At 44.7% G+C, this 139,571-nt stretch overlaps 4 protein-coding genes across 15 annotated transcripts in view; 1 reads left to right on the forward strand and 3 right to left on the reverse strand.

Moving 5' to 3' along the window:
• magi2a (membrane associated guanylate kinase, WW and PDZ domain containing 2a) overlaps positions 1–26,335 on the reverse strand; it is a 176,817-nt gene extending 150,482 nt beyond the window's left edge. For 3 of the 8 annotated variants that reach the window (XM_034578122.1, XM_034578121.1, XM_034578127.1), the window contains exon 1: positions 25,741–26,041. In XM_034578122.1, the coding sequence (XP_034434013.1) occupies positions 25,741–26,041 (301 nt within the window). Of the gene's footprint in view, positions 1–25,740 lie in introns of all 8 variants that reach the window. The other 5 variants (XM_034578120.1, XM_034578128.1, XM_034578125.1 and 2 more) reach the window with 3 other exon arrangements.
• Positions 26,336–54,205: 27,870 nt separating this feature from the next.
• gnai1 (guanine nucleotide binding protein (G protein), alpha inhibiting activity polypeptide 1) lies at positions 54,206–87,320 on the reverse strand. Of its 3 annotated transcripts, none has more exons than XM_034578210.1 (10): positions 87,304–87,320; positions 70,145–70,301; positions 62,604–62,646; positions 61,250–61,391; positions 60,710–60,867; positions 58,015–58,143; positions 56,601–56,730; positions 56,332–56,485; positions 55,978–56,200; positions 54,206–55,436 (listed from the first exon to the last, which is right to left on the reverse strand). In XM_034578210.1, the coding sequence occupies exons 2-9, from the start codon at positions 70,260–70,262 to the stop codon at positions 56,010–56,012; spliced, it is 1,065 nt and encodes a 354-aa protein (XP_034434101.1). In that variant the 5' UTR covers positions 70,263–70,301; positions 87,304–87,320; the 3' UTR covers positions 54,206–55,436; positions 55,978–56,009. The 3 variants fall into 3 exon arrangements, with proteins under 3 accessions (XP_034434101.1, XP_034434100.1, XP_034434099.1); XM_034578209.1 differs by lacking the exon at positions 87,304–87,320 and adding an exon at positions 83,485–83,503 and having other exon boundaries at positions 70,145–70,308; XM_034578208.1 differs by lacking the exon at positions 87,304–87,320 and having other exon boundaries at positions 54,308–55,436; positions 70,145–70,655.
• Positions 74,593–78,922, forward strand: cd36 (CD36 molecule (thrombospondin receptor)). 2 transcript variants are annotated; one of them, XM_034578206.1, is made up of 12 exons: positions 74,593–75,158; positions 75,494–75,654; positions 75,763–75,911; positions 76,321–76,448; positions 76,551–76,642; positions 76,738–76,787; positions 76,888–76,957; positions 77,161–77,348; positions 77,437–77,555; positions 77,643–77,716; positions 78,200–78,254; positions 78,355–78,922. In XM_034578206.1, exons 1-12 carry the CDS (start codon positions 75,036–75,038, stop codon positions 78,526–78,528), a joined length of 1,383 nt encoding a protein of 460 aa, XP_034434097.1. In that variant the 5' UTR covers positions 74,593–75,035; the 3' UTR covers positions 78,529–78,922. The 2 variants fall into 2 exon arrangements, with proteins under 2 accessions (XP_034434097.1, XP_034434096.1); XM_034578205.1 differs by having other exon boundaries at positions 75,763–75,907; positions 76,293–76,448.
• sema3c (sema domain, immunoglobulin domain (Ig), short basic domain, secreted, (semaphorin) 3C) lies at positions 81,278–116,534 on the reverse strand. Of its 2 annotated transcripts, none has more exons than XM_034578203.1 (18): positions 116,338–116,534; positions 112,763–112,941; positions 99,198–99,358; positions 98,590–98,652; positions 95,299–95,418; positions 93,479–93,569; positions 92,085–92,204; positions 91,761–91,903; positions 91,561–91,675; positions 91,031–91,100; positions 89,597–89,741; positions 89,257–89,479; positions 87,156–87,244; positions 86,287–86,328; positions 85,879–86,036; positions 84,511–84,578; positions 83,346–83,476; positions 81,278–82,358 (listed from the first exon to the last, which is right to left on the reverse strand). In XM_034578203.1, exons 2-18 carry the CDS (start codon positions 112,896–112,898, stop codon positions 81,930–81,932), a joined length of 2,304 nt encoding a protein of 767 aa, XP_034434094.1. In that variant the 5' UTR covers positions 112,899–112,941; positions 116,338–116,534; the 3' UTR covers positions 81,278–81,929. The 2 variants fall into 2 exon arrangements, with proteins under 2 accessions (XP_034434094.1, XP_034434095.1); XM_034578204.1 differs by having other exon boundaries at positions 112,763–112,939; positions 116,323–116,534.
• Positions 116,535–139,571: the final 23,037 nt, after the last annotated feature.

Below are 139,571 nucleotides of genomic sequence, written 5' to 3' on the forward strand. Positions count from 1 at the left end.
TTACTACAGTTCACAGTTTAGTCGGTATCATCTGTTTAGATTTGGGAATTTATAGAGCTCTGGATTTTGGTGCCAATATAAAAAATGCTATATCTATATATCTGCCGGTACTCTTTATATTTTATATATACACACACCATGAGTTGGGAGGTTATTGGTCCATTTGTAGTAGAGATGATAGATTTTGCTGTTTTATTTTACAATCAATGACAAATTGAAATGAGCAATTGGTAAATTTTGGTACAAAGCATATTTTGTCTAAGATGAAATTGATACATCATTAGATGTATTTTCATAAATAAATAACTACAAACTTATATTTCTGCATTATTTTCCGGCAAGAAAAACAATTTTTTATATCAACTGTTATATACTACACTATGCCAAACTATATTATACCATATTATACTATGCTATAGTATATTATACTATAGTGTGCTAGACTATACTATACTGAAGGCTACTATACTTCACTATGCTATACTGTTCTATGATAAACGATTCTATATTACATTATACTATGCTATACAACACTGTATTATACTACACTATTAGACTATAGTATGCTAAACTATACTGTGCTATACGATACTTTAAACTTATATTGGTAAACTCCACCTAAAGTATTTTCAAAACCACCACAGGGCTCAAATATTGCTAAATAAAAATGTTTAGCTCTCTAACTTCTCAATGACTTCATAGATTTTTTTTGACAGGTGAATCTCTGTCGCCGAGTTTCACCGACGATTAAAGATGGAAGCAAAGTTCAAATGCAGAAAACACATGGACACAGTTGCAGTGATTTTAGCTCTGTACCGGCCACTGTGCCTAACACACACACACACAGACACACACACAGACACACACACAGACACACACACAGACAAACCTGTGCCCACTGTACGGTGCCATTATCAGTGCGTATAAAACGCTTGTCTCACTTCATTAACCGTAGCCATCTAAAAGCCTCCTGATGTTTCCCGAGCCCGGAGCTACAACAGTCACAACTATGCAAATGGGAACATCTGGGGCATGTCGGCATCCATCAGACATACACACACTCACATCGATAAACACACGCTCGCACACATGAAGAACAGCTGGATACGTTTGAGTGGCATCACATCGCAGCTCTGCAGGAAACGACTTACGGAGTCAGAATGCAACGAGAGCCTCCTATCGCCTCTAACCCCCACAGCTCGAACAGATGATGTGGAGATATATGTGCAAACATGCTGACACACAATGGCTGGAGATTATGGAAATAAAATGGAGATGGCTGACCAGGCTGTATGCAAGAGGCGGCGGAGGAGAGTGAGACATTATACATTTAGATTCCGATGCCGCGGGGGGTCTCAAGGGAGCAGTTAAGGGTTGGAGCGCAAAGCAAATATTGAAGAGTTTGGTTCGCAGAAAAAAATAAACATTGGCACTGAAGGCTTATAGATAAGTGTGTGTGTGTGTGTGTGTGTGTGTGTGTGTGTGTGTGTGTGTGTGTGTGTGTGTGTGTGTGTGTGTGTGATGACGGAGCTTTGGGGTGTGTGGACGTAAAATGAATTCTGAGCAGCTTACTGCAAAATCTGAATACAATTTGTTTGCAAAGGCAGATTTTGGACTTTTTTTTCCCCTTGTCTTGTTTGTTCGTTCGTATATTTTAACAAATTAATTTTCATTTGCACTAAAAAAGGTGATGCATGTAGAGTTTTAACCATAGACCGTAAATAACGATGGAAGATAAGCTGGCTCCCGAAAAGTGAAGCCAAAGGGTCTGGATCGCCCTCTGGTGGCAGGCTGTGGTATAGGTTATTAACCCCATTTCCTCTATGTAATTGGAAGAGACATGGACCAAACTTAAAAGTCAAAATACATGTTGATTATATCAATATTTCTCAAAGATGTAATTATTTCAGTCTATGATTTTAACAATTATTTGCAAATATTTAAAGATTAATTTGGTTTATTTCACCGTTCGAGATTTGTTCACAGCTGGAATTTATTAAAAAAAAGGCTGCTTTTCGTGAAGCAGAAGCTGAAACTTTCAGAGCCAACGGGAGGATTGGAGGAAATCTCTGCCAACGTTTCCAATCTTTGCCCCAAAGTGAAAGAGAAAGAAAATGCTAATGAGGGAGATCTTCTTACAGAAAGAGCCACAGAGGTTGTGATCTTTAATCCTTCTGTTTAAGAGAAGATCTGCTGGTGCCCGGTAAAGTCGAGAGGAGGTCAAGCTGAGGTTTGTGATTCCCCAGGTCTGCCAGGCTGATTCCCCAGAGAGAAGGTGAGTGTGAGCTTGCATCATTTGTGTGGCTTAGGTACAGTGTGTGTGTGTGTGTGTGTGTGTGTGTGTGTGTGTGTGTGTGTGCGTGAGTTCACCACCCATCTGTTTCTGCTGCTCTGAAGAAGCACTTCCACCAGCGAGTTAAAACGATTTGCCGTGCTGTTGACATGGGCCAGAAGCAGCTGAGTAATGGTGCCAGCTGCTTGGTGAGTCAGAAAGTGGATTTTGTAAAACTTGCAGATTCCTCACGTTTCAAAAATAAATGTTCCGACTCTCTCAGTGTTAAATCCACACAAATCCAGAGCACTGGAAAATAATCTTTCAGGTCATGCACGGGTCAAAGTTTTTAACCTGTGGGTTAAAGGTCGACCTTTGCAACACGAGTATTTACTCTCAAAGCTGCAATGATGAATATCAAGTAGCGCCCGACTGGGGGCGGATGATGATACCGATATTAGAGAGTAAAGCGCTTCCAATACGACTACTTTATCATTTGATATGTATAAACTCGCACAACTCCCAAGATGTCGTTATCAAACCCTTATGAATAAGAAATGTAACTTTGAGGTTTGATATTTAACAGTTTAAGTTTCAAATAACTTTAAATTCAATAAAGCACAAATACAACCAAATATATAGAAATTTCTCATGTAAATTGTCAACATGATTTCACATCTTTTATGCATTTTAAACATCATTGTTAACATCTAAAATATAAATAATAATAATAACAAACTACAATTTATTTCTGACAAACTACGTAATGACACTATTTCATTGTTTATTCTGAAAACTTAAAGATTGCACTGTGACGCATTGTCCTGAAACCTTGAAAGACGCTACTAATTCTTGCATTAACAAAAACTTTCTCGATAAGGACTCGCAGTGACCCTGAAATCTGTTCCTCCACCAATACAAGTAACAAGCGAGGCAGATAAAATGAAACTTAAATTCAGAGACGAAGTTTCCAAACTCGTGAGCGAGCAGCCGAACACTGACTCCAGGTCGAGGTCGTTCATTCACATTTGTTAGAATAGAGTCGGGATTGAAGAATTGTGAGACTTCATAAGGAAAGAGGAGAAGAAGTAGAAATAAAAAGAGATGCAAATACACCTGGATGGCCTCAGGTGTGTACTGGCCACTTCTCTGAGATTCAAAATCAAGAGACGGAAGTGTTCTTCACTCTGTGTGTTAGTGTGTGTGTGTGTGTGTGTGTGTGTGTTGCGTCCACACAAAGGCAGCTTTCGAGCGTGACCTTCCTGCAGCCCTGCAAAACAGTAGCCACAGCAAAGGTTACAAAGATGCAGTATTCATGCAGAGATAACAGCCTGCAGCCATTTGACATTATTCAGAGAACTTGATTCTTCTCTGTGAACTTCTGAGAAACGCTCAACCTCCATTTTCACTTTCTTCACAGCCTGTTTTTTCTCCGTCTCTTACTCTGTGTCAGAAGGAATTTGGAATGCGCTGCTCCGGCCAAATCAGATCTGCTGAGAACAGCACCTCCACTTGATTGAATCCAAACCCAAATTTCACTTCCAAAGGACACAACTGTGGCACAGAGGGAAATTGGCCGGCAGCTGCGCGACTGCACTGGTCGAGTCGAAAGTGTAAATGTGAAACTGAGAAAAAGGGGGAAGCGGGCTCGTTTGACATTCCTTGAATGAACAGAGGTGAAACAAGGCGAAGAAACAGCAGCCGCGCTAGAGGCAAGTGAGGTAAACTAATGATGGGACTAAAACGAAACTTAAGTCGTTGCAATTCCTCCTGCAGGTGAATGTTCAAGTTTCTTGGCAATACAACAAGAAAACTAAATATGTCAACCTCATGGTGGCACTAAAGGAAAATTCAGAGGATCCAGAGAAGACTTCAAGGCCCAGTTCAGACCTTTAGACATTCTGAGGTGGTCTGAGATCAGTGGTGGGATGTAGCAAAGTACAGTTACGTCAATACTGTACTTAAATTGAAGTTTCATTTATTTGTAATTTACTCAAGCAGATTCAAGTAGGTGCATTTAAATCTTCCTCCACCACATAAGTCAGCAAATATCTGCACTTTCAACTCCACTACATTTTTTCTAAGCCACAGTGGAATTGTTCCACTGATCTAATCGGAGCATTCGACTCGGCCTCCTTCATCGAGAGCAGAGCACATCTGCAGCAGCGGCGCTCAGTCGAACGTGCTGCGGTCAAAATGTCAGAATAATCACTACTCTTTGTCCCTGATGGAAAACAACACAAGGTCAAGGGAAGACGTGAAGGAGAAGAAAATCCAACTCTAATTATATTATGTTTTTTTATAAACTAGTTATACTTCAGTTTCCTGCCCAAAAACACAAAGACCCGTCCTGAGAAAAGATGTTTTCAGTTCATACATGTTGGATTTCTAACGGTTTCTGGAATATCTGTTTAAATTTTCATTGCCATCCATCTGGCGGTTATTGAGATATTTCAGCCAATAGAGGCCCCGTCCACAGTTAGTGGGGCTGCAACAGATCTTTGTGGATTTTATTCTGCAGCATCCAATCAGCTTTAATCACAAACAAGTGGCCGATGCGGAGAAGAGCATCTCCTCCTCCCCCAAACGAGTCCCCACAGATTTGCCCCATTTGCATTCCTGTCATATTAGCTGCAGTGGAGGTGGTCAGAGGGTGATTACTGCAGGAAACCTGAGAATCCTTACAGCACTGAGGTGAGTTCTCTTTAGAGAAACGACAATTAACATGTAGTGTAAGTTCAGAGCTCGATGATGAACTCAAAGCCTCAGGAAACGGACGGGATCTCGGGCCATAACGAGCCGCAGCAGACAATCTGCTCCTCGCACTGTTTGGCAGCGTGATAATTGCCTCTCGTCAGGTGAACAGCAACTGAAGGTCGACCGCCGTGAATCATAATCACTGAACCGGGATCACAACACGCACATTTGAATTTTCTTTGATTGTGTAACAGCCTCTGGGATGTTGTTTTTTCAGCTGCCAGATTGGACAGAAACCTGAAACCTGACCGGTGGATGTTTGTCCAGATTGAAACTGGACACAGGCAGGAAACACACACACATAGAAAGATGACTATTTAAAACTTGAACATGATAAACTACACTGTTAAGAAACCTTAACATAAATATCAGTATCAGAACGTTTTTACTCCCTAATATCGGTAAAGGCATCAACCCCCAAAATATCCATATCAGTCGGCCTCGTGTCTAAAACATCACAAACAGACTCAAGCTCTACAAACATCACTGTCTGTGATTTCTAGATATAAAAAATCTTGGTGACATTTAAAAACCAATGCACAAAAACAAATACAATCAACCCACAACATACCCAGTGCATCTCTGTGTGGTTTCAGTCTGCACTACCCCCCCCCCCCCCTGCAGGAAAGGCAAATGCCGATAATACAAACCCATTGTGACAGACTGCTGTCATCCCACTGTGAAGTATATTCGTTTTGAAAGGGGAACCGTCTCCTTTGCTCAAAGATTAAAACATCCGATCCGAAGGGCACGCTAATGATTTAATGAGAGCACAAGAATAATGATACAACGTGATGGAAACCATGTGCCGGGGCCACTTCAGTCGACGGGCACGCCACGGCATGTTCAATCACCGTCAACCGCACACAACTCAGAGGATATTTAGAGGCGAGGAGTTGCGCTGCGTCCTTGATAGATTTCCAGGTATTTTTGAGGTCGATGAAGGTTTGTTTCAGTTCAACAAGTAGCTCGTGGAGTCGTTCACGGCTGTGTATTGATAGAAGTGCTGAGCAGCTCTGAAGGGAAATGAAGACACTCTGCATTCACTGCTGTGTTGTCAAACTGTACCGTGCTCCGAAGGTAAGCCTCCTTATTTACCACCAGGCAGCAGGGCACGGTCCTTTGTCTCCATTCTCTCCAACTTGAATCTGGGGGAGAGCAGTTTCTGCTGCAAAGAGATTTTAATTGCTTTAAGCCAATAAGAAAAAGCGAGGCGGGGGGGAAATGAATGGCTTATGTGCCGCTTCCCAGGCAAAACAGCAAAAACAAACCCTCCTGCTCGCGCAGATTCCCCGCGAGCCAAATCCCCGCAGACCGGCTCATTGTTTCTCTCCCCGGTGAGGACGGGAGAGATGGGGGGCGCAGAGACATAAGACGGGAGGAAAGTTGAGGGAGCAGGTTTTTTATTTTGACACGGCCGGCTCCCAGGACGCCAGTCACTCACTCTGAATCAACGCAGTCATCCTTGAAAGTTTTCAGAGCTCTGAGACTCTGGGAACAAAGTCAACAATGGCAGAATTTAAAAGACGTACAAATAAGTCGACAAACGAGGGTTTGACAATACATAAGGCGACTGTTCTATTGTTCCCGGCTCGTCTTTGCAGCGGAGCTCTTATTAATGACTACAGCCTGTAGATGTGTCTTCCAGGTCTGGTGATTAATCCGCCCATCTGGGGGGTGCTGCAGACCGAATGGATCATTCTCCAGTCTCCGGGCGTCTTTTGTTGCCCTGGTGAGGCCATCTGGGCCAGACGAGCGCTAATCAGTCAGAAGGAGGCTGCGAGCTTGACCCCATGTGGCCACCTGATCACCCATCGGCAGCCAGAGGAACTTTCATCATCCATGAGAGAAAAAAAGTTTAGTTTTTTTTTTTTTTTACTTCTGGCAGATTTGTCTGATGGGCTCTGAGCAGGGATTTCTGCAGCCTGCTGAGGTCCAATTCATATCGTAGATACAGTAAATACTAGGATTACATTAACGAGGGAAATGTACCTAAACTTAAACTGTACCTGTGACAAGGGGGGGGGGGTGAACCACAGCATTAAAACAATGAGCAGGGAGCTGTTGGCAAAACTGCTCTGTTGTTGGAGCAGCTCAGAAACAACAGGACCCCAACTTCCACTGTTAAAACTGCTTCAGAGCATCTGACAAAAGTTTAACTTCCTGCAAAGTTTCCACTAATCAAACAATAGCAATTTATCCTCAGGATAATTAATATAGAGCTGGCCCACTCGCCCAATCAGAGATGGATATCTAACTTAAGTCCTCGGTGTAAACACAGATTGCATGAGAGGCCTGAGGCGGCGTCTTTGTATCAGAGCTGATTTTAAACATCGGCTCTGACAGGTGATGATGTTCTGGGTCAGATATAAAGTCTGAACATCAACATGAAAGATGCAGCAAAGTAAAAAAAAAAAACAGTCCAATCTGTTAAGCCTCATTAAATTTTTAACAGTGTGTTTAAAAATGACTCATCACTCGCTCCTGGCTCAGAGACGGGATTTCAGAGATTCATTACTGGAAGACTTAAGATACGAGGAAGCGGGGAGAAAAAAAAAGAAAACTTAAAAACTGCACAGGAAGCAGAAAGATTTTTCTCTAACTTCCGACAACAGAGGTTCTGTTCACAGACCTCGCAGAGCAATTGTTGTTTAACCTCAAGATATCTTTGCTGCAGGCGCGGGCGCTGCTGCTGTCATGTAATTTCTCCCCCGGTCCTGCTCCTTGGAAAGAGAAGGCAAACAACGCGCCGCCTGAATGGTTTCGCTCTCGCACTCAGATGAGGTTGCACATCTGTCACGAGCACTTACTCTCCGCTGTTCTTGCTCCAGCTCACATTCCAGTGGCTGTGACTCAGCGGAGGAGGAGGAGGGACGACTCTGATGCTCAGGTGTCGTTCAGCAACATCTGGAAATGTCCTCGCTGTGGCAGAAACTGCTGGTTTGATGTTTGAATTCTCGGTGCTCAGCTGTGGCGCAGTCAGAGTACACCTGACCACCGCGTCGCAGGCTTTGGCAGATTCAGCCTCCGGTAAAAAAAAAAAAGGACTAACACCCACTTTACATCTGGCTTCGTCTGTAATGGGAATGGATACAATCAGCATCCACTCCCGAGTCAAACGACTCTGCAGTGGACACGGGTTTCTAATCGGCTCTGTCTCGGATCAGCAGTGATGGGAATATGACACTTGGGTGAACACGCTAATTTGGCAAGACAGCGAGGTGAGCTGAGGGAAAACGAAGGGAGAAAACAGAAAGGCCAACTCTGTTTACTTAACTTTTAAAAACCTGCTCTCGTTAATTTCGGTGTAAAAGAGGTATTTGTGGAGCGCATACCTCCGCTAAGGCCCAACGCTCATCGAGTGGAACCACATTTAAATCTGCGATACCCAGATCTTGAACCTTATTTCATACTCATAATTATCAGTCCCCTAAATATGCCTCATTATTTTCTTAAACAGCCATGAATTATTCCCTGGGAAATATGTAAAAATCTCTTTAAAAGCTTTGTGGTAATCAGCAGTTTTGTTATTGTGTGTAATCCTGCTGACAAATAAACAAACCAACCAGGAAGCAAAACCTTCTCTTGTTCTACAAACATATCTCAGAGTTTCCACAGGTCTGAAAAGACTTTCTGCACAAATATTCAGCTTGAATCACAACAAACATTATCTCAAAGCACTTCAGGTCAAAACTTTATAATATTACAGGGAAACCCACGATGAGCAGGCGCTTGGCAACAGTGGAGAGAAAAGGAAAATTCACTTTTAACAGGAAGAAACCTCCGACACAATCCAACAGCAACAAGCTGGTGAATTGATACTTCGAATCATTTAAACTGCGTTAATGTCACTTATATAAATCAAACACAAATAACCTTAATTAAAGCACTTAAGAGATTGTCTCTCATTGAAAAACACTGACAATATTGTGAAAAATAGGTTGATACACAGAATTAAAGTCTGCTAATATCCTACTTCCCTGGAAAATAATCTCAAGAAGTGCCAAGACAAACATTTAAGACATTTAATTATTCTTAGAGCATCCACAGTAGTTATATGGTTCAAAACCCTTAAACCTCCCTGTGAGTTATTTAAGTATTTGGTCATTTAATTCAACTAAATGCAAAAGAAAAGGATCAGAGGAGGATTGATTATTCAAATTTGACCGAGTGACATATCTGCCAGTAACAGCTGCAAACACCCTCCAGTGTTAAAGCGTGTGTGGCTCGGTGTGTTTTCCCCGTGAATGACCGGGAGCTGTGAGAGTTTGGCTGTAAACAGTTTAGCACGGATCCTGAATAAAGAGTTTTTCCGTGCATGAAGAGGTTGTTTCTCCTCCCTGTGGCTGCAGCAGCAGGAGGAGGAGGACGAGGAGGAGGACGAGGAGGAGGCGGCTCCTGATAAGTTACAGGATGACACTAAATTCTCATCTTTCCGAACAGTGTTAGGACGTGAATCTCAACATGCCCCGGGCCAAGCTGCTGTGATAATTCGCCAGGCCGCAGTAAACAAGGCCTTTCTACGGCGAGCAGAGATGCCTCCGGGGCTGCGCGGTGGCGGCGCTGGAATGTCTTGGACGGGGCCGTTTAGGGAACTGTGTTTATCAGTTTGACCTAATTAATACCGCGGGCCAGGGCTGTACAGTCCATGTGCCAAGTCTGAACTTTTACTTAACACACACACACACATCACTGGAAGAAAGGTCGCTGGCCAGAATGAATTGGGGGGGGTAAAACGAGGGATAGATGGAGAGAAAGAGTGTTTGGGTTTATTTACTCACAGTGATGATAAGGGCACCAGAGTTGCTAGATGAGAGGATTTGGATGTTAGAGCGCGAGTAAATACCAAAACACAACTCACAGCATCCTCGGCATACTAATAATAATAATTATATTAACCTCAAGCAAAGTGAGAAATATTAGCAAGACACACGGGCTGTGAAAAGTATTCTAGAGGCTTCGTTTTCTTAATAAAATCCTTAAAGCACAGACACATTCTTTCCGCTAACTGCTCTCTGTGCCCGCAGACCTGCACATCTCCCTCACAAAACCAGTGTTACAAACTGTAAAGGTGCACGGTGCAAAAAATAATAAAAATCAACGCTACGCCATAATGTGCGATGACAAGAAGCCAGGGCTGGTATTCATCCTCCGGCGCTCGTGAAAGGCGCCCTGCGGAGAGAGAAGAGAGCGTTCTGTTTGGCAGCGTTTAGAAATGTCTCAATGCCTCAGTGTGTGAGTCAGCGTATGACTTAACTGGAGAGGGCACATCCAGTGTGCACCAGTCAGGCAGATACAGGGAGGTGTGAGAGAGGAGGTCAAATCTGCTGTGACAATACAGGAAGTGGAGATCTAGGTACAGTATAGTCCACTGTATTGTTGGACATACCCCGAATATGTGTGGATCAGTTCCAGCTGATTTACAGTCTGTGAAAATCAAGGCTCATCTTTTAAAAAGGTAACACAGGGGAGTGGAGTAAGGACCTGGAACCACATCAGTCGTCGCCATTGCAGTCGCCATTGTGGAAATGTGTTCAGTGGTTTTTGCGTAATCCTGCTGACAAACAAACTGACAGGGGAGAAAACTGAAAAATCGTCGAAGCAAACTGAGGCTACATTTTGTGATGACCACTTGATTGCAGAGCTCTTTAATACTAGCGTTAAAATAAAAAACGTCTCCACTTTCAGACCCTGCACGGATTTTTGGAAGGTAAACACCATCACCAAGCCAGATGTGTTTCCTTTACCACGCATGGAAGACTGTGTAGTCTATGTCAGCTCAGCCAAGTATGTAAGAAAGTTTGACTTGCTGAAGGGTTATTGGCAGGTTTCACCGTCTCAGAGGGCCCCGGAGATCAGTGCGTTTAAAACTCCATCTGGACTTTATTCTTACACCGTGTCTGTTTGCGAAAATGCTCCAGCTACCTGTCAAGGGCTCGTGAATGATTGGTCTCTGCTCCGTCGGCTTGTGCTGTCTATTTGGATGATGTTGTCAACTTTGCTGAAACTCGGGAAGAATGTCGACAGCGTCCATGTGCCCGGTTCAGGAAGAAGAAGAAGGAACAGATGAAGGAACTGGAGCTTTTGACGTAAACTTCAGGCCGTTATAGCTCCACTGTCAGAGCTTCTCACAGAACTACTATGACGTATAGACGTATATAAAGGATTTTGGCTTCATTTCTGGTCATATCCCTCCAACTAGCACCGGGTCGCAATCAACCCATTCTTTGCCATTTGGAAAAGAGGAAAAACTTCTCCGATCACTTGCACACAGCTGGGCTGTTTTGCTCTTGTTTAGCCAGGTGTCTTTTCAGCGGTGGTGAAGCTGCGGCTGGCACTGCTCTCCCATTTGGGACCAACTCGGTGACGAGGCTTTGCCTGCAGCGCTCCGTCACAGATATGAGAAAAACACCATACAACTCCTCTCTGCATGAGGTCCCGGTGTTGCGGGGACCGGATGACAACACCCACAATGCACGCTGGCACAGGAAGAGAGAAAGGGAAGGGAAATGAGGGAAGGTCGGGAAGCAGCGGAGAGAGTTGATGTAGAAAATCGAGATAGAAAGGAAGCTAAGCTATGCAGCCCTCATTTGCCATGCCTTATTAGCATAACAACGGGTGCTTTCAAGTTAGAATAATAGAGGGCCATCACTCATCATAATGGCTAGAAGCATGGCCGGGGCTAAACCCCATACAATCTGCCACAGGAACCAGGGGAGGCTCGTATAGTAGTCGGTCTGCGGATTGAAGGAGCGGCTAATAGAGGCGTTGGTCTGGGCCAGTGGAGTGAAGCCAGAGGCTACTGGGCAGTTTAACGAGCTTAGAGAAGCCGGTGTTACAAGGGAGCAGCATTAAATTCCACCACAGCTCTCACACTTCTTCAGCCATGGCATCTCCACCAAGGGCGTTATGCTTTTACCGTCTTCTGTTTGTTTGCTGGTTTGTTTTTAAGTATCGTGCAAAAACTACTGGATGGATTTCCACGAATACTTGGTGGAACCCAGTTTGATTTGGTGGTTTTAAATGTGGTTTCATTGGGGGGGTAGACTTTTTCAGCCAATGTATGGTAACAAATTAGTACACCATTGTTTTAAAATTACAGTTTTTTTATTTTCTCTTTTCCAGGGTAACCCCTAACCCTTAAAAATGAAATCAGAAATATTCAATTCACCTTTAATTCCCACCTTCAATGCGAATCCATGTTTTTGGGAGAGGTTACACTCCTTAAATTATCCCAAGAAAATGAAGTCTGGATATAAAGTATGCAAAGAGCGACGCGCACCCTTGAGGTAAAGGAATCAAAAAGAAATTGAGAGTCCTGAGAAAGTGTACAAAGGGCTCATTAAATTAAGTAGGTGGAATAATCTTTCCGGGGGAGACAATGAGAAGAAGCTTGTTATTCAGGGCATGAACTTAAGCTACATTTGGGGTCCGTGCACAAAGTCGTATTCAAATGTGTTTGATAGGATTAATTCTGCAGGAGCCAGAGAGTTGTAAGCGGTGACCTTTCAACAGTAGTTCCACCGAGAAGACTAAAAAGAACAAATCACATTTTAATGCCCGAGGACTGAGCCTCAAGTCAGAGAGCGAAGGAGATGCCGAGATGATGGCGTCCCCAATTTTCTTTTCATATTCTCCGTTTCATTAGTCAGTTCTGTCTGTGACGCCTTTACACCGAAGGAAAATAATCAAGAGTAGGATGAGAGAACGGGGGGGTGAGGGAGGGAGGGATATTAATGAAGTTGGTGTGCAAACAGCAGGGCAGGAGTGAGGGCAGTGAAGAGCCGGGGCGTTGTGTTAATTGTTGTAGGAAGTCAGACAACACTCGCCGCTCCCACTTCTTAGACGATGTTGCATTGGGGCGGGAGGGAGAGAGGCCACACACTCCCCTGACCTCGGTCTAATTACTGCATACCTAGTGGTGAATAACAGCGATTCTGCAGGGACACATGGACGAGGGAAGGACGGTGCGATGCCAGACGGCTGCCTCGTCCCCTTTGCACCTCCCCGAGGTTCAGAAAGCTGCACAGCATGGCTGGGCTGCCTCAGGGTGATGGGAACTTGTGGGGAAAGCGTGTATCTGTCTGCTCTACATTCTGCAGCCTCTTCATCACGAGTTGCAAATGCGCTCTTCCCTGGCATTTAAATATAGAGATGCAGAGGAAGTGTTTTTTTTTTTTTTTCAATAGAGATCTACACCGAATGCAGATCTCGCAGTAGCCCCGAGCAGGATGAGTTCTCAATCAGCAGTCGAGTCTGAGTTACGCTTTCTACTACAATCGCCAAGTGTCAAACTCAAACTGCCCTGGGAGGACGGAGTCAAAGAGGCCAGGTTTTGGACACAATATTTTTTAGCTCGCAAGAAGCTCTGAAGCATAAAATCAATGTTTAAAGTAACTAAGCACAAGGGGGGGAAACAACAGCCGAGAGCCAAGGGTTACAGAGAACAGTGCATGGCCACAGAGAGGCCGACAACCCAGACTGTCTTCTGCATTTTACTCTACATCAAAACAAGCAAGTCGGCAGGAAACACAGTAGATCGATATTAACCTCCAACTTTGTACTCAACTCAAACAAAAGTGTAAAAATATATAAAAATATATTACATTTGTAATACAAGGCATAATATCCAAGGTGTAGATCTTTATAATAGAAATAAGAGATTAAAGCTTAAACTTCCATGAACTGAATCATCCAAGTTTTTCTTTCAGTAACATTATATTTTGTTTATCATAGGACTAAAACTAACAATTAAATATATTAAGAACCAATATGTTGTTTATTTCTTACCAATAAATAATTAATTAGCTTGTCCAAAGAGGGCCTGAGGAATCGAAAACAAAAACAACTGAGCTCAAACGGAGCAAAAATCAATGAGGATCGATTTGTCTTCGATGCTCTCGAAAACCGTTTTCTCAACCAAACCCACTGCATCACACTGAGCTGTGTAATTAGACTTGAATGAGATTATACGAGAATGAAGTAGAAAGACACAGGGATGATTAATCTTTTCCAACCTGTAGCATCTTAGACACCAATGCTGCCTTCAAATCAATCAATCAAATCATCAATCCTCAATTTCCTCCATGGTTGTTGACTATTTGCATGGAAACGCACAATCCCGTCGCACTGCATCAATCCTCCACACCGTCATCCTCGACACGACAGCGACACTTTGCAGTCGTGAATGTGTCAACTCAGTCGAGACGGAAAACGTTAAAAGAGCCGAGAAAACTGGGTTTGGATCAGATTTAGAATGAAACGCTCCGACACATTTGAAAGATTAGTCGTCCAACTGCTCGCCAAATTATAAAAAGACGATCTCTCTGAGGCTGTGCCAAGTCACAAAGCTCCGTCTTTGAATTTAAAAAAATAATGAATTGACAAGAAGATCTGATCTAAATCAAAGAGTCTGATTATGCAGAAAATATAGATTTAATTACATATGAGCAGGATGTCTTCTGACTAACGTACGTGTTTTATCTGCTTCATGTAGGTCAGGAGATTTATAGTCAAAAAGCAGTTTCTATTCAGAGTTTGAGATACTTCATTCTTTACATATATGTAGGCATTGTTTGACTATAGATCCAAATATTCATGACGATAGATAAACTGATCATCATGTAATGACATGTGTCAGAGTGAGAAGAAGAAGAAGAACTAAAACAATTCCCTGAAGAAAACACAGATTTTAAATGTCATGATATTTTTGACTGTGACAGGTTTTAATCTATGGAATTTTAGTCTGGAGTGAAATCTGAATTTACAAAAATCAAGTTTCAACATTACTTCTTCCTGTTTTGCTCATACTATTCGATTATTGACATTTTTGAGATACATTTAAATTCAATTGGATTTCAATTCTATATCAATCAAAGCACAGTCTGACTGTGAACTCTGAAAGAAAAAGATCAGATTTTATCTCAGCTGTGTAATTTCATTAGTTTATTTATAGATCAGTCAATATGACAAAAATGAAAAATTATATTTTAGGGATTTGTGCTTAGTACTTAATAACCATATAAAAATAACTTAGCTTCTTCACAACTCATCTGAATATCAGACAATAAGACTGAGGTGACGATTTACTCTCATTTAAATTTTCTGTGAAACACTATAAAATTTCATTATTTTTCAAGCACATTAAATCAGGCCTCATTTGTCAAACAGCAAATCTTATCACTGTATCCTCTGTCACTTCATTTCAATGATAAAGCAGCTATGAAAGTAATTTCACTCTAAATATCGCACGACTGGAAACAAAACAAGATGTGTCGGAGGAGAATGAGCTGATGTGTCCCACAGACGAGCGACAGAACTGCTGCGGTTGTCAGTTGAATTTAAAGCAGAACAGCACCTGTCAATGCTCTTTCCTTCCCTCTCCTCCTCCCTTCTTCCCTTCCTCTCTCTGCATCTGCCGAGCATCAGGGCTCTCTCTCTCTTTCGCTCTCTCTCTCTTTCTCTCTCATGGCCAGCCTGTCTTTCACAGAGAGAAAAGGCATGAATAATGTCTGCGAGCTCAGGGACAGACAGACGGAGTCGGTTTCCTCATCTCCCGAAACCTACGTGAACACGCCGCTCTCGCTTCCCACAGGGGGAAACGGGATGAAATGGGCGCGAGTGTTAGCGAGACGGAGAGAAATGGCGAGAGAAAGGCGAGGGCGAGAGGCAGCGGTGCATATGTAAAAAAATATATATATAATAACTCCCAGGAGGTGAGGATGTGAGTTGGCTTGAAGCGGCTGGAGGTGACCTCGCTGCAGGCACGGCTGGCAGGGCAGGGTGGGCGGAGGGAGGCTGCCAAAGGGAAGCTAAAGGCTAGTAGAGACTTGACAGGAGTCCCACAAGAAGACAAAACCATCCACTTGTGTAAGGGACATGCGTGGTCAATGCATGGACGCTTTAACACGCAGTGACCGTGGCAGGTTTTATTGAATGGACACGATAATAATGCGTGTCATCGTTCCGTGTAGGGTCCGTCCTGCCCGGCGGTTAATCAATGTCTGGTTCCCAGTGTTAGTGCAGACGCTTCATCTTGTCAGAAACTGCTGCTCGGTCACTTCTGGGCTGCACATCTTGCTTCTAACAGTGTAAACGCTGGATCAATACATCAGCCACACATTGTTTTTTTTTTTTTTTACATGTATTCAAATGGTTGGCTACAGAGTAATGTGAATAATAATAGAAACTCTTGACACCTACAGGATTTTGAACAGTTTCAGCTCTTTGCAAAAGCAGCTGTAGTATCATCCAAGGTTTTTACTGGACATTCTAAAGAGCTAATTCAACATTCTGGGGCTTTCTCGCCTGGAATAAAACAAGTTTGTGCTTTAGGTGTTAAGCTAAAACCAGAACATGATCACCTTAGCTGAGCATTAAGGCCAGAACAGGAACATACACTGAAGTCCAACTTGATTTCCAGACAACTAGATCTCCAGCAACAACTCCAGCCAATCAGAGCACAGGACAGGGTGAAGGTGGTGAAGGTGACCCCTGATTTTTTACACTGCAGAAGTCTTGAATCAGGGAAATCAAGCAATAACGATGTGTTGCAGGGACAAGGTGACACAAACTCAGTGCAGCTGCATTAACTGCATCAGGCTCTGGTCGGTTTCAGACAGAAACAAAGTACCTATTGGGTTTGAGTCGGGCTTGTGTAGTTTCCTCCAGGGGATTGGACAGAACAATGCAAAGCTGCTCTCTATTCTTTAAACTGATGTCCACTGAAGCATCTCCTCCAGCTTGATGTGTGTGATATGTGTAGTTTCTACTTGGCTTAAGGGCAAGGAACGGCAGAAACACAAATTCCTAACATTGCGCTCACGTCATAATACCTTCCAGACTACAGCAGAACTGACCTGGAGAAATAAGGACAACACATCTAGCTCTTCAAGGTAAGTGGGTGAAGAACATGTCTGACAAGAGACTCACACAACCTTCATTGATGGCGCTCCGAATCCGAGGAAAGTGAATGAAGCGGTAATGTAGCAGATGCTAACTGGTCAATGGCGTAAATCGTCTCGTTGAGCGTAACGTCGCAAATACTTACAGGAAGGTATTTCACGATGATTGAAAAGGCAGAAATCGAATGGAACTACATCTATTGCTGTTCCTCCTTATGTCAAAAACAAAGACAAATGACATGGATACATTTTTTTACCCCATAATCACATTTTTAGGGCTACAGCTCCCGTCTGAACTACCTCACCAGCGCCCCCTACCTAACCTGGAAGATGTGAGAGTCCTACCTATATTAGATATTCTCCTTAAGCAGCATGTTTAGTCATTTATTCTTCACCCTTTGTGGCTCGATTAGCAGTAAAATAAAGAAATCCATCTTGGTCCAACCCCTAATCCACTCAGAAACACCCAAATGGATACAAATGCTCCTCTTCATACACCCACACTCGACCATGTAGAAGAAGAAGACAAGACTATTTGATCCTTGCCAAGAGACGGGGCAGCGAAGGACAGACCGACCAGCGCGGCTCTCTTTAATCGCCCCGTATCGATCGCTCTACTTTTTTTGGTGAATCAGCAACAACTAGTGTGGGCCGAGGAGTTTTCTTAATATTCCCATCTCTCCGTGAGCAGGTCAGACAATTTCACCCTCCCCGGTGCCTTCGCTCCAAAACACCTCATTTAGAGCTCCTTTATATTCATACAGTTTGAAGGTAGAAGAAGAAATATTAACTTTGCTCTGCACGAAATGTGAAATCTTTCAGAATTCCCCCTCCAACAAAATCTCACAGCGTCCAGGGGCTGCACCAATAAAACTTTGCAGGTTGCACAACAGCAGTCCATCGGCGTATTTTCTGATTCATCACAGCTTCAAAACCACAATCCCATGTTTACACTGGTTCATCATCAGCCTACGGGGCTGCTGGGTCGGCAACACCTCTATTTGTGGCTTTGTTTATCTAAAATAAAAGAGGCCCAAAGGAGGCTGGAAAAAACACGGCTCTACTTGCAAGAAACATAAAACTTAAGCAAAGGTGACAGCCCTGATTTGCTGCAGAGATCAGAAGAATCAGCTTCTTTGGGACGAAAGAGCCGTCATCGAGTCTTGACAACGTAAATCACAGGTGCCATTTTATGATAAATGAGCTTTCCTGTTAAACTAAAGAACACGACTCCGGTGTCACTCAGCTAAAACTGTGTACGTGTACAGTACGACTTAAATAAATCATCCACTATCTCGAGCTGGAAATACAATACATGCTACTGATGTGTCAATGTCCAGAAAACACCAGCTGAGAGGATTCAAGGTGTCGAGTGAACAGCTGAGTCGTTCGCTGACTTTGTCTCGTTTCATTACAGATTCTAAAAGTAAAAAAAATCGTTAATTGTTGGCTTCCTAAAATCGTCAATCAGTTGTCAAGCTGTTTGACTCCCACCACATCTGCACATGTAAACAGACCCATGCAGACAAAAGGAAACGTTTGATGTTCAAGTGTTACACAAGAACAAGATGTTTAATCCTGCCTCATTTAGTACAACAAGAAAAAAAATAGATATTTCGGCTGAAATATGTTTGACTATCTAGATTTTCCTGGAGCGAAATATTACAGTTGTTCATAATCCTAATTAAGCTTTTTGCAAAAGGTACAAAAACATACATTAACTCAGGAAAACCTACAGAGACACACAAAGACCACAGATATAAAGGAGCATTCAAATTTGCCACTTTGTGGGACGGACGGCAACAACAACACAGTCTCATTCATCTATAGTTTAGTATAATGAAAAGGTAAAGGGCTCCTTTCTATTCCGAGTTTCTTTATGCTCCAAATACCATTTATTTATAGAAGTTAGATAATGGAGAAGAAGGTCATAAATATTTCCTCCACCTCCTTTCACCGTTAAAAAGAGGGAAACAGCAGTGGAGAGACACTCACCGATACATTCAGTTAATGTTAATTCACTGCTACGAAATACAAACACACACACCTGTATATAGTCTGGTATCCGTGTTTAGACGTGTTCATGTTCACGCAACACAACTCGACACACATGTAAGGGCACAGGCAAGAGTTTGCAGCTTTTCCGTTTCTTCCACTTGGCACAACAGATGGCTGATGTTGACAAGGAGAGGACGACGTGCGTGTGTCTGTGTGTGTGTGTGTGTGTGTGTGTGTGTGTGTGTGTGTGTGTGTGTGTCTTATCATTACCTGTCCCCAGAGGTGAGCCTGGCAGTCAGACAGTGTAACAGAGGCAACGACAACAGGTTCTCTCCACCAAACCTCTGTCAAGCATGATTGGACAGCATGTGGTAAGTGGTGCTACGGCTCCAGGGATACACTCATACTGTAAACACACACACACACACACACACACACACACACACACACACACACACTGGCTGATAGCTGCTTTTTTTATGCACGTGTGTGTGTATGTGTGTGTTTCACACTCTCCGTGTTGCACTTGCTGTTGCAGCTTAACACTCTCAATGGGGCCCTGACAAGAAGACGGATGAGACTGACTGCACAGAGAATCGTTACCGCACTCCCACGCAACAGTGTGCGTCTGACTCAACACAACTGCACCGGGATCACCCCGTCCCATCTTTCATACCCCCAACAGACCAGTGACCAGTCCAGACTCATCATCACTCACATCAGTCATTCCATTACTTGGGCATGCGCCATTGACTTGATGGTGTCATAACACACCGCTTTCCCCTTGAGCTGCGCCGGAGAGCGTGTGTGGTGTCGTTTTACGATTCCTTCATTTGCTGTGTGGATTGTATTTTGTGCTCAGGACTCCTGTCAGCCAGACGCTGTGATCCCTGGGTCCAACACGGCCGACCTTAACCTTCAGCTTCAGCAAACACCAGCTGATGGCGGATACATTATTTCATCCTACATATTTTCTCTGAAACACAGCTTCCAGCTACAAAATGCTAATGCTATGAAGCCTCAACTTTTAATCCAACGCAGATGAGAAGTCCTGCAAGTGCTCAGGAGAAAAGAGCAAATTCAAATATTTCCATGACAACTGGCAAACTCCATTAGCAGAGGATGATCATGTGATATTAGAGAAAAGCTGCAGCCCAGCTACTCCTCTGGGAACAATTAACAGCTCTGCCAATTCCAGGGCCGCCCGTACAACACTTGAGATATTTCACCCTTGAGAGAAGCCTCCTGTCAGTCGGGGCTGACGGGTCATCTGTCGAGTCACGGTGTCAGCGGGAAACAACCTTTTAACTCTGGCGTTGGCAGCCATTTCTGTGTCCCCGTGCCCACGCGGCTGCTGCCACGACTCCCACAACACCAGCTTACACTAAGTGGGCACCCAGCGAGCACACTGATTGCCTTCGGCTGACCTGGAAATGTCTGCTCTTACCTGCACCCGGCGCCACTCGACGAGGCTTAATCAGAATACGCTTCTCAGCCGCACACGCAGCTGCAGCGAGAGCTTCGCACTATACTGGCACTGAAAGATGCAGTGACAGCCTCGGTAGCCGGCTGCATTAATCCTTCACTGGAGCTGAAATATAAAAACTGAACTGGGGCATTACACTGTGTGCGTGAGAGAGGGAGCGATGCAGGGGAAAGAGCAGGGAGTGAGATGTAAAGCTATTTTATCTGGATGTTTTGGCAGCAGCGTTTATGAATTACAGGAAAAAGATTTGAATTTCGGCTCCTCGTGCAGATTATCCAAAAGGTACGACTGAGTGACAAGAGAATGGATTTGTTACACTGGTGATGCTTTTTTATGAGCGGCTTCTTATTGTTCATATGCTATCTCGCAGCTTTATGTACACCTGGGGGATTAAATGATATCCACTCAGAGGCAGATAACTGTTGCATCATCCTTTCGCTGGCACCAGAATCTTTGTTGAAAACATTTTATTTTTACCCAGCGTCAAGGTGATGCTGATACCTCCACCACACTGTGTATTAAAAACACAATTTTATTATTCCATTCTTTTATATGATATTATTATTATGCATTATTCAGTCGGGTGTTGGAGAAACACGAGGGCGTCTTACTTCATGAGATTACCCAGCCCTGCCCTCTCTGTCATTTCAATGGAGCCTGGAAACCAAATACACACAAGCACAACACACTTCTCACAACAAAAGGTAAAACCAATGCCACCAGAGCTGTAAAATCCTGTTTGCGAGTTCCACATAACTCCTGCGCAGTGTTTTGGCCTTGACTGGACGTTGTGGATCATATTTCATCATCTCACCAGTATCTGAAACAACACGCCGCCAAACCAGTGCAGCTCTCTCCATCGCTTTTGGTTTGGATTCATGCTTCGCTTCCTTTTTGGTGACCACTGCTGTTATGTTAATATTACAAACAGGAGAAAAAGGATTCCTGGCCTCTCTAATGATTTCCCACCCTTGTTTTGTCACTCGCCCAGAATTTGCTGCCGACCTTGCTTTGCAGTTTGAAATACTGCCCCACTGTTCATGGGCTTAATTGCGATCTTGCAGAGATACACTGGAGGACGTACTCAAGCAAAACTCCAAGGGAACACATGAAAATGTCATCAAGTAAAAGTCTATTTCCAATCATATATCAAATTTAGCAAAAAAATGACAACTTTGACCTTCGCTGTCATCAACTCTACAGGAGCCACAGGAGCTGGTCTCATTTCCATCCTTACATTATCCACAATGTCTTCATCTAATGAGAACTCTCTGTGTCACTGCGCCCTATGTTCTCCTACACACCCATCATTGTTTTGTGGCGATCCTAATTACGTCCTGCAGGGCCGGCCTGATTGCTGCTGGCAATCTAATCCTCACTTCGGAGACTCGTAAAAATCCTAATATTGTGTACGTGCATGTGTGTGCACATAAAAGTGGGGATGGTGCCCAAGGTTTTCGGATGACATGAGAAATGAAAGTCATATTACCTCACATGGGGAAATGAAGTGCATGCATGCATAAACATGAGTCCTGATGACTTTAATAGAAAAGAAAGTGTAAATCATGATCTGGGTCTTGCAGAGAAGACCATCATGAAAGTTGGCAAACCAGAGAGCAAGTGACAGCTCTTTTAAAAGATGTAACATTAGTGAAGCAGCAGACCAATGCAAACGTGATGCATTATTCAGCAAGGCCATGAACAACCTTTGGAGATCAACCATGCACATACAATGGTCAGTGACCCCCCCTCCCTTGGGAAACGAAGCCACTTTTATGGCGTCTTATTGAAGCGTAGCTGATCCATTGCGACCCAGTATCGTGCCCCATATTTCTGAAGTGTTTCTTTCGGTGACGTCCTCGAATGGAAAATCTACCAGAGCAGAGTTGAACACATTTTTCGAAGTAACCGTGGATCAAATTGAAGCTCACCAAGCAGCTATTCACTGAGAACAAAAACTTTTGTTTACAGCCGGGTTTGAACAGAACCTTCGCCTTATCTCAAGTACACCGCCAACGTACAACGCCAACAAACAGCTCACAGAACTGAAAACACTATTACCCCATCATTATCACTGGTTATTCACTCCTGAATCATAATTTAGACTATAAATGCGGCAAATTTTCCAAGTTCATCCAATACTGCGAGAGAAAATGACAATTTTCTGCTTACAGGCGTGAACAGTTCTAGCAAGAGACGGCGTTTATTTAAATCTGAGGCCAAAGTGATTTGTTTACCATCTAAAAGACTGAGTGGGAAATCAATGTCAAACACAAGGACAACGAAGAAAAGCTGATGAAATTGATTAAAAAGACACTGAAAAGGTTCATTCAAGTTTCCCAACAGTAAAATACTTTCTATAGCTTTTATTGTAAGCATCACAGGAAGTCTGCTACTACATGACAGCACCCAGCTATGCAATGGTCCTCCAGCAAGTAGGAATATTTGATGTTTCTTTGTCAACTAGTCAGTCACACTAGGTCGTTGTTTTGTCATGAAGTCCTTTAACCGTAACAACCATACATGCATGTTGTTTGTCCCGAACCTCTGTTACGACCCAGAGGAGCGTCTCCTGATGTGGTGCCCCTGCAGAGGCGCACACTGTAAATCTTCAGCCGCTTTAAGATGTGTATTAACTTGTTGTTGTCTACGCCTATAACATTTCTAACACGTGACGGAAACAGACATTTTACCGACATTTTCCAGAGTTCAAGCTGTAAACGGCTTCATGGAATGTCCACAGTTTGGTTAGGTTTAGAAAAAGATCGTGGTTTGGGTTCATACTTTGTCAGAATATTAAACATGGGGTTAAAGTTGTCGAATGGTCTCGGATAAAAGAAACAATATTGTCTGATAAATCCAAATGAGACAAGCAGCGTCTGTGAAAGACTTTTGTTTAGTCCGTCCATACAACCCCAGCCTCCTCCTAACAAGGACGTTGTCGCTCTTTGTGCTGCCTCACTCGACTTCCTCCTTCGCTCCTGTCATAATTACTACAGCTGCTGGAGGTCACCTCACAATAAAACCTAACTGAGGGTTGTAATAAGCTGCTGGCACAGACAACCTATGGTGCCCAGGATTTTAATTTAATTTAAAAATATCTGATATTGAACTTGCTGCTGTAAGGACACAGCAAATGTGCGTTTCTGCTTCATAATATTTACTTAATATAAACATCAATCATATCAAAAACAACTTGACACTGTAAACAGCCAATCAAACAAACAAGCAGAGCAAGGGGAGAATATCAATCACCGGGTTATAAATATTTCATGAAAGTATCGTAACACATTAGATTGATAGAGGCTTGGCCGCCGTTTTGAATAAATCCCTGGTGTGGCGCTGGATCGCACCCCCACACCGTCACACACATACAAACACACAGGCTAAGACTTTGATCCAAAGCCTCTTACAGGCTGATTTTTCACCCCCAAACGAGAGGCCGCAGATCCTCCGCTCGGCTCACAATGCAAGACGGCCAGTGTCATTAGCCGCGAGGATCAAAGCCCCGGACGACCAGAGGAGTGTGTCCGTGACTTAAGAGATTTACGACCACTGGACACAGTTGACATGCATTAGATGGAGTTTGAAGTTGGTGCAAGTTAGAGCTAATTTACATGACATCTGCTATTTTTAAATGGAAGCGGCATCAGAGGTGTTCCCCGTCTTAGCATCCGCTCCAGCACTGTACTTCCTGCTTGAACGCACTCCCCCATAATACTCCTAAAGGGACTTCTGCTGTGGCATTCAGTAGTGAGTTAAAATGACCTTATCATAATTTATGGTATTTTTCATTTCCTGTGACACCACTATAATGTTGAAATAGGGAGTCTGGGATTTTGCTCTAATATTTATACAATATCCTTTCCAAATCCAATTTAGTCCCCTCAATGTAGCACAAATTGGATAATAAATATTACGGACTTAAATGCCCGCTTTAAAAAAATGTATGTACACAAGGGTAAGTGTGTGTATTTGTGTGTGTGTGTGTGTGTGTGTGTGTGTGTGTGTGTGTGTGTGTGTGGTTCAAAGGTGAAACTGAAAATGTAAAACAAGTTTCTACTTCCTGAGGACAAATAAAACTACTTGTTACCTCAAGTAACCCGGAGGATGCAACATGGCAACATATTAAACATCAGATTTATAAAAGAAGTTCACAATTAAGAAACTTGTCATTTTTTACCTTAAGAATTACATGAAAACAATGTTTTTTTTTAAGTCAATCACCTAACATTCAAGTGCTTTAGATATATGTACATTAAAATATATAAAACATGCACATTTTACAGTTTTGTGTGAGTGCGTGTGAGACAGACTTGGTACAATTTCAGAAGAGCTTCACAATAAAGCGCAATCCAATCTAATCCAGTAATCTAATCCAATGTTTATGTCAGTGGTATTAAAGGCAATCGGGAATTCTGTAATCTTGACATTAAGAAACAGGATTTTCTTTAGTACTATAAATGATATTATTGGTTATGTAGGAGTCTGAGAGTATTGAAGCAATATTTATACACTGGAATGTGTATTTTCTGACTCGTTCAAATGTAACACACGCCTTCAAAAGCCAAATCTACACAACCCAAAGCAACAGAATCAACAAACTAAGGACTAATAAACTTCCTCAAACACTAATAATGGAAATAATGTGAATGTCTGACCACAGAAGATTTGAAACACTAAGAAACACTAACAAGAGTTATATTAATATACGTGGTCCGTGCATTGACTTTTATTTTCTGAATCAATCACTGGGTCTAAAATCGATCACGTCCCAAATCCCAAAATATACACTTTACTATGATAGAAAACCTTTGAAAATCTTGTTCAAAATTCAAAAACTTCTGATCTTTTCTACTTTAAAAAACTAAAATGTATCAATTACAATATGAAAATATAGAACATGTATGTTTTACTGTGCATATTTTCATGTACTATTGATCTGTTTTTGTGTATTATAAATGATATGATTGTGGGAATATGGGAGTATTGCATTCCTCACCCTGGAATGTGTATTTTCTGACTGTCTGAAATGTAACACACCCCCTCAAAAGCCCCAAACTACACAACACAGACACAACACGAGCAGAGAACGTGCATCTACATGAATAAACTTTAAACACAAACAATAATCATAATGTGAATTCACGGGGATGGAGACAATAACAAACAAGGAGAAAAGTTAAGTGCATGTGTGGGTTTCTCGAGACAATAGCTCCGCTGTCAAAACGCAGAAAAGCTCCGACGCTTTCCCCAGAAACCAGAGAAAACCAGACGGACACGAGAAGCGGGGACACGCGGGGAAAGTTGCTGCGGGCTCTCACCTTGTTTGACGCACTTGAGTCGCACCGGGTCCTTGCTGTGTTTGACCACGGCGTGCACGTCCCGGGTGGTGAGCCCGGCCACCGGGGTGTCGTTGACTTCCAGCAGCAGCTCGTCCTGGAGCAGCCTGCCGCTGTGGCACGCCGCGCCGCCCGCGGGGAGCTCGCCGACGACGGGGAAGAGTCCATGCTCCGCGCCGCCCTGCAGCTCCAGCCCCGGCCGGCCCTGCTCGTCCCTGCGGAGGACGCTCTCGTGGACTTTGCCGGTCCAGTGGTTCTTCCTCCGCTTCAGGCTCCTGGACATGGCTCCGATCACATGAGTGCGGCGGCGGTGGGAGAAGTTTTCTTCGGTCGCTCCGTTGCGCGGTTCCCCCCCCTCCTCCTCCTCCTCCCACCACCCGGTGCCGCCGCCGTGAAACACCGGAATGTGTCCGGTTTCAACAGGGAACCACAGTTGTTTCCATGTCAGCGCGCACACACACTCTCACACGCACACTTATATATATATATATATTTCTATTTACACACACATACACACACGCGCGTGCGCACAGCAGCTGGATCATCAGTCCGCGATAACTGAGAGCTGCTCAACTTGTGGTGCCTTCATGTGCTGCCTCTCATGTGGGAATTCACACCGTCAAAAGTATGACACCCTGAGCTGACTCTGAACTCCGGAGATCATCAGCAGTTTCTCTCGAGGAGGTGCATGAGTGAATGCAGAGGGAGGACCCTAAGGCCGCTTTCAGACACGACCTCCGGGTAAAATCCGGAGAATTGGCTCAAGAGTTTAACCCAGAGTTTTCCTTTCACACATGCACAAAGCATCGGGAGCTGGAGCAGCCAGGTGGAGTATTACGGACATTATATTGGAGGAAAGAAGGATAAAGTCTGTAGAAACTGCAGCGTGTCTCATTCTGACATGGTCACACATGCACCTCCTCTGGATAAAACCCTCCGGAGGATCTCCTGCCGTGTTCTCACATCGGCTCATTCGGACATTCTCCGGAGTTCCTACCAGGGGGCTGATTGGAGAAAATCCAAATTGTGCAAACATCCCGCCAAAGTTTATGTCTGAAAACGAAATAGGGCTGTTTCCTGACATGCACTAAACTCTGCATAGTCTCCTGACATTCTCCTGAAGGGCTGTATGTAAGAATGCAAATGTCAATATCTCGCAATGTTAAAGAAAGTGAAGAAAAACCCAGAGATCCGAGTTCTTCCTCGGGTCAGACTGGTAACAAGAAACAAACATATGAACATAACCTCCTTGGTGGAAGTAAATATATCAGCTGGTTTTCAGATACTTAAAAGTGTCATTTGAGCTTAAGCATATAAATATGTCTGATAATTAGTTAAACAAATCAATTTATCACCATTTTATAGTTTGGCTGCAACACACAGTGATTTTCTAAGATGCCAAAATAGTTTCAATCCATCCAGCGTTAGTTTGTAAGGCATCAATAAAAAACAAAAAAACAATAAAAGCTCATATGAAAAAGTTTTAAAACTGATCTGGGCACATGAACTAAGGAACTGCGTTCAAACGCCTCAAGGAGAAGTTTTCAAATCCCAAACTTTACAAAGTACACAACTTTACGAAGAGTACTTAAAGGCAGCATCCAGCTCGAACCAACCCAACTGACCCGGATGTGAAGGCTGGATGAAGAGGAGGAGGAGGAGAGAGAGGAGGAGGAGGAAGAGGAGGAGGAGGAGAAGAGAGGCAAGGTTTTCCCCAAATCCAGCTTTCCATGGAAGAAAAGAAGAGAAGACAGGCAGAGGGACGGTGTTTCCACAGAAATGGCAGCAGAGCAGAAATAACGAGGGTTTAAATACCAGAAAATATTTCTCTTCTCTGTGACTTTTGCCTCCAGACACTTCACATGATAAAAGCAGTGATGCCAGTAAAGAATTATCAAACCATAACTTGTAATCACTTGTTTCCAGACTCCTCCATCATTTACTTCTCCTTGAACAACATCAGCGTAATGGATGTTGTTCACTTTTCTCTGGGGGGGTCAAGGACCCACAAAGGTTGAGTCCAAGAGCTTGGAAAACATATTGTCATTAATATTATTGTAAAATCTTTGGATGAACTTGAAGATTTTATTTCTTTGAACACCCTCAAGTTCTTTGTTAAATGAAGCGTTTGTGTTTTATGAAACACTTTCAAGGGCGGCGAACGTTTCTCCGTCTCCTTAGTGACGATGTGGAGATTTCAAGGCATATTTTTCATTCGCCTGTAAGAGTTTTGTCATGTGCAAGAAGAAAGGGCTCCAGAAAGGAAAATCCCCTTGTGTTTATCTCAAACTGGAGGAACGGGGACAAATGGCGAGCGAGTGTAATCCGACTTCAAACAAAAAGGTTGGGGGTTTTTTTCTTCCCAGGGTCGACATGTTTAAAACTTTCAATCGGCTTTGTGACGTCACTCAGTCGCCGAGCTCGTTCCCAGTAATGATAGTTTGCTGCTTTACCTCCACGACGGTATAGATGCACGGCGATAACAGCAATTCCTCGAGTTATCTGTCAGAGCACGTTAATCCTCCTGCAGCCGTTAAATCGTGTTTTTCTCATAACAAACGAATAATGAGTTGAGATAAGTGCACTTGTTTCCCCACACAGAGGAACGATCAGTGTGTCATTACCATCGGGTCTCGTTTATTCTGCCTTGTTTTTCAGTTTTTGGTTTGTTTTTCTGCAGGATGACGCACAGAATTTCACGAAACCTGAAGGATGGGACAAGGACCAAGAAAGAAGTCATTCCACTTTGGACAAATAGGCGGCTGCAGGATTTAAAAAAAATCTTTGTCTTTGCTTTTCTAGGAAATTATATAAAATGAGCGATGTGGTCCATATTATTTTCAAGTTCTATATATACTTATCTGAGTCTCTCACAGATATATTGGTATCTGATAAACGATGCATCAAAAAGGTGCATTTACAAACTTGAAGGACAGTTTGAGAAATAGTTTTTACTTCCTTCTTGCTGAGAGTTAGATAAGAAGTTTGATATCACTCTCAAGCCATGAACCTTAAACATGAAGCTGGAGAAGCCAAACTGTTTCACCCCATTTCTCGTACTCATCCTTAAATGCTAAGTGAACGAACATATTTCCCAAAAAACGACAAACTATTTCATTAAAAATGGAAATAATATCATTTTAATTGGAACATTAAATTGTGAAATATCCCCCTGATTGGTTAACTTCCCAGATTTCCAGAGAAATACCACAGACATGACCTCAGTGTCCTCGGTGGCTGCTCCAGGCCTGCAACTCGGTGTATTGAATCTTTTATGCGTCTTATAAAACAGAAAAATCAGTAATCAAGACGACAGAAGCCACTTCAATGCTGCGTTACAATCAATTTCTCCTCAGAAAAGCAATTTTGCCGCCCTCGAGTCGTGAAGACAACAAAGCTGCAAACAAGGCATCGTTCTCTCCTCCTCAGCAACATTTGGAGAAGTGCATTCCGGAGGTGGAGGGCAAATTAAAAAAAGGAGAAAGAATCAGGGAGTATTTTAACAAGGGCAGGAATTCTGGAGGCAGTGTTTGAACAAGGCCAGGAATGCTCTGCGCGTGGCAGAATGAGTGCCGGGGAGGAGAGGAGCATATCAACAGCTGAGGGAATGAAAGGACTGGAAAAACAGAGCGGGATTAAACTGTGTAAAATATGCTGGGTCGGCTCGGGCCTGGCACAATGAGCCGGCGAGCGTGGGCCGATGAGAATTCATTCCTATTAAACACCAAGTACGTGTTAAGAGATTTTCAACCTTCCTGTTCGTGTAGCCGTCACTTTCCCTCAAAATGTGACACGCGGCACAAACGCAGCAGCAGCAGATTTCAGATGGCAGGAAATGACTCCGTTCAGCCCATCAGTCACTTCCACGCGACCAGATGGGAGTTCATCGGCTCTGCCAGTGATGCCGCCCCAGGGATTGCCACACTTGCCCCGCTACATGATGTAATGATTACGATAGGCCCCATTGCAGGATAATTAAAGCTGGTCGGGAATAAAGCGGAATCACCCGACGATGGTTTCCACTGCGGACGACAGAGGAAGTTTATTATCCACTTTGTTTTAGAGCTAACGCAGCCGCTCCGGCTCCAACGAGCCATTGTTTGCGATAAGGCTGCTCGTTTTTATACCGTCACGCTCGATGCAGAGCGATTGAACAGAAGCGGCTCTTTCCAAACCCTCCGTGTGGTCACTTCGTGTTATTTACCTGTTTATTCCGCTGCCATCTGCTCGACCTTGCAGCCCAGGACAGGACGGGTGCAGTCCTTCTTGTCTCCTCTACAGCTTGACCCCCGAGGGATGAAGGGGCTGCCAACAACTTCTCTGGCTTTACCGGAGCTGGCAGAGGAAAGATGAGAAGCTGGGGACATCGTACAAGGTTAGAAAACGTGGAGGCAGAAGAGAGAATGTGGCAAAGAACCTATATGTTCATGTTCTATTCCTTCATTGCTGAACTTCATGGTTTGGACCATTGACTGTAGATAAAGATGGACGATGTGTCTCCACTTAATCCCATTAAGCTTTCACTTTTGCATGATGCGTAACTAGCGGCTAGTCCGACACGCCCCCCTAACAAAGCCAAGTAGAGTGAGAGCGGAGTCCGACATTTCCAACATGTTCTGGAAGCAGCTGGCCAATCAGAGCAGACTGGGCTTTATCAGGAGGGGGGCCTTAAAGGGACAGGAGCTAAAACCAAGTGTTTCAGACAGAGGCTGAAAAGAGGAGCTGCAGCAATCAGACACTCTGACGAAAGTGATGTGTTTCCTGAACTTTAGAGCATGTAAACATTTACAAGTAATAACACAAATTAAAATGATCAACCTGAATATGAGCACAACACGTTTCTTTTATAAAGAGCCAGGAGTATAGGGTACATATTGTACAGTGAGCAGTAGCCTCCTGCTGCTTCCTGTCCGTTGATGAATTGGTCTCGATGCTCTTAACAACGCTACCAATAAATCACAGAAGCTCAGGGTGAGATCCGGGGCCTCTTCGCACCAGGTTTGATTTGATTGTCCTCTGTGTGATTGTTACTGTGTTTTACCTTCAGTTGTGACCACTCTCGTGATTGTCTCCTCCCTGCTCTGCTTTCTGATTTGTAATTATTCATGTCCTTCCTGTGGCTTTTCACATGGGAGGATTCAGGCAGGATTCTGGTGTCGTCTGGCTCCCAGCGGGATGCCACTTCACAAGTCGCTTCCCCGACATCCAGTGTCCTCACCTCACCTCGCCACCGCCATTCTCCTCGTCCTATCAGCTCAGGCAGATAAGTACCTTTTCCCACAGCATGGGCTTTTAACTGCCTCAGAGTCCCTGAGCTCTGCTCCGGCAAAAACACCCGCTCGACTTTCCTCTCGCTGGGGGAAAGTTACATTGGCACTATCACAGTCCGTCATCTGTTTTCACCTCGTCGCTCTTCACATCATCCATCATCCTTCAGAGGGGGGGGGGGGGGGGTAACACCATGGCCGTGCAATCAACAGGATGACGGGTTGATAAGACTTCCACAAGCTGCCTCTCATATCCCATCACAAAGAGATGGGTCAGACTAGAAGACAGCGGCTCTCCGTCTGTTCGAGATTGTGTCTGATATTTCCTGGGAAGAAAAGCGATTAGATCAGTATCCACATTCTGTCGCGATAAACCTTTACTCGCTCATAAAAATGTTGGATTGGTTTAATAATACTTTGTCTGCATGTCGTATTTCGGACGAATGGGAGAATAAAGCCGGTGACAAGTTTTGAGACATGTTTATTCTTATGTTCCTCAAAAGCAGGAAGGTGTTGTAGATCTCGCTCTGTACGAGTCAAGGGGTTCGGTTTTAAGGCTCAATAAAAGCACACACACACACACACACACACACACACACACACACACACACACACACATATTCCTCTGCATATTGACAAAGACACTGTTATTAATCATCTTTAAGAAAAATATATTTGACTCGTATTTAGACTTTTTAGTTTGGCTTATATCCCACAGATTATGAGCTATACAGCCGTCAGCCACCAGGGGGCGATCAAGACCCTTTGGTGTCACTTTTGGGAAACCTTCCTGTCATGCATCTGTACACACAGTGTATGCTTCAAACGTTTGCATATTTTTGTATATGCAACTCTTCTTTAACGGCGATGCTTGACTGTGGGTGTTTCATCACACTCTTGCATAATCCCAAATTTAAATCAGGCAACTGGCAGCATCCTTTTTTTAATCCAGCATTCAAACACCAGAGGAGTATGTATTAAATAACCCCGACAACAGCGGAGACAGAAGGGGCATCCAGAGTTCGTGCAGGGGGGGGGGCCTGAGAGGTCAGCGGCATCGAACACACACCGACTGGCACCTCTGTGACGGCTTCTTACAGAAAGTTGGTCTTTATGTTTAAGAAATAGCAGCAGAGCAGAGTTGAAGAGGTTAGCAGTATCCTTCGCATTAATATTCAGACCTTGCAGCGATACAAGCGTCGTGCCCCTTTGCCCTCCCCGGACCCTGTTTTGCCCACAGTGGAGGAGTTTGTGTTTAAAGACAGATCTCTTCGCCTCCAGCTAATGGACTCCGCCGAGCCTCGCTCCGCTGCTCGGTGATTGGACGACCCCAGGCGAGCTTCTCCCAGAGGCCTTTTTGGGTATTCTGCTCACAAAGCCCCGTCTAAAGACCCCCATTGATCAGCGGCTCCTTAAGATCCTCTCTCCTCGTTTAGTGAGGAGTCACTGTTACATCACTGCCACGGCAAAATGGATAAATGCTCATCTGATTTACGAGGCACTGGCCGGCTGAGGGCAGAAGTGACTTCCTCATCTTACAAATGTACGTCTTTATATATTATATTTGAAGCGCAGCTGCAATAAAAGTTATTATGTGTGGCTATGGAGCATTTTGGAAATTGGTGGAACGTTTCCAGGTACAATAAATGTATGTATATATATTTTATGCCTCGTATATAAAAATGTGTATACAACGTGTACAAAGATGGACAACGTGGCAGGAGAGGAGACACATTGGCGGAGCTACTTGATTTTCTACTCTGCACGTGTCTGTAATCTGGGAAAACATCGAGCTCGGGTCGGGTTCGGATGCAAAAAACGGAATTCCTGTCGTGTTCGAGGTCGTTTGGTTAGAACGAGCTCACTTTAATGGCAGCTCCCCAAAAGCGAAGCCAAAACATCTTGAGCCCCCCCTGGTGGCTGGCTGCAGTATAGATCCTAAACCCTGCCTCCACCATGTTAGAGGATGGAACATGGACCAAACTAAAGATTTAAGATATTTAATGATTTAACAATGGGGTGAAACATCATGATCGGCAGCTGAGACTCGCTTGTGATTGGTCAGGACCTTGATGCCTTGGCTCCACCCCCTGATCACGACTCAAATTACGTTAAAAGGACATCTGTGATATTTTGGCTTTATTTTTGTACAACGGGAGGAAGTGGAGAGGCGGCGTCCATCTTTATATACGGCCTATGTTTTATACAAACTGTATATATCTATATACATATTGGTGCTTTCTCTGATTCATTAACTCACCTGAAGGTTGCGTTCTCAGCACAAATGAGAATTTCAACCTCTGACATCACCTCGGGCCCTCACATCCCCTTTTTACTGCCACGGCCTAAAAAACTGAAAACCACCACCTCTCCAAAAACCTGCCACATTAATCACACGCCTAATTTTTATTCATCACCCTGCTCCCATTCTCCCTCGAGCCTTTTTGACAAGGTAGCACCCACCTCACCGCACCTCCTCTGTCATGCAGATGCAGCCCACAACTTAATTATTCAGCCCCGATATACGTGTTAACAGCAGCCGACACTGCAAGTCACTCACCCCCAGTCAATAAATATTCTCTTTGCTAAGATTAGAAGATTTCGCATGACCTAGATATTAAATCAAGTTATTGTTCCAGCTCTGTCATGCAACATTTTCTCCAACAGTGAAGGGAGAGAAGAGAGAGAGAAGAGAGAGAGAGAGAGGAGAGGAGGAGGGATGCAGAATCAAACTGATGATTTGGTGCACTAGTGACCCCTGCTGGACAATGAGGGCGAGGTTTGTGGGCTCAGCTTTGTCTCCATTGAAGCATTTTCTCCACGTTCAAAGGTTCATCAAAGGACAAACTGCAGCTCCTCCTGCACAATGAACATCACTGATTATGAAACTGATTTAGAATAATGTTTTCTTACTTTTTAAGCAGATTATTATTATTATGATTTGGCTGTTTCATAATGAAGACCATGAGATTTCTTTTTGTCCAATTTCCTTTTCCAAAAATCGAGAATAAACTTTGACCCTAAACAGTTACAGGGTGAATAATTAAATGTGTATTTGAATTAAAAGATAATAATTGAATTCTACTGCGTTTTCTCATCCAGTGTCTGAGACTGTCAGCAACGCAGTGCGCCCTCGCTCACCCAGGACACGTAATCCCGCCCTCACCTTGACCACGTGTTTGAGTGACAGGTGTAATCATGGTCCAAGGCTGGCGGACGTCTGCTTTAAGAAGGTGGGGTTAAGGGGGTTGTAGCAGCTCTTCATGCCATGATGCCACTGAGGCCGTGTTCCCCTAAATCCAGCCCAGCTGCAGCCTTGCTGTGCAGGCAGCAGTGCTTTATGCTCCCAGTGCTGCATGGAAGAGTAACGGCTGGTTGTGCAGCAGCGGCGAAGATTTAACCGTCCTGTTACCTTCAGGCCGAGCCGTCAGTCACTCAGAGCAGAGCAGCTGCCCGGAGGCCGCCGGTGGAGGTGTACATCACCCACAGATCACATCCAGCTGACAACCACTGTCCATGAATCAGCGAGTCAGGGGGGAAATATTCATGAAAAGCAATTAAAACAACAAATTTGGAGTCGATAAGCTCTTGATGAATGTTAATCACAGGAGTTTTTTCTCTGTTAAAACACAGGATGACCTGCTGTTGCAGAGCAAACGCAGAACCAGCAGTGTTGGCTGAGAGCGGATCGGGGGTTTGTACTCACAGCAGGGGGTTGTGGGTAGACATGGCTGCAGGTGGAGGGGGGGTTGAGGCATTTACGGGCAGATTTGAATAACTCCCGCAGGAATATGTCGGAATAAAGCCCTGCAGGTGAAGAGGATTTCCTAAAGTCTATGTCAGACAGATAAAACAGAGCAAACTGAGTTTCAAGTACTTAACTCTGGGGAAGAGTCAGAGCCCAGAACTTCATGATCACTGAAAGAAATGTTGCTTTCTGATGTTTGTTTTCCTGCAGTTTAGCAAATACAAATTGTTGATGCTTTTAAGATCTAAGGAAGAATGAATTTGTTTTTATTTACGAAGAAATAAGAGACTATTAATCTTATTTGGCAATAGCAGATTCTGTGGTTGCAAATTAATTCATAATTTACAGTGAAGTCAAAAGCTTGAACTATGCTAGTTGTTATTACATCTTGTGAATAAGGAGGAGCCTCCACCCTGAGCCGAGGCAGAGAGGTGGAGGACGCGGAGGCAGCTGCGTGTGAAACAACTGGCGTATGTTAAACGAGGATAGATACTGACACAGACAGGAAATGGAGTGAGACGTGTCAGACTTTAACAAAGTCCATTAAAAGTGTCATTAAATTTGCATATGACCCGGGATGGAAAAGGTTGTTAAAAGCTTAGCAGATAATTTGAGCGGCGGCGGAGTTTGAACCCCGGTGTTTTTCATTCAAGGCTAAACTCTGCCATCAGCATTCAGACAGGATGAGTTATGGCCTTGTCGTGCCCGAGCCTCGAGTGTCGACCAGATTAAAATTCTGCTCAGAGCCGAGGACGTGCAACGGGAGGAACTTTTCCTGCCGAGTCGGAAGGAAGGAAAAGTTAAAAACAAAAGAAAGAGCAGCAAACACAATGCAGAGCCCTGCCTGATGACTTTCAGCGGGTGGGAGACGGCGTCCGGGATCGGGGGTGAAGCTTTGAAGGGGATTCACCGAGCGAGGAAAATGGAATAACGCTGGGTGAAGTGAGGACAGAGCCGATGAGGGCCCTCATCACTCCCCCCCGCTGAAATGGGCTCCTGAGCTGGATCCTCTCTTATCCAGTCGAGCTGATGTGCGAGTGAGAGCGAGACGATAGCCTCCTGTGCTCCCCACTCACTTTATATCTACCAATAAGCTCGGCGATGAGATGGCGCCATTCGGGGGGGGGGGTGATGTGAGACCACGAGCTTGTTAGGTTGTGTTTTGTTTGAGAGGAGGGCTCAAACAAAGATGGCTCCTGTTCTGCCTGACCTGTCTTGTTAGTGCGGCGTCATGAGCTGCTGTGCTCTCGTGTTGTGTGTCACTCCCACATCTGGATCCACGGAAGATGAGAGGCTCGGTTCCTTTTTTAGTTTCTCTACAGATGATGTCGTACAATAGGTGCATTGTTCTTTGTTCCAAACACGGAACATGTGATCTGATCTTTTCTCTGCCGCCTTTGCTGCTACGCTACAACTCCTTTGTTTTTGCTATGATACAAACATATGATATTAGCTGTTAAATGAAATATCAGTTAGTTGTTAAGTCGATTCCTTTAATTCTGGATCAAGCCTCACTTCACCTGAGCTGGCGCCTCGGATCCTTGGCTCCTCCGCAGCGCTGATTACTCTCTGATCCAGCTCATTGCCACCCAGCCTAATTCCAGGAGCTCAGATATGACACCTCGGGGGGTCTTTGTGTCTTATCTCAGAGGCGAGGTCCGACCGTTTAGCCAAACAGAACCGAATCGTCGAACCTAAATGGCGTCGATCCAGGGAACAACGGGCGCCTCTTATCGGAGCGACGCAGGGCACCGGAGGTTTCACCTCAGCTGAGGGTGAAACACAATGAGGGGGGGGGGACAAACACAGATGTCTGGTATGTCAATAAGAATTATGATTTCAGAAGAAATTCATTACATTGATAAAGGTTTTGTTTTTGGTGAAATGAAAAGCGAATCTGATAGAGATATAAAACCTCTCTCTCTCTCTCTCTCTCTCTTTGTCTCTATGTCTCTTGCTCCTTTTCTTCGGTCCCAATAAAAGACAACCAATCGTGCAACAGCTTCAGTAAACGTCCTCTCCTAATGCCACGCTGACGAATCGCTTTCCGCATCAGCAGCGACCGTCCCTAAAAGGACTCCATCGCTAATTCTGTCAGACACGTGGTGACGAGTCGCTCATCTTCCTCGCTTCTCCTCCTCCTCCTCCCTCCTCCTCAAAAAGACATGAAAAGCCTCAGAGTCTGACAGAGGAGCTGAAAGTGATGCCTGTCAAAAGCCAAACACTCTCACACATGGCCGGCGCCTGTCGTGAGAGTCTCGCACGACGCCCACAGAATCCAGTGTGATCGTGACACCACAGAGTTGGAGGCTGCACGCCACTGACTGACACTGCAGGACTCGAGCGCGATACATAAATTGACAGAAACCATCTTGAAGATGTTTTTTTTTTATGTGTACTTTGACTTTTTAGTTTGGTCCAAGTCCCATCCACCGACACGGAGGAGGTGGGTTTTATGAAAACTGCAGGCAGCCACTAGGGGGCGATCCAGACTGTTTGGCTTCACTTTTGCGGAGCCGTCATGTCAGCCATCTTTATATAAAGTCTATGTTTACGGCACGTCGTAACTACAGCGCCACCAGGGGGCTCCCGGGAGCAAAACCATTATTCTTGAGAGACAGATTCCCAACGTTTCCCAACTGAATAACTGGGACCAGAGTTAATTGTGAAGCTGCAGACGACAGTAAAGTGATTCAGAGCAGAGGAAGTGGAGGGAGCATGTTCCCCCCCAAACAGATGAGAGGGATTCTGGATGGATTATGAGCTTTAGCAGCCCCCCCCCCGGTGGACTTTATTATTAGCCTGCTGAATATATCATTATGAAAATGACTGTCTGACTGTGCGCTGCGCAGAGTTGCTTCTATCAAATCGCATCTCGAGTTATGACAGTTTGGATGTTGGATCCTCGGAGAGCGAGGAGGACGGGGGCTGGGAACCCTCGGGGGGGTTTTTGGTTGTAGTGCATGATGCAACGAGATTAGCAAATCCAATGCAATCTGACTCGGTGCAATATGAGCCAATCAGAACGTAACCAGAACAAAAGAAGCTGTTACCGGACGGATTTCTATAAAACTTGGTAAAAGGATGTGAGATGGGCTCAGAAAGAACACAGTACATTTTGGCGTGGACCTGAACAAAGAGGCGGAGCCAGGAACTTTGACATTTTCACAAATCACGCAAATGCACGCGAATGCTAATGGTCTGTCGACGTGAATTACGTATCATTGCGTGCCGAGAGTGGGCGGTGCAGGATGTGTCCGACATCATAAAGTACCGATTAGACACAGATAATATCAGGGTCTCCTCCATCTTGGCTCACAATGAAAACTACGGCCGATGGCGTCCAAATTGGGTCAATCGGGCTGTAACTCCATGCAAAGCCATGTCACGGATTTGTGCAAGCAACCCCTGACTGTGACATGTATATAAGCTCATGCCCAAATACGTCCTCTGAACATTTCTACTGTCGTTTTTTGTCATTCGAAGAGAAGAAATGTGACAAGACACAATAAAACTGCACCTCTCTCATTAGAGCCACAGCTTTTTTAAAGTGACCTACTTGCGGAGACGGGAAAACGCATGAATGACGTCTCGTGTGAAGATGAGTGACGGCGGCAGCGAGATCAAATCTTCCTCCCTCATCTCAGGGTGTTAACGGTATACTGGTTTCATATAATGTACATTTTCTGTCTGGATTCTGCAGCTGCTCCTCACAACCTTTTATACCTTTTCTTCCAATCTTTCTGTTTTGGTCCAACGCTCCCTCCTCCTCCTCCTCCTCTTTCTTTCCCCAGAGGCCAAACTCAAGCGTCTAAAATCCGCTTTATTGATCTAATTTCTGTGAGTTCTGCTGCCGTCACCGACAAATGGAACTCTGGGAGATTCAACAGCTCACAACACGTCTCTCACACCAAACCACCAAAGACACGGAGATGGGCGGCTGCTTCAGTTTCCTGCCTCCTGCGTCGCCGGCGTCGCCGCGGCAGAGCAAACATGATGAATAATTGAATTGGCTCTGGACAAACACAACTCATGATTAAAAACAGACTGTGACAACATTAAGTGCTCGACTAACACAAATCAGCAGCGGTGGTGGAGAACGCTGGGGCGCAGACAGGAAACTGCTGGGGTCCAACAACCGCGCCCTGGGGGACAACCCGCTTGTCCGAGCTGATTTTAAACGGAATCAAAAATAAACGGAGGAATTGTTGCCGCGGCTAATAGAGATGAGCTCCCTCGCTGTTTGTTGTGAGTGCCGTGGGACGGCCGGGGCCCTCGCCGTGGCAATGGCTCTTTACTTTGACTTCACAGCGTCCAGCAGGAATACCAATGAGAAATTCAGAACTCCTTCCCAGCTCTGATGTCCCCGCACGGTGTGGTAATAAGAAGCCGGAATTATGCATCAAGAGGCCGAGAGAGACGTGTCTGCGGCGCAGGAACGTCTCTGTACGTCTCGCCCTCCGCCTGCAGGTGGGGGGTTAAGTGGGAATATTAGGCGCGGATCAAAGAGATGATTTGATGTGCTGTGAAGTTGCACTCGAGTCTAAAAAACTCTCCTCGGCGATGTGTCGTTACTCAGAACACGCTGCTGCACAGGGTTGATGGGGATGTTTTAAGCGCTCCAGTAAAAAAAAAAAAACGTTATTAACAGATAAATCTCAGCAGGAAACTCACTTTCTCTCTCGGTGGTGGAAAGTGATACTGTGGCGACAAAACATTCATAGAATCAAGAATTAATGAGGTATGAATGAAAATGTTTTAAAATGATGTATTTTTAGATTACTATGGGAATGAGACTTGTTATTAAGAATTTACTGTGACTAAATCTGCCCATAGATTTGCAGAAGTTCAGTTTCGGGTTTAATTTAAATCTTTTTTGACAGATACGAGTGTGTTTATGTTTTTCGTTACATATTCAATTTGCATGAGTTTCTTGTGGGATTTCTTTTGATAAACCACGAGTTCACTTGAAGAGCCCTGGAACTGCAGCGAACTTTATCAGTATGTTTTCAATCCCAACTTTCAAACCTTTTATTTAAATAACTACTCCAAAGAAAACACATTTCAATACATATTTAGAAGGAAAGTAAAATGGTGCGAAGGTGTCGACAAGGGTCATGACCCCTGAAGGTCGACTCTGCTCTCCTGAACTTGTCTCTGACTGCGGCTACAACTGTTCCCTCTTTTCTTTTTGCACATTATGTCCCTAACGCTGTTCTGGAAGCAGCGAAATGCACTCTGCTGCTCGGGCAGAGGCGTTTCCAGGCTAACGGCGCCGTGAGTAGGTGTCTCGGCGGCTGCAGAGGGCCGGGGAGGCACAGACACAAACAGTCTGAGTGACTCGGAGCGCCGGTTCATTTACAGGCGAGTGTTGAAGGGCTTTGTTTGTCTATTCACCTGCGTCTCACTCGAACGGAGCGACATTGCCTCCTGCGGTATCTGGACTGCTCCCACTTCCCATCACGCCTCGCTTGACCGCTCCTGCACTCCCCCCCCCCCCGCCGTCTCTCTCACCTCTTCACATTTCTATTCTGGACTCTTATCTCCTCATGTCACAGTGAGCGGGGGGGAGATAAGACCTGAGCAGCAGCAGCAGCAGCGGCAGCAGAAGTGTGGAGGGTTTTTTTTACTCATCAGATATCTGAGGTGATCTGGACGCTGCAGCTCTGAAACCGTAACTTTCTGTTGGCCTTTAAAACAAATCAGGACTGAATATCACACATAATTTCTATTACTTTATAAACCGATTTCGGAGAAACTTTGTGGAGGGGTGGGGTGGACATTGAATTGCCTTTGTTGTTGAAATGACAAATACAAATAAACTTGCCCAATGTTATTCTTTGTAAAGATTCTTTTCTTGCTTTTCTTTCTTTCTGCTTCATTAAATGATCGGTACTTTTAAATAACAATTCTGAATGTTGGTCATCATTACTTTAATTTATTATATTATTTCACAAGTTAAATGCAGAGACCTGTTGTCTGACGGGAGAATGAACACGAGCAGTTTGATGATTTAACAGTTAAGTTGTAAATAAGCTTCCAGGTTAACTTCACGTTCACTGTTGGTACTAATAAGTATTTAGTAAATATTATTTGAAGTGGTTGAGATAATCTGGATTAACTCTGCAGCTGTTTACAATTGGTTTTAGGAATCAAGTGGTTTAGAATGTGTGTAGAAAGAAGTGATTTCCTTTTTCTCTTCGTATGCAAACGGTCGTGTTGGCAATCACCGTGGAGAAGTGGGTTTTACTATAACAGATAAAAACGGAGAACAAAATAAAACCCAAGTTGTAATAAATTGTAATCGTCCTTTAACGTTAAAGATCCAAAGAGGACGTTAGGTATTTATGAGGCTGCTTCCATCTCCGTCCTTTCGTGTTCCTCGTTGAGCCCGTCACCAGAGAGCTGATTGTTGTGTCACAGCAAGAAACGTCCTCCCAGTGTTCGCCGTCCCACTCCCGTCTGCAGCGGAGTGGACGGCGATTACTGGGAGAGGGTCGTGCATAATGGATGAGTCGTGAAATAATGTGAAAGTGCATATGAATGAGTGTGTGTCTGTGAGTGTGTGTGTGTTAGTTGCAATGGACAGGAAGGAAACACTTGACTGCAACTTTGACTTTCTTAGTTTTGTCTATGTCCCATCTGCTTAAGACTGTAAATAACAAGACTGGCCCTCAGCTGTAATTCTCCCTCTACAGCCATTAATGAAAAATGAATTTGAAGTGAAGTTTTTAACGTGAAGCCAAAGGCCTGAAAGTTAATTTAGATGCGGAAAAGTTAAAATAACCCAGTGTTGTTATCCTCCAGAGATTTTAAAAGGTCACCGATGCTTCTATCTCGTCTTTAAGCTGCAGCTCTACAACACGTCCTCACGGCTCCGCTTCATTAAAAATGCAGCAGGTGAGGGTTTTTAATTGCTGCCATTTGTCCTCGGGTTTTATTGTCTTTTTTTTTTTACACTGCAGACCAGGTGGAGTTAAGATTTTACTCATGTTGAAGGGTCAGGTGGAGTTTTTTCCGATTGTTGGGCCCCTGTGAGTGTTTTTAACATCTACCACTGAAAAAATTAAACTTTAAAAGATGCTGTGTTGTTTGGGCTTTTCAGAATTAAATCCATATTTCCCAAACTCTCCTCCTTCCAAGTGCGAGAACGATGCAGCTGAAAGTTTGCAGTCCAAGATGGATGAAACGCATGAAGCCGGGCTGTCGGTGCGGAGGTTGAAATGTAGCGTCGCGTCCCACAGAGGCTGCCGGTCCCTTCTCTGTAGTGGTCTGCTTATGTCACATTAATTAAAACGTGGAAGCAGAAGAGCAGCACAGAAACCTCTCATGACACGATTTTTAAATCAGCCTTTTCGCTTTAATCTTTCTCTCGGAGACTATAAGGGTCTGAAATTCAAAGAGCTTTCATACAGCGTTTGTTTTGTTTATGTTAATTGCAGCTTTTCCTCACAATGACTAAACAATGTTTAGACGTAAAGGACTGTTTTTCTACTTAAGATTTTGTTTTTCTGAACACAATAGACCCTTTTCACAGTAGAAAGCCAATAAAGCAGAAGTGTACATGTCAACGGATATTCTCCAGAGGGTCTGTGTGTGAACGCAAATGTCCAACTGAGACCCTCCGGCTGTCCCTCTCGTGTAAAGTCCACAGAAAGTCCAGAGGACCCAATGCAAGAACACAGCAGGAGATCCCCATTTTAAAAACTCTTATAGACACGTAGGAAACTTGTAGTGTCCAAAACGGCCAAAACAGTCAATCCGACCATCACCGACCATCTGTGTATAAAGATACAGGAGAAAAGCCTGCCTCCTCCATGTTAGAAGATGGGACACGAATGCCTTGATACTGCCGCAGCTCCACAATCACTCCTGCCCTGAATCGAGAATAGCACAACCACGCATTAAAGTTGCAGACTGTTAAAAAACTAAAACCATCGAGCTGAAAAGATGCTGAAAACCTCCACAGAGCCGATTTCTCTCTGCTGGTTCATCGCTGTGAGACAATTCCTCTCACAGTGAACGTTGTCTTTTGACCTATTGTTGGCGTAAAAAGATCCTGAAGGCCGCAGATGTTGGACTGTTGTGAACGCCCGCCCTTAACGATAACTGCATCAGTGGGTAATTAATTAGGAGGCGTCTGTGTTATCGGCCCACACAGAGACTGGAAGCGCTGACACTCGATGGGAGAGAAATCCGTCATCCTCTCCCCTCCTGTGTGCGGTTCAGGGGGATGCATAATCATCTGCACACACACAAATACATACACAAACAGAGGGTGTGTGTGTGTGTGTGTGTGTGTGTGTGTGTGTGTGTGTGTGTGTGTGTGTGTGTGTGTGTGTGTGCATGCAGTTCAGAAACGGCGATATTGAGAGAGGAAGTCGTCCGATGCCTTTTGTTAGTTTATCCCATAGACTAAATAAAGATGGCGACACAACAGCTCCTCTAAAGTGAAGCCAAATTATCCTTAACGCCCTCTGGTGGCTGGCTGCAGTATTGCCTCCTCCGTGTTAACAGTTAAGAAATGGACCAAACTAAAAAAATCTAAGGAAACAAATCAAATCAAAAACATATTTCCCAAAGATGGTTTCTGTCGGTTTAGGTCGTTCTTATCACACTGATGTTTGTTGGTGAGAGTTTGGTTTTAATTCGTAATTTGATGATATAGAAATGGTGCAAAACATATGATGTTCCAAACGATGTCAACATCTTTGTTTCCAGTCGATGTTACAAGCCTCTACCTCTAGACAAGGATAATAATTAATTCCTGATCTTAGTCTTGGGATTCAAACTGGCAACTGCTGCTGTAGTTGGCACAGAAGTGGCATTGTGGTGTCTGAATTGCTTCCACTGGGAAAATCCTTATTGTTTCATGGAAATTACTCCTGCTCATCACAGAGTCATTACAGCCGGAGGCAGATTCTAAAAAGAGTGCGTCGAGCAACGAACTGGACTCAGTGTGTTTGAGTGTGACTCGGCAAAGACTTCTTCTGAGTGTGTGTGTGTGTGTGTGTGTGTGAGCTCGTCCAATGAGGAGGAAGCGTGTTCTGCTCATGCTCCGCTGAAGCATGAGAAACACTGTAGACAAGCGGGTTGGCCTCCACATCAACACACACTGTTGCTCAGACTAGATCCTAACCTCTAGTTCCCCCTCAGATCTGAAGACTGGAGAGAAGTCAGCAGAGGAAAGTCACTTCATTATAATCTCCCATCATCATGTGTTGGGAGCTGGGAGCTGCTGCATCAGGTGGTGTGGTTTGAATCAGTATCACCGTACAACAGATAGAAGTAGAGTATTGTTTCAATTTCTCATATTCTTTATATTAAGCATGGTATATCTCAAGTGGATTTAACATACAGTACATGCAAGTAGCAGATATGTTCTATTATCAGTGTTAGAGGGTGATACCATTTCATAAAATAAATTACTATTATCTGCACAGCTTCTAAAGTTGATCTCTGCAGAGAGAGAAAAGAAGAGAGAGACTCGTCAAGATGAACGATCCAAAGACTAAGAAGAAGTTTTGAGTGACATGTTTTCTGATTTGGCACAAACATGTCTGAGCTGCAGCAGAGTGAAGCTGCCATGCTGCCATCTGCTGGTGGAAAAGAGCAGTTAATGGAGCCTGGAATGGATCTGATGGGACGCTCACAAATAAGATGACAATCCAGTCACGGAGATTGTGTATGATGTAAAAAAAAAAGTCATATCATCATCATCATCAAATTAATCTAGAAAGAAAGAAGTTCCACCACATAAATACACACACACACACACACACACACACACACACACACACACAGTACCACAGCTGTCATATCGATTCAGAAGCGTCTCCTCGCTCCTGCAGCGATTTATGCCTCAGTTAGTTCCTCTTATTGATCTCAGTCCGCTCACAGTGGCGGCCGCTGATCGACCAATCAGACGCCTGCCTGCAGATACATCTCACAGCCGTCCCTACAGCTTAATCCACTTATGCTCTAATTACTGGAGTGTGTGAGGAGGGAATGTAACGCAGCCTCATTTTCCATTTTCCTTATCTTATCTGAAACACGCTGAACCCTACAGGTGAGTCACCACGCCACAAATTGTTGCGCTCGGCATCAGCCCTGTGACACGAGGAGGATGTGGGTAGTAGGTTTTGAGCTGTGTCTCAATTCAGGGGCTGCATCCTTCAGAGGACACGTTCTACAGTTCATCACAGAAGCGCAATGAACCCTGGGATTGTCGGCCGAATTTGGAAGAGCCTTTGCATCGGAACAGTCTTCAAACGCAGCCTCCGAAAGATGCGGCCTCCGAAATGAGACACAGGTTCGATCCCCTGCATGCGCAAGCAATGGGATGTTATTTTGGGCCACCATCAGATACCTGAGACGCGACATATTGATTTCTCGAATAGTGACTTCGTGATTTGGCGTTATTGGATACCACACTGCTTCTCATCTCACCGCTCTGCACTGGAGCAAGAAGAGGACGCACAAAGAATTCTCCATTAAACTCGATCCAAACCGTCAACTCGCCGAGAAAAACAGGAAGTGAGCGGTAGACGCACTTCAAGGGGACATCTGCTCATTTTCCCCCAAAAAAACCTCCAAACTGTGAACGCCCGGCTGTTTGTGTTCCTGCTGTGATGACATTGTGGTGAGGCATGTGGGGTGTGCTCGACAACACACACGACAATAAACAACACACACACACGAAGCCTCTGACGGATGCCAACCACGAGTGTCCTTGGTTGATGTGCTGTTGCCACAGCAACACGGGGGTCCTCGTCGTCATCACACGGAGATCTGGGTTATGCCAGTGCAGGAGTTCTTTAAATAGCCCTCGATGGTTCACATGATTAGGACAACCTTTACGAAGCGTGAAATGTCCTGCGTCGTCACCGCAGAGATAATAACCCCCTAATTATAGCAGACTTTTCAAAATAAAGGAGCTTCACACCCAAGAGAAAGAAAATAACCGAGGAAGAGAAATATTGAAGCAGAGTGATTGTGCAAAAATTGTTGAAATGAAATGATTGTAAGACACAAGGAGGAAAGTTCAACAGTGGCAGAACTTTTTGAGGAGAGACTTTTGAGTTTTTGTTAAGAGGATCACAATCACAACTTTATCAAATGTTAAGGCTCATTTTAATGTTGTTGTACATCTGTTAGTTTTATTGATTATGTACTATATTTATTTTTTAATGTCATTTCAGAAAAGTGGCATGTATTGTTATTATTATTAATCATTATTATTATCAAATACAACACTCTCCAGTAGTCTCCAATATGGGTGAGCTGCTGCTGCATGATACCGGCCCAGCACGCCTCCTAACGAGGTTACAGCTCAGGATGTGGGCACTAATTGGTGTGAGACAGATGCAGTGTGGGACATATTTCTCTAGAGGGAGCTCTGAGTAAGGAAGCTGACTATGTGCCATGTGCAGGGGGGGGGAGGGAATAACAAACTGTGAATGTGACACAATGACTCATATTTAATCATTACATTTTTATACAGAACAATGATTTAACTATTTTAACACATTTCACAAACGTCCCACATAAAGAAAATGTCTGACTTTGCATTAAATTCCTGACATAAGAGGAAAATGTGAGAAAAAATAAATTTCATTCTCATTTTTCGACGAGCGTCAATATGCAAAAACAAAATAAATGGATTTTTAACGATTGAAACAAAAGTATGTTTTAAAAATAAAAAGATATCTCGCATCAGAATCAGAAACTGCCTCACAGAGCCTTTCGGGCCTTTTAGTAAAAAAGTGAGATCAGAGGAGTGGATGGAGCGGTTGGTTAAATTGGATAATGTTGCAGAGCTAATGTGCAGCGACACCACATAAAGCCATTAAGTGAACGCCGGCTGTGGTGAATCCACTCTGACACGGTTTACTGTCGACAGTCAGCTCCTCCTTCTCTTCCTCTCCCCCCCCGTTAAATCACAAACTGCTTTGTCTGACAGCAATTTCCGGATACAGAGACGAGTTGTGTGTGGGTCTGTGTGTGTGTGTGTGTGTGTGTTTGTGTGGTGATGGGAGGTGCGCACATGCAGGTGAGCAATCACAGGGCGATAAATAATTCAAGCGAGTTTTCTGGCCTAAAGAAGAAGAAGTGATTTGAACGGACACAGACGCAGAGAGAGGCCAATGATTCTGGCTCCTATTGATTATGTGCTTTGCTTTTCGGAGAAGTTTCTTCCTTTGGTAATTAGGCATCGGATTCCACTGGAAGTGCCTCTAAATGACCATTTACAGGATTAAATATAGATGAGTGTCGGTCTGCAGCCTGCAAGCCCCCACTCCCTGTTCCATTAACAACCGCTGCATATCTCCTCATGCTTGGCTTCATCAGCTGATGAATACAGATGACATAACATGCCTCGAGCTGAAAGACGCCCGTTTAACATATTTCCTCGGAACATTTGCACTCTTCCTCTTCCTCTTCCTCATCTTCTTCTGACTCAGAGCAGGTGCTGGGGTCAGGAAATGACGCCACGCTGGAAAAACCTACTAGCGCCTGGAATTGGATTCGTCTCGTTTGCAAAACAAAAGTGGGACAATACAGTAATTTTCATGCATCATTTTTATGAATAAGAAGTGATTCATTGGCAGTGGGAGCGGCAGAAGGCTGCTGCCCACAGACGGGCCGAGGTAGCGGAGGAGAGGGTCAGTTTTACGATTCCTTCAGCCAAAAGCAAACGCACAACATCCTCCCTCCCACTTCTGACCCTTTTAGATGCTAAAGTCCACATGAACCGATCAACGTCCACTTACTCATGTTTTCTGTGGCTTTCGGCTGAATTCCACAGCCTACGTCAGCAAATTACGTCTACGATGTTTTTAAACTTCACATTGTTCTAAAACCTTTTAACGCACAATGCCTAACGTCAGCCACTAGGGGTCTCCCAGTCAAAACAATAACAGAAGACCTAATTTGATGATTACTGTGGGATCATGGGAGTTGGTGTCTTCAACATCATTACAGACAAAAATCATGTTCACGCATGACGTCTTGTATTAAAGTTTTATTCTTTGGAGCCAAATTCGACACGGTAGCGATCAGGAAGTGCAGCAGCGTCAGGAAGGCTCCCTTAATACAGGTGATCAACCAATCACAAGTCAGTCCCAGCTGTCAATCATAACATCTGTTTTTAAAGGGTCAAATAACTAATTAAAAGTGCAATGTGTAATTTCAACCACTGGGGGTCTCTCAAACAAACAATAAACAAAGACCTGCGGTGCGATGATGTCATGAAGGAGCTAATGTCTTTGGGTTGTATTCATGTTGCGCCGCAAACGTCAACGAATAGTCGGGATCCAATAAATACAGTCGAAGGAAAAAATGATATCTTCAAAACGATTTAAGGGAGAAGTCCTGTAAGTGCGGAGAAGAATAGAAAAAACAGTTCCACGCCAACTGAGGAAACTTTATTTGCTGATGTCGTCTGTTTGACGTGGTCTGAAGTCACAGAACAAGCAAAGTAAGTCGACCTTGAATGTTCCTTGTTTGATCAACAGCTTGCTACAAGCTCGACTGAACTGTATTTCTTGCAGTACTTCCTGGTGTACACGTATAAATATGTGTAAATTTGTTTAGTGTGTTCTTCATTTATTGTTCTAATATTTGACCCTTTTCTAAACCCTCCCAAACATGTCCCCTCTGACCTGCATGAATCGGGGCAACCAGACGGCTGCTGGCCACACGCCTCATCATTAGACATGGATAACTAACTAAAGCATGTGTTGACATGAATGTGACAGTGTTTGCACGAAACACAATCATCCCCTTGTTCCCCCGTGAAACTACCGATTAATGTGTGATCTACGTTCTAAGCGTGACCACAGCGACATGTTATTCTGGGGACGGGGGACATGATGTAGGAATGTGTGTGTGTGTGTGTGTGTGTGTGTGTGTGTGTGTGTGTGTGTGTGTGTGTGTGTGTGGGGGGGGGGGGGGGTTGCTGCTTCAACACGTTGGCGTGTGAAATGTGGCGTCGGTTAAAGAGCCCATGTGACTGGCAGTGGACCTTTAATGTTCCGTCCGCAGTGGGCAGGCAGGAATGTTAAGAGGGTGAAAACGCTGCGTTTAATCCCAAACATCCTCATCAAAAGATCGCACGGCTGTTCTCACTGGCCTGAGGGAGGGAGGGAGAGGGAGAGGGAGAGAGAGAGAGGGAGAGAGGGAGGGAGAGAGAGAGAGAGAGAGAGGGAGAGGGAGAGAGAGAGAGAGAGAGAGAGCTTTCATTCATTCATTCTCTCAGCTGAACATATGCTAAAGTGCATGTGTCAATTGTCTGTTTACTTTTCCATTTAACATCCTAACAACCTTCCCTCCATAGAGCTGCAGAGATGTTTCAGAAAACAAAATGACAACCTGTTAAATCTCCTCAAGTCGTTCATACTTTGATTAGTTGAATTCTCCGATAGACGACGTGTCCGTTCTTAATCCTGCTCTGATCTACAGACTGGATTTTGCCAGCTGCTGTCTGGGAACACAACAGCAAAGCTACACAAAGATAACTGTATAGCACAACATGCATTTTCTTTGATGACCTTGAAAATCATCTCGTGACCCCTCCGTTTTGTCTTGTGACCTGTTGAAGGACTCCACCCCCCCCCCCTGCACCCCTCCAGGGCTAAAAAACAACTGGTATAGAAACACAAGATGCACATTCACACATTTAACTGACGCAAGTGACGCTTCGCACCGGCAGGATCAGAGAAACCACTGATGAGACGGAAAGAACGCTCAGAGAGCTGCAGGGAATTCGAACACATCACATGGAGACAGAGGAGGGGATGATTGAGGACAGACGAGAATAAGAAAAGTTATTCCGCGTCCGTGCCAGCTGTGAGTCGTTTTTAGGCCATTCCACTCACAGCGCCGAGTTCTGCTCCTCTTTGAAACGGTCTCAAAATAACTCCACTGTGGTTCTGACAGGAAGTTTCTCCTGCAGGGCCAAAGGACGAGTCAGGGCGTTCACTCTTCTTTGGCGCCTGAAAATCGCCGCCTGATGACGACAAAATGTTCTCAGTGAGACACCTCAGCTCTGACGAAGACCCCCCCCCCCCCAACCCCTGCGTCCGACTCCCAGGAACATCAGGAGCTATTTATAACAACTTCATCCTCTCACTATGGAGGAATATCGCTCCGTTTACCCTCCCTCTCTCCTCTCGCTTCCTCGCTCACTGTTGCCATGGAGCGCGGAATCAGTGACATCACGGGGGAAAGCGTGTGTGTGTGTGTGTGTGTGTGTGTGTGTGTGTGTGTGTGTGTGTGTGTGTGTGTGTGTGTGTGTGTGTGTGCGCTTGCGTGTCTGTGGAGATGAAAGCTGGAATCTGCGGACTGAATGAACATGGCCAGCGAATATCAGGTGACGAGCAGAAGCACAGACGGCAGACACACACACACACAGCATCCTGAACGACGCACAAATGCACACGTACAAACACACAAACATTCCTCCCACCCACACACAGACACTCAATCTGTCACACTCTCAGCCACACAAATACATGAAGATGAAGAAAAAGGAGAAGCTAATTGGGTTTGATGACGATGACGGAAGTTGCCGTCTCTAAGATGTCATGACACACGACTTCAAACAGGATTCTGATTGGTAATTGCGCGCGCGCACACACACACACACACACACACACACACACACACACACACCATTTTTATATTTCTCTCTGAGAGAAAATGCCAAAGATTTCTGAAGTAATTTCACCTAAATCACAAAACATAACTACACTTTGAATTATTATATTATAAAATTGAATTATTATTCATAAGGGTCATTGCTCATTTTCATTTTCAGATTCATAATTTTATGTTTTGTGTTACAACTTGAAAAGGGTATAAATGCTCTATTTTCAGGCCTTGACCTTTGACCTTGCACAGACAAAATGTAATCAGTTCAGTTGCGAGTCCGAGGGAACGTTTGAACCAAATTTGAAAAGCTTCCAGAGTTTTTTTTTATTTTTTATATCACGTTCACAGATAAAAAAATATATATATTTTGATCACAGCAGCTTTGACCTTTGATCTTGGACGACAAAAATCTGTAAAGAGGGACCCTTGTGCCCCTGATTATAGAAATCAAAGCCCCTGGTCGGGAGAACGGGTTTGTACACATACTGGTGTCTCTGTAGTGTCTCATAATCCAATGTGAACAAATACTTGGCATGATGACAGAAATACAAAAAATGTGCTATACAAGTAGTTCTGTTGTTTAATTTTAGTGAGGCTCTTTAAATAGCTCTGGCGAACCGCCTGTAAACAACCGTGACCCTGGTGGTGAGAGGCCACTTCAGAGTGTGTGGCTTCAGCAGCAGAAAATAGAAATCAATTGGTAGATAGAAGAGTGATGTGATAAAAATCGACTGCAGTGAACGCCCGGGCCCCAGAAACCGGCTCGACGACATGACGTCTACAGACGACCCAGCGAGCGGGAGAATGTGCAGCCGGGGCTGAAAAGTGCGTCTCGCTCGCTGTTACAATGCGTCCTGTCCGACATGGCGGCGGCGCTGATAAGCCGTCTTATCTCTGTTGCCAACCGCTGGCCCCCAGAGAAAGTGATCGAGGAGAGAGACAACAGAGACAACACGGCGATGGAACAGCAGAGAGAAAATGCCTCCATTGTTCCATCTATTTACACCCTCCTCCTCCTCCTCTTCCTCACACACACACACTTCAGACATTCTCCACCCTCTCGTTATTGCGAAGTGAAGCCTCAACAGTGTCACCCCTGTTGCTTTTACACCGATACATCATGGCCGCCCCCTCGTTCGCTCCGTCTTCTCCTCGCTCTCTCTCATCTTTAAAGGTGCTATAAATACAACATATGTACCCCCCACCCTCCTCACCCTCCTCATCCTCATTCACACACTACAACTTCCCCAATTGGCAGCACCCGTGGGAGCCGACATCGCACAAATGTAACTCTCATTTATCTCCCTCAGACCCGCTCCACCTTTCAAGTGTCAACTTGTAACGCGAGGATGCCGGCGATGGTGCAGCTGCACCTCAGGCAGTGGCGGAGGAAGTACTCAAGTGAAAGTAAAAGTACACGCCTATTCTGTTAAATACAAGATTTGTGTCATATTAATGCTGCAGTCGATGCTACTGCAAACACTGTAATATTAATTAATTAATCAATTAATTGTTCACTTCTAAACTTCCAAAACCATTTTTAAAAACCACTCATTATTGATTACTTAAAAAAAATATATAAATATCAATGTATGTGTTGTAAAAACGTAGTGGAGCAGATATTTGCTGATATGTGTCGTGGAGTCAAAGTGGAAAAGCAAAAAGAAATCTATCTCAGTCAAGTACAGACACATGAAAAATTAACTCCTGACTGAGAAAATTCCCCTGAACTCAAGTCAAAACAACTCTGAGGAAAACAGCTTCAATTATGAGTCATGAGTCGCTGACGTCAGCAACTATGAACCCATTAACCCAATTTTACAGTCAACACTAAAACAGCAGCCGTTAATGTCAACTTGTCCAATGTTGAACTTTTGTTCACCACCAAACAGACGCTACTTCTGATTTTAAATTATTTACACGTCAGTCACACCTGATACTTATTCTTTGTTCTTCCTTATTTTGCTAAAATATTGTAAAGAGGTGTCAGAGTGTTGTTTAAACACATAAATACAACACATTGTGTTCACAGCCTCCGTGTTTTTTTCAATCTTCTGACTCACACCAAGGTCGGAACGATGACTACACAACTTTCAGGTGAATACACAATAAATACAGTAATACGATAAATGTACTTTGTACCATTCCACCGGTGCACGGGCGAGCATCAGCACACGCAAATAACCAGTGTGCATGTGTGTGTGTAAACGACCATGTTGCGTACAAATGGCATAAAATACACAAAGGCCAAAATACATTATTTTTTTAATACAATATGCTGAAACATGTGTAACTTAGGAGAAAATAAATTCACATCTTGTTGCACAACACTGAGGTTCTGCTGCTGTGGCCTCAATTAATCTGGTGTGAACAGCAGCTAATGGGTGTTTGCATCCTAGGGATACACATACACACACTTTATGCAGCTTCTCCACCCGGTGCTACTCTGGCTCTGTGTTTGAGCTGCATGCTGAAGTGTGGTGTTGTTTTTAGGCTCATATCGATTCCTATTTGCAGTGTGGTTCACGCAAAAATTAACAAAATGCCCCAATTTGCATCATGGGTTGATGAAATTGAGCAAGAATCACAGAATCAGCAGATTTACATTAGTAAACGGCCTTTTAACACAATGAGCTGACACAGGTCGCACAGCAGGGAGAAATAATGTAAAGAACTTACCTGTAAAGACTCGTCGTAGTTCAGTTTCTAACCTGGGCCTGTAGGACATTACTGGGCCACATGGTCGGTCCACCACCATTTAAAATGGCTGCTGTGAAGTTGAATGGAGCTGAACTAGCGTCCGTATCTCGTCCTCCACTGGGGAAACTGGTGCGTCGCTGTCAGCTGACGTCAGGTTGAAAGCAGCTAGCTCCGTGGAATCTAATTTCTTTGTTATACTAACGTTGATTTGAATGGGTGTAAACAAACATGGACGACATGACAGCTCCACCGAAATGAGGCCAAAACCATGTAGATCGCCCCCTGATGGCTGGCTGTGGTATAGGTCATCAGTAGACTGCATGTTAAAGTATACGTCAAATCAGTTTTTCCTAACGATCATTTTAGATAGTTCTCTAATGAATTGTGGGCTGTGACGTAAACAATCAGCTGTTTAGGATGTTTTCAATTGGTATTTATACAGGTCAGACATACATCAGCCTGTGGAGACAACCTTATTAGTGCTTTACATCACAGTCACGAGCCAATAGGAAAATAGGATGAAGGCAGCTTCTATGCATCAGGGAACACACGTCAGCCCTTCAGCTGCGGCCAAAGAGTTCAGGCCTGATCAATGTTCATCTGAACAAACCTCTGCATCGAGCGCGACAGCAGGTAACGCAGCCTTTAAAAGGCCACACAGGAATATCAATGTGATGGAGGCGGTGTGACGAACTCACAGCGTTGTGTGTGTACCTGCCAACGTGGAGACAACAAGGCGTCTCCGTTCATAACAGATGCACACGATGCATAGGGCGCACGCTGAGGGGCGGCGTGCGCGGCATTTGTGAGGATGGGAAGTGGGCGGCGTCCGACCACGTCAACACAAAAGGGATCAAAGCAAGAATACTCTCCAGCATATTTAAGCATGAACTCTCTCAGGTCATTAACGGATTCACTTACAGTTTGATATATTAATGCTTCAGCAGAGCAGGACATGTAGAAGCAACAGTCAACAGATTGAATATATCCATCATACCACATTCGCACGAAGCTGCCACTCGTTTAAAATGCTTCAGCAACTGTTGATACACGTGTGAAAGGACACAGCGACTCCACGTGGTTTGTAATTGGTTTTTATTAGCAAAATAAGGGAGATGAGTCTACAAAGATCCTCCTTCTGCGGAGAACATACACATACATCGACAGTTGTGGCAGTTTCTTTATATGAACAGATCCAGGACCGTGTCACACCTCTTGGCAAAGTAGCACTGATCTAAAAATCACAGACCAGCTTTCCCTTGACCTTCTTTATTCCCGTCACCTCATAATTAATCATCGCCTTCTTCGCGGATCCTCAAACAGCGACCCCCCCCTCCCCCCGCCCCGCCCTCTACGCACTGCAGCTGGATGAGATCCAAGAACGGCGTCCGACTGCGTCTTCACCTTTACAACAATCTTTTCCGTGGTTCAGTTTTTTTCCCTCCTCCGAATACATTAAAATATACAGTAACATGTGCCAACTCTGGTCTTTGTACTTTAAAACACGTGAGCGTATTATAAGCCCAGCGCCTCGACGAGCCTTTTTCTGAATGGTTGGGAAGAGGGGATGTTTTATACACCGTTTAAAAACCCGAACCCCAGATCTGTGGGGGTCACAATATACATCTCAGTATTGTACTGTGTGGATCGGCCAGCGAGGCCTGGGGGGGGGGCGTGGGGGTAGTGGACTGTGGAGGCTACATGTCGGTCACTATGACGACCCATGTACCTGTTTAGACCAGAGGGAAATCCTCCTCCTCCTCCTGATAGCTCAGTGGTGTGCACATAGAAGATAGCAGGGACACTAACATATGAAAACAGTTTACCTCTTTATGTTCAGAACAAGTCAGCAGGCAACAGAACAAGCATTAGGACTACGACCGCAGTAAAAGGCATGCGAAGGCACAGGTACCAACAAACTGGACTCAAAGTTGTGCCTCTTCTCTTCCCTTTCGGTTGAAGGTAAGGAAGAAAAGAAGAATGTCCACCAATTGCAAAGTTTCCTTTTCCAGAGACAGCGGCATAAGAAACAGCAAAAAAAACAAAAAACTAACGAGATCGCCTCCACCTCCTCCACGAGAATAGAAACAAAAAAAACAAGGGGGAAATTGTGCGAGAATTTGCCGTGACGCTTTTACAATGATACAAACATCCTACACAAATTTCAACGCTAGTTCAAAAATGTTCCAAGACAAAAACATAAATAAAGCTGTTAAAAGTGGCGTATAGTACAGCACTGGTCCGTGACTGATCCTCCCGACTCTTCTCATCTTCCCCACCAAAGATGCACAATAAGCTGGCTCCACCGCCTGAGGACACAGAGAGAGACGTGAAGGGAGGGGGGGGAAAGAGGAGGGATGGCTTGTTTTCTTTTTTTTTTTAAAGAGACGCTCTGCAGAGCTCAACCTCGTCGCTAACATTTCACAAACATCTAAATGGAGCATAAAATCTATTTAGGCCCCTGATAACAGATGGCACTGATTCCAACGATTCAGTGATTAAATTATGAGTTTTGATTAGGACCGATTAGCCTGCATGTCTGTGGTCAGCTCCAGCTCCTCTGGGATTCTGAACGATTCAACACTAGTTTGTTAAACACATTTTGACCGAGGAAACGCCAGATTGGAGGCAGACATTTAAAACCAGGCTCCCTCTGTTTCCTTAGCAACTCCCACCGCATCCCGATGCTACAGGGAACACGCCTTCAGTCATTATCCTGACGTGTGTTCTCATCCGTGACGCAGAGCCACACATGTGCGCACACATGTCCGCAGCATGTGAGCCAGTCGCAAAGGGCGTGGCGTGGGGGGGATGAGGAAGAAGAAGATGAGGAGGAGGAGGGTTCCTTACCAAGAAAAAAAGGGACTTTGTGGTCATTGTCCTCAGAAGAGACCACAGTCTTTCAGGTTGTTCTTGATGATCACGTCGGTGACGGCGTCAAAGACAAACTGCACATTCTTGGTGTCTGTGGCGCAGGTGAAGTGGGTGTAAATCTCCTTGGTGTCCTTCCGCTTGTTCAGGTCCTCGAACTGGCACTGGATGTAGGCGGCGGCTTCCTCATACGTGTTGGAGCCTGGAAAAGACGAAGAGCGGGAGGTCACAATCAGAAGACTGTATTTAAAGTTGAGCCAAATCATCTTGAACACCCCCCTGGTGGTATTTTTGAAAAGATATTTCAAGACATTAAGATGCTGCCGGTCTCACCTGCATACTCTGGGTAGCAGATGGTGAGAGGACTCTTCTTGATCTTCTCCTCGAACAGGTCCTTCTTGTTGAGGAAGAGGATGATGGAGGTGTCCGTGAACCACTTGTTGTTGCAGATGCTGTCGAACAGCTTCATACTCTCGTGCATTCGGTTCTGAGGAAAGAAGGAAGACGACGTCGGTCATTGTGCTTCACACTGATCCATGAACACGGGGACTCCATCTATGACCCATCAAGCAGATACTATCTTTCCTCCAGGTCTGACTCACCATCTCCTCGTCCTCGGCCAGCACCAGGTCGTAGTCGCTGAGGGCCACGCAGAAGATGATGGCGGTCACGCCCTCGAAGCAGTGGATCCACTTCTTCCTCTCAGATCGCTGACCGCCCACGTCAAACATTCTGGGGGACAGAGAGAAAGACCGTGTCAGCATGTTCCTCGTCATACATCCCATCCACTTGAGTGAATCCCACAGAACATACAAGACAATATGAGCAGTGTTTGTGGAACCCAAAGGCAAAAACTAATGTGTGGAAGAGTCGCTGGTCTCACTGATGACGAGACGCGATGAAGAGGAAAGAAAACAAATCTTTGTCTTTGCGATGGAGAGAATATTCATCGGTCCAGTTAAAGTCCATGTCCACAATGACTGTAACCGTCGAACAGGAAAAAGGATTCGGGAGAGGAGCAGACTTTTAGCTCTTACACTGTATTTCCCATTTGCTCTGCTATGTGGGTGATTTGCTGATCTTTACACGTCTCGCAATTCGAGAATTTAAGTTCAGATAACAAGAGCATAAAGGAAGATTGTCAAGGAAAATAAATCAGATAATATTGTCACTCAAAAGCTGCTGGAAACGAAATAAATCTGACTTATTTAAAAGATCCAACATCCTGGCTGAGAAGATCAGTTCTGTTTAATTCTCTTTACCCTCACAGCTGCAGAGTTAGTGAGTTGAAAGCTGAAATACACAGTGACAATGATGCTGTGTTATTATGACTGTGTAAGTCTCAAAAAACGGAAAACATTGCGCGTTTGTTTGTGCATAAACTTTGTGTTTGTGTGCCGGGTTTCTTCCTGTACAGAGAATTGCGAGGTGACAAAATTCTAGTTCAGTGGAAACCAATTATAGTAAAGAATGCGTATCTTCAGTATGAAGTCGCAGAAGGTAACAGTCTGCCCCGAGCTTTGTGGTTCTGTGGCCGGGCTGTAAGCAACCCTGGTCCCTGGGTCCGTTCCCCGGAGCCGTGCGCTCTGCCCCGGGGCAGCGGAGCAGTGCATGGCTCCCCGGGTGTCTGCCCCCCCCCCCCCGGGTGTCTGCCCCGGGCTCAGTACCACGCCCACCTGAGTTTCGGCCAGGAGAAACCCCCTGCTGTGTTTGTGTAACAAACCAACAGTGGGATTTCTGTCTTCCGGCCGTGAATGAATTTCAATGTCAATGTGACAAACGTGACATCATGGAGCCGCCTGCCCCCACGTTGTGTCTGTGCGGCCTGAGTCATCGCTGCTGCTGCGCACGACACCATCACACACTGTGTCGCAACTCACAGCTGCACATGCAACAAAGGGAATTTCTATTGGAGCCAGTGAGTCAGTAACAGGAAGGAAACTTAATTAAGCCATCGTGTAAAAAAAAAAACCCAACACAGTTTGATGCGATTGTTCAAGTGAAGTAAATTCTCACTTGAAGTGCAGGTCCTTGAACGTGAAGTGTGTCTCCACAATGCCTGTGGTTTTGACTCGGGTCCTCAGGACATCCTGCTGGGTTGGGATGTAGGTGGCCTGGGATATCCTGTCCAGATCGTTCAAGTAGCTGCGAGGAGGAGGAGGAGACGGACAAGAGGAGGAGGAGGAGGAGGAGGAGGAGGAGGAGGAGGAGGGAAAAGAAGAGAGGGAAAGAGGGTGAAGAGAATAAAAGGAGGCGAGAGGGAGCAGGAGGGGAAACGAGTGGGAGAAACTGTGTCAGAAGCATCAAGGGCAAGTGCGTTCAAACTACTCAGGTTAGATCCTTTCAGACTGAAAACACGTCATGGTTCAAACTTTCCTGTTGGAACAACGTTTGAGTGGAAAATGACTTCATGTTGCGAAATCTGAGGATTTCTTTCAACGTTATTTTGCAATATTTTCGGATGACAGCGAGTTCCCATCAACACACAGGCTGATCACGAGTCAGTCACGGCTGTCAATCATGACTGCATCCAATAATTAACATCAGTGGGACGATAGAAAACATCTTTATGTGTACTTTTACTTTTTAGTCGTTCATCTTTAGATACAGTCTATAACCTGGAAACACATTTAAGACATAAAATACAGGAACCGTTCTGAGTTAAATTTAGACGTAATGGCTCCGTGGTTTAGTGGTTGGAGCTGCTGCCTCCGAGCAAACAGCTCCTGCTCTTTTCACTGAGATGGGACTGAACTGTTGTTTTGTCTGTGTTTGGTGGATTCCCTGCAGGTTCCTTCCCGGGTCGAAGGAAACGCAGCTGAAGTGGAAAACTTCCTACGTGAAAGTGTGAATGTGTCTGCGGTGTAATGGATAAACCGTCTGTCCAGGGTGCTGCTCCACATTCCTCTTATCCACAGTTCTGCTCGTGAATGGGAATAAAGAGGAATAGGATGGATGGTGTTTGTCAGCAGGATTACGCAAAGGAGCAGATTCAGGGTTGGTTTTTAAATTTTCTTTAACATTGTGACAGAGGGCGTTCATTTGACCTTTTTAACTGATTTCATCTTTTTGAAAAGAGGCATTAGTTGTGGACCATTTGTTGGGCCTTGGCACTTAAAGTGGATTCTAAGCTTTCTTTTATTCCTCTTACTAAAACCACTGTTCCATGAAAATCCCCTAAACTTCCACACAGCAAAACAACATTTACTCTTTTTTGCTGATGGTTGTGCTATTACAACATCTAAGATTAGAAGTTTTGAAAAATTGTTTTTCTGAACGAACTTTCACCAGAAAACTACAATCACCTGATGAGCATAGTTTGTTTTTAAGTCCCTCAATTATCAAACTGATGATGTGACCTGAAACATTTTTCTTAAATCGCTTTAAAGTGAATTGAATGACATTTGGCAACTGAATCAATTAAATTCTATCAATTACATTTTTGGGAAATCCTCTTGGGAAATTTCTTTTTTAACTTTAAAAACACAAACAAACTGGTTCTAGCTTCTTAAATGAAAAGTTTCCCCTTATTACCTTTTTCAGTCTTTTATGATATGAAACTAAACTTTCTTTGGGTTTGGATCTGATGACCCGACAATAATTTGAATATGTCAAAATGAGTTCTGATCCATTTTTAGGAATGATTTGTTTCTATTATTAGGAGGGTTAACCCTATTATAATATTTAGTTATTATATATACACAGGATCACACATGAGCCTTCACACTCCCGCGACCCGACCTCAAGGTTACTTCTGAGGAAGGGAGAAAGATTAGTGACCTCTACTTTCTACCAGACAAACACCAGTAATCTCTCCTTCCAGCAAACAAGCCTGTTGTTTGTCTTCCAGGGTATTAAGTGAAGAAAAGAAAAAAAAAATACACAAGGTTTAACAATAGTGCTTTTTGTTTCATGAAAAGCCCCTGGACAGCAGGATTAGAGGAACCAATTAGAAAATTACCAACAACTGCGGTTCCCCTCGGCCCGTGTCGTCAACGCTGATGTTTGTTCTTCTGTAGCAGAACAGGTCGAAAAGGCTTTTCTCCCCATGAAGCTCAGGAGCTGCCTTGTGATGATATCACTCATTTCGATGCACAATATGCACGATATTCAAGCCGGGGCGAGAAAGAAGTAGCAGTGTAGAGGATCTTGTTTCTGTGTTTTACGTGATTTCTCTTTCACTTTTTAAGCGAATGCTCCTGCGCTGAGGTGCGAGGTCAAAGATTCTTTATTCTCTCCAGCCGCCGTCGCCGCTCTTCTGGCAGAGGAGGACAAATATTGACAGTCTGAAAGTCCAGACAGATGCATGACGCTGCAGCGCTCTGTTTTCTGAGCACGGCCAAAGGCTGCGACGTGTGGCGGACGGAGGTCCCACCGATACGCGTGCTCAAATAACTAATAAAAACCGAACTCACTGGAAACATGAACACTTAAAACTAAAATGACAGAACCCCACATTCCAGAAAAGTGTATTTTGATTTTTTTGTTTGGTCCATGTCACATCCACTAACATAGAGGAGGCGGGGTTTATGACCTATACTGCAGCTTGCCACCAGGGGAGGAGCTGTCATGTCTTCCATCTTTATTTACAGTCCGCAATTAAAAGTAATTGACAGAATTTACAAAGTGTGTAGGTGTTAAAATGATGATGCACCCGTGTCCTTAGATGTGTGTGTGTGTCTGTGTGTGTGTCTGTGTGTGTGTGACTCACTATGCTGCCGAGTCGTTGAGCTGATATTCGCGGGAGCGGCTGAAGCAGGCCTGAACGCCTCCGTCCTTCCAGAGACGTTTGATGACGCCAGCGAGCTCTGCCGTCATGAAGCCTTCCTCAGCCGAGCCAGCGAGCACAAACAGCTGCCGGGCATCGTCCTGGCGAATGGTAAAAAAAAGGTGGAGTCAATATCGACTTGAGTGACGATCTAAGTAATTACACCACCATTAATGTTCACATTAATCTGCTTCCAAGCTGAAATACCAGTCGCAGGGCTGTCAGGACGTTTCAGAAACAAGACTTATTTGTTCTTGTGCACATGCGAGGGCAAGTCGGGACATTTCTCAAAAACAACAAGGCATCAAAGCATTTCATTTGAATTTAACTTATAAACAACCTCTGAATTCGGGACTACAATCAAACCTAAGATTTACTGTCCCATGAGCCTTTTTTCTGAGAATCCAATGTTTGCAGACGTTTGTTTGTCCAACGCCACAAATTCACTTTAAACTAAATTACATCCCTCTCTCTGTCACTCACGGCTCTCGCGGCGTCGCCAAAGTCGATCTTGAGGCGGCCCATGGCTCTGATGATGGCGATGATGGACTGGATTGTGTTGCTGTAAACCACGGCCTTGTACTGCTTACATTCCTCTTCTGAGTAGCCCGCCTCGTGGATGATCCTGGAGATAGAGAGGGGGGGGGGGAACCAGGGTCAGGAAATCCAGTCCTTTTTCTGCACTGTAAAATAAAACTTCTTCTTCCTTGACTTCCTTTTCTCCACGGCTCTCATTTTAATATCTCTTTCAATACTGTGACCTGACATGCTCATTGGAACGTCTGCAGAATAATTGTCAGGCCACAGTTTCCCCTAATCTCCGTGCACTTGGTTTCTGGACGCTTTAAAATGTGGTCACCCAGAGAGAAGAAGCTCCTCTCACACAGCCCGTCAAGGGGAGAATTTCGTGCCTCAATCTTCTGTGTTAAAGACGCAAGATTTACGTGTAAGAGGATTTTTTTCGTTTCTCAGAAGAAAAACATCAGCTGAATGCACACAATCTAAAATAATGTCGGATTCAAGCTATTTAGCAATTTGTCTTGAAGAAGGACAAAGAAGAAAAGTCCATTCTCACAAGTGAGGAGAAAGAAGTGGGAAGTGTTCGTATTTGTGTTTCTTTTAATTTATAGTTAGTTCTTCGTCATAAGGGTTTGAAAACGTCATCTTAGGAATTACTGACAATCAAATCGAATTTTCTTACTCCCTATTATCGTTACTGGCCCCTAAAAATAGTATTATGTGTATGTAATAAGTATGAACTCTAAAGTAAATAATTCCTTTAAAAAGGAGGCAGATTTAAAATATTTCTTCTGATTTATAACAGAAGACAGTTTAAGAGGAGGAAAATAACATTTCTAGATGTGCGGCCTTCAGCTCTTCCTCCACAGGTGAAAACCAAGAGGAGAAGTAATAACACAGAAGAGCAGCTGCTTAAAAAAAGCCATGTCTCCAGCATGTGTGTGTGTCTACTGGTCGACGAGTGTTTTCATTCATATGTAGCACACACACTTTGTATGTATGATGAGATGGAGTCATGTATTCTGCTTCATGGTCCATTAACAGGTGGCACCTGTTTGTGCTGTGATTCACAGAGCATATCATCATCCAGAGGGAGATGCTACGAAAGCACGAGTGGTGTTTTGACACTGTTTGTGTTGTGGAAATTAAAAAACGCTCTGTGACAATAATATCTGATGGCAAAAGTCATTATTGACAAAAGTCATTATTGACATAGTCATTATTGACAAAAGTCATTATCGACACGCTGGAAGAAGACAGAAAAAAAGAAGGTTTGTTTTGATTGTTTCTGTGTGTCGAGGAATTAGACGCGACTCACTTCATCTGCTTGACAATTGTACTTTTCCCCGATTCACCAGCACCTGGAAAAGACAAAGGAAAAAAGACAATTATTAGACTGGAAAAATACTTCAAATTAATTTTCTCCTGCAACAAGCAAAATGTTTTAACCCATATGTCAACAAGAACAGAAGTGTGGCCAAACGTATATGACGCGGAACCATGACAATGAAACCACTTCATCTCAGCAGAACTGAGAAACATGTGTGTTTTAAAGTTAAAAGAAGTTATTACAGTTCTGGTTTGGCCTCCGCTCCACGGAATTCCAGTCTAATATACTGATTAGTTAAAACCAGCTGGGTCTGTGATCGTGCCTGGTTCACTTCACTGTGTCTGAATCTCACGTTGTATAAGCAGAAAACCGTGTGTGGAATGTTATCAGCAGTGGCTTCGCATCACGCTGTCTCTGCGTCGAGGCTCTTGGCCGTAGCGCGGCATGTGACTTAGCAGTAAAACGGATTATTATCATCGACGGGGGGGGGGGGGAGCTGTTAAAGTGCCGAGAAACACGGCGGTGTCACCTCAGGATGGCGAAGGCACTCGGAGCGCCGGCGACTGATTAGATTGACTGCCGAGGAGTCGACCAATGAGACAATGCTTTGATGAAAAGAGCAGGAGGGGAAAGAGAAGGAGGAAGGAGAGCATAAAGGGAGTCATGACCGTCGGCTCGGCTTTTTGCTTCGCGGATCTCTCAAACGTCACCGCACCATGGCAACGGCTCTCGTTATATCCAGGACATCTCTAGTGTGAGGCCACAGTCACCTGAGGAGGCTTTGTGGTTGCGTGTGCGTGTGCGTGTGTGTGTGTGACATGCTGGCTTCCACAGAGAGCATTATGTATTATGCATCTGCTGCTCTTTTTCCTCGACTGTATTTGATGCCCTCGTAGCCGCTCACTAGGAAGTGCCCTTTCACTAAAATCTTCTTTTCCCCCCTCCCGACCAAAGCCACCTGTGATGTCCTTATGAACCACATTGATCCGACTGTGACGTGCCTGACAATAAACACCACACCTACTAATGTGCACTCAGCGTCCTCACATCAGAGGGGACTTATAAAGGGAGGCAACCAGCCGGCTGTCAGTGGCGTAACGTTGCCACTAGGGGAGATTTTCCAAACCACTTGAGAGTGGTTATTCCCCCAGTAAACACCCCCCCCCCCCAGGCGCTAGACGCAGAATACAGGGAAACTGGAATCACATCATGACACCTAACGATATCTTTTACCCCGTGACACTGTCAGCAGAGACCCCCCCCCCCTCACACCCCTTAATCTAGTTCCATGTTTCTTGATGCTGCAAAAACAAAAAGAATATGGCAACGCTGCATTTTTGACACAGGGCAACTCATGCTGAAAGTAATTGTAAAAATAAATTTAACCCAGAATGAATAAATAAATATATATGCATTCCACAGCTGGGTGCACGTCTGGATTCCCACAAACTTGCCCTGCGTGCTGATAGTACAGCGCTGGCACTTCACCTTCAGTATAATTGGATGAGATCCACCTGAGGACACATTATTTTAATTACGTGTCACCACTCGGGTGCTGGAGCGGCCCGGAGGGAGGGGATGTGTTGTGTGTCTGTGTGTGTGTGTGTGTGACGGTACAGCGGCAGCTCCCTGTGCTCCCAGGCTAAACACTCAGCTGTGCGAATCCCTGTGGAACTCGCCACGCAGACGGCGGCAGATGTACCTCGCTGCTCAACTGGGCACAGCCGGGGCGGCGAGCTGGCACAGCCGCAGCCCTCGGCCCACTTCAAGATGCCAGAGACGCTTCGCATTCTGACACAGCGCGTCTCGAAGTGGGACTCAGGAAAACCCACTTTGAGACTATGAGCCCACGTCGAATCCAAAGTAACCTCCTATAAAAAATGATAAGAGAAACTTTTACCTGACTTCTCCTTTGTCTCTGAGGGGTTTCTACCACTTTGTTTGAGAGGAAATTTTGGTTTTGTTTGAATAATCTCTGAGCAGAAAAATAAAATGCCATTATTTTAATAACTTTAAAAGTCTCATTTAGCTTTTATCAGTTGGACAAAACAAAACATCTGAACTTTTAACTCAGAAAAGCAGATTAATGGAACGAATAACTGCAGCCCCATCTTCATAAATCAGATAATAGTTAATTTTAATTGTATTTTTCTATAGTCGGCCGTCAAACACAACTTCCTGTCTGATTACATGCAGTAATCAGACAGGAAAGTTCCTCATATTTTACCAAACAGATAATTCAGACGAGTTCGAGCTGTTGAGAAATACTTGTGAACAATTTGCGTCAAGAAGCCAAAATCAACAGTGATGTTTGATGAATCACGACACTAACATATAATTGCAAAAAACATAAAACCAAAAATTGAGACATGTTTTGCCACATCTGTTCACAGACACAGTTTATAAAAACCAAAAACATTCACCAAGAGCTTGTTTACTCATTCTGAGCATTTCAATGGTTATAGCTGGAGAGATATTATGAATTCAAGGCCTAACCCTCATTATAATCAATGAGATGTGAGCTACGTGTTTATGTAAGCGTCCTCTTAACACCAGGGATATCATCAGGGTGTGGCTCCTGTCAAAGCCTCGAGGCCTGAGGAATACAAAACAGGGTCGGACGTAGCCGATGGCCCGGCGGCTCAGGGCCAGGAAAAAGTTTATGCAGGCTGGGTTGACTGCCAGCGACCACTTACGAGAAGAAGGTCGCTCTTCTCGAGGAGCGGAGCGGACGAGGAATCACAATACATCACCGGCGTGTTATGTTGAAGGTAAATCAAAGTTCAGAAACAATCACAACTCTGCTGATCTGCCAAAGTTTCGTGAGATTTCCAGCATGTTTTTACACCTCAAAAAAGGAATTCAACAGAAAAAGGTCCTCGCAATAACAATAATGACTGTGTACTGTAATGTACTCTCTGATTATGTAAAATTATTCCTAATGTCCCATAGCGTAAGGAAATGTCTGAAATGTATTTTGACCGTAAGTGTTGCAAGATGTGGCCCCTGTAATTATTAAATTATGGAGAAAAAGGTTATTTTCATTCTTGGGCTGCCGAGCTAGTGAAAACACACAGGGGGCCAGTAAAACTCTGGTCTTCAAGCCAAGTGGGCCAGTGGGGAAAGACTGTTAATGTTGGACGCTGCAAAAACGCAAGAGTTGTCCTCATTTTGACTTTCACACACACACGTACACACACGTACACACACGTACACACACGTAGCGCTTTCAGGGAGACATGGAAACACAGGCCTAACCTATTGCTCCTCATGCAGAGTCAGGTTACACGCCCTCAGCTTTGATACGCCCACCCCAGGACAGCTACACAGCTTCCAAACCACTGGAACAGCTGGTTTCTGTTTCTGGTCTGTTCAAACTATTTTAGGAAAATCTAAGCAAACCATTGCAGTGAAAATGGAGGTTCATTCTTCTCCTCCTCCTCCTCCTCCTCCTCCCCACTGATTACAGCGCATTTTCCATCTGCAAACCGCAAACGCATCTTCCCTCTTGGAACTCCCTCTGGTTGATCTTCCTCTAGGTACGAAGGCAGCGAGGAATGATTTAAAACAGCAGCAGTGAATATTTAATGTGATAAATGGATACCAATCTTCCTTTCATAGATTAACAATACATCTCTGCTAATTCACCTGGAAAATCTGAAATACATCCCTGCATGGCAACCACAATTTCACTTTCTCTTTTTTCTTTCAATAAGTCGTACGTCATGTCGGCTTTGAGGTCAAATCCCTGGCATGAAGATAACTTTGCATGGGTTGGGGGTTTGTGTGTGGGGGGGGACATGCTGCTGGCCCATCCCGTCCACAGTTTGCAGAGCACTCCGAGGATTGAAGGAGGACTTATGAAGTTTGGCACAATGTGCTAACCACATTAGTGATGCCACATTAGCGGCATGAAGCCAACACCATTCCCCCCATCTTAAGTCTTTCACTCTCAGTCACATACGTCCCTCTTCCTCTTTTGCATTCTCTGAAAGTCATTTATTCTTTTATGAATTAAAGTCCCTCTCATAGATTAATTCCTCTTTTCTTTTCCCTCGTCCTCTTGCAGGATTTTAGTATGAGTCACTCATGACTCCAGGAGGCTCCGAGCGGCGCTGCCCAGCAGGGGAAGTGGCCGTGTGAGATCACAGCGATCAATCTGCTTGGTGGCAGATCCGTGGGAGATTGTTTTTTCACACATGTAATGGCACAGACTCGACTTTTCTAATAATGCGTCCAGCGACAATTAAAGAACTTTTTATTGTCAGGGCCACCTCTGTCTTCAAGATCTGTGACACTGTCGTACTGGTCACATAATTTCTAAAATACGGGGAAACGTTCGAGAGTGAACAATGACAAAAGTTAGACAAAGGCTGGAACATTATTAATAGAATCTTCCCACTGTTACACGACAGCTATAGAAAGAGTAATTAGGCTGCGGAAATTGTAATCTATTTTAGCATGTAGATATGAATAGTAGGATAATTGGGTCCAGGAGATGAAAGGAAAAAGGAGAGCCAAATAAGGATGGAGAGCTAAATGAGAAATGTGTTCGGTTTTTCTACAGAAAGACAAAAGGAACCCGAGTCTGCCTGCAGGTTTGGACTTGACTCACAGAGATCCTTATCTTTTTTCCGGGCAAAATCTTTTTTTTTATGCAAGATGAATGATTTCATTCAACCATGTGAATAAGAACTTGCCCCTCACGTTCGAATGAATGTTCAAAACTTTGAATAAACACGACAGCCCTAATCGGCGCAAATTTTCTGTATAAACACAAATATCCGCACATTTGGTAGATACACAAGAGACTTTGTTTAGCAGCTTACAACACACTTCTACAGGATTGCCAGCGCCTTCCCATCAAGACAAACTTTGTTGACTTTTTATCTTTAGAGGAGAGTCTACTCCAGAAATGCCCGTGAATCAACAACTCCGAAACAGTATCTTCCCGGCGACCAATCAGCAGGATGAACAACTCAAACCGCTGTAACGAAGGCCCCTCGGCTCTCTGCAGTGGAGCCTTTTCATTTTTAATGCTGCAGTCATTGGGAGTGTCATCTTACGGGGGCCCTCTTCTCCTTTCTCCTGGCGTCTCTGGCCCGACTGTGTGTCACCTACGGCAGTAACCTGAAGAGCGACCACACTGAATGGATCGGACCCAAGTGGCAGGTTGTTGTGCCAAGAGCAGCCATGCGTGGGGGGCCCACACGGCCTGGCGCGCGGCTTTCACAACAAAAACAGCTTTCCGACCAGCAACAGCACGGGTGAACTACTGCTACGTGCCTGCTGATTAAAAACTCCACTCTATTCCAGCCTACAGCAGCATAGCAGAAACTTGACCCAACATGCTCGCTTTCAAATCAACAAGCCCTCACCTGGCCTCCCAAGCACCTGTGGAATGTAGTCTACCTTTAACAAGAAAATATGTATGTTCATGTTGAAACAGAGCAATACTAACGTCTCAAAAATGCCATTTTACGCCCTTGAAATGCAACGATTGTGCCATTTTCATGAACAATAACAAGAAGAGAAGCAAATGTGGAGCTGGGGTTGTGCAAAAATAAGTAAAAGAACGTGAAGAGATCTTGTTTATCTTGCTCGGGCTTACAAGCCTGTCCACAAAGGCCTCTAGCAGCTCCTCTACTGTGCCTTCTGTCGGGTGTTTGCCTGCTATTGATACTGGCTTCAGCGTTTGTGTCCTGGTAACCCACATACCGTGTGTGTGTGCATGTCAACATTTCCCAAAGCCAGCCACCTGAAGGGCTGATGGAAAAGTTCTTCACCTATGGTCTCTATTTACAAGGATAACAGTGTTTCTCCACATGCAAGTAATGCACGTCAATTTTGCGCATTTGCTGGATTCTGAAGGCGAGAGACTGACGTGACAGTACGTACAGATACGTCACAGGGTGCCGGGAACATGACTAAAAATTCCAATAAAGACGTGATGCGTCCTCAAGGTAGATTTGTGATTCATCAATTCACTGGTTGCACAAATAACCTTTGTTTGGTGGATTCTGACGCTACCACCGGGATTTAAAGAGGATCTGAAACTAACAGATGAAAGGTCAGTCAAAATTGGCAACTGCTGAGAGGGTCATGAGGCATCCATCTCCACATCAGTATACAGCGTCAAACAGCTGCTTGGCTATTTGTTTTTGTGGCAATTTGGTTTAAACGGCTGCTATTTCCTGCTCATGTACACCAGACTCCATTATTTAACCACCACATTATTGTAATTTCCTGTAATTCCTGCCCCTTTTCAGAACATGAATCAGTTGTTGAGCAAGATTTTACTTTACAGAACATACAAGGAGCCGGGCTGGGCGACAAAACAATATCAATCATTAGTTTTTTCTGTTTTTTTAAGTTTAAAACCACAACATTAACTCAACTAAGAAGTATTTGAACGCACGATATGTAACTTTGGCAGCTAGGGGTCTCGCAATCACAACAATGACCTGAGACCTAGTTTGATGATGTCGTGAATCAGCGTGGGATACGTGGGAGGTGTTGTCTTCCCTACCATGGCCGATAAAAATCTACTTGACGTGACTCAGATGCAGATTTTGCTCATGGATGCGGGAATTAAAACGTAACCCAACAAACAGCAATGATTAATCGTGATCCAAACAGCTGACTGGCTGACTGGCTAGTGTTTGGGTGCGTAAGTTATCAGTTCCGTGCGTGATTTATAAAGGGAGGACGTCAGCAACTCGCGTAACAAACTACGTGCCAACCTTCCAAGTTGTTGTGCCGACAAGAGATGGCCTTCACGTGAATTTTCCCCAGTTCAGAAACAAATTTACAGATTATTCCGACACCACGTTGACCATTGACCGACGGTAACATGGGGGCTTCTCCTCCCCGTGTGTCACCGACATTTAAAATCGAGGAATCGTCACCTCATCGTTTTTTCGCGATATCGATCTGAAAAGTTGAGCCTGAGAGAATTCTTGGTGTCAGCTGTAAGAACAATTTAAACCTGAGTCCCAAAACCAGGGACTGAACCTTTAAATACCTGGACTCAGCAAAAGTTGGGGCCCCTGATGAACTGGGTGGGGGGGGCCTGTTTTCACTGCATCCACACAGAGGAAATGTGCCATTGTTGAAGGGACTTAGTGAAACAAATGGTCGAATGGCTGAATGGACGTGATGCCAGCAGCAGAGAAGGGGAGCAAGCAAAACGAAAAAGGAACTTGCCATGTGTGTAAAATCCCTTAAAAATGTTAAGTTAAGTGTTTTTTTTTGGGGGGGGGAGGGAGGTGACAGTTAAAGGCTGTTGACAGATGGACCTAGCAGGAGTGGAGAGTGTGAGTGTGTGTGTGTGTGTGTGTGTGTGTGTGTGCTAGCGATGCGGAATTGAAACTCAAGGCGTCGATTAACCGACAGTACCACGGGGCTTGAGGGGTGCTTCTCCTCCCCGTGTGTCCGCTCAGCTCGCACCGCCGTCGGGGGAGAAGTTCTCCTCCTCCTCGGTCCCCACCACCACCACCACCACCCCCCTTCCTCCCCTCGCTCCTCACCCAGCAGCAGCAGCTTGACCTCCCGGGCCGCCTTCTCCCCGTCGTCCCGCAGGTTCCTGTCGATCATCTTGCTGCGCTCCACCGCCGCCTTGTCCTCGGTGCTCAGCGTGCAACCCATCCTCGACACCGTCCGAATCCAGGTGGTGTGAATTAAAAACAAAACAGACGGACGCGGGCTTTAAACCAACATCTACGTGAGAACGGGTTCGAGATCTGCCTTCACCCGCTCACACGCCCTTTTCTTACGGTCTCTCGTCAGGAGGAGGAGAAAAAAATAAAAAAAAAAATGAAAAAGGGGAAGCTATGCGACTTTTATTTTTCTTTTTTAAAAAATAAAAAATTACAAGTGTGCGTCGTTTCTTCCTCCCGATGGAAAATGTCGGGTTTTCTTTTTTTTTAAAAATAGCGTAAAATCCTCGTTAGGTCCGAGTGTGTCTCCGCGGGGATGTTTCTCTCTCGCACCCGTTCGCCTCCATTCGCTGCGGCGGTGACTGCTGCTTGTGCCCGGGCAGCTGCGGCTGGAGGAAAGAAACTGAGGTCCGCGAGGCGCGCACTTCCGGAGCCATCCTTCAAAACAAAAGCTGCCACTTCCTCAAACCCCCAATACCAACAGTCAACACACCTCTGTGATTCTAGAAGTCCCCAGCGCTCGTCAACATGATCAAATCAAATACACTTTATTCGAACAATTTGAATTGTCTTTGTATGGCCCATATTCACAAATCACAATTTGTCTCCTTCCTCGTCCAAAAAGGACAATTCCCTCATTATCTACTCAACACTGTGCCGATGGAATCCAATACAATTGAAGTGAATGGTGACCACTTGTTCAAATGTATAGAAACAACATTAAAAAAACATTAACATGCCTCCACACTGCTCCTGTGGCGTCGCCAAAGTGGCCATAAGCCCCGACATTCAAATTCGACTCGAAACATTAATTTACACTATGTTCTAAATGTCCCCGTGATCCTCCTCCAGAGCTGCGTTCGCTCGTGGATACACTTTAGACCAAAATGCTGGATCCTACACTTCCCATAATGCAGCTGAAGAGGGCCTTTCCTTTAATCCCCCCGACACATTAAACACCATTGTCTGTTTATAAAGATGGACGACATGACAGCGCCTCAAAAGTGAAGCCAAATCATCTCGATTGCCCCCTGGTGGCTGGCTGCAGTACAGGTCATAAACCCTGCCTCCCACGTAAAAATAAATGTTCTCAAAGACGGCTTCTATCGTTTTTTACGTATGTTCACGGGTTCATTTTTCACGTATGTTTGGTTTTAATTAGTTATTTGATGCTATGACAACAGGGTGAAACGTCACGATTGACTGACTCACGATTTGGTCGAGCGTGTGAATCGGTCTTGTCAAATCAAACATGAAGCTGAGTTTTAATTTGGTGTTTGTTGCTATTAAACACCAAAGATTACTTTTTTTTTTTATTCTGATGCTTTTATTTTGAAGGTAGACGCCCTAACCGGAAGCTTTTTAACAGCAGAAACCATTTCAAACCTGCAGACCCACAGCTTGACGATTACAGCTCATCATTTTTACATTATAGGTTGAATATGTGACTTTTATCATTATATACAATCAACTTATAATTGATTTGCATTGTGGGTTACATTAACAGGAGTCTATACACAAAAAAAAAGATATTAAAACACATTATATATATTCACAGTTGTAACACTTACCTGATCATATTAAGTACATTATTAAGTACATTACCTTTTAGGGATATACGATAAGTGTACCCTACATTTACATGTATCGTTCCCATGGTAACTAACCCTGTAACCATGACGGTGTCAGTCCCTTCACCTGCTCAATCAACGCTACACGACCATTGTTTGTGGTTTAAATAATTTAACCTGTTGGACAAAGTCAAGTGTGAGTCAACAGACACCGGGTGAATGCTGCTGGTGTTCAAACATTTCCACGGTTCACACATTATCTCACCGACCGTCGTCACATTTTCATTTCAAATTTGGCTTTTTTCTTTGGGAGCACATGCAAATGTGAGGCTCTGACCTTTCTTTTCTAATCCTGCGCCGGCTGGAGGTTTCCCTCTGTGTCACCCGGGACCGCGAACGGTTTGAGATAACGAGACGACACAGAGGGTGAATCCCTGACACACAAAAAAAGGTTATGTCGTCTTATCTCTTACAGAAAATACCACAGACAATTGAACACATTCATTTTCTTTCAAAAGGACAGTGCTTCCCATTGTAAAAGATATGTTAGACTATATCTCTGCTTACATTTACGAGTTTTCAGTGTTTTAATCACAAGTTTACTGTAGATAATCCAAAACTCTGCTGTATTTTACTTGATCTACTCTTGTACTTCTCTCTATGTTTTTATTGCAGAGCACGAGAGTCGACTCTGGCTGTTTTAAATGACTTGACTGGACTCTAAACCAGAGACTGTAAATAAAGATGGACGACGCGTCTCCACTTCCTCCCTTTATCCAGAAATGAAGCCAAAATATCCTGGATACGAACAATGTCCTGTTGAACAAACATCAGTAGGATAAGAGCTACTTAAAATGATAGAAAGCATCTTATTCAATACGTATTTTGACATTTTAGTTTGGTCCATGTCCTATCTGCTGAATTGGAGGAGCTGGGATTTATGATCTATACTAAACCAACCACCAGGGGGCGATCAAGATGCATCGGCTTCACTTTTAGGGATCCACCATGTTGCCCATCTTTATATAAAGTGTATGCTTCTAACCATGAACGTACCATACACAATTTGTTATTGTAACTGCATGTGCGTGTATATATATATATATGTGTACATTTTGCATGAAGTCCAGTTAATCAATGCTTATGTAAGTCTTTTGGTACAGTTTTACATGTGAATAAAAAGATATTTGAATATTTTTAATCTTTAAAGTTAGTCTCCGGTAAATCAATCTCTTGTTGGGAAGCCAGAGTCGCTCAGTGGGATTCTCCTGAAAAGTATATTTCCTGAATTCTTGAACTTTTCATTTTCAGAAATTGAGGCCCGACTATGTGAGCTTTTATCTGACAAGACGCTGCTTAAAGGTACAGTTAGTAAAAGCAGGCAAACAAATATTAGTCAAGGAAAATACAAATCTAATTAATACTCTTATTAATAGCTGTGTTTCCACTGTTGGAGCAGCTGGTGGAGAAGCAGGAAGTCTCTCACGAAAATGAAATCCATTCCCGAATGTTGACAGTGAAGGTGAAAGACAAACAGTGGAGTTGTAAATCGTCCCAGTGAGGTTGAGACTGGTTGACAGGTCTGTTTGTTTTAATGAACAGAGACAAGGGGTTTGACTCTGAGGGAAAGAAATGAACTGGAGCAAGAGCTGGTGCTGCCCTCCAGTGGTAACAGCTTGTAACTTCACAGCGCTGCAGGGACGTGCTGTACATGCTGGGCAGAGTCCAGGCTGATAACACTGAATGTTCAACTGTACTGAACTGCATGGATTTACAAAGCTACTCATTTAAAATTACACATCAGGAGTTTGAAACATTATTATTAATGTTATTATAAATATCACAGGAAGTAGATGGATAGATGGATAGATGGACAGATGGATAGATGGATAGAATGGACAAGAGGGAAAAAAATGATAATCAAAGTCCCCTGGTCTGTGACAAAATATTATATTGTTGCTGATCAGAAACCATTTATACCAACAATAGAAAAAAAGATAAGCATAACCTTAAGAGATAAAGAGCTATTAATTTTATTATCCCATTAAACGACACAACCACAACACAGATAAGCCTTTATCACACACACAGACACACACACACACACACACAAGGCCTGTGTGTTCGGTCAGTGCTAAAACTGCTTTGTCACTGAGATCCTTTATAGATCCTAATAAAGTTTCAACGTGTGCCTGGTACGTGTATGTGTTGGGGATTTTCTCGACTTTTGCAATTTAGCAGCCATCTACTATTCCCAAAAAGTGGTCGACTAGTCGATTAATCGCAGGTGATTAAGTGTTAACGCCTTGCATTGCAACTATAACTATACACTCTGGCGAAGCGTACAGGCTACAGGCTAAGGGGCAAATCACTAGTGACCCTGAGATACCTGCCGACGATGCTGAAGGGTTCCCAACTAACAACTGCTCCAACTATGCCACCATAACGGAGGAGGAACTTGCAACATCTCATCCCAAGTAGCTCCTGCTGCAGTTTGTGCTTGTAGCAAAACACCTGCGATGTGCATTTCACCTGTCGATAAGAACAGCTCCCCCGGCTGCATATCTGCTGTAGATGCCGCTGCTGCTGATAAACCCACAGATAGACAACTAGTCCACAACGGTGCACAGATTAGTGGTTTTGAGGAGTCTGTGAAACCCCTGATATATATTAGTGTGTTCCTCGTTTTCTGCTTTATCCACCAAGGCAGCAGATGAAATTATAGCAAGGACAAGACGGGAATAGAGATAGTGAGGAAAGATACGGGAGAGGAGATCACGCATCATGAACTGATGTTTGATAAATCCTCTTGAATGAGGATTCAGGATTGTACGGTGAGTCCAATGTCAACCACTAATTCAACCTTTCTCCTCAGACTGTTGCAGCCGTTATCAGTCAGATATGAGATACCTGCTTGGTGGGGTAGCGCTCTCTTTCTCTCAGGTGAACTTTAAACCTCCCTTTTCATTATATAACTTCCTTTATCAGACAGGTGCATCAGCGTCTGTACCTCTACCTGGCCTCTGCAGCTCTGTCAGCTCCTCTGATGCTACAGCCTGCCTGTGCTGCCGGGACACGAACACTGACAAGCTGCACACACACACCCCACCGACACAGAGACAGACGGAGAACCGGCTGCCAGGCAGACAAAACATTCGCACAGTCGCACGGAGGGAAAAACGCACAGCACCATGGGCTGCTGTAACAAGGAGTGCGGACTCATAGCCGGAGCCGTGATTGGGGCTGTGGTAGCCATCCTGGGAGGGGTCCTCATCCCAGTGGGGAACCGCATCATTAAGGGAACAGTGGAGAAGGTATGGTGCTCGGTTTCACCCCCGGGCAGCGAGTGACTGGGAGTGTGAGTGTGCACGCAGAGATCAAGGTGAATCAGGAGAAACGGGAGGAGAGAGGCATGTGTGTGTGTGTTTGTGTTTCTGAGCGCCGCTTCAACTGGTAAACAAGAAGCTGTGCACAGAGCCAAAATCAGCATCTGTGATTTTTGTTAGAGAAACTGTAGAGAAGAATGTTTTCACGATTTACAGATTATTAACAGAGCATCCACCTTGTGCACGGATCAGCTGGGCAGCCGGCCTGCTGGCAGTCTTGAGGAATGTTAAAAATAGACCGTCTGTGTGTCTGCGGGGTTTAGGAGTCCGTCATTGAGCCTGGATCGACAGCTTATGACAACTGGGTGACGACAGGGGCAGCTGTGTACAGGCAGTTCTGGCTCTTTGACGTGAAAAACCCAGTGGAGGTTGTGCAGTACGGTGCGAAACCAGTGGTCGTGGAAAAAGGACCTTACACCTACAGGTAATGTTGGCTCGTTCACCTCTTGTGTTTCCTGTTGTGCCACCGTCACACTCATCTGATGACAAGAATCTGCTCTAACGAATCTAACTCAAACCTCCCCCCGTCCAGGACGAGGTATCTGCCCAGAGCAAACATCACGTTCAACCCCAATGATACCGTTTCCTTCCTGCTGCCTCTCAATGCCATCTTTGAGCCGGCCATGTCGGTGGGACCAGAGGAGGACAAGGTCACCTCCCTCAACCTGGCTGTGGCTGTAAGTGAGTGTCACCCACTTGGCGGTGAAACCTGCAGTGACTCAGCCTTATTTTTTGTCAAAATATACATCAAATAGACTTCTCTTGAAGAGGATTTCTGTCTGTTTTTGGTTGTTCTTACAACACTGTGATCAATTCTGCAGGTTTGGTTTAATTATTTGATGCTATAAAAATTGTTGTGTACAATTTATGTCGCATCCTGTGTCATAAAGCAGGATTTTTATTTCCTTAACTCCTGAAGCAGCAGCAGCTGTTGTGTGCTAGCTGCACAGCACACAACACAACACACAGTTTGTTTTTCGTGTTTTTGCATCGTTCTGGAACCAAACTGTTTAACTGACACACCTGCAACAATGACTAAATTATACATTTGCTCTTTTTCAGGGAGCTTATTCAATGTTTCCCGAAGAAGTTCATCCGTTCCTGAATGCTTTGATAAAGTCGAGCAACTCCTCCCTGTTCCAGTACCGCACAGTCAAGGAATTGCTGTGGGGTTACAAAGACCCCATGCTGAAAAGTACCCTGGGCGTATTTGTACCCGTAAGTGATCCGATATTTTAGCTTTACTCTCATATATACAGACGAGACAAGACCTACACAGCGACGCCTTTAAAATTGACATGAATTAATCTTTTCCTAAAGTACAATAACACCTATGATGGCTACTACACTGTTTACACTGGAAAGGAGGACATCTCACGAGTGGGGATTATTGACAGGTGGCGAGGAGAGAGGTGAGTCGGACAGTTGTACAGGTTTTTAAAAGTGAGGAGGCTGTTTTTCTAGAAATGTAAAATATAATTTGGCTGTGTCTGATTTTTCCTAACAGGAGTTTGCCTTACTGGAACGACACGTACTGTGACATGATCAATGGAACAGGTACAACTCATGCAGCGATATGAAGCTGAACAAACAAACAAACAACATACGTCTACAAAAAAAATCATAATTATAACCTTATATCTCCTCGTTTCCTCAGATGCGTCCTCCTTCCCTCCGTTTCTGGACAAAAAGAAGCCTCTCTACTTCTTCTCATCAGACATCTGCAGGTGATTAAAATGATTTATCATCCTATTCTGAGGGCCTGCCACCTTTTAACTTGTTTCCCCTCAGCGACCACTAGAGGTCAGAGCTTTCCAGTACCAAAACCACTGCACTCCAGCCGTTCTGAGCTGAGTTGCTCAGCAGAGTGAACTGGGTACATGAGGTCAGTTGCTTGAAGATTCATGACATGTGTTTGTTTTGTCTTCAGGTCCGTGTCAGCCAGCTATGAGAAGACCATGGATCTGAAAGGGATTAAGGTTTACCGTTACACCCTCCTGCCGTCCACCCTGGCCTCCCCTACGGTAAACCCAGACAACAGGTGCTTTTGCAAGAACCCAAAGACCACCAAGAACTGCACCTTGGCCGGAGTACTGGATATCGGCCCCTGTAAAGATGGTGAGTTTGCATTTGGGGATCTGAATGGTAGAGTTCGGGCATCACCAGACTATCCCTGTGCTCACGGTTTCCTCCCCCATCCAAACAGCAAGACCTATCTACATCTCTCTGCCGCACTTCCTACAAGGCAGTCCATCCCTGCGAGAGGCCATACTGGGTCTGAATCCCAGCGAGGAGCACCATCAAACCTTCTTAGACGTGGAACCTGTGAGTCACAGTCTTCTTAATGATTTTTGACTTAAAGAGGCGGCAGCTCTGATGCAATTCTTTGTTGTGCTTTTTTTTTTTCACTAGACAACCGGGTTCTCTCTGAGGTTTGCTAAGAGAATTCAATTGAATATGATGTACGGGCCATCGAATGTCATCACGTAAGTTCAGTTTCACCTTTAAAAGGAAATCATATTGGGAAATACACTTTGCTTTCTTGACGGGAGATAGACAAGAACTTTTGAGATTGACGCAATTTACTGTTGCTGGCTAACTTAGCTTAGCATAAAGACTGAGAGTAGGCGGAGTTAACCTGGCTTTGTCCAAAAGTAACAATATCTGACAAGCAAATCATAAACACTATATATCTTGTGTTTTAGTTCATACAAAACCTGTATATGTTTCAAAGTTAATCAATTTGTAGTTTCACGAGTTTTGTTTTAAATTATTATTTTTGGTTTTGAATTGAGTATTAAGATTACTACTAAGCTAGCTGCTAAACTTACCACACAGATCCATCAGAGTGTCTAAATCTCTTCACTTCTACCTCCCAGCAAGTGTTTTTTCCCAAATTGCCAAACTATACCTCAAAGAAAGTTTGAGACAGAATCATGCTCTGAAAGTTATGAACTCTTTCCCTGCAGGGTGCTTGAGAAAGTCAAGGATTATACCGTATTCCCAATCCTCTGGATGAACGAGGTAAGATAAACACCGAGCCTCGCTGTCGTGAAGTGCATCACCATGTCATAGCCCGGGATGCATGTTGACCAGTCTTCCTTCGTCTCCCCTGTGTAACCAGACGGCTGCGTTGGATGAAGCAACGGCAGACATGTTTAAGAAGGAGCTCATCTCCCGTATCCAGATGTTGGAGATAATACAGCAGTCGCTGCTGGGCACAGGGTTGACCGTCTTCGCCCTGTGTCTCATCTTCTACTGTGTGGTGAGGAGGCGACGCAGCAAGTCCATGTTCTGATGAATCAGGCGGAAGTGGCTGTTGTGGAGCAGTGCATTTAAGCTGCTATGGCACATCAAACCTTTTTGATATAGACTTGCACTTTTTTGTAACTTTACTGTTATTTATAATGTTTTTTCCTTTGATACCGGGAGGGGGAATACTGTGATTTTTTAAAGCTAAAGAGCTAAATTCCTTTGCCAAGTATAATTTTAAGTGCAAACACTGTAACATTAACTCAATCAGGGATTTCTGGAAGCAGGTGTACTCATTTTAACCGTCAGGCTCATAATCCGCACAGAGGAGAAATGTGTTCTGACGTCCTATAAAAAAGAAACGCACATTAATCTAATCAAATGTTCACATCCTTCGCTGAACTGGAGGGTTCAAAAATGAATAAAAAGCTAAGAAGTGAGTTTTTCATTGGCTGTCGTGTTCCTAGTGTTGGATTGTTCTGACCCCGCCTCACGCTCTACACCCCTCACAGCCCAGAATACAGGCGAGGCTGAGACAATCCTCTGCATTGTGCACGCTCAAGCAAAAGTAATTCTGTTTCCTCTTTACCTTGAGCGGTCAATAAATCAAAAAGAGCAATAAAAAACAGACTGGGGGCACGATTTATGCTGTGGTTATGAATGGTACTTGGGTTTGTTTGGTGAGAAAGCAGTATTTCTGCGCAGCAGGAGACCTCTTCTCACTTTTATTGGTTTTAAGTTACCGTCAGCAGCCTCCTGGGTGTCTTTGATTCTACTGTTTGGTCTCAATCTTACATTTCACACATATGAGGGAGTGTTTCATTCAAATTAAAACAGACAGGTCTTACCCCCCCTTTCTGCGGACATGCAGTTTGCAGCCTGTGGGGTATCCCAGGCACTATGCACCAACGTTGTATTATCAAACCCATACATTTTCCAAGATATCAAAAATTCTAGACGTAATAAGAATAGTTTGACAGTTTCCAAATACACTTGCTTTCTTTGTTAGATGAGCTCCATGGCCTTCGTCATTTCTGTAGGATAAAGTTAAAGCTACTTTCAGCAGCATGCTAGCTTAGCTTAGCCAAAAGACTGTAAACAGGGGGAAACAGCTAGCAAGTTTCGGCCTAAAGTCAAGAAATCTGCAATCTTTTGCTATGCTACACTGAATAGCTGCAAGCAGTAGCTTCATATTTCTTATTTGTGTCCGAGGTAAGAAACCAAATAAGTGCATTTCACAAAATTTGGAAATATTTATTTACGATATAATAAGACACGTAATATTATACGTAGACAGATGCGTGATGTAACGCAAAAATATAAAATTCACATTTTGAGCAAAAAGAATCTGAAAATTAAATTTATGGACTTTCCTTAAAATTGAGATTCATTTGAACATGTTTATTCAGGCTATCATGACATTAATAAATAGAAACACATAACACGGACATTACACTGAGCGGAAGTGGACATGTCGGTGGTGACGCGGGTTTATTAGACGCGGAGCAGAGATCTGAACGAGGGACGGCACAACTAGAGTGAAAGTCTTTTCTCAGAATGAAAATAATGTTGTATTTCTCCACAATTTGCAGATACAGTCAGAGTTAGTGGGCGAAACATGTTGAATTTATATACACAGTGAAAGGAAATTCTTCACAGCACATTAAATTAACAGGATGAATGAAACAAACAAAAAAAAAACTCTGTACACAAGCGACCAATAATCTACTGTACATTAGCTACGCTCCTAAAAAGGTGTATTCACATATGTCGAACTGTCAATCTCACTGACAATTACTACTTCGGAATTAAACCTACGTCCACTTTTGCTGCAGTCTGGAGAAAACGTGGATCCAAAGAAGGAAACTGTCATTGTAGACTGTATTTCCGGGTGTTACACTACGTTACATTATTTACCTGAAGGCAAAAACAAAGAAATGTGCAAACCTCTTAGTTTGGTTGCTTAAATCTAATCCAGGCAAGGATTGAAGCAATAATTTGACATTTGGGGGAAATATGCTTTCTTTGTCTGTATGGTATAAAGCTACAGCTGGTAGCACGTTAGCTTAGCATAAAGACTGACAATGTCAAAAACCTGTTGGTTTGACTTTGGTAGAGGAAAAAAAAATCTAGCACAAAAAACAGAAAGTGGTTTCATGGGAGTTATGTGGTGGGTTCGGCCATTTCCAGTCTGGTAAGTCGTGGTATTCAATCAAGAGTAAAACCACAAAGTGTTGTTTGCTAGTAGGCGGATTTCTTAACTGCATGTGGTATCAATCTTCTAACATCTAACTCGAAATAAGCGTATTCCCCCAAAATGTCCAACTATCCCTTTGAAAGACTTCAACATTATTGTTGAATTTCTATAAACATGCTGGAAAAAGAGAAAGTACGATACAAATACATTACGCAGCCGAATTACATCGAGGCACATTCTCGTACATGTACGTTTATACATTACAGGACGGATTGCGTGAGACGTGTGCAACAACTCGCACTGTATTTCAAACCATCTTGCCACCATTTCTGTTTGGTCTTTGTGCCATAGCATGTATATAAAGATGGAGAACATGGCAGCTCCCCCCAACAGTGAAGCCAAATCACCTTGATCGCCCCCTGGTGGCCTCTCGCATGTTTGCAAATGGGACTGGATTAAAAAACGTCAACGTGCACGATAAACACATTTTTTTCTCAAAGATGGTTTCTGTCATTTCAAGTAATTCTTATCACACTGATGTATGTGCTCTCAATTACGTCAAAAGTAAGATGGTGGCACCCGTGTCAGGGATATTTAGAATTTTACAACGAGAGGAATTAGAGACACGTCCTCCATCTTTATTCACACTCTATGATTTAAACTGATATATTCTTGACTTGCACTGTTTGTATTCTTGTCACCTGTGCTTAGAGTGTTACTGAAGATGTCTACACAAACACACAGCCCCGAAGATTTCACTGAATAGAGAATTTTGTTAGTTCAAAACATTCAAATGTGAGTAGAATTCTAGTACAACGCTACTGTAAAGAGAAAGACAGCTCACTGTCCAACATGCATCTGTCTCACTTTTGTCCCTTTTTCAATATCCTCTTCTGATTCCCCCTCCTAAATGTACGATATGACAAGATCACTGACCATTGTTGTGTCTCAAGTTGCATTATCACAAGAAATATCAGCCTTAAATATCAGAGTTTATTGGTGGCGTGTGCCTGTGCGTGTGTTGGTGTACGTCCCCGCCACCTGGTAACAGCACCTCGAGCAACAGCAGGAGATACCGTCCAATGAGAGCTCCCCACACCCACCTCCTCGTCCGACTGTACATCCGCAGTGCAGCTCTGCAGTTTTGAGATGAGCGTTGGCAAATGGGGATTTTGTAACCGCCTGGTGTGATACAGGATTGGAGGAAAGACTTTCGCCTGTCAGTCTGTGTAGCTGCCATGCTCCTGGTGTCAGACGTCCGGGAAGTGGTTCCGCCGGTTGCGGCTCTTCCTGCGGTCCAGCAGGGGCTTCAGTTTGGCCAGGTCCCCCCTGAGAGGTCCGGGCGGCTGCGGCTGCGGCTGCTGCTGCTGCCTCTGCTGCAGGCTCTGGAGCTCCCTCCTCTCTTTGCAGTACTGCTGCACGGCCAGGCTCTCTGCAGGACTGAAGGCTGACAGCAGGACCTTGGGGTGCAGGGAGGTGGCCCACGCCCACGGGGACTGCTGCTTGTCCGTCAGAACGCTCACCATGGCCTCACTCAGCACGCGCAGGCGGATCTTGGCGACGGTGCGCTTGAAGCCGTTCTCGGTGGTCAGGCAGAAGTAGAGCCCCTGGTCCGACAGCTGGATGGAGCGGATCAAGAGGCCGTGATCCGTGGAGAGGACGCGGTCACTCAGCTTCACCTGCAGCGGGAAGAGGTGACAAATTAAAAAAGGCAAAACCAGAATAAATTCATGATGAAACACAATGAACGCAGAAACTAAATGAGAAAAGGGTTCTAATCCACCTATCTGATCATTTAATGAGGGATGATTTTCTGTCCCTCCAGTAGAGTTTGAGTCAGTTTACTTTCATAATCTCATTCTGTGTCAGATTTATTTGTAGCCATGACAGAGTAAATAGAAAGCACTCGGCGTCATCCTTCATTCAGTGCAGAGACAGATTTTCATGGTTTACATTAATCTTGTTTTTAAAAATAGATTTACAATTAAGCAACACACTGATCTGATGCTTTGATCCAAAACAAATCCTCCCTCCCACTGACTGAAACCAGGTGGGCTTTAGTTTGGAGGAGACTAATGACTCCACACACCGTAAAAACTAAAGTGATTTATTTGAAAGGCCAACTTCTATTCTCATGAGGAAATGGCTGTAAAACGGCCATTACTCCGAGCTCGCTCCGCGGAGGCGGGAGCTAAATCTATAAAAGATGTGTCTTCATCTCGCAGGCCTCTCTCTCGCCCGGCTTTATTTAATCTTTCACAGCCTCTCAAAGGGCTCTCGCTGTTTAAGTGGTGTCAGATATTTGACAGAATATATCCCCACTGAGAGATCCAGTCATTGGTCAAAGTCCATGTCGTGTTTGATCAGTGTCACTGCTCATTAGGACGCTAACAAACGCTCAGCGCGTCCATCCTCAGGCGATGCGAGTCCTGATTGAGCTCCATCGATTGCTGCGACATGTTTGTTCGATGTAATATTTAACGATGTGAGCAGCTTCATATAGATCAAGACTTTTTAAACCGTCATATCATCTCCAGGGATTTCCACTGTGTAACTTTAATTTGTTACGTATAAACTGTGTTGTTGACCTTTGACCTCTCTGAAATGGTTTTGGGACATTTTGGGGACAGATATTTTGCGGGGTTTGCCTTAAATGTGACACTGACCTCTTTCCTCCGGTCATTGTCCCTCTGAATAAGCCACCGAATCGAGGCCTGGGGAGACTTGGGGAGACACTCGAGGAAGGTGGTGTTGTTCTTCACGCCATATTGCGTCATCTCCACTGCGTTTCTGTACTCTGTCAGACACACACACACACACGCACACACACGTGCGTCACTTGCTGATGTATACAAAGCCCCACAGATGGACTCAAATCTGTCTCATGTCCCACCAGTGAGAGTCGAATGTTGACTCAGAGCTTAGTCGGACACCTGCAGCTCAACCAATCATCACCCACGCTCCCTCGGTTCCTCCGGCGACAGAACGACCTCCAGAGCGTTGGACTAACTCGGTTTCGTCTAATTAACCGTGTCATCTTTGATGCGGCTAAATGGTTCATCACTCAGCTGCAGCTATGACAGGGCTGTGGCTAATTAGTGGGAACGGCCATATGGTTCGGTTCCCCAAGCTCGTGTTCATTTGGAGACGGGACCTGTTTGTGGAAGTGAAGCACTCGGGGGAGCAAAAATCCTCTCCTGCCATTAGACTGCACCGCGCCAGACGACTGGGTGGGTTTTGAAGGACGCTCTGCACGAGCTGGACCAAACCACCATGAATGCTTTGATTCACAGCAGGTATTTCTGATGATCTGATCTGGTGAATGTAAATGTGGTTTCATCAGGGGGCTGGTTGGGCCTTGGCAGATGGAGAAGCTCTACTGTGAGGACATCTTGTTTGTTTGTTTGTTTGTTTTTCAGCAGGATTACGGAAAAACCCACAGCATTAATTTCCACCAAACTTGGAAGCCTACAGTCTGGGGGGTACGGGAAGATCCAATTAAACTTTGATGCAGATGCAGATTATCGGGAGGATACAGGAATTTTCGTTCAATTGTCAGGGAATAATGAAAAGATCTCAATTCAAGAAATTGGACGTATTTGTTCCACACACATATTTATTCCTGTTAATCAGCCTTTCTAGTTCTGCTGCTCTATAAAGCTGTGTTCATTTTATTTCTCTTGACCAGATACACGTAGTCATTCTAGTTCTTTTCCTTTTTTCACTGAAAACTGCTTCATGCTGCTGTGACTTTGATTAAAACAACGAGCTAAAACAGGCTCAATGGCTGAGGAGAAGTGAGGGAAGTTAGATTAGCACAGTTTTTATTACCTTTCAGATTGAATCCTCTGCATTGAGTGAGTGGATTCCCATGAATAATGTCCTGTCTTCTGCTCCTCCTGAAAACAAATTACAATGAGTAAGAATACACTGTGGCCCAATTCAGAAAAATACATCCAACTTCCTCCTCCCATTGAACCGTGGAGGGATCAGTCGCTGCCAGAACAACATGAGGAAAGTCTGACAGTGTTATTCCACTCCGCGCTGCTCATGAGCAACAGCTTGAGGAAAAGAGCATGTAAGCAGCTGGCACGTTTTTCCACCGGAGAACAGCGGCCGCGCTTTTTGTTCCGCGACCAAACTAAACTCGACCTGCGACTGACTGGGATGTCAGGAGACACAGCTGGTCCTGGACGAGACCTGAGCGGCGTTTGGCTCAGAGCCGAGGTGTCGCTCACACACACATCCTCGTCTGTGTTTTGTCTAGACGGAGGGAGGGCGACAACGAACGCAGAATCACTGACACGGATCACGCTGTGCTGCTCCCTGAGGGGATTCCAGTCACGTTCAGCCTCACAAGTTGAGCTGCTCTCTTCTTCTGGAACATCTTGTTTGACATCAGCCGTCGCCCACATTCACCACGACGCTGTGATACACTGATTGATTTCACATTTTTGCACGAGACCACATGTTGTATACAAAGATGGATGCTATGATAGCTCCCAAAGGAATTCAATTGTCCCGTGGTGGCTGGCGTACCGCCTCCATGTTAGCAGATGGGACATGGACCAAACGAAAAAAGTCAAATTTTAGGAATTCTCATGACACTGACGTTTGTCCAAGTGTTGTGGTTCTAGTAAGCTCCAAATGCGTTTGATTCAATTCAACCAATCAATTCCAGATTTCACAAGTTTTCTTTTGAACTACAGTTTGGTTTTCATCCTCCGATCGTGCGGACGCTGTTGTTTCAAATGACATCATCGGCACAAGATGGCGGCGTTCTGAAGAGCTGTGAGCTGCTTCTCTTCTGTGACACATCGTTTGACATCAGCTGTCGCCCACATTCACTGTGACTGGGGTGTCACACGCCGATGGATTTCATATTTCTGAGGTAATTTGGCAAACTTGAATGCGAGTTGAACAGAAATACTGCAAAGCCTTTTAAAAATATCTGCACTTCGCTCGTGTTTATTTTAGACTTTAAAGCTTTGATTCGCTGCCTCTGTGAATGAGCTCCCTAATCCGCACATGTCAGCACTTACTCACACTGAAAAGTTTGCTTTGGGGCCTTGAAGCTCATGCATAGTTTTTCAAGAGTCCTTTGGAGGACACTAAATACCTCCTTGAATTAAATTTAAAGATTCTGATTACTGAGGTGTTCACACTGAACACTCCAACACTGTAAAAACCTTTGTGTACCTTTTGCTGGTGGGATAGAAGCGTGAGCAGCTGAGCCCGTCCCAGGCGCAGTAGGGATCTCTGGCGAGGCAGCAGTCGGCGCAGGCCGAGCCGTAAGCGTGACAGCGGTGCAGGGAGACCTGGGAGACCCCGAACTCCGAGCTGACGTACAGCTGTTGCTGCAAAAAGTAAACAGTTCAAATGTCAGCCGCCCTGTTTGTCTTAATAAGTGGCCCCCGGCCGACAGGAAAATGAGGCAGAGCGCCGAGACAATTATGGATTATTATTTCCTGGCCTTCGGGAGGCTTATCGTGCTCGGGAGATTTTCCTGTTCCGTGCAGAACATGGTAGCCACAGACACGGAATGACATATTAAAGCAATAAAACTGCACTAAACGTGTCAGGAAACCAAAGTTGACGGATACTTACTTTCTTAGAGGAGATTCTCAAGTTGGTCACAGAGGCTTGGTTCTGAAAAATGGGAAATACAAGGAGCAAGTTCAGACCTTTCAAACATAATATTTATTAAATTTTGCATTAGCGGGAATCCGAGGAAAACGTTCTCGTTCCTGTTTGGTGGATATGAAGCTAAAGTGACCTGGAAAAGGAGTAAACAGCTCGCTGAGGTTTCAGAGGCGCGACATCTGCCTGCCAGCTCCTTGAAAGCATAGACTGTAAATATCCTGCCATTTCTTATTTGTTCAGGAGAGTAACGACAAATCGTTGTGCTGATAGTTTCTGCAAAGACGAAAGGGATATTGACGTCTTCTAACTCTTGGCAGGAAGGATATTTAAAAGAATCCCTTTTTTATTGCGGAGAGAAGCTTATCAGACTTCTCCTGAATAAGAAATAGTCATAACACAGAGGATCAGTTTCTCGCCAGATGTCTTTAACCTTCCTGACAGAAACACATTCAGTAAATCGAGGGTCAATCTTTTCAGATTCACGTTGCTTCAGAAAGGTCTCGGCCTTTACATGCGATCGCAGGTTGATCAGTTTTTAGCGACGCGAGCAAAGATAAAACGACATGTGCAAAGGTTCGCTCGGGGCAGCGAGCAGCCTCCTGCAGCATGTGGGTATGTTTCCCATCATCCTATGCCGCACTACTGCAGAACATCCATCTCCCGAGCATCACCCTGCCCCTCGCCTGGCTGCCCCCAGGCCTTTGTATCGTGGCCAAGTGTGCCCTCCGCCTCCACTCCTTTGATTTTTTTGGCAGAGGAAAAAAACGGGATGAAAGTGAAAGAGAGAGAGAGAGAGAAAAGAAAGGAGGAGGGGAGGAAGACAGACGGCTGACCTTAAACACTTCCAGCTCCTCCAGGATCAGATCTTCATGCAGGGATTGGTTTCTGGGCAGCACGATCACCTTCTGTACCGTACCTTTGTCTGGGGGCAGAGTGGAGACATGGTATGAGCTGTTAATACACACACATACAGACACACACACACACACAGACACACACACACACATATACACAGACACACACACACTTACGCTGCCTGTCTTATCTCGAGAACCGTTCATCTTATCGCTGTCACACTTGGATATTGTTAAAGGCCCAAGACAGTTCACTGATGAATTTGGTGTGATTTGGACCCAGCGACAAAAACAGAATCACCAGTTCAGAGTTTTGTGTACAAAGACATGTTTGTCACGGCCACTGCACAAGTTCCCGTAAATTCAATCAGGCTGCACCAAATTGCACATACTCATAGATACTCAAGTTATTTGGCTCAGGGGGTATTTTCAGTTTTCTCAGTCATCAAGACTAGAAAAGTGCTTTGTCAATACCGACCATTTACCATTTATGCCCTGGGAAATTGGAAAAAATATCTCATAATATCAAAGACTGTGAAAACAAAACCCTGGATCCGCACCATAATGAAATGGCTTCTTCTCTGACTCCTTCCACCAAGTTTCATGATAACGTGTTCAGTGGTTTTTGTGCCTAAACACACACAAACACTCAATCCCCAGTGATGTGCTCCGTCATTGGAGCGAGAGCACAACTGCTGGTGAAACAAATAAACTCAGAGTCTATTTTCCTTTTGCCCATGTTTGCTTTTGAATTAGTCCTGATAGGCCACGGTTAGTTTCCACAGCAAACTCTACTGTGGCGGGAGTGGGAATGAAAACGATTAAAGCCTCAGACCAGAGGACAAAATGCAGTGACCAAGATTAATAAGGCTGCTTTGTCCTGGGAGTTGGAGCAGCAGAGTTTCAGTAAGCGCTCCTGCAAGCGCCCGATAAGAGCGTCTTCCTCGTCCTTGAGACAAAAGCTTCATTTCTGGCCCAGATGTGAAAACGCAGCGCTGGCTCCGCGTCAAGAATCCGGGGGCAGCAGAAGAACGGAGGAGCTGCCTGATAAACACAGGCAGCTGTGTGAGAGAGAGTCCCAAACATGTGCACACGTGGACATGCACGAGCACGAATGGACGCATAATAAGTAAACGCACACATATTATTGCACTTATTACACATTAACCAGTGTTTGTAAACAGGTGCAGGTCCGGTGGAAACGTCTCGGAGGAGCAACATTTACTCCCATAATCAGTCTTTAAAAAATCTTCGAGGAGGGATAATGATTTTTCAAAAACATGTGTAAGTATCTGGAACATCTAGTATCAACATTATGTTGTTATTTAAACAAACCGCAGACACGTTTTTAAATTATCTCGATCCACTTTCACCTGATTTGATCAAATTAGACCGTAAAAGGGTCAAAGTTCTCTCCTGAAGGACCTTGTCTTGTCACCCTGTCTATGACCCAATTGCGGCATAATTTGTGCTTCCTGCTGTGTCACCTGTTTTCAATGTGTCTGCCACACGCACTGTGTACCATTCGCTCTGTTATCCGTTTATCTTGCAAACCAACTGTGGAGAGGAAACGCCTCAACAATCATTTACCTCTGAACCGCCTCAGTGAAAAGGATCAGGTTGTTGTCTTTGTCTTCAGTTTACTGAGGCCTCCCCTGCCTTGTTACAGGTCACTGTGACCTCGGTGGACTATGATTACTCCAGCGTGCTGTTGCCATGATGCATTTTTAACATAATAAGAATCTAATGTTTTTTCTGAGAAGGAGCAAAAAAAAAGTCAAACAACAGCTGGACTATGGGTGGAGGGAGATCATATCACTCGCTTTCCAGTTATCAGCGTATTTCAAGTTTCAAAAGAATGAAAATATCTTCTTATATCTAAGTTTCCAAAAACAAATCAAACTACGAAGACCTTAAAGTGCAACGCCCGATGTCGTCATCCTTAATCCTATATCTTTATTTATCCCGATCCAAAATGCAAAATCGAAAATCAGTTCAGTAGTTTTTGAGTAAAACACACGTATCCGACTGGTTTGTAGTCATTTTAACACACACACAACTGACAGTGATCCCTTCTTACCTGTGCCCAGGAAGAGCACGTGGTAGTTGCCGTCGGCAGCCATAACCTGGTCCACAGCCACTGACGTGTATTTGTAGTCAGCATTGGTGCGAACCACCAGGGGTCTCCTCCCCACCGGGTAGATGGCGTTGAACATAACCGGATGGTTTCGCACGAAGGTCACCACGTCGTCCGGGAACTCCTTGGTCGTGTGAATGTCGGGTGTGAAAGCTCCGCCGGGGCACTGGAGAAACAGAGCGAGTGGTTTTATTGTTTATATTTAAGCCTTTATCAAGCCAACAATCTAACAAATTACGTTTTATCACCGATAAAGACGTGATGACGTAGAAAGCGAACTCACAGTTCCAGGCCGTGGGTAAGGGATGCGTCCCTGGAACGCCACCCACTGAAAGTTGGGCCCCTCTCTGTGGGCGAAGGGCCCGTTGAAGACGGTGAGGATGTCGGCCATGTTGTACACACACACTGCCGAGCCTTTGAACACGGAGCTGAGGGAAATGAGATTCAAAATGTGAATGAAACACAACAGTGGGAACCTGTGCTCACAAAGATGGCTGTTTAGGGTTGAACCGGGGGACAGCTCATCTGCTTCCCCCTCAACGATCTGCTGTGGTTTGGCCGAGTCGTTTAAAACCACACGACTTAACACATGAAAGAGGCTTTGAGGAAACACAGGGATATTGTGAGAGGTGGAGGAGGAAGACACACGGCGATGAGATAAAGAGAAATCAAGGAGCTTGCTGTTTGGTTCGGTTTTTGATCTTTGAGGTTTTCTGTGATCCTGAGGCAACAAGTGGATCGAGGAACCGTGACAGCGTCAGAAGGAATTACTGTTCAACCAAAGGTGGCGACAGAAAAACAGACACACACACAGGTTCAGGGAGGAAATGGATGAATTGAAGAAACAGGCTTATAAACAGATGCATGGCCGAGCAGACAGGTAGAGGAAACAGGAAACTACAGGCAGGTGGCAGACACACAGGGGGGGGCACGCTGAGACGATCTGTTGAACAGTGGGTCTGCTGGATATTTGGAAGCTCTTCTCCAGAACTTTATACTTTATTTAACAACTTTTTTCTTTTATTGGAACAAATTTGACCTTCTTGGGTGAATATTGTCCACTTGGGTGGCGAAGATCTGTCCGTTAACAATCTTGATACAGTCTAAATATCAGGAAATGGCACGAAGGCATTAACCAGTCTCATAGGGAGGGTTTATATGGAATGGAAAAATAAATATATAGAAAATAACATTGAAAACATTTCCAAATCAAAATTATATCTACATTTTTACTTGATTATGTATAATTACCAGTGATGTTTTCTTTAAGTTAAATGATCAGTACAAAAGTTTTAGTTTTTCACTGACAATCCTCTTTCAATTGTACAAAACATTTGGTCTCCATATGTGTTTTTTTTTTATTATATTAAAGATTAAATGCATGTGCCTCAGGTTTTAAGCTATTTAAAAAAACGCAGCTATAAAATTCCTTCTGCTCTCAAAAACCCTTTTGGCTCATATTAGCCAGACGTTACACACATTCTGTATCGATGTGACCCTGGGGAGAGGAGGTCACAACGATACGGTGCAGATGCAGTGAGCAATAGTTGATCATCTGAAGAAGAAGCTGTTTCTGAAACATGACACATGACGTCTCTATGTATCGGGCCCTTTGACAGGCACAGCCCCTCCCTGCTGGTATCCAGTCAGTGATTAACATAACCACAGAGGCCTGCAGGAATGTTACAGTTGGCCTCGCCGCCGCCGTCGCTCCTACCTCGTGGACGTGAAGACCCCGAACACCAGCAGACTCTTGGGCTGATCGGTTTCCAGCAAAAACACGTTCTCTGCGAAAGGGAGAAAGAGGAGTGTGTAATTCTTTCAACAAACTCCCTCCACCGACACCGCGAGGCTAAGATAGGTGAGAAGTGAGCGCAGGAGTTAATAAGTGCACGCGCTGACAGATGGAGTCTGATTGGAAAAGAAAGTCTTAAGAGCTGTGAGCTAATGTTTTAAAAAGCTGAGGCTAAAAAAGGACCGGAGGAACACGAGGCAACCAAAAGCAACAGAGCCGTGGTTATTAAAATCCTCCAAATCCAGACCAAACAGAGGAAGCGTTGTGGATCTTTTGCGGAGAAAGAAATCACTGGAAACCGAGGAACATAAATAGTAAGATTAAAGGGTCTTGGCTCGGTCTCTGGTTCTTGTCTGCATGTTTTTTTTGTTTTAACTTTGTTTTGTAGAGCTTGGAAGTTGCACAACAACTGGAGGAAATGCAATAAATATAAATGTGGTGCTTCCCCTCACCGAGCTCATCAAAGTGGGTTTCGGTGCCGTCCTCCTCCAGGACTGAGCACACCATCCTGGCCTTGAGGAACGTCGTCCATTTGTTCACCAGACTCCGCTGTCCTCCGATGTCGCTCTGCAGACACAGAAACTCATGGAAACTCGAGGCCGCAAATACAAACAGCGCCGATTTATCTGGGCAGCAGGCGAGCGACACTTACTGGACACACTCTGGCCACCATCGTGTGGATGTTCTTGGTGTTTCCGTTATTGTCCGTCAGCCTCTCGCGGAAGAAGAAGTACAATTTGGCGTCGTTGGGGTCTGTTCCGTCCGGGATCAGGTGGGCGTCGATGAAGATGGGCTCTGAGTGAAAGACATCAGTTAACTGAGACTTTTACAGCAGTTATAAATAAATTAAAGTTTCATAATCTTAATTTGGGTTATACTTGAAAAGGTTTACATGCTTGAATTTGTGTGTGTGTGTGTGTGTGTGTGTGTGTGTGTGTGTGTGTGTGTGTGTGTGTGTGTGTGTGTGTGTGCTCACCACTTAGCCACTTGGAGTTGTGCTGGTCTGTCCGCACTGCATTTCGCCTGGTCAGGCTCCTGAAGATGGCAGCATCTGTCCCCATGAAGTCAATGTACATGCCTGAGAACAGCTCCTGGTCTGGAGGAATGCAGACACACACAGACACACACAGACACACACACACACACGCACACACACGCACACACACACCGACAAACACACACCAAAAAAATCAACAATTTTCTCCAAGAAACCCGCTTAAGGGAACTAAGATAGGACAGGACAGGTTTGCGTCTGCTACTAATAACGCTTCATGCTTTCCATCGTTCCTTTACTTTCGCTTCTCACACCATCCATGTGTTCCAGACCATGTGTTCGGGGAGGATGTGGGTTAAGTTAGGAGAGGATTTGAGGAATGTGGCCCTCATCCAACCTGGCTCGCTAAGGAGTGAGTGTCGACAGTACTCAGGCGGCCGCAGAGGCTCCACAACATAAGGATTGGAGGGGGGGGGGGGAGATGAAGCACAGATATTCATCTGGAGGAGACACTGCCTGTGATTGTGCTCGGGAGGCGTGAAGTGTTGCGTCGCTAACTCTGAGCACCTTCCTTCCTTGCTCCGCCCTTTAGGTGAATCCACCGCCCTCCCCCCCAGCTCTCGCCCCCTCCTGGGCACCTCCGAGGTCGCTCTCGCTCGCTGGCAGAGCTGCTGCTGCTGCTGACGCGGCAGCGCTCGGGTTCAGGTGTCGGAAAGCGGAGCTGTGGGGGCAATGTCTCACCTTTTGGACGTGTCGACGGCAACCCAACACTCCTCCGCCAATCAGAGATCAAAAGGATGGAGAATTAGGGGAGGGGGGGGGGAGGGGTTGAGCTTGACCCTGAAGGAGGTTTCAGCTTAAATGTTCCAGAAGACGAACGATGCCAAATTGAGCCAATGACGTCATTTTGGGTCAGAGTCTGTGCAGTAGTGCTTTTTGGGGGATGGAGCTTTTATATCAAGGTGCCATTGAAACAAAAGCTCAACCAATCACGAGTCACTTTAAAGCTGTCAATCAAGATGTTTCACGTCGTTTCTATAGCATCAATCAACCAATTAAAAACCAAACTTTGCAGAAAAACACATCTGGAATGACACAAACCATTTTATTTGACGTGTATTTTGACTTTTTTAATTCGGCCCATGTCCCATCTACTAACATGGAGGAGACAGGGTTTATTCTGCAGCCAGCCACCAGAGGGCGATCAAGACACTTTGACTCACTTTACAGACAATGGTATAAACAGACAACTATCAAAGACCACGTTTGGTACTGTCACTGCAGAGGACGACATCAAAGTGTCTCCCTTGTGAAGATGAGATTTATTTTATGAGGTATTCGGGGGATTTTAAGAGGAAGAGGAAGGAGGCACCTACTGAGCATGACGGAGACCGTGTTCACTTGAGGGTTGAAGGAGCACCTCCCCTTTCCAGATTCGGTCCTGGAGTCGATGTGAAATACTTGTTCCTGTCGCAGAGAGAAGAGGAAGTCAGAGGCTTCAAAGACAGTTTTATGTGATTCGTTAGTGCGTCTAGTGGCCTCTGCCACAATAAAACCGCATGTTATGAGCGCACCAAATGTCCCATGGCTTGGCCCTGCTCCACTTTCCATCCCTTTCGGTTTTAGGGAGGAACAAAGGCGGCGCAGGTCTGGTGTACGGTAACTGGTCCATGTGGGACGGTAAAAAAGAACATTCCTTGAGGGAGGAGAGGAGGAATGTCCCCGCTAATGTGTTGGATAGTCGTTCCTGCATCTCAGGTGCAAATGTACTGCCAAGTTTCAACCCCCCCCCCCCCTGCCCCGCCCTTCCACCCGTCCTCATGGTGGCGAACTGAACAGTCCGAGCCCCTCTGAGAATAAACTGGGTAAATTAGGAATCCTCCTGATCCACGAAGGTGCTGCTGCTGCTTCTTTTCAACAAAAAACAGCCAGTGTCGTCAGGCGAGAAGAATTTCTAACAGGAAAATGTTGCCGTTTGCCAACAGGTTCTGGAAATGGACCGACTCCATCTGGTAGCTTCTGTCCTTAACCTCTAATATGTAGACAGAGTTTATTTCTCACAAGTTATTTAACGTTGCAATTAATCTTAAAGACCTTTTCTTATTATTACTTCACTTGGACGTTTCCCTGTGCAGAATCATTTATGTGCAGAGGTGAAACTATTAGGCCGTTTTCACATTTCTCTTTTTGAGAATAAAGTCAAAACAGTTGAGAATAAAGTCAAATTAATTCAGAGGAAGATTATTGTTGCATGTTTTATTGAAGTGCACATGTGTGTCTCACTTTGCATCCGAGGAGCAAAGGTCAGACACAACATCACAACACAAAAACACAGACACATGCGAATAAGGTGTCGGCTGCCGTCGTCCTATCAGGTTCCACAACAACACGAGAGTCTGGGGCACGTTCTCGGGGGCAAAGGTGCAAACTGTGAGCTCAGAGTCAACTTCTCGCTGCGGCAGCTTGTTACACTTAACAGATCCCTTCTCTTCAGACGCTGACATGTTTGAGCTCAGAAATTGCAAACAGAGGAGTCGGCCTTTCAAACAAAACCCCCAAATGACAAAAGGCACCGCGGTGCGGAAAGAGCCTGGTCGGGAGCTCTCCCACTCGGCTTATTAGTGTTTGGCAGCAGTCGGCCGTCTGCGGCTAAACGCTGTTCACTCGGTGAGCACTTTTCTCCTGGAGGGTTTCCCTGCACTCGCCTCCAGAGCCGTTTGGCCGGAGAATCTGCCGCCCATCGCTGACACGGGAGCTTTTACTCATCCTGAGTCTCTCCTCTAATGTGTCATCAGACTGATCACAGGAACTAAACTTTGCTCATATAAAGTTATGTAGTCTTATACTTTGTCCTTTTCATATCATAATCTGTAGACAAGTAAAAGAACATGTTTAATTTAAGATATTTATAGTTTGAGATAAAATGTACTGGTTGTCATCCAGTTCATACACGTCCAGTACTTTGTGATTCTGAACGATGGAGATGTTTTATCCTCCCATCAACAAATCCCCCTGAGATTTTTTACATTTTAATACCACCACATTCTTAGATTATGTATAAATTCTTATAATGTAGCAATAGAGGGGCTAAATATTCTTATAAATTGAGAGGATATTCATGCTTGTGTCATCTTATAAGTATCTTAACAGATAAGAACAAGGTGTTGTGACAGTGACTGTGTCCTCGTGTGCTCACCTCTGGTCTTCGTCCCCTGTTGACGTAAACGCAGACGGGACTGTACGCTCCGCTGCCGCACATGAACAGATGGGTTCTGTTGTAAGGTTGCACCACCCGGATGAAGTTCCCACAGCCGTGCTGAAAAAAAGGAAATGAATAAAGAGAATAAAAATATAATTACAGGTAAAATGTTTATTATAAGGTAACGACCGGCCGCGGCTCCATCCGTTAATCACTACTACACCGACTCTGGCAGCAAATATCGTCAAAAGCACAAGATGGCAGCGTTCATATCCGAGTTATTTTGCACCTGACCTGATGTGTGTTGCTTTATAATGTTCATCAGTGTCTTAGTTTGCTGACTCATCTTCGTTTGAGCTGCAGCTACAACCCTTTAAACACTTTATCCAGATGTTTCTCATCATCTTCACTTGTGGCCACTGTTCAGCAAACACACTTGTCGCTTTAATGTTATCACAACTTAAAAAAAGGAAAATATATGAATAACACATGCTCCCATCCATTCTGCTGGAGTCGTTATAGCACCATAAAGCACCATGTTTTTGTATTATCTAAATCTCAGCAATCACAATGGACGTAGCAGAGGATAAAGTCTGTTTCCTGGTTCGCAGCCAAGGTGAGATCCAGAAATCCAGAACCTGTTTATCTCTCCTGCAGTATCGTCTTTCATGCGATGAAGTAATTCAAACTTCTCACTTGTTATGACGGTCACACAATCGCACATGTTCCCAGATCTCATTGGTCTGGAATCAAAGGCCAGTGGAAAAACAGTGTCGGTGTTTTACTGAACGTGACGTGGAGGTGAGACAGATTCCTGATGTCCCGCTTCCACTTCCCCCCCAACCCCGCAGCAGAAGAAGACGCAGTGCAGGGCTTAAAGGAGCTAATTAGGCCCGAGCTTACAGAAAACGAGTGGATAGAGGACGAGAGAGAGCGAGGGAAGAGGCGGGGAGGAGAGGAAGACGTGTCCAGGGAGCCGTCAGGAACTTGGCCGCGGCTGCTGGAATGGCAGCTGCTGCAGCTCACGGTCGGACGCGCTGCTCCGCTGGGAACCATCGAGGAAAAACAAGAGAACTTTAACTGTCACACACCCCTTCGTTATTTATCTTGCTCTTCTCTATCTCCCTCCATCCGTCTTGCTGTCTCCTCACTTTTAATCACTGATCGATCTCGTCACGTCTCTCGGGGCCTTCGCTCCGTATCTGATGTTAGCCTCACAGATACCTGCGTAGCGCATCCTGCTTTCTTTTCCTCTCACGTTTCTTATCCATACACACGACTGCGCCGGATAAACAGCATCCAGACTCGTGGCCTCGAGTTCAAGCGGCGATCGTGCCGACTTTAAAGTGGAAGCATTTGAGTGAGCAGCAAACACACTTGATCAACCTTTTCAGGCTTTTGGTTTTACCCAGACTTGGCACACATTTTATCAGTGAAGAGGAACTTTATATAAACAGACAGGGAGGGTAAGAATAACAGAAGGATGGAGGGCTGGGATTAAAATGAAGAAACTTGAACAATGAAGGAGAGACAATAAAAGACTCCGATTGCAGACGTAAAAGTCAGGACAATTGGATCTGGACAATATCTGAAGTTTGCCTTTTACATATAAAGAACACAGCAGGAGATTGTGTGGGTCGGACGTGTTCACAACATCAGGATAATCATCCTACGATATTTGCAACTTAAACGTCGTCAATTACTTTGAATCCAAGTAATTGACGTAATCTTTGAGTAATCTCCGGACATTTTCCAAGGGGGCTGGCATAAAGCGTTCCGGAGAATGTCCAGAGCAACCGACATGTGCGTTCTCAGAAACAGCAGAAAACTGAAGTTTGAGAAAACTGAAAAAAGCAACCAAGACCAAAAGTGGAATCTTTAGACACGACTCTGACGGAGCGGTATGCAGGAGACGGGATGACCGAAGGGGAAGGGCGGCCATCGAGCGGCTCCACACGATGATGGCTCACCCAAATATTTGTGGGAGCCTGTCTGCAGCAGGCGGACGGTGACTCAGCGCAGCACAAATCACTCATTGACTGGAAACAGCTTCTTCTCTATTTCCGCAAAACAGTGTGGCTCTATTACCACAGCTGCTGTCACGGGGCGGAGGACAAACGAGCAGCGCCTGTTTTCGTATAGTGAGACACTTCTTAGTGTTAACTTGGGCTTTAGAAATCAGGCCATCGATGCATGTGAAGATGCTCCTCTAAAAATAAAACCCCTTATTTGATCCTGCTATTCCCCCGTCCTCTGCGCTGCAGCGTCTATAGGCAGCTGTGCATGTTTCAGAACAAGCCAATTAGAGGCAAACAGAGGACGGAGGAGGAATCGGAGTCCTGCTGTGTGGCTTCATTAAAGCTGCAGCTAACAAGTGCTTCTCAGAATCAGGCCCGGTTGCGAAACCTCGGCATCAACGAGCTGCGTCCCGTCTGCAAGCTTTGATTCTGGTTTGTTTTTTCTACCGCGGCCCTCCATCCTCCCACGCCACACACTCGGGTCCTGTCCAACCGCGCCGATGCCAGGAGGACCCCGGCCTGTGGACATCTGCAGCCTGCCGCACATGTGGCTGGAGCCGACACAGGCCCACAGATGGGAAGAGGGAAATCCCAGGAGGTGCACGCACACACAACGCCCCCCCACGGCGGACCCACTTGGAGGAACGGATCTGGAAACAAACGGCAAAAACCTTCCGTCTGCATCCGGACCATAGTGGCAAAAAAACAACATGAGGCCTGGTTTTCTTACCGCTCGGGTTGTTATGAAATCAGTTTTTCATTTGTGAGAGGAAGAATCTGTTATTTCTTCTCAATGTAACATAGTCTTGGGTTAAAGAGAGGAAATCCGACAAATCAGGAAAACATAAAAACATGAATAAGTATGCAGAGTACAGTATTTCAGTGCTTTTAGTTGCCCACAGAAATGGTTTCTCTTTCTTTTATTAAAGCATTACTGTTTGATGTATTTATATTCATGCATACTAGTAAAAAGTTTTCCTTTGGGACGATAAAGTATCGCTTTACCTTTCAGAAAAGTAAGAAAAATATTGATAGTGACGTAGAAGATGGTTTAAAAAACATTTTCCCATGTAATACATATGATATTTAAAGTTTGCGATCCTGATATCGTCCGATGTATATAGCAATCATTCATAAAATGTATCACTTAAAGGACAAGTGGTGTAATGAATGGGAAAGAATGGAAAGATAATGGATGGATGGATGATTATTTATTGTTTGAGTCATAAAAAGTGATCCAATCTGAGGGTTTTAGAAAGTCCGTTCTTACCGTTGGGTCTTTTCCTGCCATTTGACACTCCTCTATCTTGCTGGTGGACGCAGGCCAAAACACCTGGTGGCAAAAGAACAAAACATTTTAAACAAGCACGGACGTTTACAAGCAGCATATTGAGGTTTGATCGTAAATTCTGTTGTAAGCGAATATAACAAACGTTGTGAAAGTTTCTGTTTCGATAGAAGCCGACTGTCGGCTGCGGTAAATGCGTTGTGTGTTTTTTTTCAAACCCTGTAGAGGTGCTCGAAGGTCCAGCTCAATGAACATATGAAGCAATTTACTCAGGGAAATGGATGCGGTGGAACGCTCCCCTGGGGAAACCTAAATGCTTTTCCATCTGTTTATGCATTTCATTGCTGTCAATTACTCTGCAGATAACTGCTTCACTGCAAACGCAACCAGGCACCAGAGAGCTCCAGCATTTACACGGCTCTTCTCAATACACCCCCAAATGGTTCTGGTGATGGAAAATGCACGATAATTTGCATATGATCGGTCAGATTATAATAATGTGTACTCTGGCTGTTTGATGATGGGCCGCACATGTTTAAAAACCAGGGTGCCAGCGTTGCATTAGAATACAACAATAAGTGCCCGCTGACCTTGAGGGAGCCATGGGTGATGTTGTTGATGTCCATGGAGAGGACGTTGTCCTTACAGCCCACGTACATCCTGTCCTGGTCCTCGTCCATCTGCAGGATCCGGTAGTCCATGGCCTTGTCCGATATGCTGTAGTGTTCAAAGGACTGCGAGGCCTGCAGGTCTGAGAGAAAAAAACACCCAATAAGCTTCTATCCACACTGAGGACGAGAGGCATTCTCCTCTCGGTTCCTGCGAAATTAAACCCGAGAGAAGAATCCCCCCCCACAAGCCGGCATTAATCTCACCAAGATCAAAATAAGAGATCGCCAAATTGTGCCCAGGGTTGAGCCCAAGAGATCTGAAAAGAAAACTCAGAGGGAACCGTTTCGTGACTTTAAGGATTTGGACGCTGGTTTTTGAAAACATGCCTCGGTTCTTACATGGGAGGTCGACTGCTGCAAATATACATTTAGGGTGCAAGGCAGCAGGAGTTACAAGTATAATCCAGATCATTATCATTATTATATACAATATATATTTTATCGTATAAGCAAAGTTTCTAGTCAGTTAAGTTCAAATAACAACCTTTATCCCTCTTGACCGATTAGGAAAAGACTTGTTATTCAGACCAGTTTGGAAATCAAGCTCAGCTACAGCCACACTGTTATACTTTTAAAACATGTGACTGTTCCTGAGCTGAACTTAGTGACGATCCAGGAGTCTGATGGATATAATCAGGGATATTTATGGGACTGATATTTATGACTGTGTGCAATTTGGTGCGGAATCCAAATAAAAGCCCGGATCTAGTGGATTTAAATGTACGACAGGGATATGTTGGGTCTTGACAGAGGTATTTGAGTGCAATTCAAGTTTTGAATATGACAGGAACAGGATACGAGTGGTGTGATCAGTCCAACTAAACACTGTGTGTGTGCCAGAAGGTGAGTTGGACATCATAAATAGAAATACAGAAATATAAAATGAAACCGAATACGTGCAAAGTAAAATAGTGATAAACCTGTGAAAAGACATATTAGGACATAAAAGGATCAAGTCAATGCATCATCTCCAGACTGGACTACCTCTTTAAATTCCAAATAACTCCACTAGATGTTTATGTTTTCCGGTTCAGAAGGATGATGAAAATGATACCAGCAGCCAGGTCGAAACATCGTGGACTGACACATCACGAACACAAAATAAATGGCCCCCTGAATTTGACCTCACAATGATTTATTGGTTTATTTATTCCCGTCCTGTGGCTGAGGAGAACTCGTTGGGAAAAGGGAAACTGTGAAGTGTAAAAGAGTCTCTTCTACTCATTAAAAGCCGACATTGTTCGCACACACACACATGTAAACATTCTCAGACAGTTATTTTCAGCCTATTTGCTCCAGAGGTAGAGAACTCTCCACCGTGCCATCAAAGAACTTCACTGTCGAAGTCAAACTCATGCATATTTATCACTTTTCCAATCTGCGCTGAGAGCAGGGGGGGGGGGCGACGTGGATCCACACCCTCCGTTTCCTCCCCTCCGCTGATCCTCTCTGAGCTCTCTTTGTGTTCCCTCCTCTAATCAACAAACAGGTTGCTTTGCTTCAATGCCTTCGGGCGAAAGTCACATTTTCATTATTGTGCGACGTACGCTTTTGAGGCTGGGGCCTATTATCTCGAAGGAAAGTGGCTTTTCCGAAGGGCCCCCCCCCCACCCCCCCCACTCGCTCTGATCACAGGCCGCTGTCCGGCGCATTCGCCACATTAAAGCCTGGAGTGTTTAACTTTGAATAAAGAGAAGTTAACCACTTCAGGCACAGGGCGAGTTTCCCACGACTCTTCGCTCTCTGTTTGCCATCTTTAGGCAATAATATGGTTAATGTCTTCAAGTGAGAGCGCTGAGGGTATGAGGGTATTTTGGAAAAGTTTCTATCATCAGAGGCGAGAGCATCATCTGCGGAGAACGCTCGCACAGACACGACTCTGGTTTACCTGACCTGCCAGAAACAAAATTAAAAGTTAAGGTGTCCTGTCAAGCAGATGTGCGCTTAAGAATAAATCTTCGAAAAAGAGAGATTGCATCGGTCTAATGCTTCAAAGCTGAGGAGATGGCATCGCAGACATCACAGAGAGCGTGCAGAGATTTATTAAGGCCTCGCTCTGCCAGACTGCGAACCATCAACAGGTCAAATCCTCATTTACAGCTAATCAAAAACACGCAGGGCTCCAATTCCAATCCAATCTATTTTAATCCATCTTCCCCCAGAATAAGTCCATGAAGACAGTTTCAGGAAACCTTCTCAGACCACAATACCCCACCTCCGTTCTACACTATAACATACCAGCTGTCGTTTAACAACATTAATTGGATGATCCGAGCACGACTCGAGTTTTACAACCCGACTTTATAGCTCCTACAGGCAGAAGGAACCTCGAGCGGTTGAGTCAAAACCACGGAGGGCAGCGAAACGGGCAATCGAGGGGAACCGCAGCTTTTTAAGTTATCTAACACAAGTCTGTGAGAACGGCGAGAGGTGAGAGAGGAAGTGGCCGTTATGAAGTTTAGGTATTTATCCAAACTACATGATGGGAAACAGCTACAGAGGATTTTCTAGCTGCCGTTAGCTTAGCTGAGTCACGGTTACCACAAGAGAAAGGTAAGTATTTTAATATCAATTAATAATTCAAGATTTTACGACAAAAAGGTGAATATAGATGCTACAGTCTCTACCAATGCAATTGTTAATAATTTCAAATTCTTAAAATGCACTTATGAGTTATTTCTGCTCTATTGTTTAACTGAGTGTGTTTGTTAGTTTATCTTCTGCAAAATGAGGTTCACCGACTTTTAACCCCCCCCCCCCACTGTTAACTGACTCTGCCATGACTGTTCACTCCTGACTCCTCAGATCGGTATCTGACTGCATTTATCCAGAACATTCCACGAGGGGAACGCATCGTTGAGAGGGGCGTGGTGTTGGGTGAAACAACGGTTTAATGTTGTGGTGAACTTTGTATTGTTTAGTCAGTGGGACGGGAACAGGAGACTTTCATGTTCCCTCCTGAGGGTGGAAGTGCCGGCTGCAGCAGGGTCGTGTCGAGTTTTAAGACAAACCGAAGAATCCTCGGGACACCACATGCCTTTGGAAACACTATCTCATCTGTGCTCTGCTTTCAATCTTTGACTCGTGGATTCTGCGGCATCGTAGACAAAGTTCACATCTCCAGTGCACCTGCTCGATCACGGGCAGAGGAGCTGCTCGGAGCAATCACCAACATTTTTTCAGGGTCATTAAATATGTGCTCCGAGACAAAGTGTTTACAGACTCATAACTTTCATATGACGTCTTTGTAGAGTGTCTAACTTTGATCAGGTTTTCACATAACTGTCCAAACGGGATGTCACGAAGGGCGATTTATCAAAACAGAAAACAAAAGCAGGAGCACAACTGTTTTGGTTGTTGTGTGTGTGTGTGTGTGTGTGTGTGTGTGTGTGTGTGTGTGTGTGTGTGATGAAGAAATCCTCTGGACCACATGTAGCTTGTTAGTCATGAGTTCATATGCATTCTTCAACGCTGACATCACCCCTCTCCCGAGACAGAAGTGTGTGTGGACATCATCACTTTGGCTCCAGCATCTTGTTTATAGATTTACAGTATATAATCTGTCTACGCTGAGGGATGAAATAAAGATAGTGGAGTAATAAAACTGTCAATGCAAAGACTAGTCTACACTCTTATCTTGCGTGGTTTTGTCCTTCCTGCTGTTGTCTTCGTTGCAGGCAGAGAGGCAGAAAGAAACTGAATGAAGGTACAAAGGTGGCAGGGTTTGGGGGGTTGGCGACAGTTGGGCTTTTCTATTATGTATGGGCGCAGGTGGGCCTTACACCACCCTTCCGACCTCACAGCAGTCCCCAGTGCCGGGCCTTTGACTTTGAGCTTTGACCCATGGTGCCCTATTGGTCGGCGGGCGGACCAGCGGTGATCCGATCCACCCTGATCCACGCGATGGACGGCGGGCTCAGCCACAAAGGTCAAGGTGGCGTCTGGAGCGCCGAGGCTTTCCCTCTCTTTGATGTTGTGTGAAGCGGTCGAGCGGAAGCAGCACAAAAGCCTTTTGTTGCCTTGAAATCACAGAAGTCATTCAATATTAAACAGCACGTTGCTTTTCTCTGCTGAAGAAAAGGCAGAAAACATTACCTCGCATGTTGGTGAATGAGCTGGGAAGTAAATGAATGAAAAAAGAGCAAGTATATCAACATTTTTCTTTTAAAAAAGGGTTGATTAAAGAATACAAATAACTAAAATAGAAGGGTGTGCCCTCGCCCAGGCCCAACCGCCTCCTTTAAATTCAATCAAGCTGCACCAAATTGTAAACACTGAAATCAGTCCTCTAAATAAACTTAATCCTGATCCTCTCATCAAGACCCATGAATGTTTCAATGAAATCAGTGAAAAAGTCAAAAAACAACCTATCTCACATCAGAAAATTACTGGATCCGACCTTTTGTCCGGATCCGTGCCAAAGTTTATTGGGTCTCTCTTGGCCCATGTCCCATCCTTCCCCAAACTTTCATAGAAGTCTGTCCTGTTGTATATGTCTAATCTTGCTGGGAATAAAAACAACAACCATTAAACAAACTGCACTTCAGTGTTGAAGATCAAGAGGCTGAAACATCCTCCTGGGAGACAGAAGTCTGAATAAAACTTTATTTTACTGCTTAAACCGATCCTTTTGTGTAAAACTGGCGGAATGCCCCTTTACACATGTATGCTGCCTTTCTTTGTTTTAAAGTACAATAAATGTGTGTTTGACATTCACTATCCCATTAAAGTCCAATAGTAGCTAATCTGCAGCATACATTCAGTTTATTTGACTTTCCTCAACAGATTATGTTCGAAGTTTCCATTCTATTTTTTTTTTTCCTACGTTTCTGACATTTTAATATTAAGTGATCAATCAATAATAAAAATAAGCAGAAGTTGCAGCCATAGATTAAAGTGAAATCGGCAGAGGCGGTCTGGTGTTGTCACAGTTGGCCTGATGACGGCACATCCATCTTTTAAACATGTGCTGTATGTAAAATGAAATGATCCATGGCTGATTGCAGTTTGGACTTTCAAAATTGAATGCAGCCTTTGTTTCACGACAGCAGAGTGAACTTTCACGTTTTTTGCGCTGTCACGACAACCTCGGAAGAAAAAAAGATATCTGTTGAAAACTGCACGCTGTGATCACTGTGGCAGGTAACTCAACATCCTGTAAACCATGAAAGAGTGGATTGGTCACGGACACGGATGCTGGGTGTGATAATCCAGAGAGGCGGCGCACTATCGCGTCCCACAGAGTTGAAGAACATCCTCTTTTATGTGTCTGTGGTGAGAAGCCAAGTAGAAATAGAAAGAAATGCCGGCAACAGGAAGGGACCTGTCATTGTGGCGCTGTTTGTGTGGGAGCAATTAAAGCACAGGGGAGACTGCGGTGCTCTGGTGTGATTATACAGCCATGAGAGGAAAGGCAACAACCACAAGGAAGCGTTCCTCAGGTTTTCAACCCACAGGACTTTGTGACAGTCTAGACCTCCAAAACTATTTGCATGATCCGATAACCAGGTTTTACAATAAATCTTCTCCCAGTAAACAACGCCTCTGTGGTTCCGATTCGGGATGTCCGTACAAGGAATGTTTTGTTGTAATGCCACACCATAAAACGAGGATTCACAGTGGCTGGAAAGTATGCTGAATCTTTTATGAGAGAGGCAAGTGTAGTTTTGGACGGCCCGGGTCTGACATTTAAGAAGCATGCGCCAACTCACTGAGCTGGTGTCACTTGAACAGCCCATGCGTCTTCTTCCAATTTCTTAAGCAGCAGCTAGATGTGGTCGAACACGGAAGGAAACAGTGTGGCACGAGGTTTATTCTGAAGGGAAATGTGGTGGCAGAAGAGTGGTTGACGCTGAAAAACAGCTGTAGTTTGTAAGATTCCCCTCCAACCGGTTGCCAGTTTGGGGAGTAACCTCGTGAAAATCCATCTGTGGAGACTTTTCTCCCGACAAGAGAAGGTGATAAAATCCGCGTGGTGCAACAGTGTGAGACGGCTTTGTCAGAACAGTAGCTTAGCCACTGTGAAGCAGGGATGAACAGCTTTGACTGGGAATCTGGAGTATTGGTTTTTATGATTAACACCAGTGCCTGAACACAAGCCAAAAAGGTCCCTGCACCTTATTAACACTTCAGGGTCGGACAGTGGGCCAATTACAAACCGACCTCGGTGCCTCCGATGCAAATCGGCCCTCATCAATTGGCTTTCTACCTGAAAGGCCGGCATGAATAAATTAACTCCATGCTAATGAGGTTTGATTTCTATTCAGCTCAAGGAGAACCTGTTCTGTGGTTGTCAGGGGCAGCTGGTGGGAGCACCCCCAATCCCTCTGTCTTGATAAATATTGAGGCTGGGGCTTATACCGCCCCCCCCCCCCCCCCCGCAATTAATCCACCCTCACAAGATGGAGTGGGTTTCATCGTGGAGGCCTGACTTCGAACCCGGTGCCAAATGCCATTGCTCTTTGTCCAGACAATGCTAAGAGCTCTTGGGTTCAGTTCTAGATGGCTGCACTTAGGAGACACAGCTCTGGCCCACTCATGCATGCTGCACCAGTAAAAGACCCTATCCCAGCAACTGACGGGCGCCTCTCCAGATAAAAAATGACCAAATGGTGCGGCCATCTATTTTCCTGGGGGGGAACTCAGCCAAAGGGTATACAATAATAACTGGTGGCATATATACATTTGGCAGAAAGGGAAGTTAAGGTGCCGTTTCAGTGTGAGCAGACCACCCAGGACGTCCGGCGCTGGTTGACAGAGTCGTCCGATTGTCTGTCCAACAGACATACTCCACATTCCCTGGCAGGCAGCAGTCAAAATGGAAACAGCATGCTCAAAGAAACTGTACTGCCACTACTTGTCGTGGACAGACGCCAGCACTAGCTTAAAAAAGGAAAACTATAAATGCTGCGTTCGTGTCCCAATTGTTGTCTATCAGCAATCATCTATATCCAGACGTTCATAATGAGAATCATATGACACAGAATGCCGAACCACTTATGCATGCTCTCTCTCATACTGGTTTCCCTGATGCAGATGACACATCTAAATATGACATGTGAGCCCCGGGTTGTATTCTCCCCCTCGGCTATGTGTATATGTCTGGGCAGAGTGATGTTATCCAGCACCAATGTCAACTCCTGGTCTCCGTGCACGGCTGACCTGCTAAGGTGTTGGATAATATTCCCAATAGGGAGCTGAAACTCGAGATGACAACCGGTTCATCATGCTGCCCGACGGCCAGCTAGTTCTCATTCCTGATGCCCCAATTAGCACCTGGCCTCCCCTTCACATGTCACCAGCCGCTGGTCTTTGACACACGGAATCGAACTGTCCCGTTCAGCCGCTGGCTTTCAGCCTTGACCCGTCACCTGCCCTCACCAGGGGCCTCCAGTTACCTCTCACAGTAAATCTGTGACTCTACTGTCTCATCGAGTCTTTCAGTGCGAGGGGATTCACCACCGGTTCCACCAGGTGCGACTCGTCTGGCGTCTCCAAGGCTGAAACTGTGTCATATATTAAAATAAGCTACACTTCCCATGTGGCGTGATGTCACTGAGGTCATGGGTTTGTTTCTGTTGGTGTTGAGTGAAGGTTAAGATTTGCTGCGAGTGCAACAATTACAAATGCACCTGTTAGAAACCTTCGGAGTTGGCTGTGGACATCAGGAAAAGGATGTTTCCTTTCGCTTTTGATCGAGCTGCTTAAGTGTATTCAGGTCGTAAGATTGTTTGGAATAATGGAAATGGAATCAATGCCTTTTGCAATGGAAGAGCTTCGGTATGAGAGTAGCAGTTCAATAACCTCAGTTTAGAATATATGCACTTTACAACAGAGGTTGAAATACAAACAAACTTGCATAAATGGTTTCAAGGATCAGTTTATTGATTTGAGATAATGCCAGCCTCCAGCCCAAGGATTTTCCAGTTGACCTTGGCTAAGAGTTTCTGTCTTTTGTTCGTATTGATGACCATTGATTACCTTTCAACATGTTGCCGAGAAGGAATATATGAAACATTCAACAGGGGGAGCGAGGTCAGACGCAGGAATGGCTTAACACAGAGGCAGGAGGACGACAGGCTGACAGAGAGGAGGCTGTCAAACAACTCATACGCTGTCAGCCCCGAGGCGGTGCAAGCTGGGGCTCATCACTTTCACCAAGCCTCCCGCAGAAAACCCTCCATGCTGCGACTCAGGTAATTAGATGGAGATCCCAGGACATGAGTCTGGGGGGAAAATGCAAACTCATTCACACAAGAACTAGCTCTCCTCATGCCATGTACACAGCAGTATTCAGGCTCAGAAGACACGCATGCATCGCTAACCTACAGCTATTTGCAGCATGTCTCTGTATGCCCTCGCTGACAGCTCTGACAGGCCCATGCTTTGCCCTCCCAGGAATTCTCCATAACCACAGAGCGTCACTGATTCTGCTTCACAGGCTCAATTATGTTTACCACTGGAAAAATAGAGATGCTAATGTGCAGGTCTAATGTAAGACAGAGGTAGGAAAGATTTAACCTGGAGGTACAGACTAAAGACCTTCTCATCGGCCTTTGGCAGCATTGATCTTTGACTCTCTGACCTTTGTCTTGACCCCAAAAGACCACGGCATACCGTTAACCGTCCACGTCTGTTGCCTGTTTCACTGGATGCATTAAACAGCCGGTTTAAAGAATCCTTCAAGGGGCTAGGAAGCGACCTGACTCATTCTAGTAGGAAAAGAAGACCCGTGCATCACATTATTCTGTCTTCCGCTCATTTTGGTTTTAAAGCTGGGACATTACATCACCTAGAGGTTGATGTAAAATCAGCAAAGACTTCCTTTTTAAGATTAAAGAAATGCTTTCAATTAAATAGTAAGAGATTCTGATATCTCAGGATTTCTGTGGGGTCTTAAAAATCTGATTGTTAACTATATTAAAGACCTATAGTTTGTCTTAAAGCTATTTAGGTAGGTCTTAATTATTTAAAATTTATGTTCATGCTATTTCTGTTGTGCTTTAAATCCTGTAAGAAATCTGTGGAAACCCTGTATTTAAAGTAACTGCTGCACCAGCTTGTAGATTTTGTTTCAGAACTGTACGTAGCTTGCAAAGCTAAAAACCACATAGTTTCAACAGTGACTCAGGAGAAAGTTAAACAAGCGAAATTCAATAAAGTCAAGGAATGCACATTGAGGCTCTTAGTACGAGCAAACACACACAATCTCCCTCAGACTATACTGACACACACTCACTGCTGAAAACCCTCACCGCCGAGTAAACATGCTTAAAAGACTGACGTCCAACTGCAGCGTCTGAACTCCCCTTTGAATAATGGGGAGCGAGTGGAGTATCGGGAGTAATGAGGCATGATGAAAGTGCGGAGGGATCCGGTGTATCTGCTCTCCGAAAGCCTGGTTCCTGATCGCCCGTGCCTGGTTCTGTTCAGGCCGCTATCGAGGCCCATGTGGCTCGTACCGGTGCGAGCGAGCGCTAATTGAACCGCACACATCATCTTAATCAATGTTTCCTGCGTGTCCAGAAAATCTACATTATCCACACGAAAGCTCATGAATGGCCCCGTTCACTCTCAAATAAACATCTTTAAGGGCTCGACACACATACTGTATATGTATTTCTGTATTGAATACTGGAGGTTTGCCAGAGCAGGGTGAGACCACTGATGAGATTAAATGATCCTGATCCTGAACGCAGACCACTGCACCCAGCTGCCAACTTCACGGGGAAAAAATGAGGCCGGATTGTTGATCCACATTTTCTAGAAAGGAATTTTTGGCATCAGTGGGGCCAACTGCGGATACAGTAGCAAAACTAATAAGCAGCATATTGCCTTACAGTATTAGACCAGCAGGAGGTAATATGGCAGTGTTAATACGATACCAAAACAGAACAGTAGCTTAATGTCTTTGGTGAAGCTGTACGTTGTCTGAGCAAACATTAGAAGTATTGAAAAATCGGAAAAGTTAAAATTAACAGCAGTACCATGTTAACACTATCATCACAGACACAACTCACTATTAGTGTTATTAGTTTTAAGCTGCGGATTCATAAGGCCGGAAATCGATATTAGGATTTCAGGACTGATACATATTCTTAAAAAAAGGAATATAAACTTTTTTTTCCTCTACAAAACTTTTCCATTTAACAAAATAAGCCAAATGTTAAAGCATGATCTTAACGTTAGCAGCTGTACCCTCAACTTTAGCCTGAATTAAATTGTCTACCATTGGGAATTTATTGACTAAAACCAATGACGCTTTCGATAATTGACGATAATAGATTTTTGATACAACACAGATTTTGTATTGTACTAAACAGGCATCAAGTTAAATTTCCAGTCCCCACAGTCCAATAGAATATGACAAGTAAGTACAACGGGCTACACCTTCTTGTAGCCGACCCCAGACCATTGGAAAACTCTTGATTGCTAATTGCTAACAGCTTTCGGTAGGCTAGTTATTGACGAGGCTCCATGAGACCATGAGCACTCTATGCTAACGCTACTCATCTAAGAAGTAACATGTGGAAGCATCATTTCAATTGTCAGATTAGTGTAATTGAGTCAAGTTTCTGTCAGAGTCTAATCCGGATAAAAAAGTTAAAAAGCTGCTCCATTTCTAAAACAAGCCAGACTTCTTGAGTGTGCTGTGGTTTCATTGCAATAAAACAATCGTTGACAATTTAGTCAAGATGAGACCACTTCTGTTATTATCGATAAATATTAAGAGCTTTTAAAAGGCTTTACGCAATCTCTCAAATTAATCTGAATGTTTGTGTCGTATTTCGGCCTCGTTCTTACACAGTCAATACATCAAACATACCATGAAACGGGCCAAAACAAATGTTGAGGAGTTATTATCTTTTATCAGAACAGTGCTGCTGTGAGCCCGTGTTTATTATCCGAGGCACGGAAGAGACAAGGCACTGCTTGAGAGTTCATTATTTGGGTTAGTTGCATTTTTCCCTGTTTATTATGCGGGTTTTAATTGTGGCCTGGCTGCGTTCGCCTCCAGATCACACGAGTAAGCAGAGCGAGGCACAGAGGAATGTCAGAGACAGCAACTTCTCCGCAGGTCGGGGGGCTTTACGCCGGGAGTCCCATGAACCTGCCTTACCCCTGGTTTGGATTTCAGCAGTGACACAAGAGGGAAAAGGGTGAGGATATCCAAGCGTCCAGATCTATGTACAACACGGGCGTCTGACTCGCCAGTTTATTTTCTTGGTTTAGTTAGTTCCAGCTCGGGTTTTCACATCTGGCGGGTAGAAGAATTCACACTCCAGGACTACATTTTTGGCCACCCGGCAGGTGCCAAAACACCTGCGCTCTCTTCCCCCACAGGGACACCGCCCACCGTCCTCCACTATGACTCGCCGTCCATCTTTCTGGCTGCTTTGGATGGAGCCCAGACTCCCTGAATTCTTCCCTCAGTAAAGAGGCCAGTGTTTAAACGAGCCTCCACCTCAGGCCTTAAGAGTCTCCATACATCTGGTGCTTACCCATGCTGAACTCTCCCCTGCAGACAGCGGGAGTTATGACCCTCATCCTCCTCAGCTCGAAAATGGGTATCGACTCATACGTCGCATTTTTTTAAGCTCAAGTGCTCGATCCTGAGCTGCAGTACAATATCAATTTACAGGGAAGTCGGCTGTTTATGGCTTTGGATATACACCCTGCTACTTTACAACCCATCGTCTGCTGGGTCTTGACTCATAAATTCAGCTAAATGCATTCTTCTAATTACAGCTCAATAAAAACAAACACACATCTAAACTCTCATTAAGACCGAAGTCAAAGAGTCTGTAAAAGAAATGGTGCTCTGCAGGCAAACTCTCCTTTTATGGTGCTCCCTGAGGAGATGCACGCTTACAGTAAATACATGAATCAAATCTAATCTGCACTCAGAGGGAATAACGTGTTGCAGGATCACAGAGATTGTATTTTCAGCATTGTGACCTTTGACCTTTAAGGAATGGCTATTTGGAAACTGGGGAGAGAGTGGATAACGTGACTCGAGTCCTTAAAACCAAAGATAGTGATGGTTTCCCTTTTAGGCAGTCAGTGGTTTGGGCTTTTATTTTCCCCTCTGCGGTTATTTAATGACTCACACGGCGTGGAGAGCTGAAACAGAGTGGACTGCGAGGACAGGCTGGTTCAGACGTTCAGAATGAAACAACAAACAATAATCCAAGCAAAGAACAAAAGAGAAATATGCAGGAATGACAGTATAAGCGTGCGAGGAAAGAACGAGCTCCAAATTGGGGAAATACGTGGCACATGGCATATTTAGTCTCAGTCTGAGGATGGAAACCAAAACAGGAGTGCGGCTGCTTCAGCTTCACATTCTTTGACTTCTCTATCTGTCTGATTGAGTGATGGATGAGTGACAGTCTCATCTGCTCCGTGAGGCCTAATTAGAAATGTTTAGATACCATTTTCTCCGGATACCGATTTGGATACCTGGAATTTGCGCAGCGCACCGATCCGATAAGAATAACAACTAAAAACAGCTGTGTCCACTAACCCTGCATGTAAGTGATGATTGCTGTTATTCTATGGCCTATTGCTGGAGTTGTAATTGGCAACACTAGCGCCACCACTCAAAACGAGAGTCTTGCATACGTCACATTTTAGCTAAGTCTGGCTAACGCTACTCCAACGGAAATCACTTCCTGAAGTAGAGGTAATTTCCAGGAAAAGAAGATTGCAGCGTTATCTGGGTGAAACTAATATACTCCGAAGACGTGGCATTGGCTCGGACCATAGATTTGGATACTCGCCGAAGCCTGATCCGTAATCTTCGGCATTAACTGTTATCAGAACATCTCCAGGCCTAATCAACAGCAAGAGGTAGAGGGAGGGGATCAAATGTCTCCGTCAGCGCCTGCACACGATCCAACCACTGCAATAAGGTTTCTCCAACACTCTGCACGGCTCATCCACACTAAACCTTAACCTGCTTACCACCAAAGTACACTCTCAGTTCAAGGGATCATCAAAAATTCATAAAATAATCCATGTCAGAGAAATTAAATAAAACAGGAGATTCCGAACCAGAGGCAGCAACAATACCCACAGGCACATAGCGCAGAGTGCTGTGATTAAAGTTTAACTAGGAACAGATCCAGGGACGGTCTGATGAGCCGTTCCACCTCCTGCAGAGCTTTGACTCTTTGCTTACCCACAACGAATGGATGAGGTCCGAAAACAAAGCGTCAAGGCCTGAGGTGTGTTTGAGTTGGAGAAGTTAAACTATTTGCAATCCAAGAAAACAGCATCGTTTCATAAGATCTGCAAAGTCCGAGTAAGCCGTTATTCCATTATCACGTAGCCCCTGGCTAACCTTGATTATCGGCCATTTGTTTAGCATTAGCGCTAAACACATGGCTCCAGTGTAATCTCCTTCCATCTGCGGCGAGTCACAACAAGCGGACAGAGGCCATGTGGACGGTTTACAATCATTTTCATGTGTTTCTTCTTACCTTCGAATGTGAGGAAGACTCTCGGCAGAGGCTGAGGGAGGCAGGAGACCTCGGTGGGGAGGAGTGAGAGAGCCAGGAGGGAGAGAACCACAGCTGACACCCGAGGTGGCCTGGCCTTCACCTCCGGCCTGCCCATGACTGCGCCGCCGCTCAGGAACTAGGACCGGTCACCGCTGCCTGTTGGAGAGAAAATCAGGGACCTAGTTTGAAAGTTTGTCCAAACAAGCATACTGTTGCAAATTGACTAACTACTAACAAGCCACTTCTTCAGTGTTTCTGCGATTGGGAATGTAAAACACAACTATCCTTGTACCAGAAGAGCTTTCATGATAGAAATCTTGCAGATGCACCCCTCTTAAAAAATGGATGAGTTAAATCTGCACAAAAGAGCTGCCGGAGAAACTCTCCACCTCGGCCTTCTCTTGTTCCTTTTCTATATCAGGGCAGGAGAAGCTCAATAATTGATGGCGGCAGGTAATGTGCTGCCCGCGGGGCGCTATCCCTCCTGCGATTCCAAAAGTCCACTGCTGGAGGAACGCTCGGCTGCTTCAACCCAAACTGGCTGCTGCGCTGCCCGAGTGCTACAACAATGACATCTGCACTATACAGTTGAAAATGACCCTTTTGTTTTTTAACTTTTAATGCCAAAAAGAAAAAGACATGTTTTTCAACAAGAGGGCGGATCCCGGCTCTCATGGCTTATTGATGTGCACTGAAAAATTGATGGGCACCGGAGATAAGAAAGCTGCACGTTTGCAATGAACATTTCAGTCTCGGGGTGTAGCGTACAAATAGGTTGAGATATGGGCGTTTGTGGTGAAGTGCAGCGTGACTGATTTACAGCAGAGGCAGACTTCCACTGTTCAGGTGCATGAGGACAACATGTGGAGAAGTGCAGAGGAAAGGAATCTCTCTCTGGCTGCATGAGGAGGAATGAAGCAGCATGGGGTTTAACCAGCCGGCTGCTGTACTGCAGCCCCCGTCTTACTGCATCTCTCACACACACACACACACACACACACACACACACACACACACACACACACACACACACACACACACACACACACACACACACCCTCCCTCCCCCAGAGCCTCCCTCAGCTCGGGCGTCTGCAGCTTCAGCCCGAGGCTCAGGACAGCCCTCGTCCTGTTCTGGCTTCTGTCCCTCATTCTGACGGGGTTGGTTCGCCAAAAATGACAAAAAACCTATGTCTCTGATGTCCTCACTTGCCTCTCGTGGTGTCTCGTCCTTGCACAAAGCTTGGGTCTCAGTTTTGTTGGTTAGTTTGTATGTTTGTAAGCGAGATTACAGATAAATAAGTAGATATCCAGAGAACTTGGAAGGCTGCAGCGCGAGTGAGGGAGGAACTCAATACATTTTGGTGCAGATGCAGGATTTTTTGCCATTGCAACATTTTATAATTCACAGATTGTGAAAAATCAGGCGTATTTAGAGAACTGATATCCATGAGTTTGTGTAATTTGTTGCAGCTTGATTGAATTAAAGGGGACTGATGCTGGAGGTTTGTGCTCCACTGATTCTAGTGTGATAACATTTTGAGGAATTCCTTGCTGAGGTTCTTCCAAAAAGATGCAGCAGTTGTTGATAAATATCCGAGCTGTGCGGCCATACAAGACTTCTTACCAGGTCTTAAATTAATCTCTCTTTTTTTTTTTAAACTTAACAAAGTCCACGTTTCAAAATCCACATTTAACAAAAGGGTCATTTAAAGTTTGACGAGCGTTTTAACTCTGCATTTTTTGGGGAAAAAGACCAATTTCTCTGGTGCACATTAGTTCCAGTGTAAAATGCTGTGGTCTGTGAATTATCCGCAGTAATGGGTCCGGAAAAATAAAAAAATTACATCCGTATTCATTAATTCCATATGTCACGGGTTTATATCCACTGCCACAGATCAGTGCCAGTGCAGTAAACAGCGTATTGTTATTGTTTTTATCGAGGGGCAACACGTCAGGGTATGGACCGGGGGGGGCTGAAGTTGGCTGGCTGGTCGCCCTTTTGTCCTTCATGGCACGTCACATTGTTTACTTTAACCACAAGCTTTTCCCTAATCCTAACCAAGTGTGTTTTGGGGGATTTTAGGAATTGGACGTTATAAAAATAAAAATGAGTCCAATGTGGGGATTTGTGACAATCCCCCCCCATGCAGGCTGGGAGAGGTGGGTGATCTCCCCGGCAGAAGCTCTGGCACGGAAACATCGGGTCCCACAGCTGCTAAACACATCATCCGGGGAGTTAGTCGCCTTCTGAGCGTCTTGTGACATCCCCACCAGATCAGGTTTTGACACTTCCTCAGTTTCACAAACGCCTCGATTTCTTTGATGATCGTCACACGAGGACGCAAACGTGCTCGCCACCCCTCTCGGGAAGCCCCCCTGTGTAATGGGGTCCCATTAAAGAGATGCTTCCCGGTTTGTTGCCAAGGAATGAAAAAGATAATAAATACTTTAAATTATTGTCTGGAGTTCATCAAAATCCCCAAATTCCAGCAGCGACTCTTAGCATCTCTGGAAAGGTAATTAAATGCTTTTCCTCAAGGGAGGTCAGAGAGTCAGAGCTGTATTTCCAGTGTAATGATAATTGTGTTTATGGTGCATTCCCTTGGTCGACAGCCTAATTAATTTTCCATCTCACTTTCTCTTCCACCAGCGCCGCTCAAAAACTAATATTGATTGATATTGATAGCAGAAAACTGCAGCGCTGTACAAGCAAATACTCCTTTTTTCCCCTTCCCCTTCATTTTTCCAAACTGGCTCAGTAATTGTTTGGCTCGTGTTAATGCTTTAAACACATGAACACAATTTGGGGACAGGAAATTGAAAGAGAAAGTTCGAGGGATTAAATTGTTCTGTAATGTCGCTCTATTTTTTTGCCCACGAGAATTAACACTGAAACCGTAAACAAGCTGCTCCCTGTCCCGTCTGTGAGAGGACGATGTGTGTTCATACCACACCCTGTCATTCAGATGTCAGTGGATCTGTTACAGTCACACACACACACACAGTCACACACATACCGGGCACAGCAAAGAGAGAGTGTGTGTGTGTGTGTGTGTGTGTGTGTGTGTGTGTGTGTGTGTGTGTGTGTGTGTGTGTGAGAGTGTTTGAAGTATCAAAACTTCAAAACCAGCATGTGGATCTTGTGATGGCAGCATTCAAACCCTGTGATCTAAGACAATCCTCTTTCACATTCACAAATAAGAGCGTTTTTCATAGTAGAAGACAAAGGTTGACTTTTAAAAAGTTCAATCACCAGGCAGCTGCAACAAAGTCATGACTCATTTTCTGGACATTTATAGACAGTGCATCCAATGAGGGAAATCAAGCCGTGTAGCAAGTAAACGAATGTAATAACACACGAGATCTTTGAGGTGAAATGTGTGAGAGTGTCAGATTGAGTCAGTTTATCCTCACTGACCCTGCACCTGTTAAGCCTGAAGCCCACCAGCGCCTCTCTGCATCCTGCCTCAGAACAGCAGATAGACCCTGTCCTGACAGAGACGGGATTTAAGATCAGTCCTCGGACCGGGACTCACCTTCCAGGAGCTCGCTCCAGTGTGGATCAGATGTGAAGAAAGCCAGGCATCAAACCAGACCTGGGTCCTTATTTATCCCTTTCTCTCACAACCACCTTGTTTCCAGTCTCCTCCAGTGACACCACAGAAGAAAAATGCAGCTATTCCATCTAAGTGCTCACACAGCAGGCTTGACTGAGAGAGGGAGAGAGGAGGAGAGGAGAGAGGGAGGAGAGCGAGAAGACAGAGAGAGAGGGCTGGTGTCCTATTACACACTCTCCAACTCAAGCCCCCGTCCTCCCCTCCGCCTCCCTCTTCTCCTCCCACCTACCCCTCCCTGACATGATCGTCCTACCCCCCCCCCCTCCCTCCTGTTAACTACATGTACAGCTCAGAACATGAGGTGGAGGACACATACCTCACACACACACACACACACACACACACACAGACAGAGAGAGAGAGAGAGAGAGAGAGAGAGAGAGAGAGAGAGAGAGAGAGAGAGAGAGAGAGAAGGTGAAGCCTGAGAGTTCAAACACAATCAGGCCAAATTTAACAACATCTAATTTTCACTCAATTTTCACAATCAGATTTTCCATCAAATTCCATCCCCAAATAAAAATTCTGCTCATATTCTTGTTAAACAAAAACTGTTTACTTGCTCCAATGTTCAGGAAACACGTCACTCTCCTCAGACCGTCCACTGCTGCAGCTCCTCTTTTCAGCCTCTGTCTGAAACACTTGGTTTCAGCTCCTGTTTCTTTAAGACTGCCCCCCCCTTCCTCAAAAAGGCAAAATGCCCCCCCTACAAAAATAAAAAATGGTCAGTGTTGCATTATGGGTAATGTTGGAAATTAAAAAAGAGATCCTTTTTGTAGGGATGCTATGCTAAATCCGTGGCATTAGCTAACTTAGTAGCACTAAACTCAGAGTACAGATAAGGGAGTAATACTTGCAATACTTGCACTTAAGGGACGAAATACTTGCAAAACTGCAAAACAAATTAAATATTTTGGCCTGATGACGACACTATTGGGAATATTAGGGGATCTCCAAAGTTAAAACACTTTATTCTGAGGGGGTCTTGATTGTCAAAGTCAGTCGGGTCTATCGTCTGGGCACAAGGAATGTTCAATACTGCTGTGAGTAGCTGTTGACATTTTTCAACCCTGACCAGTGTGGTGGACTGACCATCAGAAACCACACAGCCATCCCAAGAACCACACAGCGAGCATGGCTCCAAAAAGTGCTGATCTGTCCCTATATTACCGACATTCCCTCTCAAACCCCCTCAACCATTTAGTACGTTCAACTGTCATCCTCGTAAAAGTAATAACAATCGTCATCCGATGTGGTCAACCAGGAAAAACAGAAGATTTGGAGATGGTTTTGTCGACCGAAGCACAAACCAGAAGCATGCAAACCCAGCTTGTACATATAATCTTCAGCCCCCTTTAAATGGGCTCATTGGAGAGAGAGAGAGTTTAGAATGAAATCCTGGACCAAGCCAAACCTGCATCAACACGATCCCTGGTTCCAAAACAGACGTAGCTTCCACACGAGCCCAAACCAGAGGAGTCAGGAGTCTCGGACGACTTGGCTCGGCTGGATGAACGATCGCCGCAGTCTCTGATTAACTGTGTTTCCACGCTGAGCTCCGCAGGGAGACATTATGCTCCGCTTGCATTTTTCATGAATGGGTGCGTTTGTGTTTCTCCCCGAGCCTGAGTGTCACATGTCAGTCGGCTGCAGGTACGAGCCCGGGACGTGAAGGGATTTTACACTTTTAGCACTTTGGCCTCAAAGCTGAAAAGTGGAGCTTATTGTTAAATCAGCAATGTGTGAAACAGGAGAAAGAGGGGAAAACAGGGGGGATCGCTGGTGTATCAGCCAGAGGGAAATAATTACCTCTGTCCCTGACAATGCAGCGTGATTTACGCCTCTTCAATTAAAATGTCAGCCCACCAGAGCGGTGCAGGGTATTCATTGGCCCCGTTGGCATGCCCATCACATGTTGGGAGGAGGAGAAGAATGGAAAGGAGGTGGGTGAGCGCTAAATGGAGACGAGGCGCATCCTTTACTATCCCCACGACGGAGCCTCGGCTGTAAATTCACTTAATGAGTGTGGTGAGCCGCAAAGAGGGTCTCGCAAACAGGTGGGACGTCTGACAGGAGACATGATTGCAGAGGATTGTGTCTTTCGGCGAGTTAAATGAAAATGTGTTGTCAAATGTTTTTTCCATTTCATTCCGAAAAATGACGCCGCGTGGTCTCTTGTCATGCAACATCTGTGCTTGTTAGCGCTGCAGATGTTGCACGTTTGTCACAGTGATGTTAAAAGGTCAGGGGAGGCCCTCCCGTGATGCTCGCCACATCACGTGCACATGTATGCACTTTGTAAGACGGTGTCCAGTCGCCTGGTAACCGTCACATACTAATACGCATCCACCGCTGCTGTAATATTTCACTGCGGGGTCACTGCTCACATTTCTTTTTTTTACGGTTCTGCTCTTTCCTGCGGAGCCTCGCTGTGAGAAACCAAACACAGGAAGTCTGTTTATTTCCGATGAGATTCAAGAAGCAGGGGCGTGTGCCACGAAGTTAGGTTGAACACAGCCAGGATATGTTTTCATTATCCGGCTTCTCTTTGCCTAACATCGGTCGTCCTGGGAAACCTGTACGAGGAAGAGATGTAAGGAAACAATCACTGACACTTCAAGCTTTGGTTGATCACAAGTAATGACAAGGAGGTTTTCAGCCCTGTCCGTTTGTTGGTTTGCTTTTTAGCAGGATTACACAAAACCATCTCAACAGATTACCACGAAACTTGGTGAATGAATGCGATATGGCTCAGGGAAGAACCCATTGAATTTTGGTGTGGATCCATGAATTTTCTTTAACATTGGAAGGTTTTTCAACATTTTCCGAGGAAATAATTCATGGATCTTGATGAAAACAAAAAATCTGGCACTTTAAGAGAACTTATATATAAGAATAAGTGAAATTTGGTGCAACGTGATTGAATTTAAGGCGCCAGCTGGACCTTGGTGGAGTCGTGGGCTCTACTGAGAGTCATTCTAGTTGCTATTGTTCTGTTGGTCAAACTAAGCTCGATAAATAACCAGAGCACAGGGTTAGGTCTTTAAAGCGTATAGGTGAAAATGAGAAGTCGTAAAATGTATATTTAAGAGGTTGGAACCAGTATCTGTTGTAGATTTACTCGATAAATGACGTAAAAATACTTTATGGGTTCCTAAAACCCTGCACCGCCCTTACAAACAAAAGAAAAGAGTCCATATCTGTGAACACAAATCTGGTTTTATATCCAAAACTGCTGTTTCCTCTCCTGCTTCAATCCAAACCCCAGTCTCAGCGTTGACAGGTTTATTCTGTTGTACTTTAATGGATTTTCCATCTCGTCCCCAATGATCCATCGGGGCGGTTATCTTGTACAGTAGTAAAGTGTTGCTCCATTTAATCCGTAAGTGAGCGCTGATACAGATTCCAGTCAACGCGATGCAGGGAGACATGTGACTTAACGTGTTTGACGATTGCTTGATAATGATTATTGAAATATCAGGGGCGGTGTTGATTTCCAGCCTGGTGTGAGATTAAACCCCCCAATTCAACGATCTGTGTGCTTCCCATAATGCTTCTGGAAGAAGAAAACCCATAACAGATTATATTTTCCCATCAGGGCAGCTGCTGTGATTTTTTACGTATGTTCATTCCATCTGTGCAGCTGGTGTGTACTTGTGGCCGACACTTGTGCGAGCCTGCGAGAGGGAGGAAAAACAAAAAGAAAAGGGGGCACAGACGTGAATAATGGCACCGCTAATTGGCTGCCAGGCACCAGAGGGCAAATCTGATAAATGCTAAACAGGAACAGGCAGCGTCCTTCACTTTCAACAGCCTCACTCCCGGAGATTAATCGGAGAGGTTTTTCGCCGCCTCTGCAGCCAGAGGTGAGGAATCCTGCCAAAGTCACGCTCTGCGTCAAAGCAGCTCCGGAGACGTTTCCCTGCACCTCTTGGTTGTCGAAGCATCAGCTGGAATTCATACGTTACTGTAACAGTACAGTGATGGAGTCTGGGCTCGGGTAATGTGGACTGACGCAGGGTGGAAAGTGAGATGGAGTGTGGCCTCGCCGTGAGACGCTCATTTCCATAAGAGAGGGACGGCGGCGGTGCACGGTCTCACGCTGCGGATGAAAGTGATGGTCCGGCACAGAGAAGAGGACAAACAGAACAGACGAGCTGGTGATGAGTGGAAAACTCATCAAAGTGACTCACAAATTTTTATTCCGAGACTTTTTCCGAATCTAAAACACACCTAGACCCAGATGTTGTCGCTGAGTTCTGTCCAAACCCGGTCGATGCATTTCCAAGAGCAACAACAACAGTGGTGCAGAAATGATGTTTCTGTCAGTTTTCAGTCTGACTGTGTCACATGGTACGAAGCCACACACTGTTTAAACAAAGGACAAAACAACAGAGGAATAGAAAACCCCAGTTCGCTCAGAAAAAACCTGCCTCAAATAAACAATAGAAATATCTGACGGTCAAAACCACCTAAAGTTTGGCAAGGAAAGAACATTACATTTTTCATTTTGGCTTTTAAAAGTACAAGAACTCTCTAAAATATAACAATAATAATATAGAAATTCTTATAATCTTGATCATATAGAGCACATTTAATAATACAGATTACAAGGCAGCAATTACAACAAAGAAATCATATAATCATCATCATAGCTATTAAAAAATATTTGGCAGCTGTCTGCAGTCTGTCTGGAGATGTTTGGTTGAGGCAGGTACAATGGCTGACGTCCAGACACGACGGAGACATGCAGGAGACAGGATTGTGTCTGTGTCTTTAAAAGTTATGATGCAACATGTTTTTGAAATATTTCTTAGAACATTTCTAAAACACATGATTGTACAAGCTTTGCGGTGTACGACTTTAAACTTAGATAGAAAGAAAACAACACACTGCACCAACCATCCGTGATTCCACTTGGTATGAAATGAGGGTAAATCTGTTATTGGGTCTTAATATATCTGGGAATAAATAATATGAGGATCTAAAAATGAGTAAATATGGTTACTGGTTAAATTGCATTTATTAAACGATGTTTTTTGACCAGGAAATCCAGCGTTATGGTCAGAAAATGTCCAATGTGGACAATGTCGCTGCTTTACCTCACACAGTCCCCCCCCCCCCACTGCACATCATTTCCTGTCCTGCACACTTCCATGTCGGTGGGCGGGAGGACACGATAAATCAAATTAGAAGTTTTCTCCTTCAGGCCTTTAACTTCCACCACCGGTGGTAACTAATGGAATCTGGTTATGATTTATCCTCCTTCCTGTGTTCTGCAGCTTCTGTACCGCTTGTGATGCTGAGCTTCACGGTGAGATCTTTTAACGTCAGTGCACCGTCCACAAGTTAATTAGTCAGTTAAATAAACCAACCTTTTCAATCTGGACTTCAACTCGTCTCCAGGCTATTTTCTACTATTTAAATCTCAAAAGCTCTAGATCAAGACCTTGCGGCGCTCTGTGATGATCACTTATTGACGCTTGTTTTTCCGATTTGCTGATACAGACTCTTAAATCGATCTTTAGAGATCAAGCGGAAAAATTCCCAAAAGATTACCGCCAAATGCTTAAATGTAGTTTTCACCTTAAGTTGCTTCCAACAGAGTAAACTTAAGTAAGGATTTCCACATCTGATCGATCGTAGCCCACCGTAGACACATTATGGTGTTTTTTGGAAAATGCTTGATCTTGAAGTTTATTTATACTGTGGCAGATCTTCATGAGGTAAGAAACAGTAAGTCAGTAACTCAGCCAGGGGCATGGGATTCATTTAAATTGGGCACTCGATTTAGGTTTTTCACCCTCATAAATATCTCTCCCCTAATGCCTGATGTTTTTCATCAAAAACCCATGAATAACTATTTGAGAAATCACTGAGAATGTAGCAAAAGGCCCTAAATCCTGAAAAGAAACTCCTGAATCTGCACCCAGTGTCAGTTGTTTCTTCCCCGACCCAAACTGCTTCCTTCCACCAAGTTTCCCTGTAATTCGTTTTTGCGTAATCCTGCCAACTACCAGACAAACACACAACCTAGTATAGTACTTTCAGATTAAAAGTCAGTGAGCGGACGTATCGTTTAATGTAAAATACAATACGATATTAGATTCAGCCCCTTTTCCATGGGGCAGAATTAATTGAAACATGAAAAATACAGCAGCTTTTTGTCTGAATAGTGTTTCCTAAGGGCTGGACAGTTTTCAGATGAATAACAGAACATGGGTAACAGGGATTTCCAGGGAAATTGAAACAGAAAGAGCTGGGAGTGTTGTGTGTGTGTGTGGATATTTGGCTCGCGGTGCAGATAGGCTAATCACTTCGGGGAACGACGCGATGAGACAATCGGCCCGAGAGACTTCACTTCTGGAGCGAGCGGCTGCACTCGGACGGGTGACAGCTGCTGGGAGGAGAGTCCTGGAAGCAGACCCTGGAGTAATGGAGTTGCTGGAAGGTGGAGAGGTTGTAAGAGTGAGGAGGTCCAGGAGAGCTGCTGGCTACAGGCATGGGGATTATCTCAATGAGGGGGCAGTGGCAACGGGAATAGGACAGATGTAGAGAAATTGGGCTTTTGGAAGACAGAAAATGTTGGATGCCATTTCAGGTTTGTCATGTGTCTGATGTTTTATTGCCGCTGAGGCAGTTACGGAGGGACTGGGAGCAGACTGGAGTTGTAAGAAGGAAGTGGTGGGAGTAAATTTGAGCCTGAAATTACAAAATGTGACAACACTGACGTCCAGACTTTCACTCGAAGACACTTGGTCCTGCCAGGTTTAATGTTGGAAGATAAAAGTAAGCTTGAAGATCTCTGGGGAGAATTAGGAGGCTACATGCCCCCCCCCCCCCTACATGAGGTCTTTGGATGGATTTAAATCCACTTGGATGGACCAAATGCTGCAGACTGAAGACGTGACCTCCTCACTGCTGGAGGAGACAGAAGGTGTCATTGTTCCACGGTGGGATGAGGCCGTTTTACCATTTTATGAGCAGATGGCGATAAGTCAAAAATCAATGTTACATCAGAGGGTCAGTGATATGTCTGGTTGAGTAGAGACTCCAGCTCTAGAATATTTCCACCGATTTTGGCTTAATCCAAAAACAATGCTGCTGAATTAGTCGTTTTTCAAAGTGTGAACTCAACTGAGCGCCGGCGAGTTGTTTGATAAGAAAAGACAAAGGTGTGGCACAGAGGAATTTGGACCCGTTCACCACCTCATGCCTGAGCACAGACAACAAGCCGACTGGATTTCACCTGCAATTACATGTTCTGCAGAGCACTGATCGATGTTGATTGGAGCTGGTTTTGGTTTAGTTTTCCTCATCATATCACGTCAAACTATCAGTAGGAGGTAAGTGAAGCTGGAACTGCAGCTCCTGCCTTTTTACAAGCTCCTGCGTTTTTGAAAATGACTCATAAGGTTGTTTTTATGTGCGTAAGTGTGTCGTGGCCTCATCTCCAAAATGTGTGAACTCTGTAATCCTCCATATGCCTCCACGCTCCCTCATCATGAAAGACGTCCGTTCACCGAGCGAACACAACCACTCAGCAGATGTTATCAGCTAAATAAGTTATTTAAATGATGAGCGAGACAAAGACGGGGGCCTGACGACCGAGTAGGAAAGATGGAACATTATGCCACACACACACGAGATACTCCCATCCTCCCCGGCTTTGCATTCTCGTCGAACATCATCATCGCTGAGGCGAATCCATTTCGGCCTGTCAGCTAAAGCTCATTAACTTGCCGCGGCAGTTCCCGTCTCGTTACTCTGCCTCCTGCTGTATTTTATTAAATTTCAAACCTCATTTCCCTGAAGTGTCACTGCCTCCATCGCTCTTTGTTTTTTTTTCCAACAGGGGGAAAATATCACTAAGAGATGCATCCTTCAACTGGGATATTAAACACGACAGCGTCTTCAAACAAAAAACATAAACAACCGAGCACCAATGATTATAATGCTTTGAAACCAGAAAATGGGTAAATCTTATCTTAATCTCACACGTACTGAACCGACAAACAAAGAAAGGCTCTGAGGAGAATCCGCTGATAGGGAAAAGTTGGTTACGTCACGTCAGGACCGTGTTGGTTTAACCTGCAGTTAAACTCTCGGCTCAGCGGGGGTGCCCGATTTGACCAGTGAATCGAAACTGCGATAAGATCTGCGGCGATTGCTTTGACAGTAAACACCCTCCGTGAGTGATACAGGGTTACCACATACCAAGCTGGGAAAATCCTCAAAAGGAAAAGATTCTAAAAAACATAACCCCGGCCTGTTGCAACGAGCTCATTCCTCCTCTGCACCATTTGTCATAATTCAAATGAGTTAAGTAGAAAGTCCAGGATGGAGGCGGAGCTACTTCCTTTATCTCCATCTGAATTCCTGTAATTTGACTGTCACTGCGGATATCTTCAGTGAGTCCAGATCTCCATGTGGTTCTTCTACATGCATTACTATCAGGTCAATGGGCGGGGGGGGCGGGGGGGCTCTATTGGGGCGTATCCCCCCTGAATCGGCTCAGAACAACGAGGTCACTCAATAGCGTTCGATTTGCAAAATGTATTCTGTCGGCGTACCTGACTTTAAGGAGATCATGTCAGAGTCGGGCCCGAACGGTCGTGATTGTCAGATTGAGCCGTCATCAAAGGGTCGGAGGTCACCTGTCCGTCATCGACCTGGTGTCAATCACAGGTTTGACCTCTGTGACCGAGACGAGAAAACGGAGAAGATGCCAATTCCGACGAGTCAAAACACAGTGCCTGTCAATGGGAGAGTGGTTTTGAGGAAGAGGAGAGCGAAGAAGAAGGAAAAAAGACCAAGATGTCAGGTTCACATGTAGCTCAAGGAACCAAGTAGCCTTCTGGGACCTGTATTACCCACAATGCAACCACAATACTGAGAGTAGGGTTGGAACAATAGCCTCGAGCAGAGATGAAGGGCGTCTTTCTTTGCTGTCAGACGTGACCGGACCCTAACCCAGGTGAGAATATGATGTCGGAGCGATGAGCCGGCGTGTCGATGACATTTCTCACACACGATGAATATCCCAGGATGTCTTATTCACAGAAGACGACGACGATGTCAGTGATTTGATGAGATTCGGTGATAAAGGCTTATACGCCCGTGTTGACCCGGAAATTAAACGTCACGTCCTGTCCTCCTGCTGCTGAACCCAGACGCCTCCTGAACGCTACAGACATTTTCCTCTCACGTCTTAAAACCGCACTACACTGTTCTATATTTAGGATTTAAAAATCAGGATGATCATGTCAGTACTTTCCGGGCGGAACCACAACAGACGATGAGACAGACAGAGAGAGCGGAGCAGCTGACGGTGCTGCCGAGCAACGGGAAAAACATTCTGAGGCTAATCTCAGCGAATGTGCTACTGTTGACAGTCATTAAAAATGCTTTTTGTTTGATATTATTTCGTTGTCGTTTCCGCGCCACTCTCCATTTTGTGTGCATCTGCTTTTCCAGCGTGCACACAGGTCCCTGAGGGCTGCGTCTAATTATTGTCATATAGATACAATTACCCTTTTATCTTTAATTGAATTGGCAGATTGGTTCAAACTGCTTTCGACCTCACAAGACTTTCATCAGGGCTCAAAATAGCTCGTGGAGTCAAAACTACTTTGTGTTCTGACCAGCCAGTTCCAAACTAAAAAAAGACCTTTAATGTAATTTCTTCGCTTGATTCGCTAAACGGAGCCCGAGGAACATCTTGTGCTGTGCGAGCGTACAGTACAAGGAGGGTCTGGCATTACAGGGGTCCAAACTAAAAAAACCTAATGCCCACAGAGTGTTTAAGCCGAAGAGAGCCAGCGTCATCCATCTCGGACAATGTAAACACCTGAAGTTCCCTAAAGGCTCCTACTCACGATCATTTTAAACACCGGCGGACAGCTAAATGGGACACTTTGCAGTAATCATGGCATTGTTTGAAGTATGAGGATGGATTGGACCGCGTGAGCCTCCACGGGCTGAAACAACCCCTCCCGATGTTTTGTACGTTTTCAAAACCACCTCAGTGCGTCTGGTCGGGATTCTCCTGCGCTTGTCGAGGTTCAAAGGGGGGGGGCGCCGTCTCTCTTGGAGTCGCTAGAAACCAGAGGATATATAACCTCATTACGCTGAGAGCCGCAGTCTCTCTACAGGCAGCGGCTCAACTGCCATCAATTTATATACATCAGCAGATTGTTTCGGATTCATTGAGGCTGCGACCCCCCCCACCCCCCCCACCCCCCACGCACACCCACTCACACACTACCTGCATTATGAGCAGATGTGCCAGGAGCCCGAGCCCCTGATCCGGCGATGCATGACGAATGGCTGAATTTCACCAAAGGTCAAGGGTCAAGTTGTATCCCTTACCCTCGCCATGGCACGAGACGCAGATGCATGATGTCAGTTCCCTGCGCTACAACAGGAAGGTGACTGCAAACCCCCCCCCCCCTTTGAGACCCCCCCCCCCCCTCACTTCACTGCAAACCAGGCAACTGCTCACCATGAACCTCCAGATCCCAGATACTCCTGTTCAAATTATTCCATCCCAGAGGAGCTGCTCGCTTTCTTCCATTCACCTTCACCCGCCTTTCACCTCAATCCCAGCCCCCCCCCCAGACGCCCACCAAAGCCAGTCACCTGTGGAAGGGAGCGTATATACTACAAGCAGGGGTTGAAATTATGTCGCAGCTTGTAGGTCACGGCTCCAGCGGCGCCCTGGCCTTGTAAAAACCTGGTGCACAGCAGCTCCTTTTTATTATTTATGGAACACTACACAGGCTCGCCACTTAGTGAATACACCCTTTAAAAAACAGGCACCGCTGCACTCTGCAGCCTTTTCACTAAAACCTTTTGTGAAAACCTTGAGAAATGACTCTGTTCAACAGTCACAAACCTGATCTGATCACTTGTGTGGCAGCTCCGGTGATGGATGGACGACTTCTTCATAATGCAGCAGATGTTGAATTTGAACAATGTGTTATCTGCATCGTTACTGGATAAAAGCTGATTTCACGCAGCTGCTCCCCCGACTGGGAACCCGACGAGACTCCACTTTAAACAAGCGATACTCAGATTCCCAAAGAATCGCAGCTTGTTCTCCAATTTCCACTTCAAAATTCTATTCCTGGAAACCAAGAATATAAAGTTCCTAAAATGTGCCTGAAAACTACTTTTCCAATTTGAAAAGAGTTAATTGCGTTAACTTTTTATGGATTCAGATTCGTTACGAGTGAGACTCGTCGACGTCTATTTATTACGTCCACTTAACGAATAAATGAATGCGAAACAAAGGCTCATTTATCAGATGAGAGTGGCTGCATGGCAGAAACAGGGAGGCTCCACTTGTCCTGTGTCACCCTTCACTTACAAATTGGGGCCTTGTGTAAACTTCCTGCTGTTTTATATGCTGGGTCCTGGGGGTCAGGGGTCAGCTGATGAGCGTGACTGATCTCAAGATAAATCAACATCTGAAAACGCTCTGTCATCAGCACAGTAGAGTTCAACTTTGCTTTTTATTCGTGTGTAAAGATTCACATTTTTTCCCCAAAAGTTACTCATCTTGATGGATGACGTTTTTAATGGTGGGCTTAAATATACACTCGGCCAACACTGCATGAGCTGGAAGTGTGGAAACGTGGCGTTTGCTAAGAGTTACATCACAAGTGGATTACTCTGCTCACGTAGTTTCGACTTCGCTTGATATTTTTCATATTTCTTTACCAGTCTGATTTCTGCTGCTAAGATAAAAATGTGCAATTTTGCCACAAAACCTATAATAGACGGTGGTGATATTGCACATGATGTATCTGAGCTATCTGTATAGCTGTATCTGTATATTCCGTTGTCGTTTCATTTCCTGTCTCCCTCCTCTTAATGGTCCACACCTTCACTTTATCAATTTACCTGCCCTCCTCGTTCCTCCTGCTTCTTTTGTCCTCTGCCAGTATTCTGTGTTTCACCTCATGTTAACGTTGTTTTCCACGGTTTGTGACTTTAGGTTCCTGGAGTTGTGCCTGTTCCGGACGGACTTCCTGTGTGTGACCACCTGTTTTTTCGACTAAAGTCTTGTTGAACTTAAAATTTTCCTCCTGTGAGTTTCTCCGCCCCCGAGTCTCACAAAAGTTACACAAAGCTCGAAATACAGACTCACAAAGTCACGCAGATCTGTGCAGCTTGTTTCAAATGATTTTTATTTTATTGGCTCACTTTCTGTGTGATTTCTCCTTATTCATTAGAGCTGCAGTGATTTCAGAAAAAGCTACATCAACTTCAGATTGAGCGGTTTGAAGTGAAGCCGTGCAGGCCGCTGACATGCATCTAAAGACCAAGCCAATCGAACCCTGAGTGACACCCTGATTGCTGCTCAGACAGTTCAATCAATAAGCTCAGGATTAGTTGTAAAAAAAAGACGTCACCTGATTAACTGCAACTTTTAATTATCCTTACTGCCTTGCTCGATGGGAGGCGGAGCTTTTAAAACTGAAACACTGCTTCCCTCCATTTCAATACATAAATACATGTGGTGGTTTTCCCATCAGAGTCAGTTATTGTTTCATTTCAGCAGCAATCGTTTCAATCGAAGACAAATTATTAAAATGCAGTAAAAACACTGAACTCTGACCAGACCCTCCCTCGTCTGTATCACTCTGAGTTGTTTGTTGCTTTTTCCCGCTGCCTCACGACAATTCAATTACAACGAGGGTCTCTGACCTGTCACTCCCCATTTTCTTGATTACCTCCGCGGGGTGACCCCCTGCAGAACATCTAAACATTCAAGCGGGGGGATGACTTCAGGTCCAGATCAATAATCAAAGCCAGTGGACGTCTGCAGAGCAAAAGAACTGCACCGCCCCAACCTCCGGGGAGCGTCCCAGAAAGAGAGGAGGAGGGCAGCAGCAGCAGCGAAAGGGCCGTTTAGAGACGAGATGTTTAATTAGTTCCATCCTCTGAGTGCCAGGGGACCGTCCCCAGCCCAAGTAGATGAATAGTGCTAATTAGGTGAGTGAAAGATCAGGGATACTCGCAGGTAAAGCCAATCCAGGCTCCGATTGATCGGGCTTGCATTTAACCAGTGGACTCGTTTCCCCAGGAGGAGTGGGGGGGGGGGGGGGGGGGGGGGGTGTAGGGCGGGACGTCTGTCTGCTGCAAGTGGGTCCATCCTTAGAGCAGGAGACCGGTCACTCTGCTTTATATTAAAATTGATAATAAACTTTATTTTATATAGCACCGTTCAAAACATAGTTACAAGGTGCTTTACAAGTTTTGAAAATCGAAGGCAAACAATAGAAAGCAGACACAACAAAACACAATGGGATATAGAAATAAACAATGTCACAGATGAGTAAAGAGTAAAAACATTTGAACATTTGCTTATTTAAATATTTAAATATATGGTAAGATCAAAAGAAAGCAGGTTTTAAAGATATACTTCTGAAATTTCAAATTGTGCAGAGTCAGTGTGGATGTAGGTTTAAATTGAACAGTCGAGGAATTTGATTAATAAAATCTTTTATTCAGTGCCTGGAAGCTTAATTTCTTCAGGGAATGATTGTAGACAAATGCACGGTCAGCATCACAAAGAGGAGTCAATGGTGCGTTTCGACCATGTGAGCTGAAAGTGGAGAGAAGAACAGAAGAGGAAAAGAAAGAAAAAGATATACAGTTGAAAAAAGCAACAAAAACTACCAAAGTGTGGGGGAAATAATTGCGTTTGAAAGGAGCCGACGTGAGGTAGCTGCTCGACGGCTCGACTCTTCACGGAGCCGACAGCCTCTGCAGCCTGTTCCAAAGGGAAAACCTGTTGTTTATTACCAGCTGAAACACGATGCCACAGAATGGTTAATGCACTGCACTTATATCCCACTATTCTCGTCCAATCCACGGCTCAAAGTGTTTCATACGACATGACGTCCACTCACTCACTCACACACACGCTGATGATACGACCATCACCGGTAATTTGGGGATCAGTATCTTGCCCGAGGACACTTTGACATGCGGACTGAGCCGTCCAATATTATTTAAAGAAATACTAAAGGGACCTGGACATAATTTCACTCACTCGCTCTTATGTAAGAACAGATCACGAGCGAATCTCTGTGGAGAAAAACAAAATAATCTGGAGCAGCCTCGAAGCTTTTCGCATCTGCCAAACACTCTAAAACCAAATCATTCAAAGGCCACGTTGACCGAAGTGCTGTTCAGCTAAAATAGAGATAAAACGATAAAGCTAACAGCCAAGAAGACAAAAATAGGACATAGTCCTGATGTGGAGGGTTAAGAGCTGATCTCCTTTATGCTTCAATCTGGACCTCGGGACGTCCACAAGCATCTGATGGGCACATTGATCGTGTGGGCGAGTGTAAAGTTATTGTCTCAAAGTCTTTGTTGTTGTTAAGCAGTACATCCACTAGAGGGCAGCGCTAGAGTCGAGAGTTTCCGACAACAACAAACTATGGTCCAACTTACCAACTCTTTTTCAAAGTCTCTTTTCAAAAGTTCTGCCATAGTTGAAATGTCTTCCTCGTGTGCGATGGTCGTCTCGCTCAAACTATTGGCTACACTGTCCCCCCCCCCCCCCCCCCCCCATGAGTTGTGGTGGTACAGCTTTTTCTTCCGTATCCGTGCACTTTCAGAGGACGTGCGCAAATATGGACCAAATGAACGGTTGGAAACGTTGAGCATAAATGAGCCTCAAGCATAATCAGTGTTACTGAATCAGCAAATAAATAATGTGCAAATCTGCACTGTCAGATTTTATCGACTCATTTAAATGGATTATGGTATTTTTATTTACCGACCTTATGGTAAAGACCTGCGACAATTAATCTTCCGACAGTTCGAGCTATATCTATACTAGCTCCAGTTTATTGGCAGTTCTGTATTGACTGCACATTCTTGCATACATTTCAAAACATCGGCCACACCGAGCCCCCCCCCCCCCCCCCCCCCCCCCCCCCCCCCCCCCCCCCCCAATGCACAGCATTAGTGCTCATTGAGAAATAATGCAAATGAAGCATATGATCCGTTTTAAGGTCAACGCTAATAAACCATCAAATTTATGTTGATTATTCTCATTCATTCAGTTTTTTTTGCTGGTTTTGTTGTTTTTGTTTGATTAAATGCAAAGTTCACCGGGAGCAGAAACACAGATGAGAAGCATGTGCCCGTGTCTCTGAAGCTGCAGCAGACGAGGATTTCCTGGGTATAGTCGGGTTTTCCCTGAGAGCAGACAACAACACCGGAGGAATTTCATCCTATATGCTCTTATTTTAAAGGAATTCCCAGAAGCGAAAAAAACATTCCTGAGCCCGTTAAATATAAATTATAGATTTACTGTGGAAGAAGAAAGGTGCCACTTGTTCCCTCGCCGTGACACTAAAGTTAAAAGTTCAGTCGATCTGGAGAAAAACAAGGAGTTGAATGAGGTGGAGAAAAGAAGCAGTGAACATTCAGGCTACTTCCATGCAAATACGTTTTAGTGGGAAAAGGCCATTTTCCCACTAAAACGATTTCGGTCCACTTGAGCGTTTTGGCTGTTTATCTAAAAGTTATTGCAGATTGCTCGAAAAAATTGCAGTTGTATCATCGTAAAAAGCAGAATTTAACTTAACAGATGTTAGCAAGGACAACAGGCTCAGCAACACGTGTAATTATTTCTCATTGTTGAATCCTGTCCTAAAATGCAGTCCTGAAGGTTTCAAAATAAAACGGGGCAGTGTTTCCAAACTCCATTTAAGTGGCTCTAAAACTCAGGATTGGAGTGGACGCCTGGCAAATCCATAGCAGAGCTGTTGTGTTCTAAAATGATAATGTAGTGGTATGGATGTAGCCTCAGTCCCACATTTCACAGCGAGTGTGTGTGTGTGTGTGTGTGTGTGTGTGTGTGTGTGTGTGTGTGTGTGTGTCGAGCGTAGTTGTGCCATCAAACTAAAAGCATCTGCGCAGCCACTTTGTGAAGACACACATCTGTTTCTTCCAAAAATCGGACTGTTCTGTTGTAAACTGCGACCGGGGGGAACAATAAATCTCTGTTTTCTTTGTTTTCGCTCAGCTCTTCATCATCAACATGTTTCTTGCGGAGGAAAACAAAGGCGCGTCGGGACAATGCAGGGAGCGGCGAAACGTCCAGGGTGAAGACGAGGACACTTGCCGGCTGTTTATTTTACCTCCAGAGTGTGAATACGGACGATACACGACTCGGAGGGTGCGGAGAAATGAGAGTGTAAGCAACGGGTGGTATACGACTCCCGGGGGCCCTGTACACTTCTTCACAGTCACTTTAACACCAAACACATCATGGGGCAAGCAGGCGGCCTCTGGTGATCTGGCCGGAGCTCGAGTCCACACACACACACACACACACACAGCATTTTCTCTCCGAGTAACAAACACTCCTATTCCCTCGTTGTGACGCTTTGTTTCCTGAGTGTGTTTATGCTAAAGCGCAGGGTCCATTTAAAGCAAACCAAGATGGCTGCAGTGAAAACAAAGCTGACAGGCTCAGTCATTAGTTTTCCTCTGAACAGGGAAACGTGCCAGCGAATCCGAGCTGCGTTGAACCCGCGTTAATTTACAGTCAAGTGTGTTTTGATCCGCCGCCACCTGCTGCTGGTGGATCACTGGCCCTTGATCTCGAGAGTTCAACGGAAGCGAGGCTGGACATCAACAAACGTTCATTTTTCTAAAGAGGAAATCAAATGTTTCAGCGTGTTTACACGGAGGATTACACCCACGAGTCCACCTCTCGAGCCTCGGCTGTTTACTCATCGCTCAAACAGGCAGGATCCGGTTCCACGGAGTCCCGCCAGGGTCTATCTTTGGCCCACACTTACTTCTGAAATCACTGCGGGGATAAGTTTGCAAATTTGCAGAGCTATATTAGGAGGAATTCTTGGCCGCGGCTTTTCTGCAGCCCCGTTTCTGAATATCAGCGCCATGAAACTTGATACGAAGGTTTATATCAAAAGCTGAAAGGAGCCAACAGGCGAGGATTGTGTTTCAATGAATGAGGAATAAAGTGACTTTGTGGTTGTCGATGCAGTGTCGAGCATCATCAGTCTTTCCTTTTCAGGGGGGGGGTTGGGGTCAGAGAAACTTTGAACTGCAGTGATTTGGGGGTCTCGCTCTCTTCCTCCTCCTGCCATAACATTTCATTAGCAGGCCTCTGATATGAGCAGGAGACGTTTGCCTGTGTGAGGAGAGCAGCTCCAGACAACACACACATCAGAAGCACTTCACAATCACAACATGATCTTCTGTTGTCGATTTCCTCTTTTTTAAGCGGCCTCTGTTCATCCTATACGTCTTCAGCGAGGAGACATGTGGAGAACATGAGATGGAAAATTTCCATTAGTCACGGCCGACGTTTCGAGGGACGGTGACGAGTTAAAATGTGAGCTGCTGTTCTGGTCCTCCGCCAAGTGGGTACAATGCTGTTCACTGCAAGACGCAGAGACGGGACTCATACAGCTGAAGGCTAATTGAATTACCTCCACCAGGGAGGTTATGTTCTCACCCCTGTTAAAATGGTCTGCAGGAAAATACTGAAAGGATTTCCAAAAAAACTGTATAGAAAGATGGGACGTAGGCCAAATAAGAACCCATTAAATTTTGGCATTGGATCTGGACAAAGGGGCAGATCGTTTTTAACATCCTCTGTTTCGTTCCTCACATGTACAGCTCTTTGAATTACATTGGATTTGTTTGAAAGGTGCTATATAACTTCAGTTTGATCGATTGATTCCCATTTTTTAATGTTAGGAAAGATAAGATAAAGTATTTCTTAATTACTCCCACAGCGGGGAAATCTGTGTATATATACTTTAAACAGGATAAAAAGAATGTAAAAAGGATTTGCCTATATCTTCAAATTCTCCCAAGTTATGGGGCATAAAACTAAAATAAAGAAAAACAATAAAAAGCTAGGAAACAGCAGAAGTGGGGTTTTCACTATATTTCACTTTAAACTTAAAAAAATCCTCATGTGGACAGAATATGTATTCAAATGCAGTTTCAGCCTGCAAATGTAAAAGATCTTTATAGAGTAGGTCAGATAATACAATGATTTAATCTCACAGAGGACGAGCTCCTCACGCAGCAGCGTCATCAATCACCCGTACGCCGCCATTCTCAGGCTTTCAGGCTCCGTCGGGGGGGGGGGCGTTCCACCTGCGGCTGCCCTGAACCAAGCCAAATCAAATTAGAGTCCCGGGGAGACGAGTGTTGAAACTGGACATACCACAACTCCCATGTGAATCATGCACCTCCTCATAACAATGTGCGATAAGCTTCCAGGAGGGTGCGAGAGCCGGAGTGTCCGACTTTCTCCCAAACGCCTTATCAAAAAAAAACTGCAAATCTGTTTCGGTGGGAAAGTATCTGAGAGCTGGGATTGTTGTGGGAACGGTTGGCTTCACTTGTGTGAGATAAATAATCAGAACATTAATAATAATCTCCTCTGTCTCACTCATATACTTTGTGATTTCCCTCCGACCGAGTCTCCCAGCTGTTGGGATTTTTTTCGCGTGAGTAAGAGGTTGTTTTCAGTCGCCCGCCCGCCCTCGTTCACAAAGTGTAATTGGCTCTCGGACACCGTGAGATATTCCACTCCCTCACAAAATGCATCCCACCTTCATCCAGCCGTCTATCATCCGTCCGTCCGTCCTCTCTGCAGCTTCTCTCCTCCGTCACCATCGCTTCACTCAGCGACTATTAAACCAGCCGCATTAGCCACATTAGAACAACACGGCCGTGATGTAGAGTCGTGGTTTCAACTGTTGAGCTGCTATAATGTTTATATGACGGTTATATATAAATCTATATCCCAGACCATGCAAGGTGGTGACAGTTAAAGCAGCACTGTGCAAGTTCTTTAACCGTTAAATCACCAGCTTCATTGAAATGAGTTTGATGGTTCAGTGACTGTGAATTTGGAGAATGTTTCCTCTTTTATTCCCGCTCTTCACTCCCCTGAGCGTCTGTTCTGTAACTTTGGTGAGTGGGTTCAATCTCCTGTGAGAAACTGACTGAGAGTCGCAGCTTCAAATGAAGTTATTGAAAAACCAGAGTTTATCTCCAAATATTCAGCAGGAAACTTTTAAAATATGAAGAGTTCTGAACAGAGTTTGGTTTATTTGTTACAGCGGGCAGCTCTTCAGGATGAGGAGGCCGGGGATCATGGGTAATATCCATTGTTCAGTTGTGGCTTTAGAAGACTGTAAAAGCATTGACTTCATATAAAGATGGACGACATAACAACTCCCCAAAAGTGAAGCCAAAGCGCTGTGATCGCCACCTGGTGACGGGCTGCAGCACTGCCTCCTCCGTGTTAGCAGATGGGACGTGGACCAAAGTAAAAAGTCAAAGTACACGTGAAATAAAGTTAAACTCAAACAGGGTTTCTGTCATCTTAGCTTCATTTCTGACACGTCGTCCATCTATATATACAGCCTATGACTCAGCCCAACAGTATTACCAACCCTGCCTGGCTGCAGAGGGCGCTGTTGCTCAGTAAAAATTACATTGTGTTGCTTATACCATTGCGAGAAAGATGTGAAATCAACCTCACAACACCGGCTGCAGCTCAAACACCATCTTCTAAAGATCTCACATCTGAAGTCACAGTCTTCGCCCCTGTTTGCTCATGAAAACGACATTTTCCACATGAACACATTGTGTCCGAGGAATCTTCAAAGCTCGGACTCTTCCCCGTTGGGGCTTTTTGCAGGATTTTCTTTTTGCCAGCGGAATGTTTTTAATGGTGTGGCTGCAGTGTTTGATGTCCGAGATCAAGATCCTGAATTATTTTCTCATAATATCCGAGGAAGCCGACTCCAAGTTGTTCTTAGAGTCATGTGACAGGGCAGAGAGAGAGAGAGGACCAAAAAGAAAATCCATTGGGTCTTTCAGAGGTTTTATTATGGCAGGTTGTCCTGCGGCCATTTATGGAACACGTGGTTAAAAGGTACTGAGTCTTTTGATTTGGTGCAGAAAAGACGTGTGTGTTTGCGAGATGCTGCCACGGCTCATCGGTCCCGTTCGGCCGGCAGAGACGGATTCGAGGCAGGAAAATATGTCTGACAGCTGCAGTGAGAGAGAACACATATGCAGCTGATAAGCTTGAGTTAAAACAACTGCGTGTTCAGCTGGAGGTGATCACACAGCTTTTCCACCGGGAGACACATTCCAGCGTCGACAAGATTCAGCTCCAATTAAGCCACCGTCAAGAAAAGCTCCCCTGCAGCAATCAAAGAGGGAAAATCCACATCGCTGCTCTTCATGTGCAAAAAATAAAATATTGTAATGAGCCCAAAAGCTTTGAATGAAGTCTTCAAGCTTCCACACATGCACAACATGAAGGTAGAAGAGAGTGTGAGGAGGATATTATATACAATTGTGCATATTACGTAAATGTAACCATTATATCTGCACAGAACTCTAAGAAAAGTCAAAATCATGACCTGCATCATGAGTGAGGATCCAATCCGGTTTGGATATGCCGCCACCTAGTGGGGATGTTGAGCTCACAATCAAACATATCCACATAGACCTGACAGAAGTTAAATAAAGAGGCTAAATTATAAATATATTGTTGAGGCAGGTTTTATTATGAAGGAGTAAGAATGAAGATGAAGTCTATTGGATGTTTTATGGCTCATTATCTCATATCAGTGTTAAAAGAGGAAATAGGAGCATTTACAAGCTCGTGTGATGAGACTTTTATTTGCAAAGTAATGAAACAAGTTCTGGTTTTATTTCTGATAAATGTGTTTGTTGCAGTTGTATCTTCTTTGTGGCTGATGAGTACAAAACGACTACTACTACAAATCACCGGCTTGCAGCATTCAAATGAATCAATGAAAAGTAAAAAAAAGAAAGTACTTACTTAATTTGATGTACACATGTTTTTCCTGATCGGGTTCTTCACTTTATCTTCATTTAAATCAGGAAAATAAAAATGGAAAATGTTTTATTGCCGTGCACAAGGAGAGATGAAAGTGAAGTGATGCTGTTACGACGGAGGAGGGAGACATTCACGGACCTCGGCTTCACAAACTGAGGTTTGTAAGATCAGATAGAAACAGTTCAAAGGGAGATGTGGCAGTGAGAGAGTGCACGTTTGCTGTGATCATTGTGTGCACGTTAAACAAGGAGCAGCGTGAAGAGATCAAACCGCACTGGCGTCCGTTTCCGTGCAGGACACAGGACCGAGGCTCCGGGGCCTTCACGATATAAAAGATAGTTTATTTGGTGCTTAGACCCTTTATGAAGTCATCGGGGTTGATTAGGAACACCCCCCCCCCCCCCCCCCCTTGGGGTCGTGACACTGGTGGAGGTTGAAGGGAGGAGATGAACTGCCTTGACTGGAGGGGGAGACAGGAGGTGAGTGGGGGACGACTGACAGGGAGAGAGAGAGAGAGGAGAAGGTTGTGTTCCATCTTCATGTTCTCTGACCGGGGGCCTGGGAAAAAGGCCAAGATTTTAAGAGGTTAACAGCAACGACCCGATTGGCTGATTGAGCTCATTTGATTGACGTAAACACACCGACAGTCAGCCGATTGGACGAGGCAGGGAGAGTGGCAGATAACTGTGAGTGAACGGGATGTAGAGAAAGTTTTCCTGACTGAAACTCCACAAAGATTCACGAGTGAGCACTTCTCTATCGTCTCCATCTTCTGGATCAGGGCCGTGTTTTATCTCAGCACGAGATATTACATCCATCCATCCATGATATTATGTCCTAATCTGGAGAGAGAACGTTTCCACTAATCTTACAGAAACATATTGGATATTAGGCGACAAAGTTAAATTAAGGACATGAGAGCCCAACGGGGCGGCACTTCCCTCCGCGGCCACTTGGTGCCGCTCTCTCAGCATGCTTCCTGCTGCCCAGTGCATATATGATAACACACTTAATGGATACAAATATTAGAAAGTCATTCATCATAAAGGACAGCGATAAGTCAGTAACGCAGAGTAAAGCCTCATTCCTCTTATTAAATCTGCACCGCGATCAGAGCGGAGGAGGGGGGGAGCAATAAGGGAGTCGTTGAGAAAGTTTTAACAGGATTAACTTGTGCAAAAAAGAGACTGTGAGTCACTAATATTTAACATATTCTGTCCGGGCACAGAGGAGAATTAAATGAATGGTTTTTCACATATCGCACAACTGCAAAGACACTCATCCGCAGCAAAGCATCTCGAATTCATGAGGCAGCTTAAACAAATTAACGTGGAAATGCAATTTCTTTTGAGGACTATTGTGCTTTTCTTTTTTTTTTACGAGAAGCAAACACCCACACAACAATGTGAGAAAACCACAGGTTTTGAAATGCTTTAATGAAACTCGCTGCTGTCAGAGTGGACACCAGAAATAAAAATCCTGAGCTCTCCACTTTCCCCTTTCTTTCAATATCCCCTACTTCTTTTTAACGCTCTGTCAAGTAGCGGCCAGAAACATCCCAGACCTCATCATCATCATCGTTAGAGCGGCGCACGGACTGAAGGCTTATCCTCCGTCTTGGAAAGGAAATCCGTGCACCACAGTTTTTCACCTCCTCATCAATCAGGCCTCCTGAGTCAGCGCCAGCAGCTCGGGCATTGGATGAAAAACTGACATGAGGAGGGAAGAGGGAGAGAAAACCCTGCGAGGCCCCCGTGGTCTTCATGGACGTTTCAGACATCATGTGTTGCAGTTGGTGGCTGTGGATGACGAACACAGGGAGTGAACATCCTCTCCAAAGCTGAGAAGAAAGTGTGGAACCATCACAAACCAGACGTTCACGTTCTATCTCCTCCAACTGAACAGACGCCTGTTACATCAAGTCACTACTTCCCAACAAGGGAGTGGCAGCTGTGAAGCAAACCTCCTCCAGTTTACTGTGATTTACTGGGAAACGAGCGATCACACGTTTGGATGTATACACACACACAGTTTTACTGGTAAATCAAATGATATTTTCACTGAGAAAAGCATCGACTGGATGGATTTATTTGATGATATGTGTTCCCAGACAGCACAGGAGGACGAGGAGTGACACTCAGTGGAGCACATACCTCCAACCAACGGCCCCTTAAATTCAATCAGGCTGCACCAAGTGGCACACGCTCAGATATCAGATCGGATTTTCATCAGGATCCCTGCGGAAATCAATGAAAAGGAAAAT

The sequence above is a fragment of the Hippoglossus hippoglossus genome, chromosome 23 (assembly GCF_009819705.1).
Source record: "Hippoglossus hippoglossus isolate fHipHip1 chromosome 23, fHipHip1.pri, whole genome shotgun sequence".
Lineage (NCBI taxonomy): Eukaryota > Metazoa > Chordata > Actinopteri > Pleuronectiformes > Pleuronectidae > Hippoglossus > Hippoglossus hippoglossus.

What these genes read in the sequence shown, in the direction of transcription:
- sema3c (XM_034578203.1), bottom strand. Translation starts at nt 112,898, where the DNA reads ATGGGCAGGCCGGAGGTGAAGGCCAGGCCACCTCGGGTGTCAGCTGTG. An exon ending in ACAGGGGACGAAGACCAGAG is followed by an intron (nt 93,570 to 95,298) that starts GTGAGCACACGA and finishes TCTCTGCGACAG; the next exon opens with GAACAAGTATTTCACATCGA. An exon ending in TTCTATCCCACCAGCAAAAG is followed by an intron (nt 84,579 to 85,878) that starts GTACACAAAGGT and finishes ATTTGTTTTCAG; the next exon opens with GAGGAGCAGAAGACAGGACA.
- cd36 (XM_034578205.1), top strand. Translation starts at nt 75,036, where the DNA reads ATGGGCTGCTGTAACAAGGAGTGCGGACTCATAGCCGGAGCCGTGATT. An exon ending in GACAGGTGGCGAGGAGAGAG is followed by an intron (nt 76,643 to 76,737) that starts GTGAGTCGGACA and finishes TTTTCCTAACAG; the next exon opens with GAGTTTGCCTTACTGGAACG. An exon ending in TGACATGATCAATGGAACAG is followed by an intron (nt 76,788 to 76,887) that starts GTACAACTCATG and finishes TCGTTTCCTCAG; the next exon opens with ATGCGTCCTCCTTCCCTCCG.
- gnai1 (XM_034578210.1), bottom strand. Translation starts at nt 70,262, where the DNA reads ATGGGTTGCACGCTGAGCACCGAGGACAAGGCGGCGGTGGAGCGCAGC. An exon ending in TTGGCGACGCCGCGAGAGCC is followed by an intron (nt 60,868 to 61,249) that starts GTGAGTGACAGA and finishes ACCATTCGCCAG; the next exon opens with GACGATGCCCGGCAGCTGTT. An exon ending in CTGCTACCCAGAGTATGCAG is followed by an intron (nt 56,201 to 56,331) that starts GTGAGACCGGCA and finishes CGTCTTTTCCAG; the next exon opens with GCTCCAACACGTATGAGGAA.